Source organism: Sus scrofa, chromosome 4 (assembly GCF_000003025.6).
Source record: "Sus scrofa isolate TJ Tabasco breed Duroc chromosome 4, Sscrofa11.1, whole genome shotgun sequence".
Lineage (NCBI taxonomy): Eukaryota > Metazoa > Chordata > Mammalia > Artiodactyla > Suidae > Sus > Sus scrofa.
The window spans coordinates 97,991,554-98,105,021 of NC_010446.5; the positions used below are offsets into that span (position 1 = coordinate 97,991,554).

The window sequence follows — 113,468 nt, forward strand, 5'->3', positions numbered from 1 at the left end:
GCCTCACTCAGTGGGTTAAGGATCCGGTGTTGCCATGAGTTGTAGTATAGGTCGCAGACGCAGCTTGATCCCGAGTTGCTGTGGCTGTAGCGTAGGCAGGCGGCTACAGCTCGATTCAATCCCTAGCCTGGGAACTTCCATAAGCTGTGGGTATGGCCCTAAAACAACAAAAAAATAAATAAATAAAATTTTAAAAAAGGAAAAAGAAAACAGAGTGTCTTTCTCACCTTTGGAAGAGTTTGCTGTACATAAGACACACTAACCTAGGAGTTTCCTGGTGGCTTGGCAGTATAAGGCTCTGGCATTGTCACTGCTGTGGCTCTGGTTACTGGCCCCAGAACCTTTGTGTGCTGAGGATATGGAGAAAAAAAAAAAAAGAAAAAGAAACACTAACCTTGAAATAAAATATTGAGAGGAGTTCCTGTCATGGCTCAGCAGTAACAAACCCAACTAGTATCCATGAGGATGTGGGTTTGATCCCTGGCCCTGCTCAGAGGGACAGGGATCCAACAATGCCATGAGCTATAGTGTAAGTCGCAGATGAGGCTGGGATCCCATGTTGCTGTGGCTGTGGCTATGGCTGGCACCTGAAGCTCTGATTCGACCCCTAGTCTGGGGACTTCCTTATGCCACAGGTGTAGCTCTAAAAAATAGCAAAAAAAAAAAAAAAAAAAAAAGGGAAAATACAAGTCAGAGAGAACATATTTGAAACATATATAACCAATAATGACTTAGTACCAAGAATAAAGAATTCCTACAAAACATCTATAAAAAGACAAACCAACAGAAAAATGGACAAGACATGAAGAGACATTTCACAAAAATGGAAATACAAAGACCTATTTTTTAAAAATTGAAAAGATGGTACACTTCATTAGTAATCAGGTAAATGCAAATCAAAATTGCAAGGAGTTAACATTTTATCCTCACTAGATTGGCAGAAATTAAGAAGTTTTAATGATATCAAGGGCTGGAAAGATGTGGTCAATAGGAATTCTTATACCACAGGAAGGAGTAGAAATTCATAAATCACTTTGAAAAATAATTCAGCATTATCTGGTAAAATATCCTAAAGAAACTCTTGCACAGGTTCATCGGGAGAGATGTACAAAAAAATCTCCTGTGATCCCATAGGCAAGAGAAAAATAACTGGAAGCAATGCCAAATCCATGCACAGGAAAATGGAGATTATAGAATATTCAAGTATACAAACAACAATGAAAAATAAACAACAGCGACATGCAGAAACTTTGATGAACCTAAGAAACAAAACCATTTGTTAAAAAAGCAAGTTGCAGAAGTCTCACAGAATAACTTTTTTTTTTTACGTCCGTACCTGCGGCAAATGGAAGTTCCCAGGCTAGGGGTGGGACTGGAGCTGCAGCTGCTTGCCTACATCACAGCCACAGCAACTCAAGAGCCAGCAACACCGGATCCAAGCCACATCTTCGACCTACACCCACGGCTCGTGGCAAAGCTGGATCCCACTGAGTGAGGACAGGGAACTGAACCCACATCCTCAAGGATTCTAACATGTTGAACCACAAAGGGAGCTCCCATGAAACTATTTTTTATAAAGCTTGAAAACAAGCAAAACTAAACATATTCTCATCAGCAATCTTTATGTATATGAGAAAACAATGAAGAGGAAAAACAATAAATAAAAATAATGAATAATAAATTCAGGATAGTATCTCTGAGGATGTAAAGAAGGCATAGATGTATGGCAAGATACTAATTACATTCTAGCTCTTAAACTCAGTGGTTTTAGATATGCTCATTTTCTTATGCTTCACAATTTATATATAGTTTAAGTATTTTATATGTCAAATATTATTTACCTCTTTAAATATAATAAACAAAGGGGGAGGTTATGCGAATTGTGCATTCTATTCCACACGCCACCAAAAACCTTCCTCTAAATCTGGTGCTCCACGGAGACAGATCATGCTTCTCCTTCAGACCCCACCCAGTGAAAGGCCTCCAAGATCCTGCGTCTTTGTTACTCTGCTGCCTACTTTTCCACCTCTGTCGCCTGGGTGCAGCCAGCGTCCGAGAGCCAAAGCGCCTCCACCCCATCAGCACACGCTGTTCCTATCGACTGGAAACACTCCCCTCTCTCAGCTGATGAACCTTTGCCCCATTAGCTCAGAAGTTACCTCCAGGAGCCTTCCCAGAGGCTGCAAGACTTTGGCCCTCTCTCCTTATCGGTCCCATGGCACCTTGTTCAGGCCTCTCTTTAGACACATCTCAGCCGCGGGTAACCGCTCACTTACAGGCTGGCCCTTCCCTGGATGTTGCATACTTCCCTAAAGGCCAGTTCTGTTTCCTACTCACCTCTGCGGTCACAGTGTCTAACACAAGTGGCCCTTGGCAAGGCTTTTTCTAAAGAAGGACGGTCGTGGGTGGAGATGGGAAGGGGAATGGCAGCAGGCAGAACTCCACAGGGAGTGCTCTCCTGCACTCTGTGGGACCCTCCCCTCTCTCACACTCAAAGCTACCATGGTTTGAAGCAAAAAAGGAAAAAAAAAGTTGCCAAGCTTTATTTAGGTGCAGCGGTTACAGATAACACATCTAAACCCCATATCCCACCCCACCCTACAAGGCAGCCCCACAAACAGGCTCAGCTCCCCTTTCCCTCCAGTCTCACTTCTTGTCCTCCTCCTTCTTGTCCTTCTTGCCATCCTTGGTGGCCTGTGAGGCCAGGGAGCCCATGGCATTTCGAATGGCCTCATTGTTGGGATCCACGCCTGGAAGGTTCTCAAGGACACTCTGAAGGAACTCGGGGTCCTGCATCACGTCATAATCATCCTCCTCCTGAGAAAGGGCAGTGTCAGCTCGGGGCAGGGGGCAGGCCGACTGGGGGGCGAGCAAGAGATGTGAGCCCTCTCCCCACCCGACCAGGGCTGGAGGCACTTCTAGCCAAGGGAGGAAGGACGATTTGGGAAAGCTGCCAGTGCTATGAACTCAAACACTTACTACTGACCAATTAGAAGAGAAGCCTGAGAACTTTGCTTCCTGAGCTCAAAGGGTAAAAACAGATGCCTTTAGGTTCCCTGCTGTCAGACACCCACTCCTCCTTTTTCTCTTTTCAGACCCTCTTTCCACCCTCCTGGGAAGAGAGTATCACTGAGAATTGTCCAGACTGCTCCCACCAGCAAGGAAGGAAAACTACAGGACAGCAGGACACATCTCCAACTCTGGCCACCAGCATTCTTGCCTTAGCAAGATTTACAAACAAGAAATGGACATCTGTGTGTTTTTTTGCTTCTGCTTCTTGAAGAGCTCATCTATGAAACTCTGACAGAGTTATGGCCCCAGGCCTAGAGGGCTGAGGATCTGAACACAAGCAGATTGTAAGCCTGCCCCGGGCAGGGGGTCATGGCTGGCCCTCACCTTGGCAGGCTCAGATGTGTCCATGGCTGAATTGGCATCAATGTCAGCGGATTCTGCCTGGCCGAATTCTGAGGAAAAGAGGTCGGCCTGTTCAGTTCCACTTCCCCACCCAATCTCTCTGCCTCGGCACCACCACCCAGGCCCAGCTCACCTGCGCCCTGCAGGGACATCTGCATGGCATAAGCAATCTGTTCTTCCTCGGTCATACTGCTTAGGTCAGGGAGCCCGGTGCGGCCAAACTCCTGCTGGCTGATGGTCATCTTCAGCAGGGCATCGTCGGAGTCTGGGAAAAGGAAGAGAGCGGCAGGATGGAACTGTGCCATATTCCACCCAGACCCACCCCAAACCAGGTGTTCCCACGCTGCCAGACCCCACCCCCACCCCCACGTCCACGCAAGCTTCTGCTGAGCACCCCGCAGTCCCGGGACTTCAGATCCACCTCTTTCACCTTCAGTCCCAGTCGTAGCAATCCCGGCCTCCGCGGCAGAGGCGGCAGCTGCCCGCCGCGCCTCCTCCTCCTGCCGCTGCCGCTGCTCTTCCATAGAAACACGCAGGGCCTGGCCAAGGGCAGGGAAGGTCAGACATCCTCCGGCCCTCACTCCCACTGGGCACTAGGGAAGGCAGCTGAGGGGTGGGAGGGGAATGGAGCATAAAGGGGCAGCTTTTGGTTTATACACATGGGGATGAAGCTGGAAGATGACAGGTGACCCAGGAAAAAAAGACGGACTTGGGAGAAGCAAACAAGAGAGTCTGACACTGGTGTCCCTAGACATCAGATAGAATTATGTGGAAGAGGGACCAAGAGAGGGTCTAGGAAAACAAGCAAGGATGCTTAGGAGTGTCTAGCCCTAGAGAAGCTTCGTCAGCAGAGAAGGCGGAATGAGGACCCCTGGGCTCTACCTGAGGTCAACATTTGCTCACCAGGGCCAGCTCAGGATCAGCACTGGGATCCACTCCAAATTCAAAGTCACTGGCACCAAGACCCAGCATGGCACCACCTTCCCCAGCCAGAATCGGAGAACTGATGAGGGCATCAGCCAAGCTGGGCCCAGGAGGCACTGTCACCAGATGAGAACCGGTTCCATCTTTGCCATTCAATGTGTTTACGAAGGCAGTCAGCTTTTCTGTGTTCACCTCCTGGGGCGGGAAGGACACAAGAGGCTCTTCTTCCCACCCTGCTCCCCATTTCTGCCTGCTCAGCTCCTGTCTGCAGCTACTCCCTCACAGTGAGACACTCCTCTGGGTAAGGACTGTCCTGTTTACAAGCAAGGCAGTCAAAGCCCCCAACCGGTCCTTACTCACCTCTTCCCCAAAATTGATAATGTCAACATTTACTTTCTCCTTCTTGAGGCGTTTAGCCAATTTCACCAGCTGGGAAGAAGGGGAAAGAAATGAGGAAATCTGTTCCATACCATGAGGGAAGACAACCCACCTCACAAAGGCATACAGGACCTCTCCAAGGTCCCCCAACAGGAACACTGACTGCTGCATAACCACCTCTCCCCAGACGGACAACCTGATGCCTCTGCCAGGCACTCCTAAGGGCCAATAGCCCCCATTCCCAAATACCTGCTGCCCAAATTCCCCAACAGTCACTTGGACTCACATCTTTTTTTTTTTTTTGTCTTTTTGCCTTTTTGCTATTTCTTGGGCTGCTCCCGTGGCATATGGAGGTTCCCAGGCTAGGGGTCGAATCGGAGCTGCAGCTGCCAGCCTACGCCAGAGCCACAGCAACATGGGATCCGAGCCTCGTCTGCAACCTACACCACAGCTCACGGCAACGCCGCCGGATCGTTAACCCACTGAGCAAGGGCAGGGACCGAACCCGCAACCTCATGGTTCCTAGTCGGATTCATTAACCACTGCGCCATGACGGGAACTCCATGGACTCACATCTTTCTCATTGTCCTCCACAGGGCTTCCCACGAAGGCAATGATACGCATCTTGTGATTCTTGCCCTGCCGGTGCTTCAGGGCCAGCTTGAAAAGGAAAAGCAAGTTCTCAGTCAGCCAGGGGAATCACCCAGCTCTTTCCTGTGGCTCTGTTCTTCTTCTGATGGCTTCTATGCACCTCAAGCCACCGTCCTGCTCACACCAGGTCTAAAGCCCCTCTCCCACCCTTCCCCTCTTGTGGCTTCTCTGTGGATAAGACGGAGGGGTTAATTCTCAATTCTAGGGATTTTTCCTTTCAAGATCCTCACCGATCCTGGGATTCATCCCACCACGTCCTTTCTTCTCCTTTCTCTAGGTCTTCTCTCTTCCCTTGCCCTGGTTCCAGCTCAAGATTCCAGGGCAGAAATGAACAAGAGTAGAGCCAGAGCCCCAGAGCAGGGCAGAACCCCCAAAGGAATCCAGTAGGACTCACATGGGCCACGCGGATGCCAGTGCAGAACGTGATCTTGCCCTTGGGTTGGACAGTGTGGAGCTTAGACAGGATGCGGCCGGTGTCAGGGGTGAGTGTGGTCAGCACTTCACAGTCACTGGGATGTGGGGAAAGCAATTCTGTGACTTCAGGTCAGGACAAGTCCTCCAAACTGTGTTTGACTCATCTTTTCTTTAGAGACTTTGATAATAACTGTAATTTCTATTTTTCTTAATTAAGCATCTAGCATTTAGAGTAGACCTCACACAAGTTCTAACCACACACACACAAAAAAATTTGTAACTATGTGAGACATGGATATTAATTAAACTTACTGTGGTGGTCATTTTGCAATGTACACATTTATCAAATTACTATGTTGTACACCTTAAGCTTATACAGCATTGCACATCAATTATATTTCAACAAAACTGAGAAAGTTTAGGAGTTCCCACTGTGGTGCAGTGGGTTAAAAATCCAGTGTAGGTTGTATCTGTGGCTCAGATTCACTCCCTGGCCTGGGAACTTCCATGTACCCTGATTCGGGGCGGGGGGGACTGGAGAAAGTTTAGATATGAAACGCAGAAAATAAGAAGGGATTGATTTTGTGAGAAACTTGTCATCTTGTTCCAATATTTCCCCCAATCCCTCTCATGCTATTTTTTTTCTTTTTTACTTTTTTTGGCCACACCTAAGGTATGTGGAAGTTCTCAGGCCAGGGATCAAATCCAAGCCACGGCTGCAACCTAGACCACACCTGCAGCAACACCAGGTCCTTCACCTACTGAGCCACAGTGGGAGCTCCCTTCCTCATGTTATCTTGCTCTCAGGACCATGGAAATCCTCCTCAACAGCTGGATGCTACTTCTTATCTCTCCCACCCTCTCCATTTCTAGCTAATAACATGTATAATGGGATGGGGGGGGTCACTCATTTAAGGACTGTCAGTTCCCAAAACGAATCACTTTTGGGGTAACAGGATGTATGATAATGTGTCTTAGGGCACTGACCCCAAAATTACTTTTTTTTTTTTTTTTGTCTTTTTGCCTTTCCTAGGGCCGCTCCCACAGCATATGGAGGTTCCCAGGCTAGCAGTCCAATCGGAGCTGTAGCTGCCAGCCTATGCCACAGCCACAGCAATGCAGGATCCAAGCCACGTCTGTGACCTACACCACAGCTTACAGCAATGCCAGATCCTTAACCCACTGAGCAAGGCCAGGGATGGAACCCACAACTTCATCATTCCTAGTCAGATTTGTTAACCACTGTGCCACAACGGGAACACCCCAAAATTACTTTTTTATTGCCTTTACAATAAACTGTGACATTTTACCCCAGGAGATTTAGCTTCATGACTGTATTGAATTCAGGTTAACAGTAAAAACAAGATGCTATTTATATTGAATGGTGCAGAAGGTAGTCTAGGAAGGTGATGGGCAAAAGCAGCCTCACAGAATCTACAGCAGGGTAGGTCCCTGGCTACCACAGCAGGTCACATACAGGAAACACCCCCACCTCCCCTAAACCCCCGTCTGCTCCGCCCCACGTACTTGGCCAGGGTGATGAGGCCCACGTTGTTCTCAGGGTTGCTGCGGGTCTTCGAGTGACAGACTATGTTGACGGCATCCTGTTGAGCCTGCAGCCGGGTAGGCAAGAAGTCCCCATTCCGCATATACTCACTGTTGTCCACACTGTCAGGTCAGGAGTGAAGGAGAGAGAAGACACACTGCAGGAGCTCTCTGAGACATTCCCTCCCGTTCCAGGGACCCCCACCTCCTTTAACCCCTCTCCCCTAAGAGGCCCTGTGGCTTCAGTCTTTGTGGAACAGAGAATCACCTGCTACCTTTTTTTTGGGGGGGGGGGCATGCCTACAGCATGCAGAAGTTCCCTGACCAGGGATCGAACCTGAGCCACAGCAGTGACAACGCCGGATCTTTAACTGCTAGGTCATGAGGGAACTTTTTTTTTTTAGGCTTACTCTAGACTTACTGACTCAAAATAACCAACGGAGGAAAAACAACTGAAATGTCTGCAAGGGATTCTATAAGCACTGAGGCTTGCGATCTACTGATGTACCACATCCACCTTTTTATAAAGTGCTTTTACATGTTACTAAGCATGGTCATGGAGGAACACGCTGTCTGCCACTAAAACAGGAGTATTCCCGAGTTGCTGTTGTGACTCAGCAGATTAAGAAACCGACTAGTATCCATGAGGATGCAGGTTTGATCCCTGGCCTCGCTCAGTGGGTTAAGGATCCAGCGGTGCTGTGAGCTGTGGTGTAGGTTGCAGACGCACCTCGGATCCCAAGTTGCTGTGGCTCTAGCATAGGTGGGTGCATACAGCTCCGATTCGACCCCTAGCCTGGGAACCTCCATATGCTGTGAGTGCGGCCCTAAAAAAAGACAAAAAGAAAAAAAATTATAAAATAACACACACTTGGCAGAAATGAGTGCAGGAAAGCCCAGTGTAATTTTCCAGTTAAATGTTTAACAGCTTTGCCAGCTGGACTGAAGTGCAAAAATGAGGTCTCATAGTTTTGGGGGTCTCACCTATCCTATCCCTGCAACTTTACACAATCTATAAAAATCCAAATAACATGAAATACAAGTACAGCTTCCTGGAGCCCAAAAGAAGGCAAGTAAGTGAGGCAGTTACATATGCTCCTGAACAGAATCAATTCTCGCTGACCTGAGGTCCCTCAGAACTCTAAAAGGAACCAGTGGCCCCATTTCTACTGGTAAGCAAAATATGGGCTTGGGGAAAATATTTTTTCTTTAGTATCCTTTGCCTGACAGTGAATATAAAGGAAAAATGATGAAGAAAGGTTAATTAAGAAGCCACTGGAAGACAAGTAGAACAGGGAAGGAAGGGCAGCATTAAGGCACAGGTTCAAATCCCTAGTCTACTACTCTCTAGATCTATGATCTTGAGGAAGCTATTTCATTTCTCTAAGGTCCAGTTACCTAATTGGACAAATGGGTTTTATTAGACCTACCCTCATAGGGTTGCTATGAGAAGTAAATGCATGGCAAATACTCAGCACAGTGCCTAACCATAATCATGAAACACAGACTAGTTCTCACACGGGAAACTCAATCTGCATAAAGGAGGTCAAAGGCTGCCCCTCCTGACCATGCCGGTATATTTTTTTCTCTGATACACTGTTTCCAATATCTCTCCCAGCAGGGAAGAAACTGCTTCTCTAGCTTCAAATTCAGTGGTGGGTCTGAATATAAAAACAATGGAAGCTTTGAGGAGCATGTAGATGGAAGAGCTACTAAGTATAAAGACTGTGGGCAGGCCCAGCAGATGGATGAGGGCTGGAAGGAAGGTGTTGAGGAAGAGGGAGGGCTTGAGAGGGAGGGAGAGCTGATGGTGCAGAACAGGGTGGCAGCTCTCACAATGGGTCCTGTGTGCATCAGAACCACTGCCAGGGTGATGGTCACGCTGGCATTTACATTCAAAACCCAGCTGCCTTTACACCGATGTAGGCATCCCTAAGAAACGCAATATTTAGCTTTTCCAATGTTGAACTTTATATGAATGGAATAATATATGTACTTCTTTTGACTACTTTTGCTCAATTGTATGTAATTTTTCCTAACAAAAATTTTTATCAAAATAAGGGCTTACGGTATTATCCAGCTTGGAGTTCCCATGGTGGCACAGCAGCAACAAACCTAATAGTATCCATGAGGACACAGGTTCAATCCCTGGCCTTGCTCAGTGGGTTACGGAGCCAGCGTTGCCGTGAACTGTGGTGTAGGTTGCAGATGAGGCTCAGATCCCACGTTGCTGTGGCTGTGGTGTAGGCCGGCAGCTGCAGCTTCAGTTTGACCCCTAGCCTGGGAACTTCCATATGCCATAAGTGCAACCCTAAAAAGACAAAAAATAAAAAAGAACCCAGATGCCTAGACTTCCCTGGCTGGGAGTCTGACTCTCAGATCGACAGCAGTCAAATAAATATACACAATTTTTTATTTTATTTTATTTTGCATTTTAGGGCCAAATCTGCAGCATATGGAAGCTTCCAGGCTACAGGTCAAATCAGAACTGCAGCTGTTGCCCTATGCCACAGCCACTGCAATACCAGATCCAAGCCATGTATGCAACCTATACTGCAGCTTGCAGCAACCTATACTGCAGCTTGCAGCAACACCAGATCCTTTAACCCACTGATTGAGGCCAGGGATTGAACCCACGTCCTCATGGATACTAGTCAGGTTCTTAACTGCTGAGCCACAACGGTAACTCTGAATATACACAATTTTTATTTTTTAATTTTTTTTTTTTGTCTTTTTTTTTGCTTTTTCTAGAGCCGCTCCTGTGGCATACGGAGGTTCCCAGGCTAGGGGTTGAATCAGAGCTGTATCCACCCGCCTATGCCAGAGCTGCAGCAACGCGGGATCCAAGCTGCGTCTGCAACCTACACCACAGCTCGTGGCAATGCTGGATCCTTAACCCACTGAGCAAGGCCAGGGATTGAACCCACAACCTCATTGCTCCTAGTCGGATTTGTTAACCACTGAGCCACGACGGAACTCCTATACACAATTTTTAAAAAGCTCTTTCAGAAAATTCTGATGCAGAGCAAGGCATGAACCCCTGCAGATAAAAAGGAGTGGCTCTCATGGTTATTCCACCCAAGGCTGGGCTCTTACAATAAGCCACCAATGTGTCTCTCTAGGCCTAATCTTTCCTCCTTTACACCAAATCAAATTAATACTTCCCCCCTCCTTTTAAAGGGGGCACCTTCGGCATATGGAAGCTCCCGGGGTTAAGGGCTGAACTGGAGCTGCAGCTGCCAACCTACGCCACAGCCACAGAAACACCAGATCCAAGCTGCGTCTGTGACCTACACCACAGCTCTCGGCAACACCAGATCCTTAATCCACTGAGCAAAGCCAGGGATCAAATTTGCATCCTCATGAATGCTACTCAGGTTCGTAAGCCGCTGAGCCACAACTCGAACTCCTGGATCAATATTCTCTTTTTTTTTTTTTTTTGTCTTTTTTTGCTATTTCTTGGGCCGCTCCCGCGGCATATGGACGTTCCCAGGCTAGGGGTCGAATCGGAGCTGTAGCCGCAAGCCTACGCCAGAGCCACAGCAACATGGGATCCGAGCCTCGTCTGCAACCTACACCACAGCTCACGGCAACGCCAGATCCTTAACCCACTGAGCAAGGGCAGGGACCGAACCCGCAACCTCATGGTTCCTAGTCGGATTTGTTAACCACTGCGCCGCAACGGGAACTCCCTGGATCAATATTCTTAAATGCCATTTTGTACACAGTTCCACCTCCACCAGACTCAGAACTTTTTCAGCAGTCCTCTATTGAAGGTACAAGACAGAACTCAGTGTCCTTAGCCCGACAATTGTGGACTTCCATATACATTCTCCAAAAAAAAAAAAAGAACCATCTTAAACCAACAATTAAAACAACGTCACACCAATCTATTTCCTACTCCCTAAACATACCTTGAGAATTTACACTGCAGCAGCTTTATGCTCTTCTCTCCACGTGTAATAGCTTCCCTTCCTCAACATCTAAGACCTTTCTTAAATTCTTTCTCAAGGATTCCTCAAGTGCAATGGAAACCAATATACGTACAGTGCTATACAATTTACAGAGCTCCATATTATACATTTTACCTACCTAAGCCATAAGAAAAATAGATGTTATTATTCTCATTTTTTTAAAAAAGTGAGAGATTTAATACATTCTCAAGAACATGTAGCTAGTCATGACCTAAAACAGAGGTTTTTGATTCCAAATCCTGTCCTCTTTCTACGTTTTTTTTTGTCCTTTTTTTTTTTTTTTTTTTTTTTTAGGGCTGCCCCCATGGCATATGGAGGTTCCCAGACTAGGGGCTGAACTGGAGCTGGAGCTGCCGGTCTACACCACAGCCACAGCAACACTAGATCCTTAACCCACTGAGCAAGGAGAGGGATCAAATCTGCATCCTCATGGATGCTAGTCAGATTTGTTTCCACTGAGCCATGATCGACAGCAGAGTCCCAGTTAAATTTGAATTTCAGGAGTTTCCTCTGTGGCTCAGCAGTTAATGAACCCGACTAGCATCCATGAGGACTTGGGTAGCATCCTGGCCACCCACAGTGGGTTAAGGATCTGTCACTGCCATGAGCTGTGGCGTAGGTCGAAGACGCAGCTTGGATACTGCAGTGCTGCAGCTCTGGCAGAGGCCAGGGTTACAGCTCCTACTGGACCCCTAGCCTGGGAACCTCCATATGCCGAGGGGAGGCCCTAAGAAGACAAAAGACAATAAAATAAAAAAATAAAAATAAATTTGAATTTCAGATAAACAATAACTTTTTAGTATAAGTATGTTCCACATAATATTTGAGATATACTTATATCCATTTTTAACATCAAAACATATTGCTTATTTGAAATTCAAATTTAAATGGGCAGCTTATATGCAATCTAGCAATGCTAACCTCCTGGCAGAGATACTCTTGGGTGTCTGTCCATCCAACTGGCTATTTGTTTGTGTTTGCGTACTAGTCTGTGTTTATTCTATGCTCACACTTAGAAGAAACTCCTGAAACCCTGCAAAAGTTTGTGTTCTCAGCTTCTAATCCGACTCCTAATAGCTACTCAGCCAAGTATGAGACTGATGAAGAGAGCTAGCTCACTGGATAAGAGCCCTTGTGTCAGATAATTCTGGGTTTAAATTTTAGCTCCACTACTTAATTAGCTGTGTGACTTTGTGTAAGTCATTTTAAAATTGACGAGACTCCGTATCCTCATCTGTAAAAGGGAGGGACTTTAAGTATAGTGAGGTTTAAGTGAAATAAAGTAAGTTAAACGCCTGACATTTAGAAAGCAACCTGTAAGCTGTACCTTTGAAGATGATACAGAGAAAGGCAATAGAGTTAGACACGAGTAAATGGGGACGGGGAAGGGATTTATCATCTCTTCCTAACATCCATCATTTAGAAGAGGAGGGCAGAAGACCATCAGGATGAGTCTGAGAGTCGAACTCTAGCTAAAGACGCTGGAATAGAGAAAGGCAGCAAGAATCGGCCGGTCAATGGCTGTACGCGGGCTGAGGATTAAAGGGGGACACCCGGGGCCTGTTCTCCGGGAACTAACTCCGGGGCCCGGGGATGACTCAGGGAGTCGATGCACCGCCTTCCTTCCCGGCCCGGGGCCTCAACTCGCCCATAAGGCCCCGTCCCCACCCCAGGCCTGCCCGGCCTCCGAGCTACACGCGCCCCCGACCCAGTCCCGCTGCCCCACAGGGGCCCGAAGTAGTTCCTCACCAAACCATAGTGCTTTCTAACACCATCTTGCCAGCTTTCTCCCTCCCCGACCGGTTCTCCTGGACCACCTAACAACAACTCCTCCAATTGGCCCAGCGTTCATCACCAATCATAGGTCTCTGATCGACCAACTGGTTCCGCCTCCATCCTCCGCGATGCGTTCTGGGAATTGTAGGCGCCGCCAAAATAAAAGGGATTGCAGTTTCCTTGTGGCTGAAGGGGTTAAGGATTCTTCCTCGTCACTGCAGCGGCTTGGGTGGCTGCTGTGGCGCTGGTTACATCCCTGGCCCTGGAAATCCACATGCAGCCGGCGTGGCAAAAAAGAAAAAAGACAAGTGCTATGGTTATGTCTGTTCCAGCATCATCTTTTAAAAATAATGGTGGGATGACTAGTGACTTTTCAGCTCCCCCTGTTCCCCATGGCACTTTGTTCGTCTAACTGCTAAACCCTTTTACCCCTGAATTGCATTTGTTTGTGTATCTAACGCTCCCTTTTCATTAAGAGCAGGAAAGTTGTCTTTTTTTTTTTTTTTTTTCCATTATAGCTGGTTTACATTGTTCTGTCAATTTTCCGATGTAGAGCAAGGTGACCCGTTATAGCACAATTTTGAAGCCAGGTGATGGGTACATGGGGAACTCATTATACTTTTCATTCTTCTTTTGCATACATTTTTTTTTTTTTTTTTGTCTTTTTTTGCTATTTCTTTGGGCCGCTCCCGCGGCATATGGAGGTTCCCAGGCTAGGGGTCGAATCGGAGCTGTGGCCACCGGCCTACGCCAGAGCCACAGCAACGCGGGATCCGAGCCGCGTCTGCGACCTACACAACAGCTCACAGCAACGCCGGATCCTTAACCCACTGAGCAAGGGCAGGGACCGAACCCGCAACCTCATGGTTCCTAGTCGGATTCGTTAACCACTGCGCCACGGCGGGAACTCCAGGAAAGTTGTCTTAATCACTTCTATCCCTGAGCCCACTACATAGCCTAACACATGGTAGGAATGCAGAAAAGTTTTTACAAATCAATAATTTTAACTAATCTCCCAAAGAATGGGAGATAACTTAGTCAACCATATTGGATTTTAATCAAAAATTCCATTTAAGGAGTTCCCGCTCTGGCGCAATGGGTTACGAATCCCATGCAGAGTTGCAGGTGGCTATGGAGGTGAGGAATCCATCCCCATCCCCTGGCTGCAGTGGGTTAAAAGATGCTGCATTACCCCCTGTAGCTTAGGTTGCAACTGCAGCGCAATTCAAATCCCTGGTGCAGGAAGTTCGGTATGCCTTGAGTGGCATCACTTAAAAAAAAAAATTTTTTTTTTTTTTTAAATGCTAGGAGTTCTTTTGTGTCCCAGTGGGTTAAGGATGAATCCGTTATTGGAGTTCCTTTTGTGGACCAGCGGAAACGAATCTGACTAGGAACCATGAGGTTGTGGGTTCGATTCCTGGCCTCCCTCAGTGGGTTAAGGATCCCGCCTTGACATTAGCTGTGGTGTACTCAGACCTGATGTTACTGTGGCGTATGCCGGCAGCTGTAACCCTAACCTGGGAACCTCCATATGCCGCGAGCGAGGCCCTAAAAAGAAAAAAAGAATGCAGCGTTATCAGTGCAGCGGCTTGTGTTGCTGCTGTTGTGAGGGTTAGATCCCTGGCCCGGGAACTTCCACATGCCTCCAACGGGGCCAAAAATAATAACCATTATTATAGTAATAAATAAAAATAAAAATGCTTGGAATTCTTGTCGTGGCTCAGTGGTTAACGAATCCGACTAGGAACCATGAGGTTGCCAGTTCGATCACTGGCCTTGCTCAGTGAGTTGAGGAGCCGGCATTGCCATGAGCTGCAGTGTCGGTCGCAGACTTGGCTCAGATCCCACGTTGCTGTGGCTGTGGTGTAGGCCGGTGGCTGTAGCTCCGATTCAACCCCTAGCCTGGGAACCTCCATATGCCCTGGGAGCGGCCCAAGAAATGGCAAAAAGACCAAAAATAAATAAATAAATAAATAAATAAAAGAAAATGCTTTGGCTTACATTCCTGCACATACACCAACGTAAAGGAATTCCAGGTCTCTAACTTGGAGGGGGGCAAGGATGGGGACAGAGATGTTAGATGGAGATGGTAAATTCGTCGTTACTACCTAGACGTTTTGTTTGTTTTTGTTTTGTTTCTGCTTTTTTTTTTTTTTTTTAGGGCCGCACCAGAAGCACATGGAGGTTCCTAGGCTAGGGGTCAAATCAGAGCTACAGCTGCTGGCCTACACCACAGCCACAGCAATGCTGGATCCTTAACCCACTGAGCAAGGCCAGGGATTGAACCCACCACTTCATTGGTTCCTAGTGAGATTTGTTTCTACTGCGCCACTATGGGGACTCCTGTTTTTGTTTCTTTTGTTCTTAGGGCCAAACCTATGGCATATGGAATCAAAGCCAGCCGCTCCTGGGCCTACACCACAGCCGCACAAGAAGGGATCCAAGCCACATCTGCGACCTACACCATAGCTTATGGCAATGCCGGATCCTTCACCCACTGAGGGAAGCCAGGAATCAAACTCGAGTCCTCATGGATACTTGTCGAGTTTGTAAACTGCTGAGCCACAATGGGAACTCCCAGATGTTGGTGAAGTGGTTTTTTTTGGGGGGGGTATTGTTTTTTGCTTTTTTGGGGGGTGGGTGGCAGCCACAGCTTCAACATTTGGAAGTTCCCAGGCTAGGGGTCGAATCCAGAGCTACAGCTGCCAGCCTACACCACAGCCACGCAACGCCAGATCCGAGCCACGTCTTCGACCTACACCACAGCTCATGGCCACACTGGATCCTTAACCCACCGAACAGAGCCAAGGATCAAACCTGAATCCTCATGGATATTAATCAAATTCCTTACTGCTGAGCCACAATAGAAATTCCCAAACAAAGTATTTTAAAAACAAGACAAGAATTGCATTTTTTTTGGGGGGGGGTCCATCTCCACAGCATGTGGAAGTTCCCAGGCCAAGGATCTAGCCCTAACTGCAGCAGCTCAGGCCACCACAGCAGCTGAGTGCTGCAGTGACAATGCTGGATCCTTAACCCACTGTACCACATGGGAACTCCAAGAAATACATTTAAAAAAAAAACCGCACATATACAATGTAAATAGAGAAAACTAAGTGACAAAAGGCAAAAGTTAAGGGAGAGGAAAAATATACCAGGCAATGGTAATAAAAGAAAGTATTACTTATATATGTGTGTGTGTGTGTGTGTGTGTGTAATATTTATATGGCTACACTCTATAGTGTAGTATCCAGACTAGTATCCATGAGGATTTGGATTCATTCCCTGGCCTCACTTAGTGGGTTAAGGATCCAGTGTTTTCACGGACTGTGGTGTAGGTTGCATATTTGGCTCAGCTCCCTCCTTGCTGTGGCTGTGGTATAGGCAGACAGCTGCAGCTCCAATCACCCCCTAGCCTGGGAACCTCCATATGCAGCCCTAAAAGGAAGGAAGGAAGGGAGGGAGGGAAGAAGGAAGGAAGCGAGGGAGAAAGGGAGGGAGGAGGGAGCGAGGGATCAACAAAATATCTAAAATCAGAGCAAAAGAATAGTATTTCATGAAATACAATATTCATCAACAGAAAATGTTCTGAGTTAATCAGAAAAATGCAGCTCCAAAGACAATTTGAATATCAGAAATAACTATAAATTAGTATTCTTCTAAATATAGAGTAGGAGTTTCCAGTTTGGCAAAGGATTGGCAGCGTTTTCACAGCACTGAGCAGGTTCAATCCCTGGCCCAGCACAGTGTGTTAAAGATCCAGCGTAGTCACTGCTGTAGTGTGGGTTTGATTCCTGAGCTGGGAACTTCCACATGCATCGGGTGTGGCCAAAAAAGAACAGAACGTCAGTAGAGGCTGGAGTAGAGAGAGGAAAAAAAATGAGGCCAGAGAGGGAAAGGGAGTAAAAACATTGGGTCATGTACAGCTGCAAAGACTATCTTAAGGACTATTGAAATAGGAGATGTTTTTTTATTAATGATTTTTATTTTTTTCCATTACAACTGGTTTACAGTGTTCTGTCAGTTTTCTACCGTACAGTAAGGTGACCAAGTCACACATACATGTATACATTCTTTTTTCTCACATTATCATGTTCCATCATAAGTGTCTAGACATAGTTCCCAGTGGAGCTAGGAGGTGTTTTCACAGGATCACTCTGGCTGCTGCATTGAGAAAAGACTGTGGGGGAGAAGAGCAGGCAATAGATCAGTTAGGAGACTACTTCAATAATCAGATATGATGGGGCTTAATGTAGGGTGGCAGCAGGACCTGAAATAGTGACATATGGCTGAATTTCGAGTATGTCATAAGATACAACACTTACAAAATCTGCCAATGGATTTGATGGAAGATATAAGGAAAGGAAGTGTTAGACACTAGAGTTGGTTCTAAGCAACTAGAAGAATGATGGACTAGGAGGAACAGCACTGGACATGTCAGGTTTAAGATACCTATTAGAGGAGTTCCCATTGTGGCTCAGCAGAAACTGACTAGCATCCATGGGAACACAGATTCGATCCCTGGCCTCGCTCAGTGGGTTAAGGATCCGGCATTGCCGTGAGCTGTGGTGTAGGTCACAGATGCAGCTTGGATCTGGCGTTGCTGTGGCTGTGGCTCCCATTCGACCCCTAGCCTGGGAACTTCCACATGCCTCGGGTGTGACTCTAAAAAACAAAATAAAACAACAACAACAACAAAAACCTATTAGACACCTAAATGAAGATGTCAAGTTCAGGAAAAAGACCTGGGCTTGAGATAGAAATTTGGGAGTTTTTAGCTGATCATGAAGTGACAGGGGAGTTGGACAAATTATACAAGGTCTTGAGGACTTTTAAAAATTGCCTAGGGAGAGGATGTGGACTAAAAGAAGGGGCCCTATGATTAAACCCTGGACACTTCAAAATTTAAAGGTTAGAAAGTAAAGGAGGAACCAGAGAGGATGGAGATAGAGCAATGTAGCACCTTGGTAAGGACAATTAGGAAAAAGTACATAGCATCCAGAAGCTAAGTGAAGAAAATATTTCAAGGAGTGAGTAATAAAACTGTCAGATGCTGCTGACATGTCAAGTAAGATGAGTACTGATATATTTAGCTACATGGAGGTCATCAGTGACCTTAATAAAAGTGTTCTGGTTGGTTGGTGGGGGTAAAACTTGGAGTGAATTTGAGATTGGGGTAAAAAAAAAAAAAAGCTATTTGTAAAACTTGATTTGTAAGACAAATGGCTAGCTTTAACCACTGACTGGGTATTTATTATTAAGGAATCATTAACTGTTCAAGAAAGGCATGATAATGTTGCTACAGTTAGGTTTAAAAGAGCCCTTATGGGGCTCCACTACGGTGCAGTGGATGAATGATCTGGGGCAGCCGGTTCTAAAACTGGCCCAGCCCAGTGGATCCAGCATTGTCACAGCTATGGAATAGGTTGCAGCTGCAGCTTGGATTTGATTCCTGGCCCAAGAACTTCCTTATGCTGCAGGCATGGCTTAAAAATAAAAAAAACGGGGGAAAAAAACCCAACAACCAAACCAAAACAAAAAAACTGGGGCCAGGAATTGAACTCAAGCTGCAGCAGGGACAATGCTGGATCCTTAACACCCTGCACCTCAAGAAAATTCCCTCTGAGATTTATTTTGACTTAATGCTTTGGAGATGCAAAGAAAATGCAGGATTAGGGTAGGAAATAAAGATGAAACAGATTGGCCTTATTTACATCAAAAATAAATTTTTTTTTTTTTTGCTTTTTAGGGCTGCACCCGTGGCATATGCAGGTTCCCAGGCTAGGGGTCGAATCAGAGCCACAACTCACACAACGCTGGATCCTTAACCCACTGGGTGAGGCCAGGGATCAAAACCACAACCTCATGGATACTAGTCAGATTCGTTTCTGCTGTGCATGACAGGAAATCCCTACATCAACAATTGTTGAAGATGGGTGATGCGTATTTGTCAGTTTGCTATAGCACTTTTTTTTTTTTTTTTTTTTTTTTTTTTGCTACGTCCACGGCATGCATAAGTTCCCAGGCCAGAGACTGAACCAACACTACAACCTGACTCCAGTCCTATGAGTGACATTAAATCCTTAACCCACTGAGCCACCAGGGAACTCCTACAAATGGAGTTTTGTTTGGAAATTTCCATGGTAAAAAGCTTAGAGTTCCTAGGGAAGGGATCCCATCCCAGCCACAATTGCGACTAAGCTGCAGCTGCAGCAATATGTAGATACTTTAATCCACTGTGCCAGGCTGGGGCTCAAACCTGTATCCTGGCATTGCAGAGATGCCACTGATCCTGCCGCACCACAGCAGCAACTTCCAGATGTCACTTTCTAATGAACTTTCAAGAATTTTACACGAGATTATTTGACCTGTTTCTGTGTCTTCAAAAAACTATAATCTGATATCTATTTTAACTGGCAAATCTTTATTTAAAAAATAAATGAGGGAGTTCCCGTCGAGGTTTAGCAGAAATGAATGTGACTAGTATCCATGAGAACTCGGGTTAGATACCTGGCCTCGCTCAGTGGGTTAAGGATCTGGCGTTGCAGTGAGCTGTGATGTAGGTAGCAGACTCAGCTTGGGTCCCACGTTGCTGTGGCTGTGGTATAGGCCAGCAGCTACAGCTCCAATTGACTGCTGGCCTGGAAACCTCCATATGCCATGGGCATGCTCCCCTCCCCCAAAAAGACCGAAAAAAAAGAATGAAACTCCAATTGTGGTGAATAACTTTCAGACTAGCTGAGACTGATATGCTTAAGATTAAAACGCTAGACCAGGGTTTCCAGCTTTATTATCCTGTGGTTTTGATTTACACATTTTTGGAATAGGCTCTAATTGTCTGGATATAGATGGTGGAGTTTGCCTGTGGAGTAAGTAGTAGCAGCTGCTCACCGCTAGAGGGACCCTCTGAACAGAGGGTTATCTAGTGTACCCATTCGGCAGCTGCCTGAGCATGTTTAGGAGTGACAAGGTAAGGGGTGCAGAATGATCATATTTCCCCTAAAATATGTTCAGATTCAATTCCATTTGGGATAGTCTTCTCATGCAGCCTCAAAGAGAACAGAGGTTTGAACACAAATTCAATACTTTGAGAATCCTCAATTTCTCCTTCACTCCAATTTCTCATTCCATCATAGCTGTTTTCTTTTTTATGTCTCAATTTTCTTCCTTCCTTTTCAACTGATATCCTAGATGAACATCACCTCATACCTAAACTGGTAGTCTAACCAGTCTGCTTTTTCTATCCACTTTGGTAAACTTTGTCAAAAGATTAGTTTCAGCATTTTGATCATGTCCCACTTGGTGACAAAAAATTCTACATTTCCCCATTGCCTACAGTTTAAAATAAAATTTCCTCAGCGCAGCAGTCAGGGTTTCCAGTGTTGCCTCCACCTGTACTTATTCCATTGTTCTTACTCAGGTCTCCCTCCACCACTGCTTTCGGCACAGTCCTGTCCTTGTTTTCCAAAACAGATCATTTTCATGCCCCCAGGCCCTCATGCTCAAATGAAACTTTCCCCAGCACTTCCTACCCATAGTCACCTCTAATTTTCTTCCACCTTTACGTTCTCTACCACTCTTTCAGAGAACTGAATTCTTTTGAGTAACAGTGATTCTTCTGCATCACCATTAACTCTTGAAGGTCGATTACTTCTCTTGACCTTCAACTGCCCAGTGGATTCATTGCTCATCAGCTGCTGCATAAATATTTGTAGAATGACCTTTAAAAGATACGTAATAGTGGTGTGGAAAGGAACAATATTTTTAACATTGCTTATAATTATTTGCTTTTCTCAAAAGCTCCCCCACCCACGTGCCTTAGAATGATGCCTTTTTGTCTGGTTTCCCATTCCAGTAAAATAGCCTAAGCTCAGTCTCACAGAAAACACAGGAGCTGAGAAAAGCAGTCTCTGCTTTTCTATGATGACATCCGGGGCCAGATTGAGGGAAGGAAAGGGAGAGAATCCTAGGGCCAATCTCAAGCTTGCTTTTCCCACTGTCCTCTTCCTTTCCTCCTAAACCTGAGTAAAATTTTGAACTTTGGATCCCCAAATCCCTAGGCAACAGACCTACATTAATTTCCTTCCTATTCATTCATAGTTTTTCCTTCTCAAGTTTAAGTTAAGATGGAGGCGGTGGCTAGAAGGTAGTGAATGATGCCCCTTCTCTAAGCCTGAGTCAGACTGAAGTTGGAGAGAAACTGGAAAAGGATGCATTTGTTCAGGGCAACACGAACAAAACCGAGCTGAGGTGATGCAGTATGAGGGTAGAGCAGACGGTATGTAAAAAAGAACCAGAAAGAAACAAGAAGTCTAAATAACTGATGAAAGTTTAATACATTAAAACCAGATATTTATCACTTTTATACTGTATTTGCCATTTCTGAACAAAGTAGAGGCAAATTGTGACACTTCATAAAAATGTTGATTCCCATCCCTAAGACCAAGCCTCCCTCAAATATTCCCTCCCACCCCCTACAGAACTCTGTCCTGAATAAAACACTTAAATACATCATAAATAGTAAATTATGAAAAAAAATAGCAAGAATTGTTTCTTTCCTTCTCGTAAAAAAGAACATGGCAGCAAAGACAGGCAGCCAGAAACTGGCTGGGGTGTCTAATATAGACAGTTACTTGGGGTACAGGCTAACTTACTATCAAGGTTGGGTGGGGTGGAGAGGAGATAGTATAAGGATTTAACAATCTGCCTGAGATGCCAGGCCCGCTTCTTCCCCTGATAGGAGGATTGGATGGAGAACATGAGGAGGAGAGGGATTATACAGCCCCCATTTCCAAGTTCTCTGCATGCAGAGAGGCAGCAAGGCATGTAGCACAGCAATGACCTCACTAAGGCAAGAATCTGCTGGCTCCCCATGAGTTTAAGAGAATATTCTCTAGCCTCACAGTTATGGACGACCTGCTAACCAGACACAGGTGTCCCCTCTACATCTCAGCTCCATGAACAGCAGAACACTGTTGGAAAAGGTGGTAAAAGCAAGGAAGAAATCTCCTTTGGAGAAGAATCTAAAATTCATTTGATAAGTCTTCGTATTTAGAAAAACAAGCAGAATACATTTCAAATTGAAAAACAGTAAGAATCATTATGGCCTGGCAGTGAGTAGGTCCTGCCTAAGAAGGGTTCTGGATCGTTTAGCCCCACCACTGCCCCACTGTTTAACAAAGGGGTAAAGATTACCCCATGTCCCACTCTCTCCATTCCTTCAGCCTTAAGAAATTCATTAAGAGAGGAGGAGTTAAAGAGGAGCTGCTCCTCGCAGAGCAAACACCAGACTTTTGCTTCTCAAACACCAGGGCTCTTCTGCAGGAACCCGACGAATAGGCATCTCCCCAACGCTTCTGGAGTTTTGCTCTGACACTGTCTGGCTTGAAACTGTATGCTGTATGCCATTTTTCTTTTCCTTTTTTAAGGAAATAAAGGAAGCGGGTTGGGAGGTGGTTAAACACCCTCACCCAGCAAAAAAACCTTTACAAAGATTACGGGGGTCTTCTTCCAGAGAGAAAGAGCTAAGGTGGGGATGATGTACCAGCCAGTCTGTCCTGAGGAAATTAATAATGAGTCCAGCTCCTGGTGAAAGGTAAGTGAGGGGGAAGAAAACTATCAAGTCCAGCAACCCCATTCCCAACAGGAAGAATAGGGGTATGAAAATAATTCAGTTGTGGAAGCCAAGGTTGGCTAGTTGAAAACTTGTGCCACCCTAGCATAGGAGTGGAGAGGATGCTGCTGTCCTCAACTGTCCGAGGCACTAATGCCCACTCATGAGGAAGGGGAAGTAGAAGAGGTTCTTCTTCAGGGAGGAGATGGAGAACTCCCCTAGCCTCCATTAACACTCCTTTTTGGATGACCAATAAAAAGAAAATTCAGCACTGCTGGGTCCAAGGGCTGACATCTTGTGATCACAGAGATGGTAGAATCTTATTCCAGGTCTTCTGAGGATTTCTGCTCACTGAAAAGGTAAACAATGTAAAGTTAAGAATGTGAATTATGAGATGAGGTAGGAAAGGAATTTCACGTAATTTCAAACTAGATGGCAGAGTTAAGGTCTCCTTCTAGTTCAATCTCAGCTTCCAAGTACAAGGTACCAAAAACAAAAAATTTTTAAAGTAAGATTTAGAGGGGCACCCAGCTCCCCTGGCTCAACCAATTAATTACTTGCTCTACAGCATCAGTGATGCTCTTTACACCCTTCAAAGCATCTACCTACCCCGCATCCCAGACACTCACGTGGATAAACTCTGACTCTGTAAAATCTGTAACTTCAGGCTTTTCCAAGATGGTTGAGCTAAAAGGAGGGGGAAAAAAATGGAGGCAGAGAGAAGAAATAGATAAGAAAAAGGACTTTTAAGTCAAATTTCATATAGTTTCTCCATATTTCATTCAGAATCAATTTAGGATGCAGAAAGAAGAGGCTAAGGGAGTTCCCATTGTGGCTCAGCAATAACGAACCCAACTAGTATCCATAAGGACTCAGGTTCAATTCCTGGCCTTGATCAGTGTATTAAGTATCTGGTGCTGCCATGAGCTGTGGTGTAGGTTGCAGACACGGCTCGGATCCTAAGTTGCTGTTGGTGTAGGCCAGCAGCTGTAGCTCTAATTCTACCCCTAGCGTGGCTACAGGTGCAGCCCTAAAAAGACAAAAAAAAAAAAGAAAGAAGAAAAGAGAGTCTAAGAAGCTATTAGATTTGGAAGCATATTGTTTTAATTACCTACTTAATTTCTTTGTTTTTTGTCTTTTTGCCTTTTCTAGGGCCGGTTCCTGCGGCATATGGAGGTTCCCAGGCTAGGGGTCCAATCAGAGCTGTAGATGCCAGCCTAAGCCACAGCCTACGCCACAGCAACTTGAGATCCGAGCCTCATCTGTGACCTACACCACAGCTCACGGCAATGCGGGATCCTTAACCCACCACGAGCAAAGCCAGGGATCGAACCCGCTACCTCATGGTTCCTAGTCAGATTCATTAACCACTAAGCCACGACAGGAATTCCTACTTACTTTCTTGATTTCTATTTCCCAACAATATATACAATATACTTCCTAACACCCTCCTCTAGTGTCTTCAATCCCCAGGTGTGGTAGGTACCTGATAATCACTGTCATCTGATAGTTATGCCATTGTGTAATTTTCCCCTGAGAGTGGGCTGAATTTAATGATTTTCTTCTAGTGAACAGAAAGCACCACAGGTGACAGAAAGTCAATTCTGAGATTATGCTACAAAAAGACTATACTGTCCTCTTGGGAACGTGCTCTCTCATTGTTTACTATGAGAAAGCTAGCTGCCATGCTGAGCTGCCTTTTAGAGATGACCATGTGACAGGGAACTGAGGGAGTCTCAATGACCAAGAGCCAATAAGGAACTGAGCCCTTAGTCCAACAGCCTGCAAGAAACTGAATCTTAACAGCAATCACATTAGTAAGCTTGGAAGCTGATCCACCCTTGGGCAGCCTTCAGATGAGACCAGTGCTGGCTAATAGCTTGACTGTAACTTCCTCAGAGACTCTGATCAAAAGGTACCCAGCTAAGCCACACCCAGATTGGTTTTTTTTTTGGTCTTTTTAGGCTACACCTGTGGCATATGGAGGTTCCCAGGCTTGGGGTCTAATTGAAGCTGCAGCTGCCAGGCTACACCACACCCACAGCCACGCCAGATCCAAGCTGGGTCTGTGACCTACACCACAGCTCACGGCAACGCCAGACTTAACCCACTGAGTGAAGGCAGGGATTGAACCTGCGTCCTCATGGATACTAGTCAGATTCATTTCCACTGAGCCATGACGGAAACACCTTTTCTTTTAATTAATCAATTTCTTTTCACACCCAGATTTCAAGTCACATAAAATCTGAGGTAGGAGTTGTCTTGTGCTGCAGAAGGATCTGGCGCTATCACTGCAGTGGCTCTGGTCACTGCTGTGGCACAGGTTTGATTCCAGGCCTGGGAACTTTCACATGCCATGGGTGTAGCCAACCACCCCCCCACCAAAACCCAAAAAACAACTGAGATAGTGTTTGTGGTTTTTAGCTGCTCAATTTTGGTAATTTGTCACAAAACCATAGATAATACAGATTTCTATACCTGGAAATGAAGTCCTGCTGTAATATAAATCTAAAATTTGGAACTGAGCTTTAAGGAGAGTTAAGTTTAAAAGTGCCCTCAATATATTGTAGAATTCTGGACTTTAAGGGGGTTGCCAGTGAAGGCTTCAAGGACAGTGTGAAAACTCTTAGTGGAAACTGAAGAAGGGATCTTTGTAATGTAATGAAACAAAGTTTGGCAACAATGTCACCTACAGTTACATAGGAAGTAGAATATGTGCCTAATGACCCGGGTGATCTAGCTGGGGACATTTCTAAACCAGGTGCTGGAGATGCCACCTGGTAAAATATGAGAGAAGAAAACTAAATTAAGGGAAGGACTTCACAACATTATAAATCAATTACACTTCAGTAATACTTTTAAAAATGGGAATAAAAAATTAAACGAAGGGCCATAAAACAAAAAGAAACCATGGTTTTGAAAATGCTGAGCCTCTCCAGAGAGCAAATAGTGTTAAAATTAAGAAAAGGATAAAATCTAAGGCACTGCCAGGAAAATGTGGTCTACAGATGAAGTCAAGGGTATGACTGTAAAACATTTTTTAAGAATTCAAATCACTATTCAGTCATACAAAAGGCTATTCAAAAGATTAAGGGCAAGTCTCTCAGATTCTCTCAATTTAACAAAAGGATCTCTAAGAAACATAGAGCTTATCAAAAAGGTATTTGTGGGTGTGGCTTTTGTCTAATAGAGTGAATTCCAATGTGATTCATAGGAGGCCCACAAAATGTTTGAGGGTATTAAAGCAGCAGTAACATTTTCGGCTTGGACTGAAAGGGACAGAAACAACACACCATGAAGAGAAAGAGACCACCGGATCCCCAAAATTCTGGCAAGAAGCAGGCTAAGAATATTACTCAGCTGCAAATACATTCTACTTTTCATGAAAAAGGAAGACTCAGAAGGCAAAACTAAGAGTCCAAAAGGTAGAGCCAAGAGTCATGAATTATTCTTACCCTTTGAGAACTGATAAAAGAAATTCCAACATTTTAGACAACTATATAGATTAATGACTCTGCCTCCCAATCTCCTTTTTTGTACAGGAATGTGTAAAGAGGTTATCTATGGCTGGTCTGTATGCTGGGTGTGTGGGAAAATATCCTAGTCTCTTTATTTCACAGGTCCACAGTAATCCCTGCTTCCTGATACACTCCTGGGTAATCCTTTTCCCTTAGGTGTGGACTAGATTTAGTGACTAGAATGCATTATAGGTGACAGAATGTCAATTCTAAGATTTGGTTATGAAAAGATTATGGCTTCTGCCTGCAAGCACTCTCCCTTGCTCACTCTAAGGGAAGACAGCTGCCATGTTCTGAGTTGTCCCATGGAGAGGCCCATGTGGCAAAGAACTGAGGGCGGCCCCCAGATAAAAGCCAGCAAGGAAATAAAGCCCTCAGTCCAGCAAGCCACCAGGAACTGATTTCTGTCAATAATCACATAAATGAGTGAAGCCTCTCAGTTGAGCCTTCAGATGTGAGACCTCCTGGCAAATAGCTTAACTACCACTTCATGAAAGACCTTGAGCCAGAGGACCCAGTTAGGCTGTACCCAGACTTCTAACTCACAGAACTATGATATGTGTTATTTAAGTTGCTAAGTTTGGGGCTAATTTATTATGATGATTATCACACTGAAAACAAAAATAGATTCATAATATTTACACTGCATCCTTTTGAAAGGTTGCCTGTTCATTGTCTTCACTGGCTAACAATCTTTCCAGTCTTAAATTCTAATCTAAGAATTCTCGCTTAGGGAGTTCCCGTTGTGGTGCAGTGGAAACGAATCTGAGGACAATCCCTGGCCTCGCTCAGTGGGTTAAGGATCCAGTATTGCTATGAGCTGTGGTGTAGGTCAGAGACGTAGTTTGGATCTGGCATTGCTGTGGTTGTGGCTCTGATTCAACCCCTAGCCTGGTAACTTCCATATGCCACGGGTGCGGCCCTAAAAAGAAAAACAATAAAAAGAATTCTTTTAACTCACTAGGAGATGAAGGATAAGTTGGAGTATTTTGACTAAATATCAGAAAAGTCTCTATGTAAAGGCTTCCCACCACCCCCTAAAAATGCAGAGATGTTGATACACTTTTCCAAATCACTGAAGATGAGCTCTTAGGAAGGTGAACATACAGAAATCAAGTGAAGAGCAAAAGACAAACAATGATCTCTGGAAACAACAGATTATGGAGGTTCTCAAGGACCTGAAGAGAGAGATGAGAAGATTACATGGAGAAAGGGGCCAAAGAACCAACCTTGTAGTTAGCATTTGCAAAGTCTCTCCAATTACAGGTGAGAAATAAGGGTCAGGAATAGTTGAGACCTCACTGATTTTCTCCAAAGGTGGAGTCTGAGGTAAAACATCAGGACGACCTAAGTGGACGCCTGGAAAAAAGAAAGGGGAAGAAAAATCAATAAATAAAAAAGAAGAGAAAATGGGGTGTGGGAAATATAGGAAAATATGTAGCAACTTGGCTGTTCCTGAACAGGAACGGGGAGCAGAAGTCCTAGGCAAATAAGGGCTCAGAAGGAAGGGAGGGAGTGCCCCATCACACGGGGACCCCAACCCTGGTGCTGACCTGGCTCCACTTCCGCCTTTGTTGTCACTTGTGCCTTGGGTTCCCCAGAGATCGACGGCTGGTAAGTTATGCAGGAGTTGCCGCTGGGGCCTGCTCGCCGAGAGAAAGATGAGCCAGACCGAAACTTTTTGGAAGGAGAAGGCTTCACTTCAAAAGGGAAAGAGAGAGCCTACTTAGCACCCACCTCAGGAACCATCACCAAGACACAGACACAACTTGCTAGCATCCCCAACACAAACCCAAAGTTGTTCTTCTGCAAAGCAGGAAAAAGGGTTAATGTCAACAAAGAGGGACTCTATGAACCACTCTTCGGAGAAGGAGACATCTCAGTTTGCTTCACTTTGAAAAAGAAGCAGAAAACCTAGAGTAAAGGAGACATATACACATCTCTCCCCTCCTACATGCAAACTTGATAGCTTTGCTTCTACCTGGTGATATGTCCCCTACTACATTAATTCCTTTGTTCAATATCCTTCAGTTAAACCAGACAAAGATGATCCCTTTGCTCTATATCCTCAGCATTTATACACATGGCACTATGATGATACTTTACACTTGTTTATATTATCACTTTGAAAAGACTTTGAAAGGATTTTTCCACATTTTTTAAGACTGGCATGCCAAAATCCTCTCTGCCTCACGAGGGACAACTACTGCCTATAATGAGGAAATGGGAAGGAATTGGGAACTTCCCAGTGACGGCAGCATGCAAGGTTTGGAAAGAAGAACACTGGCACTTCCCAACCAAAAAAGTTGAAGGAAGAGACTAAGAGTACCTGCTAAGCAGAAATGAGCAAATGCTTCTCCAACTTTCTGATCCTAATCTGAGAATTCTTTGGCATTGGGGATGTGGTAATATATCCTTACCTATCTGTCTGTAAAAGTTTGGCTTTGTCCATCTCAGCCTGTGGCATGGGTCCTAGACATACCCACAACTACACATTTTTACAATCCCACCGATTTCTCAGAAATGCCCCTCACCTCAATGGAACATGTAGGGATTGCCGGGGAGGAAAGTACCAACTTGGAAACACAGGTGGACAGAGTGACTGATACAAGAATGGGCAGCAGCTCTCATGGGATGAGGGTAGAGCAGAAGCCTCTGGCTTTGGCAGTTCCCTGACAGAGGTGTCCTGCCCCCCCATCTCCTGAAGAAAGGGAGCCACTGGAGGGTCATCTGGCAGAAGTCACTTACAGGGGATCTTCTTGAACACTGTATTGCACATGAAGCGCTGGAACCGTTCAGCATAGAAGCCTGGGCGATGCACCGATACGGTGTCCTGCAGAGTAAAGATATGACTGCCGAGTTAGAAAGTAGGAGGCCCAGCAAGAAGACCTCTAGTCCAAGGGCCATGTTTCCCTAGGCTGAGACCTAGCAGAAGGTTAGAACCCCCAAATGAAATAAGAGAAAACTGAGGGGGGGCAAATCAGAAGTGAAAGAGGCAGAAAGAGGGGAGCCTCTGGCAGACTGCTACTCACCCCATCATGTACCAGAGCTTTCCAAGAGTGCTCCAATTTCTTAACAAACCTGCCAAGAAAAATGTGTGTCACACATGTTTGTTTTTTTTTTTTTTTTTTTTTGGTCTTTTTGCCTTTTCTAGGGCCGCTCCTGCGGCATATGGAGGTAACCAGGCTAGGGGTCCAATCTGAGCTGTAGCCGCCAGCCTACACCAGGGCCACAGCAATGCGGGATCCGAGCTGAGTCTGCGACCTACACCACAGCTCATGGCAATGCTGGATCCTTAACCCACTGAGCAAGGCCAGGGATCGAACCCACAACCTCATGGTTCCTAGTCAGATTCGTTAACCACTGCACCATGACGAGAACGCCTCGCATAGGTTTTAAATGAATGACCTTACAGTTTTCTATTTTAGGGAGTTAAAAAGAGCAATCATAGTAGAAAAACTTAAAAAGACAGAAGCTGGAAAGCACCCCCCCATTATACTGGCTTTCCAAAGATTAGATATGGTAGTGCTTATTCAGTATGGAGATCAAAGCTGTTTTTAGGTGAGTCAATTACTTATCTCCCCATGGTAAAAGATACCATGTGCCGGCAAGTCAGGGACAAGAATATTTTGTAAAAGGAGAGTTGGAGGGATAGATAGGCAAGCCTGGAAGAGGGAAGTAAAAATTGGATGATAATATGCTGAATCAGTAAGTCAAATATTATCTAGTCCTCATTAATGCCTGAAACCTAATAGGAGCAAAACTGGCGTCCAACATTTCCAGCTCCTCTTTCACTACCACTCCACTGCCTCTTAGTTCCACAGGCTAATACTTTGAACAGAACACAGTGATCCTCTTGTTTTTCTTCCACAGAAAAGAATAATGTGTTTCCAGCTGTATCCCAATGTGGGGTATGACTCATCTCATAGGTTTTCCACAAAGAGCCAGACAGATGGTGTATTCGACTCTGGTGCTTCCGAGGACTGACTCAGCTTTCCACAGAGGTATATGCTATGTTTGGGGAGGTGGTGGGGTAAGGAAGCCAAGAGACAGGCAAAATCAAGAAAATAAACCACAATTTGAAACCCAGTGAGGCAAGCAGCCAGACTGCAACTCATTGTTCTTGCTTCAGGAAGAATATGGTGACAAACCCATCTAAAAGAGCGAGTGAGTGAATCTACATTCACTGTGCCCCAAGACCCACGTGCTCCTCACCTGTAAGACTGTAGAATGTCTATGATTCCAATATAAAGCAGCAGCCTTTCCCCTTTACTATTCCGAGCTGGTATACCACCCATACTGGAGACAATAAAAAGGAAAGAGTAAGAAAAACTTTGGGCTAGCAGGCAGAGGCTTCTGCTAACCTCAAATCAAACAGGACATGGAACTGAGACCTAAACATAACTGTCCCATCTTCCATGGAAAAGAGAGCCTTCCCCTAACCCCGAGAAACACTTTAGAGTATGTATTATAACCTCTTTCTACCCAAATCTCACTTGCTTGCATCTCCCACCCCAACTTCACCAAAGAGAATCTTAAAAATCACCCCAACTCATCGATTTTAGGAACACTCCCTCAATTAATTCTAAACTTTCTTGGTACTTTCACATATGTTAATTTATGTCCACTAACCCTCTTCTTGAGAGTCATGAGAAAGAATACTTTAAAATGAAACTACCTAAAAGACATTTATGATACTTCAGTAATTACACTTCCTTGATCCATGACGGTAAGAAAGATGCCTTCCACAAAGAAATCTAGGATAAACTGTCTTTCATGAAGTTCTAATATAATTTGCAGGCACGTATCTAAGATTCTTAAAATACATTTTTGTAAAGTCCCTTAATTCTGAACAGCTCTCCTTCTGAAGTACAAATCTCAACTCTAAGACATCTTACTTTTCCTTTATACACACACACACATATTTTTTTTTGGCTTTTTAGGGCCACACCCATGGCCTATGGAGGTTCCCAGGCTAAGTGCCGAATTGAAGCTACAGCTGCCAGCCTACACCACAGCTCACAGCAACACCGGATCCTTAACTCACCGAGCGAGGCCAGGGTTCAAATCCACAACCTCATGGTTACTAGTTGGATTCGTTTCTGCTGTGCCACAATGGGAACTCCCCTTTTATATTCTTAAGAAAGCTCATTCTATAGTTCTTAAAGCATTAACGCTATAGATTTAAGTGCTGAACCAAGGCTACTCCTTCTCCCTCTAGCGAGAAAAAATGCTGAGCCTATGCTCTCTCCTTCTTGGTGCCCTTGAGTCCACTCACTGGTCATCTGTCTCCACAGTACCACCTCGTCGAGCCTCGCCCTGGATAGATTCCATGGCTGTGGAATAGAGAGCCTTTTGGGGGGCTGGTCTACGAGTGTCGGCTGGATACTGTGCTTCATTGCTTAAAGGCTCTCGCTGTGCGTGATCTATGTTATGGATTGATACCAGAAGGCTATAATCCATTATCTTGAAGCTCTGCAGCACCTAAGGGAAGGAAAAAACATGATCTGAGGCTTGGAAAGTTTAAAAATCTTTTTTGAGGAGTTCCTGTAGTGGCTCAGTGGTTAACGAATCCGACTAGGAACCATGAGGTGCGGGTTTGATCCTTGCCCTTGCTCAGTGGGTTAAGGACCTGGCTTTGCCAATGAGCTGTCGTGTAGGTTGCAGACGCGGCTGGGATCCCATGTTGCTGTGGCTCTGGCATAGGCTGGCAGCTACAGCTCAGATTTGACCCCTAGCCTGGGAACCTCCATATGCCACGGGAGCGGCCCAAGAAATGGCAAAAAGACCAAAATAAATAAATAAATAAATAAATATCTTTTTTTGAGGCTCTTACAGCTTTCCTAATCTACTTTTTTTTTTTTTTTTTTTTTTTTTGCTTTTTAGGGCTGCACCTGTGGCATTTGGAGATTCCCAGGTTAGGGGTCCAATCAGAGCTACAGCTGCCATCCTATGCCACAGCCAGGAGAGATTTGAGCCACGTCTGTGACCTGCACCACAGCTCACGGCAACACCAGATCCTTAGCCCAGTGAGAGAGGCCAGGGGTCGAACTGCTACCTCATGGTTCCTAGTTGGATTCTTTTCATTTAGCTGTGCCAAATGGGAACTCCCTTAATCTACTTATTCTTAACAGTGAACCTCACAGCTATCCACAGGATTATCCTTTGCTCCTCCTACTCCTTGGAGAAGAGTGTATTAACCTCCTCTGTCACCCCTCACTGATATCTCTTCAGCTTTCCTTTACTGGAGTATATATAAATTAGGCCACAGCCCAGCCTACAAGATCCTCTTTATTCTTTCCTTGTATCTCTTCATGAAAAGAGAATTATATTGGAGTTTCCTGATGGCTCAGTGATTAAGGATCTGGCACTGTCACTGCTGTGGTTTGGGTTCAATCCCTGGACTGGGAACTTCTGCATAATATAGGCACGGCCAGGAAAAAAAAAAAAAAAAAAAAAAAGAAAGGAGCACTATACTCTCAATGAAATAAGGAATACGTATCTGTGCTCTAAAGAATCCAAAAGGAGGGTCTGGTGAAAGTACACTTTGTGACAAAGCGAAGGAAAGAATAATGCCAGGCACAGAGGCAAGGAACAACAGGCTACATGCAGGGAGGTATAATGTGGTGTTGCTAGAACATAAAATACAAAGGATAGGTGTTTGGTGCATTAGAGAGGATGGTAGGGGAAAGACAATGACAGGCCTGATATGTCATATTAAGGATCGTGGATTGTCTCCTACAGTTCTCAAGCTGGTATACCTCCAACAGTTCCACTAGCTCACTTTGGTAATGCAGCTCAACCAAGGGTGTTTTGGTAGGTGGGTAGAGTAGGGGATAAAGATTACTGGTGTGATTCTCATTCATAGTTTGAAAAACCCTTCTGCTCCACTAAATCTCCAGTCTTCATAACTTAAAGAGCTAAACTAAAATAGGCATTATCCTGGAAGCAGATGCAGAGTAAGCAGAGAAAGGCAAGGATGGACGGAAGACAATATGGATTGAATATAAAATGATCCTACAAAAGCAGTTTTCAAAAACAAACAAAAAAAAGGAGTTCCTTTGTGGCACAGTGGGTTAGTGATCCAGCATTGTCACTGCAGAGGCTCAGATCTTCCACATGCCACAGGTGCAGCCAAAAAAAAAAAGAAAAAACAAAAGCAAACAACTCAAAACCAGATATTGAAAAATCAATAGGGAAAGATTTCACAAAAACCAAAAGATGTTAAGAAAGTGGAAACAATCAACTGTCGAACACAGCAGAAAATTCAAAGAACTAAAAAGTACTCTGTTTAGGATATAGGTGATCACCAGAGAGAGCAGTTCAACTGAAATGGTAAGAGCAAAAGCCAGGGGAGTTCCTGTCATGGCGCAGTGGTTAACGAATCCGACTAGGAACCATGAGGTTGTGGGTTCGATCCCTGGCCTTGCTCAGTGGTTAACGATCTGGCGTTGTCATGAGTTGTGGTATAGTTTGTCAAAGACTCAGCTCGGATCCCACGTTGCTGTGGCTCTGGTATAGGCTGGTGGCTACAAGTCCGATTAGATTCCTAGCCTAGGAACCTCCATATGCCGTGAGTGCGGCCCTGGAAAAGACAAAAAGACCAAAAAAAAAAAAAAAAAAAAAAAAAGAGCAAAAGCCAGGATACAGTGGGTTGAGGCAGGAAAAGAAGAGAAGGGAAAGAAGAAATGGAGGCATCATTAGAGGAAGACACTGAAAAAATTTCTCCTAACCTTTTTTTTTTGTCTTTTGTCTTTATGGGGCCATACCTGTGGCATAAGGAGGTTCCCAGGCTAGGGCTCTAATCGGAGCCACAGCAACACCAGATCCGAGCTGCATCTTCGACCTACACCACAGCTCGCAGCAATGCCGGATCCTTAACACACTAAGCAAGGCCAGGGATTGAACCTGCAACCTCATAGTTTCTAGTCGGATTAGTTTCCACTGCACCACGAGGGGAACTCCTCTCCTAACTTTAAAATTAAAAAGAGATAACTCTGTATGTAGACAGCAAATAGTCAGTAGAGGCTGAAGCCAGAAGACAGAAAGGAAATAAGTGATGAAGCAGGATCCTAAAGGAATAGGAAGAAATGGATCTAGATCACAAAAGGGACTGATCTGGAATAAGCCACCGAGTTGGAAAGAAAATATAGATTAAGGATGGTTAAGTGTAGATCCATTTATAAATTGGTGATGGGGGCAGAACAAAGGGATGGTATAGAATAGAAAGTTGGAGAAGTTTGTTGAAAAAGAAGGCTGGGGGGTTGTGAGTTAGAAAATTATTTGAAGAGGGTGCCAACCATTTGAAATCTGAGAGGAATAGGAAATGGACTGATAGGCAATAATGGGGGTCCAGGTGGCCACTGGATTATTGTAAATCTGTAGAGATGCCAGTATACACAGCGGTGTGATTTTTTTTTTTTTTTTTAAACAGCAGTGCTTGGCATCTGAGATATGAATTTGGATTTGACAGGCAGGACCAATCTGAGGAATGAGTGTGCTGATATGAAAATAAGGAGAATATGGAGTTCCTGTCTTGGCACAGTGGTTAACGAATCCGACTAGGAACCATGAAGTCTCGGGTTCAACCCCTGGCCTTGCTCAGTGGGTTATGGATCCCGTGTTGCCGTGAGCTGTGGTGTAGGTTGCAGATGTGGCTTGGATCCTGCGTTGCATGGCTCTGGCGTAGGCTGGCAGCTACAGCTCCGATTAGACCCCTAGCCTGGGAACCTCCATATGCCGCGGGTGCAGCTAAGAAAAGACAAAAAAAGAAAAAAAAAGAAAAAGAAAAAGAAAATAAGGAGAATATATGATTGTTGCCCCGGACAGGTAGAGAAAATAATGAAGATAGGAAGGGGAGTTAGATAAACATGGAGAAAGTAAAAATGTAAAGGCATAGCAATGATCTAATGTAAAATGATCTTATTTTATTTTGCCTTTTAGGGCCGCACCTGTGACACATGGAAGTTCCTAGGCTAGCGGATGAATGAGAGTTGCAGGTGGTGACCTATGCCACAGCCACAGAAACTCGGGATCCGAGCAGAGTCTGCAACCTACACCATAGCTCAAGGCAGCTTAACCCACTGAGTGAGGCCAGGAATTGAACCCGCATTCTCAGGGATACTAGTCAGATTCATTTCCGCTGAGCCAGATGGGAACTCCAATAAAATTACTATTATTATTTTCGTCTTTTGTCTTTTTAGGGCCACATCTACGGTACATGGAGGTTCCCAGGATAGGGGTGTCTAATCGGAGCTATAGCTGCTGGCCTACACCAGAGCCATAGCAACACCAGATCCTGTCAGCTCACAGCAATGCCAGATCCTTAACCCACTGAGCGGGGCACCAGGGATTGAACCCGCAACCTCATGGTTCCTAGTCAGATTAGTTTCCACTGCACCACGATGGGAACTCCCAATAAAATTATTTTAAATGAAATCCAGGGCATATGGAGCAAAGGAACAGAGTCCCATCTCCCATAGATTAGATGCCTAGAACAACCTATCTGTCCCAGTGACAGGTGACATTATTGGTGTGGTCTCGGTGAGGTTTCTGGTGCCCAAGAAAGAAGAAAATATGACAAACTCACCAAACAGTCACGCTGCAGGGTCTTGCATAGAGCACTGTACATATCAGCATCCAAAAAGAGACCATCAGGGATGTCTTGTAAGAAGTCCAGGTCTTTAAGGGTGGGGAGAGGCTTCTCTCGCTCTTTCTGAGAAGCCCGCCTTTTGTAGGTTGAGCCCTTGAGGTCATATTTGATATGCATCTTGACTGACCGTGGTAAGAGATTGTTCATCACAACAATTCGAATGTTCTTACCACCTGCCTGCACACAGTAGAGTCCATAGAACTTAGGCAGCAAAGTCCGAGGGTTCTGGTTGAGGTTCTGAGGGCAAAAAAGTAAAAAGAAGTAGGAGGGCAAGTTAGTAGATTTTTACTTTTGTCTTTTTAGGGCCGAAACCTCAGAGAGAGGCTGGAGTACAGTGGGGAGAACATTCCTTTCTTTCTTTTTTTTTGGTCAAGTTAGCAGATTTTCAGTGAAACTCAGGGCAAAAGCTGCCACCCACCTTCGCCTGCTACGTGGGAATCAGATACAATCTGCCTGCCTATAAGCCCACACCATATTTATTTAAAGCATCTATCTCAATAATGGGATCACCACCAAGCTGAGCCACAGACCTACAATATAACAAACAGTCAGGATACTAAAATTATGATGAATATATTCCTTCAGAGAGGTTTAAGAGAAGCACTGAAAAAGTCTTAACCCTTAGCCTTCTATATAATATATTTCACAAGTATGGAGGGAGGCAAAGCAGAGTTCTCTAACTTTTCTATCACCTCCAAGAGCTCTCAACAGCATAAAAATGAAGAAGGTACTATCAAGGGAAGTAACCAACTTCATTCCCTAATCTAGGAGCTGAACTAAGAGTGGAAAACAAAGCCATCACTGAATCTTGCCTTTGGGTAGAAGGGCCTAAATTAAGTAATCCCTAAAATAGGACAGATAAACAAAACACCCTTTAGCCACAGAGAGGCAAAAGAGATGGAACCAAAAGCATAAAAATGAACTACAGGAGTGGCGCAGTGGTTAACGAATCCCACTGGGAGCCATGAGGTTGCGGGTTCGGTCCCTGCCCTTGCTCAGTGGGTTATCGATCCGGCGTTGCCGTGAGCTGTGGTGTAGGTTGCAGACGCGGCTCGGATCCCGCGTTGCCGTGGCTCTGGCGTAGGCCGGTGGCTACAGCTCCGATTCAACCCCTAGCCTGGGAACCTCCATATGCCGTGGGAGCGGCCCAAACAATAGCAACAATAACACCACCACCACCACCACCACCAAAAAGACAAAAGACAAAAAAAAAAAAAAATGAACTACAGTCTTAAGACAGAGGTGCTAACACTGTTTTGCCCTGCTGATGATGGCCTCCCCAGCCTTGTTCAGAAGTGGAATGGGCAGCACTGGCAGCCAGTGCTCTTCTCCGCCTTACCATGTAGTATCCTGGAAGCAGCTTCTGCAGAAACTCCGCCTCTTTGTGCTGGACAGTTTTAATGATGAATTCGTCATCACTGGACACGTAGAAGAGGGAACCACTAGCCCCAGAATTGCAGAGTTCAATCAGCGGCTCACTGCAGAGGGAGTACTGGGGCCCAGAGAGAAGACAGCAAGAGGTTCAAAGATACCAGAGCATGCCCAACCAGAAATCAACTACAGATGAAATTCTATTCCAAAGAAACACTAGAGGGAGCTCCTTGGTGTCTCAGTGGGTTAAAGATCATGTTGCCGCTGCTGTGGCCCAGGAACTTCCACATGCTGCAGGTGTGGCAACAAACAAACAACAACGACATTAGAGCAGGAGTGTGGAGAGAGGGTCTGCCTTTGGAACTATCCCTCTGATCCTGGAGTCCCAGGGTCCTGAGATCCAGAAGCTTACCAAGTAATCATCAGGCCGGATACCAAATAACTCCCGAAAGTAGCGGAAGGCAACCGGTGCATAAGTCTTGAACCGAAAGTCATTGTAGTGATGAGCAGGGGTCAGGTTGCTCCCTTCACTGTGGGGTTTAAATAGAAGAAGGCATAACTTTCCAGTCCCTGCCATCTAGGGAACCCGCACCCTGGGAAGACAGTCACCGAGAGGCAGGTCCATATATCCCTCCTGAAATAACCCAAAGGAATGGATGAGTCAGTTACATAATGGGACAAAGGAACAAAGGGACAAAGGGGAATTAAGACATGGGCACAGGGAATCAGATTACCTCCTACCCAATGCACTGAATTGTTTTTTAGGCTCAGTCCATAGGCCAGAAGGCTCATGGAAGCATCCAAAGGACAGCATCTGCTCTCCAAATTCTCCAGTCCTACATCACCCTGATTAAAATCAGGTTAAGGATTTGGATGCATGCCTAAATTAGACATGAATCCCTAAAATGCCCTGATGTTGGTATGAAAAAAAAACATTTTCCAGGACATTCCCTTGAACATTAAGCTCTGTACCTCGGGAAGAAGATACTCTCCACCACATAGAAGTCTTGCATGAGGACATCACGTTCTGGTTTGGTACTCAGGCTCCCCACAGTGTGAGTAATGCCTAACTGGATGGCACCTTTTAAGGCTGATGAGGTTGTCTGAAAAACAAAAGAAAAAAGAGGAAAGTTTCTAGTATTAAATCTGATCATTGCAATAAAAACTCAGGAGAGAAGGATCAGAAGGGGCATTGAAAAGAAATGACTTTCTGACAGTTCAGGCTAAACTGGGGCAGTCCAGTTCTACATGGCAGTTAAGCCTGCAAAGATTGGAAGGACATGGAAACACAGAGTAGCAAAGCTGGGACTGTCTGAGCCAGCCTTGGCTAGACAAAGTATTCCCTCCTACCCATATCTACACTTGAAAGATACACTGTATTGAGCTAATAATGTCAGGTTTCACTGCAAAGGTTCCTGCCCCCAGAGTACAGAGGGCCCTCCAAACATATTATTCATCTGATATAGCATGTAACTAAAATAACTGATATTCTGACTATCTGGTTTCTGAAGCTTCAGTCCTCTAAGGCAAGGCCTGACTGGTGTTCCAAGGACAAGAGTGACAATAAAAAAAAAAAATCTGAAGAAGAAAGCCTGAAGGACTCAAATTATTATTATTTTTTTTTAATTTTTTTTTTTTAATTTCCCCACTGTATAGCAAGGGGGTCAGGTTATCCTTACATGTATACATTACAATTACAGTTTTTCCCCCACCCTTTCTTCTGTTGCAATATGAGTATCTAGACATAGTTCTCAATGCTATTCAGCAGGATCTCCTTGTAAATCTATTCTGTGTCTGATAAGCCCAAGCTCCTGATCCCTCCCACTCCCTCCCCCTCCCTCAAATTATTTTTAAGAGAAGTATTTAATTTAAAATTATCGGGAGTTCCCGTGGTGGCGAAGTGGTTAATGAATCCGACTAGGAACCATGAGGTTGCGGGTTCGGTCCCTGCCCTTGCTCAGTGGGTTAACGATCCGGCGTTGCCGTGAGCTGTGGTGTAAGTTGCAGATGCGGCTCAGATCCCACGTTGCTGTGGCTCTGGCGTAGGCTGGTGGCTACAGCTCCGTTTTGACCCCTAGCCCGGGAACCTCCATATGCCGTGGGAGCGGCCCAAGAAATAGCAAAAAGACCAAAAAAAAAAAAAAAAAAAAAAAAAAAAAAAAAAAAAAAATTATCAATACTATGGTCAAAACACAAATACGAGAGGCCCCTCATAATCCAGGATTCCAATATCACAGGAAAATGTCTTATTATCTAGATCTACGCTATGCAATGTAGTAGCTACCAGCTACACTTTAAAGTTAATTGAAATTTAATTTAATTTAGAAATCACTTCTTCAGTCTTACTACATTCAGGCATGATTATGGCTACCACATTAGATAACACAGATATAGCACATCTCAATCACTTAGAAAGTTCTATTGGACAATTTTGTTCTAAGTGATCTCCCTTAGAGAGCTATTACTTGTATTTCTATCTAGTCCTCATCAGGCATTAAAATCATAACTATTTTTTTAAGTGTCTGTCTCTCCAATTAGACAAGAAACTCATCTTTTTGTCCTTGTGTTCAGCACATAAAAAGAGCTCAATAGGGAGTTCTCCTGTGCCACAGTGCTTGAGGATCTAGCATTGTCACTGTAGCGGCTCAAGTAGCTACTGTGTATGGGTTTGAGCCCTGGCTTGGGAATTCTTAAAATGCTGTGGTTGCAGCAAAAAAAAAAAAAAAAAAAAAAAAAAAAGCTGGAATTCCCATTGTGACCACTGTGGCTCAGCATTAACAAATCTGACTAGTATCCATGAGGTTGTGGGGTTTGATCCATGGCCTCGCTCAGTGGGTTAAGGAGCCAGTGTTGCCATGAGCTATGGTGTAGGTTGTAGACACTGCCCAGATCTTCTGTTGCTGTAGCTGTGGCGTAGGCCGGCAGCTGCAACTCCAATTGGACCTCTAGCCTGGGAGCCTCCATATGCCGTGAGTGCAGCCGTTAAAGACAAAAAGACAAAGCAACAACAAAAAAGAGAAATTTAAACACATATACAGATGTGGGAGTTCCCGCTGTGGCTTAGCAGGTTAAGAAACCTGACTTAGTGTCTGTGAGGATGTGGGTTTGATCCCTGGTCTTGTTTGGTGGGTTGAGGATCCAGAGTTGTCACAAGCTGTGGCACAGGCCTGCAGCTGTAGCTCTGATTTGAACCCTAGCCCTGGAACTTTCATATGCCACAGGTATGGCTATAAAAAGGGAAAAAAAAGAAACACATATACAGATGTGGGAGATAGTTCACCCTTTGTGAAGTAAATTTTAAAGTTCAAATTATGTGATGGCTATTGTGCAAAGGTTTAGGGTACCAAGAAACAGGATAGAACTTGGAGAGTAATATCAAGGAGACAGAACTACCCTTCCTGGAGTAATTCCCAGGCCAGGGATTGAATCCAAACAGCATAGGGATGGCAATGTCAGATCCTAAACCCACTGCACCATGGTGGGAAGTCCTAGACACACCTTTTTATATGTTGTCTCTCCTGAGGAATCAACACCTCGGTGGCCTATTTTCTTCATGGGCATGCCAGAGGCATAAAGCACCTAGAAAAAAAAGTCGAGATTAGTATATGATTCCCATGTAATACACCAAACACTACCATAATGGTACAACAAAATAAAACACTCAACACACCCTTTTTAGGTTAAGAACATTCTGTAAAATCTTCAGAAGAGCCACACCATTCAAACACACAGCTATATTGTTGCTTGCCAAAAAATTAATTCCAAAGGACACACATTTCACCTTCGGTCCTCAGAAAATAAAAATGAGTATCATTAAAGAAAAGTAGAGGAGTTCCCTAGTGACTCAGCTGGTTAAGGATTCAGCATTGTCACTCTGGGTACAGCTGTGATGCGGGTTTGATTCCTGGCCTTGGAACTTTTTGCATACTGTGGGCACAGATGAGAGAAAAAAGAAAAGAAAGAAAGAAAGAAAGGGAGGGAGGAAGGAAGGAAGAAAGAGAAAAGTAGACACAGGGGAAGTAGGAAATAGCGGCTCCAGAAAAAAGAACAGACTCTCACATTTATAAAAGCAATAAAGTAGTAGAACTCCACTGACCTAGCTTCCTTTCAGAAATTACTACCCCTATAACCTTCAACCCAACATGAACACTATTTGCTCAAACTGAAGTCACCAGCAGAAATGAGTGATCTAGCCACTGGCAAATGGAAGTACTGCAAGCCCAGGAATTAAAAAGCTGAGGCGGGAGTTCCTGTTGTGGCTCAGCGGAAACAAATCTGACTAGTATCCATGAGAACAAAGGCTGTACCCTATGCTTTGCTCAGTGGGCTAAGGAATCTGGCATTTTGCTGTGAGCTGTGGTGTAGATTGCAGATGCGGCTTGAATCCCAAGCTTGAATCCCAGCTGCAGATCCGATTTACTTCTAGCCTGGGAACCTCCATATGCTGTGGGTATGGCCCTAAAAAGACGGAGAAAAAAAAAAAAAAAAAAAAAAAAGCTGAGGTATTAAGATGAATGAATTCTGTAAGGTAAGGGCCTCAGTGCCTGAACAGATTCCTGGCAACTTGATATGGCTTTGTTTTCTACTCACATGACAGCCTCTGAGAAAAGTAAGAGGTAAAAATCTGTGGCATAGGGCTTAGAAGGCTATTCTTCACAGCCAAGATGCCAGCACAACAGATGTGAAGGTATTCTTCATGATGTCAATACTCATTAAATTAATAAGCCAGAAGGCAAAGACTATTGGAAATAGGATCTTAGGGCCTGATATTAAAGTTCTACTCTTCTTGCTAAGGCCCTTAGTGTCAAAAGATTCTCAGTATATAACCTGATGGATCCTGGAAGATATTCTGAGAGAAACACCTAAAATCCTATGCCAAAAGAGTTTGCATTGTGAGGCCCTGTCCACAAAACCCAGGAGAAATGCAAGAAGTAAAAAGAGGGTTGGGGAGTTCCCGTCGTGGCGCAGTGGTTAATGAATCTGACTAGAAACCATGAGGTTGCGGGTTCAATCCCTGCCCTTGCTCAGTGGGTTAACGATCCAGCGTTGCCGTAAGCTGTGGTGTAGGTTGCAGACGCGGCTCGGATCCCGAGTTGCTGTGGCTCTGGCGTAGGCTGGCGGCTACAGCTCCGATTCGACCCCTAGCCTGGGAACCTCCATATGCCGCGGGAGCGGCCCAAGAAATAGCAAAAAGACAAAAAAAAAAAAAAAAAAAAAAAAAAAGAGGGTTGGGAAATACTCCATGGGGAGTATTAAGCAAATATAAGATATTTCACACAAAAAAGAAAACTTAGGAGTCAATAGTTTCAGTATAGTTAAAAGAAGTTCGCCATATTCACTGAAGCTGTGCAATCAGGAGGTATTAACAGCAAAAACAGAGAGTAAGCTTTAGTGTCAGCCTAGTTTTGAATTTCAACCACTTCTTCTTTTCTTTTTTCTGGCCACCTCACAGATTAAACCTGCGTACCAGTGCTTCAGAGACACTGCCAATCCCATTGTGCCCCAGCAGGAATTCCAAATCCCAAGCTTGTTAATGTCACCCATTAATTGTGAGACACTGGGCAAGCGACAGAACCTCTAATCCTCACTTTCTTCATCTGTAAAACATGGATAACAGCAGTATGTAACCTCATAGGGGCTCTTTGCAGGATTAAATAAGAATATTTATATAAGGCACTGGGTACACTGCATTTGATACATTAAAAAATGCTCAATGGGAGTTCCCTGGTGACCTAGCAATTAAGAATCCAGTGTTGTTAACGTTGTGGCACAGGTCCAATCACTGGCCCAGAAACTTCCACATGCCATGGGTGTAGCAAAAAAAAAAATTCAGTAAGTCTGAGCTATTATTAACATTCATAATAAACTGTGCAAAAGTGAGTTGTATAAATTACTAGCCTAACAAAGAGATATAAGATTCTTATCTAGATTCCAAGATCCAAGTAGGGTGACAATAAGGATGTCATAAACAGGTATCCTTCTATCCCAGAATTAAAGTTTTAGAACTACTGTATCAATATAAAACTCACCTCAGATGCCATGGGTCTCTTGATTCCAGACGCTGTTAAAAGTAAATAAAAACAATCATAAGTGTGTACACACACTCACACAATCTCTATCAAGCACACTGATGAAACAATTAGGAACTAGGTCACACTCAACCTGAAAATGAATTCCTGCCTCTTGTTCAGTGGTGCCAGATCCTTCTGAACAGGGATTTAAATGTTCCTTCCTTTCCCTCCTCCACACTCACAGAGCCCTTATACATATTCCATTCTTCTTCTAGTCCTTGTTCTTACACAAGAGTTTACATTTTCCCTAGGAAAATAGTTAATATTTTCCCTGTTTTTGATACATTTAACCTCAGAGCCAGAGGTTCTTGTTTGATACCATGGCTGAAAGAGAAAGGGCATAAGACATACATAAAAAATAATGAAATTCTGTCATTTCCAATAATGTGGATGGACCTAGAGGGTATTATGCTTAGTGAAATAAGTCAAGACAAAGACAAATACTGTTATCACTTATGTGTAGAATCTTAAAATAAAACAAACAAATGTATATAACAAAGCAGAAACAGACCACAGATACAGAGAACTAGTGGTTACCACTGGGGAGAGAAAAGGGGAGAAAGGGTAGGATAGGAGTAGGGGATTAATAGACACAAACGACTATATATAAAATAAACAGGCAACAAAGATATATTGCACAGCACAGGGAAATATAGCCATTATTGTGTAATAACTTAAAAGAGAGTAAAATCTATAATAATATTGAATAATTATGTTGTGTACCTGAAACTAATATAAATCAATTATATTTCATTTAACAAAAAGGTTGGCCTATGGAGATGAAGAAGCTCAGGATGGGAAAATGCAAAGCCAAAATAATGACAGAGCATTCAGTGCAGGTAGAAACTGATTCTACATTCCTATATCCTTTTTCTTTTTTGCTTGTTAGGGCTGTATTCGTGGCATATGGAGGTTCCCAGGATAGGGGTCAAATCGGAGCTGTAGCCACCAGCCTACATCAGAGCCACAGCAATGCAGGATCCGAGCCACATTTTTGACCTACACCACAGCTCATGGCAACGCCAGATCCTTAACCCAGTGAGCAAGGCCAGGGATCGAACCCGCAACCCCAAAACCCATGGTTCCTAGTCAGATTCTTGTTTCCGCTGTGCCACAATGGGAACTTCTCCATAACCTTGTCTTGATTTCTGCTGTAAACCCAACAGGAATTTGTTGGTATTTACTTACTTACTAAAGTAAGTTTTACTTGCTAAATATTTAACCTGCATAGATGTGTAAGATAACTGTGTAATTTTCTTTTTTAGGGCACACTTGCATATAGAAGTTCCCAGGCTAGGGGTCCAATCAGGGCTGCAGCTGCTGGCCTACGCCACAGCCACACCAGATGCCAGCTGCATTGTGACCTACATCACAGCTCATGACAGCACCAAATCCTTAACCAATTTAAAGAAAAAAGAGGATCTGGCATTGTCACTGCTGAGGCATGGGTTCAATCCCTGGCCTAAGAACTTCCTCACATTGTGGACGCAACCAAAATAAAAGTGACTAAAAGACTATTATCTACAGGAAAAACAGAAAAACAAAAAAAAAAACCCTCAAAGGTTATATCATTTTTTTTTTCTTTTTAGGGCTGCAGATATGGAACATGTAAGTTCCTAGGCTAGGGGTCAAATCAGAGCTGCAGCCACAGCAAGGTCAGATATGAGTCACATCTGTGACATACACCACAGCTCATGGCAACTTCGGATCTGTAACCCACTGAGCGGGGCCAGAGATTGAACCAGCGACCTCATGGATACTAGTTGAGTTCATTACCGCTAAGCCACAATGGGAACTCCAGTTAGATCAATTCTTAAGGGTCTGTCATGCTTATAACTTTCATCCATGATCACACTGGAGACATGATCACTCAAGGAAACAGACCTTTCTCCCACTTCATATTGGAGAATGTTGGCCTTTTTTCTTCAAGTACTACTGATACATTACTTTGATCTAGTTCTAAGGAATTCAGAAAGAACAAAGATTAGCCAATTTATCAACTATAATAAAAAGATTAGCCAATTTAAGGAAAATTAAAAAGAAGAATCTAAATGGGATGAATCCCCAATAATATAAAGATTAATGGTGGAGGAGTTCCTGTTGTGGTTCAGTGGTTAACAAATTCGACTACTAGGAACCATGAGGTTGCAGGTTCAATCCCTGGCCTTGCTCAGTGGGTTAAGGATCCAGCTTTGCTGTGAGCTGTGGTGTAGGTTGCAGACATAGATCCTGGCATTGCTGTGGCTCTGGCACAGGCCGGTGCCTACAGCTGCAATTAGACCCCTAGCCCAGGAACCTCCATGTGCCCCAGGTGCAGCCCTAGAAAGACAAAAAGACCCAAAAAAAGGTAGCTTGTAAAAAAAGAAGAAAAAAAAAAAAAGATTAATGGTGGAATTCCTGCTGTGGCACAATGGCATTGGCAGCATCTCTGGAATGCTGGGACACAGGTTCGATCTCAGGCCAGGCACAGTGGGTTAAGAATCCAGTGTTGCCACAGCTGTAGGTCGTATCTGCAGCTTGGATCTGATTCCTGGCCCAGGAACTCCATATACTGTGGGGCAGCCAAAAAAAAAAAAAAAAAAAAATTAATGGTAAAACAGCAAGAGACAAGATAGCATTAAGGGCCACCAGGTAAAGCTCTGATTATGAGTAAGACCAATGATCAAGGGCCCTGAGAATTTCAGAATATAGCTAGGCTCAAAGAAGAGACTGTGGTAGCCTTAGGAGTACAAAGGCCACAGACAAAGCATTACTGGTACTAAGAGGCAAAGCAGCAAAATTTCCTTCCCCTAGTGAGTCAGAGTAGCAAAATTAAGGGGAACAGATGGTTTTCAATCCTCTTCCCCAAAAAGGAGGCAAGGGAAATGTCATCTAGCTGTTAGAAGGATGTGCTTCATAAAATGATTCAGAAACTTAAAAACCAGCAGTCCAACAAACTATGCTTTTTGTAGGATCCTTCATCTTCAATCAGGTGGACTTCAGGTAAAAAGACCATTTTAGGACTGGAACACTAAGTTAAAGCTTCCATGAACAACAAGCCAGGACGCACTTTGATTAAAACTGCTACTGGGAGTTCCCTGGTGGTCTAGTGGTTAGGACTCAGTGCTTTTACTACCATGGCCCAGTTCAATCCCTGATGTGGGACCTGAGATCCCACATTAAGACACTGTACACTGTGGCCAAAAAACCAAAAACAAAAAAAGCTGCTACTGATTTACGGCAAAATTTAAGGCATCCAGAAAACGTAAACTTTTTATATCTTAAAACCATTTAGGGAGTTCCCGTTGTGGCGCAGTGGTTAACGAATCTGACTAGGAACCATGAGATTGCGGGTTCCGTCCCTGCCCTTGCTCAGTGGGTTAACGATCCGGCATGCCGTAAGCTGTGGTGTAGGTTGCAGACGCAGCTCGGATCCTGCATTGCTGTGGCTCTGGCGTAGGCCGGTGGCTACAGCTCCGATTAGACCCCTAGCCTGGGAACCTCCATATGCCGTGTGAGCGGCCCAAGAAATAGCAAAAAAAAAAGACAAAAATTAAAAAAAAAAAAAAAAAAAAAATTTAGATGAGCGAGCCAATACGCTATTTAAAAATCAGAAGACTTGGGAGTTCCCACTGTGGTACAGTGGGTTAAGGATCCAGTCTTGCTACAGCTGTGGCAGAGGTCGCAGCTCCAGCTCATATTCAATCCCATAGGGGTGGCCAAAAAAGAAAAATAAGGAGGAGTTCCTGTTGTGGCTCAGCGGTTAACAAACCCGACTAGCATCCATGAGGACGAGGGTTTGATCCCTGGCCTTGCTCAGTGGGTTAAGGATCTGGAGTAGCCGCAAGCTGTGGTGTAGGCTGCAGATGCGGCTTGGATCCAGCACTGCTGTGGCCCTAGCGTAAACCAGCTCCACTGGACCCCTTGTCTGGGAACCTCCAAATGAAGTGGGTGTGGCCCTAAAACGACAAGAAGACCAAAAAAAAAAAAGAAAAAGAAATGAAAAGAAAAAAAAGAGAAAAAAAAAAAAAAAAAAATCAGAAGACTTGGGTTCAGGGAGTTCCCATCGTGGTGCAGTGGAAACAGATCCGACCAGGAACCATGAGGTTGTGGGTTCAATCACTGGCCTCGCTCAGTGGGTTGAGGATCCGGCATTGCCATGAGCTATGGTGTAGGTTGCAGAGGAAGCTCAGATCTGATGTTGCTGTGGCTGTGGCATAAGCCAGCAGCTACAGCTCTGATTCAACCCCTAGCCTGGGAACCTCCATATGCTGCAGGTGTGGCCCTAAAATAAAGATAAAAAAAATAAATAAATACTTGGCTTCAAATCCCTGTTACTCAGGCAAATTGCTAACTAAAAAAAAAAAGGGAACCTATATTAGAAGGTTTATGTAAAGATGAAGGATAAACTAAATCAAAGTATTTCACGGACTGTGACATGCTATACAAATGTTATCATATGCGATTTCTAATGTAAGAGGCAAGTTAGGCCCACAGGAAGGGTTAATGTTCAATTACCTAGACCTTCATGAATTCTAATTAGCATGTTAAAGTTCTTAGCTCCTCCAAAAACCCTCAGCCTTCTCCTCCCCCAACACACCCTTTGGCAAGTGTACAAGCAACTACAGAATCAGTGATTCTCAATGAGGAAATCAGTAATGCTTTCAATTGAGAAGAAAACACTGATTCTGGCCTCCTTGGTCAGTGCTAGGCTTATCCCTTCCTCTTACCCCAGATGAAGGGGTTTGGAGGGATCTGCAGAATCAAGAGCCAACAGCCTCTTCTAGAACATAACCTTCTGCATGAAGGAGTTCACTGGACCAAGGTAAACAACAGTGAGGAGAAAAAAGAAGCAAGGTAAGTGATTAAGTGACTTCACAGCAGAGAGTATGTTTGGGGCTTTCTTAGAAACTCCCTAAAAGTTCTACTTTGCTACCTTTCCTAGTTTTATCACACAGACACATAGCCCTAGGATTGCTACTCTTTTGCTTATAAAGTACCCAGAATGAGGGTGGGAGAACTTCACTCAGTAGAATATGGTGCCGATTACTTAGCTATCTGCAACTGCGAAGCTTGGATTAATACCGAGAACACCACTGCTGAAGCAGTTAGAAGGATATCAGGGTCCAAATAATGATAATTAGAACAAGTAACACAGGAAGGAGGATCAGGACCTAAGACTTGCTCTCTTCCTTGCCTGAAGTCTTGCCCCTAGGGAACAGATCAGAGCTCCAACCAAGAAGAATAGACAAGAAGAGAAAAATATCTAGAGAATTGTATCAGTGTTGCTGTAACTCCTGGCTTGGTCCACGAGAAACCCAGTAAGAGCAGAGTGACATTTCAAGGAACTAGATACCATCTGCTAAGGCTTGACCATTTGGCTCAAGGTTCTCCCAATGAGAAACTGCCTACTGAGGTTGAAGAGTCATCAGCACTGTACCTGCTGATCTCATCATCAAGCTTTCTCTTCAGAAGGGAGAGGAGGAAAAAGTGGAAAAAAAGAGAGAAGGCCAACTCAGCATGCCAACATCCAGCTTAGTAACGCCATCCAGCTAATATTTACAGAGAATGAGATTCATCCCTGTGGATAAGACTAGAGTATCACTCAAAAGAAAGTTTTCTAGTGTGTTGTGGAAAAATACCCTCTGAAAAGTATATGCTATCATTTTATAATCCACATCCACAATCCATATACATCATCCTCATTTTAGGGGGGAAAACTGAGTGTAAGGCAGAGTAATAATGTTTTGTTTTGCTTTTAGGGCCGTACCCTTGGCATCTGGAAGTTTCCAGGCTAGGGGTCGAACTGGAGCCACTGGTGCTGGCCCATACCATAGCCACAGCAATGCCAGATCTGAGCCACATCTGCGACCTACAACACAGCTCAGAGCAACGCTGAACCCCAACCCACTGAGCAAGGCCAGGGATTGAACCTGCACTCAACCTGCACCAGTGGAAACTTTCAGAGTCCTAATGTTATAGTTACCCTTCCTCAGGGAAAAAACCTTTCTCTGTGAGGAATTTGGGACCTGCCTGTCCCCATCGAAGCCAAAACTCTGTGAAGGATTATTATTTAAATGCCTACATTATCATCAGTCCACACTAGGCAATGTGGCATATGCTACAAGAGAGAACACATTACCCAAGCATAGGTATAAAAGCTAAGGGCTTGGAGTTCCTGTTGTGGCTCAGTGGTTAATGAATCTGACTAGGAACCATGAGGTTGCGGGTTCGATCCCTGGCCTCGCTCAGTGGGTTAAGGATCCGGCAGTTGCCGTGAGCTGTGGTGTAGGTCGCAGACGTGGCTCGGATCCTGCGTTGCTGTGGCTCTGGCATAGGCCGGTGGCTACAGCTCTGATTCGACCCCTAGCCTGGGAACCTCCATATGCCGTGGGAGTGACTCAAGAAATGGCAAAAAGACAAAAAACAAAAACAAAAACAAAACAAAAAAAAAGCTGAGGGCTTGCTATAAATGCTATAGACAAAGTCCTAAGCCAGTTTCTCCTCGCTGGCTCAATTTTAATACATCTCAGCACCAGTTCAATGCTGGATTATTTCTGTTCTACAACCCCCTCCATCATTTTTCAGTAACTATTTATTGATCATTGGTTATATGTCAGGAATTATGCTAGGCACTATAGACAAAGAGTTATGTATTCCTGACCTGGAAAAGTTTATGATATCTCTACCTTTTTTTCCACTGCATGGGTATCTTCATTATCCTATTTCTCCTTAATGCTGACTATAAGACTAAACTGAAATGCTAACAAAGTTTTAGAAAGGTTATAGGGGGTGGGGGTGGAGGTGGGGCAATCTGCTGATCCACGACAGAAAGTCCAAACGACACTATTTTTATTGACAGAGGATTAACAGTAGAATCCTCCTTCAGTTCCTCTCAGTAAAATAAACAATAACAAGGAGTTCCCGTGGTGGTGCAGAGGAAACGATCTGAATAGGAACCATGAGGTTGTGGGTTCAATCCCTGACCTCGCTCAGTGGGTCAAGGATCTGGCACTGCCATGAGCTTGTGGTGCAGGTCACAGACAAGGCTTGGATCTCAAGTTGCTGTGGCTGTAGTATAGGCTGGCAGCTGCAGCTCAGATTAGACTCTTAGCCTGGGAACCTCCATATGCTATGGGTATGGCCCTAAAAAGCAAAACAAAACAAAAAAACAAACCACACACAAAAAAACAATAATAGGAATTCCCATCATGGCTCAGTGGTTAACGAATCCGACTACGAAGTTTCAGGTTCGATCCCTGGCCTTGCTCAGTGGGTTAGGGATCTAACGTTGCGGTGAGCTGTGGTGTAGGTTGCAGATGCAGCTCGGATCTGGCATTGCTGAGGCTCTGGTGTAGGCTGGCAGCTGGAGCTCCGATTCGACCCCTAGCCTGGAAACTTCCATATGATGCGGGTGTGGCCCTAAAAAGCAAACAGTAGTAATAACAATAATAAATATAAAAGGTCCCTGAAGTTCCCACTGTGGTGCAATGGGATCAGTGGCACCTCTGCAGCACCAAGACACAGGTTTAATTCCTGGCCTGGCACAGTGGGTTAGAGGATCCAGTCTTGGTGCAGCTGTGGCACAGGCTGCAACTTCAGCTCAGATCTGATCCCTAGCCTGTGAACTCCACAGGCCATGAGGAGGCCAGAAAAGAAAAAAAAAAGAAAAAGAGGGGGGAAAAAAAAAAGAGCTCCATTCGTCTCAGATGACTTTTCTTTTTTTGGTGTAAACTGTGACTTGCTCTGATTAAAAGCATGAAGGTTATGATTACTGAATTTGCAATGATTAAAAAGGCACTCTTTTGTTTTGTATTGGTGATCTCGGAATTGACTGCAGAATCAGTTACCAATCCTTAGCATAAATCCACATTAACTTCTAAAATATTTTCTGAAAGAATGATCAATAACACCACATACTGTGCATGGAGGAGCTCAGAATTCTGCTGCGTTTTTTAGAAGAGCTCTAAGTCAGAATGGGAAGTTCCTTTCTACACTTTTCTTCACCAAGGACTCCTGGTTCAGTCAGTAGCCATTCGACAATGAATATTTAATCTGGTTTAAAGCCAAGTTAGTTCACACACAGACTTGCAGATTAGTGAGAGAGCATTAAGGTATACTGGGTAGGAATGTGAACTCTGAAATCAGAACACCCAGGTTGGCTAGGTTTGAATACTAGATCTACCATTTACTAACTAGGTAATCATGGACAAGTTGGTTAAAACTCTCTAGGCCTTGGTTACCTCATCTATTAGAATGGAGATTTTGGAGTGTTTCTGTTGTGGCTCAGTGGTAACAAACCCTATGAGTCTCCATGAGGATGTGGGTCCGATCCCTGGCCTCACTCAGTGGTTAAGGATCTAGCATTGCTGTGAGTTGCAGTGTAGGTCACAGACATGGCTCATATCTGGTGTTGCTGTGGTATGGGCTGGCAGCTATAGCTCCAATTTGACCCCTAGCCTGGGAACTTCCATGTGTCACAGGTACAGCCCTATAAAGTAAAAAAAAAAAAAAAAAAAAAAAGTAATTAAATTAAAATGGAGATTTTTTTGGGGGGGGGCCACACCTGAGGCATAGGGAAATTTCCAGGCAAGTGATCAAATCCAAGCCCCAAAAGCTGCAGCAACACTGGATCCTTAACCCACTGCACCAGAGCAGGAACTCCTAAAATGGAGATATTATACTGTGAATTAAAACTCCATCTACAGGATAGGAAGGGTCAAGGGAAATGAGAGGTGCAACAGAAAGGAAAAAGAAGGTGTTTCCATTGTGGCTCAGCAGTAATGAACCCAGGTAGTATTCATGAGGATGCAGGTTCGATCCCTGGCCTCGCTCAGTGGGTTAAGGATCTGGTGTTGCAGATGAGCTGTAGTGTAGGTCACAGATGTGGCTCAGATCTGGCACTGCTGTGGCTGTGGAGTAGAATGGCAGTTGCAGCTCCAATTGAATCCCTAGCCTGGGAACCTCTATGTACTGCAGGTGCAGCCCTTAAAAAAAAAAAAGGAAAGAAAAAGAGATCCATTTACTGAAAGAAAGGAGATGGAGTTATGGGAAACTTTGAGGGAGATAAAAGATACTCAACTGATTCATTTTATACCATGGAAATGTGAGAAATAAGTTTCAATGTTAAGATAGCATCTTTTTTTTGGAGAGGGTAGAGGGAAATGGGAGCTAAAGTCAAATAATGCTTGCAAGACATCCACAGCCTTCTCAGAAGAAGACCATGTACTACTACTAAAAAAAAGTCTGCAGTTGTTACGGGGAAGAAGAGTTGGCTGCTAGTAACTACAAGGAGCTCATGCTTCTTCAGCACAGATACGCATCAGATCTACCTCTCTTACGGTTGACCCCACAGCACAGAAAGTTGAAACCTAAATGAGGAAAAACAGAAAGTTATCACTTACTTCTGGAGTTCTACTTGCTTACGGCAGAATATACATATTTAAAAAAACAACAGCAGGAGTTCTCTGGTGGCAGTTTGGGTTAAGGATTGGAGATGTCACTGCTATGGCTTGGGTCACTGCTGTGGCATGGCTTTGATACTGGGCTCAGGAACTTCTGAATGCCGCAACTCCCTCCTAAATTACCAAAAAAATCACAACTCTAAAGTTTAAAATTATTATTATTTTGCTTTTTAGGGCCGCACTCCTGGCACATGGAAGTTCCCAGGCTAGGGGTCAAGTTGGAGCTACAGCTGCTGGCCTACGCCACAGCCATAGCAACACAGTATCTGACATATCTTCAACCTACACCACAGCTCATAGCAACGCTGGATCCTTAACCCACTGAGCAAGGGCAGGGATCAAACCAGCATCCTCAGGATTCTAGTCAGATTCCTTTCTGCTGTACCACAAGGGGAACTCCCTAAAGTTTAAGATTATGAACAAGACCTGGCCTGATCCCCAGCACCATACTGTGAAATGTGAGATGATTTTCCGCAGTTCTAGGTAAATTTAAAAAAATATATATATATATAGACACACACACACACACAGAGGGAGAAGGAGAATCTCTGGCAGAAAAATTCCAGGAGTTATCACAAAACTTGTAACCCAAACAATTTCAATATGAAGTGATTTCAGATTGGCAAAAAAATTTCAGGTATAGGGAGTTCCCTGGTGGCACAGTGGGTTAAGGATCCAGCGTTGTCATTGCTGTGGCTCAGGTTTGATCCCTGGCCTGGGAACTTCTACATACCATAGGTGCAGCCAAAAAACAATTCCAAAAGATTATATACCAAAATGTTAAAATATGACCATATTAGTAGGATTAAGTTGATTTGATAACGTTATTTTTATTTACTTATTTATTTATCTTTTTAGGGCAGCACTCATGGCATATGGAGGTTCCCAGGCTAGGGGCTGAATCTGAGCTGTAGCCACCAGCCTTCACCACAGCCCACAGCAACTTAGGATCCAAGCTGTGTCTGTGATCTACACCACAGCTCATGGCAATGCTGGATCCTTAACCCACTGATTGAGGCCAGGGATTGAACCCACGTCCTCATAGTGGCTAGTTGGGTTCATTAACTACTGAGCCAACACGGAAATTCCTATATACTTATTATTTTTGGAGACTTCGTGTTTATTTATCTATTTTTGGTCTGCATTCAGAAGTTCCCAGGCCAGGGATGAAACCCATGCCACAGCAGCAGTGACAATGGCTGATCCTTAACTGCTAGGCCACCATGGAACTCCTGATTTTGTAACTTTAAATTTCTATTTTTCCTTGTCTATATAAACTTTCCATAAGAAATAATTAGGTAATTTAACAATTAAAGAAAAGATAAACAGGAATAGTTTTATTGTTGTTTTATAACCCATTTTTCCCAGTAAACTGCTATCAACACTTCCACACATACAGAACACCATCACCTCCCTCCCCACATATTAACTCAAGCTCATTACAATCATATTATGCTGCTGTAGAAATAGACTACATGGAAAAATGTGAAAAGATGATGCTTCGAAAGCTGCTGACAATTCCAAGCTACAAATAAGCATGAGTTCTATACACTCTCTCCCTTTCTCTATTATTACTTTGAGATGCCTGTACAACCTGAAACAAACCTACATTTGATATCAGGTCCTCTCTAAAGAGGTTACCTTTCATATCCTTCAGAACTATAGAAATTCTCCTATAAAACAGGGATACCTAATTTCAGCATATTTCCTGGATACTTGAAAAATATAAAAGATCTAACCTCTAAATTATAAAAACTATCTGATAAATCTTTAACGTTACTAAAATAATTTCAAAACAGCTGAACCAGCCAAATGAAGTGCCAAAGTTGAAACAACCCAATAATTATTACTAAAATACAAAGCAGAATCATCACACCATGTCACAGAAAATTTTCTGGGTAACTCTGTACTAGTCTTAAGGGAGCACTCCATTTTGGTCCTTGGCCCCAAACTAAATTGTGTTTGTGATAAAAAAAGGTACCCAAAGGGGCTGGTTTTCTAGTCACTTGGCAAAACACCACCATGACTTCATAAATCTGCTTGCTACCACTAAAACACTGGAGACTAAGATTCACTATTGAGAGGAAGGAGAAAATGGTAGCAAAAAAAAAATCAATATAAATTCTTAGAAGTGTGAAAAAGGCAAACTTCAGAGGGGGAGCCATAAAAAGAGGAGATAACTGAAACAAAGTTATTTTCAAATAGTAACAGCTCCAAGAGAAGACCTATAGCCTATACCCACACCCTCACCAGTGCCAAGAACAAAACAGAGCTGGCCCTAATACCAGAGCCTCTCCCAGTGCTTTCAGAGCACAAGCATTTCCGTCAGCGATGAGATGACATCATGTACTAGATGAAAAACTAAGAGGCAGTGTGTGGCTGACTTCAGTGTTTTAAGTACACATATAATTTGGGGACACTAGAGGCTGGCCGGATGTGCATTCCTCAGACAACTGGAGGTTTGCCTCAACAGGTCATAAAGAAGCAATCCCGGAGACCTAGCTCAATGAGCTACCAATAATACTACCCCACAAATGTGTCCATAATTCCTATACGTAAGGCCCAAAAGAAAGCTGGCTCTTTGGAAGCAAATTGCTAATTCCTAGGGGGGATTTTGGTTGATAATATTGACAGCCAGAGATTTGATCTGATTTGATTTGATTTATTGTCTTTTTAGGGCCACACCTGCAGCATATGGAAATTCCTAGGCTAGGGAATTGAACTGGAGCTGCAGCTGCTGGCCTACGCTGCAGCCACAGCAATGCTAGATCCGAGCCACCTCTGCACCTACACCACAGCTCACCTACACCACAGCTCACGGCAATGCCAGCTCCTTAACCCACTGAGTGGGGTCAGGGATCAAACCTGCATCCTCATAGATACTAGGAGGGTTTGTTATGGCTGAGCCACGACGGGAACTCCTGAGAGCCAGAGATTTAAAAAGAAATAAAAGCAAAAACAAAAACAGAACAACGTCATCAGCTTAGCTGTCTGCTGGACTATCTCAAACAATCTCTCTGGCCCTCTTTAACTTGAAATACTGAAAGCCATTTTAATTATATCATTGCATGTAGGAGGCATGTTATCCAAATGAAAATACTCAGAAATATGTCTAAAATGTCAGCCTGTCTAATGAGAAGTATTGCAAAGCACACAGTTCTAAGAGACGGTGTTCAAAAAACAAACAAACAGCATTACTATACCCTCAATAAGAACTAAACCAAGCCAATTAGAAAATCAAGCCACATCTCAGAGAAAAGATAAATTTTCCTAGCAGGTATCAATTTTTCCTAAGGATCTTCTACAAAAAAGTCAGAAAGGCAAAGACGTTCTTAAAAACAAAAGCTCAGGAGTTCCCGTCGTGGTGCAGTGGTTAATGAATCCGACTAGGAACCATGAGGTTGCGGGTTCGGTCCCTGCCCTTGCTCAGTGGGTTAACGATCCGGCGTTGCCGTGAGCTGTGGTGTAGGTTGCAGACGAGGCTCAGATCCTGCGTTGCTGTGGCTCTGGCGTAGGCCGGTGGCTACAGCTCCGATTCAACCCCTAGCCTGGGAACCTCCATATGCCACGGGAGCGGCCCAAGAAATAGCAACAACAACAAAAAGACAAAAAAAAAAAAAAAAAAAAAAAAGCTCAAAAGCAGTTTAATCTCCCAGTCCTGGGGTAACCTCAGCTAAGAGCCAACTAAGTAAACAGCAAGGAATGAGCCAAAAGTTTACTAAGAGCTGTCTTATTTATTAGACTTTATGCCAAGTCTCTGGACTATTAACAATGTTTCTGGGAGTTCCCATGGTGGAGCAGTGGTTAAGGAATCCAACTAGGAACCATGAGGTTGTGGGTTCGGTCCCTGCCCTTGCTCAGTGGGTTAACGATCTGGCGTTGTCATGAGCTGTGGTGTAGGCTGCAGACACGGCACGGATCCTACGCTGCTGTGGCTCTGGCGTAGGCCAGTGGCTACAGCTCTGATTAGACCCCTAGCCTGGGAACCTCCATATGCTGCAGGAGTGGCTCAAGAAATGGCAAAAAGACAACAAACAAACAAACAAACCAAAAAACAATGTCTCTGAACCTCAGCTTCCTAATTTGGAAAATGAGAAGGTTAAAAATGAAAACATCTCGGAGTTCATTGTGGCGCAGTGGAAAAGAATTCGACAAGGAACCAGGAGGTTGCAGGTTCAAGATCTCTGGCCTCCCTCAGTGGGTTGAGGATCCAGTGTTGCCATGGCTGTGGTGTAGGCCAGCAGCTGTAGCTCTGATTTGACCCCTAGCCTGGGAATCTCCATATGCCATGGGTGCAGCCCTTAAAAAAAAGAAAAAAAAAAAAAAAAAAAAAACTCTATATTTTCCTCTAGTGATAAATTTTCAAGTTCTATAAGGCAAATTTCATGGTTCTCAGGTCTCAACTATGTATCTCTTGGCACTAAAATTTTTGTTGAAATTTATGGGGGGAAAAAAAAACTGAGTCCTTTTTAAAAGACTTAAGACTTACAGGTAAGGCAACCCATGGCCAAGAAGAATTTGAGATTTCTGGAAGGTCACCACCTCCCATTTCTATTACCAAACCTGGCTTTAACTATCTTGAAAAAAGCAGTGAATATTCCTGACTTGGAATGTGTGTATTTGAGCTGAGAAAATCAAACGTTAATGATATAATGAGCATTAACTTTCCCAACAATGCACTTCAACTACCCCCGGACTCAAATGCAAGAAAATCAGAGACACAGACAAGTTACTTCTCTGCCATCCCCCCCTTTTTAGGGCTGCACCCTAAAAAGCTTAAAAAAAAAAAAAAGGAACATGGAAGTTCCCAGGCTAGGGATCTAAGTCTAATTGGAGCTACAGCTGCCAGCCTACAGCACAGCAACTCAGGATCCAAGCCACATTTGCGACCTACAGCACAGCTCACAGCAATGCCAGATCCTTAACACACTGAGCAAGGCCAGGGATTGAACCCGCAACCTTGTAGTTCCTAGTCAGATTCCTTTCCACTGCACCAAGACAGGAATTCCTCTGCCATCCCTTTTACACACGTTCTTGTCAACGAGAACTTGAAGTTTACCAGGTATGTTTACTTACACTGCACAAGAAAGCTAACATTCTAAGCTACTTATATATCCTAAAAAAAAACCTCTTCTCATTCTCTCCCGAAACTTCCCTTTGCCCACTGCCCATCAACATTACTGATCCTTTGGGACAGTGCTTATCCTGGGTTAATTCCATATTGCTCAGTTTAGTAAACAAGGCAAATAATTATACTGAGCTCCCTACAAAGAATCTGCCCTTCTCTCTGTTTTTTTTTTTTTGTCTTTTTGCCATTTCTGGGCCACTCCTGCAGCATATGGAGATTCCCAGGCTAGGGGTCGAATCGGAGCTGTAGCCACCAGCCTACGCCAGGGCCACAGCAACTTGAGATCCGAGCCTCATCTGCAACCTACACCACAGCTCACGGCAATGCTGGATCGTTAACCCACTGAGCAAGGGCAGGGACCGAACCCGCAACCTCATGGTTCCTGGTCGGATTCGTTAACCACTGCGCCACGATGGGAACTCCCTGCCCTTCTCTCTCTTTTTTTGTCAGTCTCCCTCAGATTCCAACAGTAAGGGGACTATTTGGGAATCAGATGTTTAAAAATTAATACATACTGTATCCAGCCATTAAAAATAAACAGACTGGAGTTCCCATCGTGGCGCAGTGGTTAACGAATCCGACCAGGAACCATGAGGTTGCGGGTTCAGTCCCTGCCCTTGCTCAGTGGGTTAACGATCCGGCGTTGCCGTGAGCTGTGGTGTAGGTTGCAGACGCGGCTCGGATCCCACGTTGCTGTGGCTCTGGCGTAGGCCGGTGGCTACAGCTCCGATTCAACCCCTAGCCTGGGAACCTCCATATGCCACGGGAGCGGCCCAAGAAATAGCAACAACAACAAAAGACAAAAAAAGACCAAAAAAAAAAAAAAAGTTTGGAGGGGTTGAGGGGAAAAGTTCAAACAGAAAACAATAAAGAAATAACAGTAGCACATTAGGAGAGATGAACAAAACAAGATCAACCCATTATGTACAAACTAAACAATGCTCTCTTTTGATAGGAAAGGGTGGAGAAGTAAAGTCAGCAGGGGAAGTGAGCTAGAAAGGGGTATCCTCTAGGAAACACCATCAATCCAAATACTCTGAGTCTGAATGGTGGGTTGAACCTTTGTAACACAGAGATTCCCTCCACCAGATTATCAGAAAATCAGCATACTTCCTGAAGTATACTTGTATCCTCGATTAAGAGGATATACCCAGTAAAAAAAAGAAAGAGAAGAAGAAACTGACAACTCTGGTCTTTTTGCTTTCTTCATGTCAAGTAAGAATATCCCAAAATTTTAGGAAGAAAACATCCAGCTTAAAGGATAAAATAACCTCCCCATCTTCCTGCTCCCCAGTTTGGCCTGGTGTTATCCTGTTGTACATTTCACAAGCTATAGTTGCTATTACATTATCAAAGAATAGGCTGATAAAATAAGTAACAGCTAGCAGCTAGCACATATGTGAGGAAAGTTATTAATCAGAAGAATTTTTATCAACCCACAATACCATACAGAAATTAACAAACATAATACACACTTTGATATTCAAAGCTAACTTGTAAGTACACATTACCAATTAGTATCACATACTGGATGCCTAGTAAGTTCATATAATTACACTTGACACTGATCGGCCATGGTGGAAATAAATGGGTAATTTAAAAAAATGACATTCTGGGCAGTTTCCATAGTGGTGCAGTGGTTAACGAATCTGACTAGGAACCATGAGGTTGTGGGTTCGATCCCTGGCCTTGCTCAGTGGGTTAAGGATCCAGCATGGCTGTGGTATAGGCCAGCACCTGTAGATCCAATTCGACCCCTAGCCTGGGAACCTCCATATGCCACGGGAGCAGCCCTAGAAAAGGCAAAAAGACCAAAAAAAAAAAAAAAAAAAAAAAAGACATTCTGGGAGTTCCCGTTGTGGTATGAGTTAAGGATCTGGTGTTGATGAGATGAAGCTGTGGCTCCTATTTGATCCCTGGCCCAGGAACTTCCATATGCTATAGTGTGGCAAAAAAAGAAAAAAAAAAACACATTCTGATGTCAGTTTTCTGATAGAATCTACCAAGGGGATAAAAGGAAAAAAAGGGGCGTTCCCGTCGTGGCACAGTGGTTAACGAATCCGACTAGGAACCATGAGGTTGCAGCTTCGATCCCTGCCCTTGGTCAGTGGGTCAAGGTTCCGGCGTTGCCGTGAGCTGTGGTGTAGGTCACAGACGCGGCTCGGATCCTGCGTTGCTGTGGCTCTGGCGTAGGCTGGCAGCTACAGCTCCGATTCGACCCCTAGCCCAGGAACCTCCATATGCCGCAGGAGCGGCCCAAGAAATGGCAAAAAGACCAAAAAAAAAAAAAAAAAAAAAAAAGGAAAAAAAGGAAGAGGTGTGTAGGTGTCAAAACCCTTTGCGGAGAAAACAAAAAGAAAATTCTCTCCCTACTTATAAAATACCTAGCAAAATGGTACCTGGGTAATAGTCTGACTACATGGCATTGTGTTCTATCTTTACATTTCCAAATTTCTTTTTTTTAATATATATTTAACACTTCCAAATTTCAATTTCTCACTCCAGTAAAGTGGCTTAGGTTGTTTTAATTTCACTAGTATGGAAGACTTTAAAGGAAAGAGATCAGTACAAATAGCTTTCACTATAGACAAAGAACACGGACCAAAAAAAACTTCAACAAAATCCCTACCATTTGGAGTTGTCAGATTACAGTATACATTTACTGGTGGAGCTCTTCAGGAAAGAACAAAGCCACCAGAATCAAGGACTGATGAGAACGGCCCTACCATAAAGATTTCCAGCAAAAAACCCTTGAATCCCGTGTCTTCTGTGGTTTCCCTCAGTATTTAAGGGGGAAAAAGGTCAGAAAAGGAGCTGTAAAAGTTACCTCCAAGTCATTTGTGCTCACGATAAAATTTTGGTGAAGTGTGACAATTTCAGAAATCTTCTGGTCTGAAGCAAAAGAAGCTACAGGTTCAAGTACAACTTCTAAAGTTTCAAGTGCTTTTCTCAGGGAAGTCACACATGATATTATCACACAGCTCTTATTTCAGTGGATCAATGGACACTTTAGCTCTCTAACTTTACTTTTTAACTCCTCCACTAACTTCAAATCAAGTCTCCAAAACAGAAACTCTCTACTCCCTTTCCGGTAGTAAAAAGGGAACTCAGTGGCTCAATTTCAAACTCTTTTGATGGACTAGACAAACTGCAGACAGGGAAACAGGTTCCCTGTACACTGGTGTGACATATGGTTGTACTGTCAACAGTACCTCATCGGGGCTGATTTTTTAAGTGGTGCCGCAGTCCAAATAATGATGATGTGGGAGAAAGGAAGAGAAGAAATAAATTTCCTTCACACAAGGAACAGCTGACAAGAAACTGCAACACCTTTTATAAACAACCAAAGTTTAAGAACAAGCACATGATGATGGCTGCTGTAAGCTGACATTCATTATAATTGCCTCCTTCAAATCCAAACATGGTAATTACTTCAATGAGAAAGGATGTCAAACATCTCTTAAGAGTATATGCTTTGCTCTACCCTCTGTATTTCACTTGTCAGCAGAATAAAAGACCACAACAGTTCTTTTTTTTTTTTTTTTTTTTGTCTTTTTGCTATTTCTTTGGGCCGCTCCCGCGGCATATGGAGGTTCCCAGGCTAGGTGTCGAATCGGAGCTGTAGCCACCAGCCTACGCCAGAGCCACAGCAACATGGGATCCGAGCCGCGTCTGCAACCTACACCACAGCTCACAGCAACGCCAGATCATTAACCCACTGAGCAAGGGCAGGGACCGAACCCACAACCTCATGGTTCCTAGTTGGATTTGTTAACCACTGCGCCACGACGGGAACTCCTACAACAGTTCTAAATTACCTGTCCTTCCTAATTTGAAGGCCAAAGATTCTTAATTTCTCTGGTACAATCCAGACAGAGAACCACTCCTCTCCAATCACAAATAAAACATATTCTCAATAGCTTTTCTGCATCAGAACCAAACATCATATACTCTTCAAAAACATATCCTTAAGGAGTGCCTGTCGTGGTGCGGCGGAAACGAATCTGACTCGGAACCATGAGGCTGTGGGTTCGATCCCTGGCCTTGCTCAATGGGTTAAGGATCCAGCGTGGCTGTGGTATAGGCCAGCACCTGTAGATCCAATTCGACCCCCAGCCTGGGAACCTCCATATGCCACTAGTGTGGCCCTAAGAAACAAACAAAAAAAAAATCCTTGAAATAAAATATTCTATTACATTCAATAAGCCAAAACCTAAGTGAACGTGCAGATACACAGAAAAAAATCAACACTGCATACCTGTGTTTTATGATATCCATGATAATCCTGTAATGTTTTTAGGAATATTTATGAGAATTTTTCTTAATTTCTTAACCCAAATGTTTCAATATTTGCCAAAGAAGTAGGGAAGGAGGGTGTAAAAGAAACAAAAATAAAAAAGGAATCTAAAGCTATTTATTTTTAGTCATTTTTACATCTTGACTTCACATGTGAACACAGTAGAGTCAAGGAGCTATGAGGTCCACTGAAGCCTAATACCTGACTTTCTGGTGAAAACACAATAGGAAAAAACATGTATACAATCTGAATTACATTCTGCTAGTCCTAGGATCTGGCAGGAAATATAAAAACATACAAAAATATCAAACAGTGTGACATCTACTATGGCTGTGCTGTAGGCCAGCAGCTACAGCTTTGATTTGACCCCTAGCCTGGGAACTTCCATATGCTGTGGGTACAGCCCTAAAAAGACAAAATAAATAAATAAATAAATAAAGATAATGGGACTCTCTTCATAGGAGTTGAGACCTAAAGAGGAGGATGATATATCAATATGTGACAGAAATATTTCCTTCTACTCCTAAATCTGTCCACCTGGCCAATACTTGCAGGAGATAGAAGGTGAATCAAGTTTTGGGCTATAAACACATGGTTTTTAAGATTAAACTGGTTTCTAATAGCTGATTTGTGAGTTAGAAAGAAAAGATTTTTTTTTTTTTTTTTTTTGTCTTTTTGCTATTTCTTGGGCCGCTCCTGCGGCATATGGAGGTTCCCAGGCTAGGGGTCGAATCAGAGCTGTAGCCACTAGCCTACACCAGAGCCACAGCAACGCGGGATCTGAGCCGCGTCTGCAACCTACACCACAGCTCACGGCAACGCCGGATCGTTAACCCACTGAGCAAGGGCAGGGACCGAACCCGCAACCTCATGGTTCCTGGTCGGATTCGTTAACCACTGCGCCATGATGGGAACTCTCGAAAGAAAAGATTTTAAGTTAAGGCGCTACTGTGTTAAAAAAAAAAAAACCATTTTAGGACTTTCTGCTGTGGTGCAGGAGGTTAAGGATCCAGAGTTGCTACAGCTGTGGCTCAGATTCAATACCTAGCCTGGGAATTTACATATGTCCCGGGAGCAGCCAAAAAACCAAAAACTGTCATTTTTAACTTTATCCTTCTCCACAGAATGCAACATGAGTTGTTCCCGCCCTCTAATCCTTTACAGGAAAGGCAAAAATTACCTCCCAAGAAACTAAAAATAGATGTACATAAATAAAACTGCAGTTTATGAAAAAGATATTTGTGACCAAGTATTCGCTCATCTGAGCTGGACTATGAAAGATGGAACCCTCTATTTAATCAATTTGAAATGGGAAGGATACAATTCCAGGCCTAAGGAACTGTCAATGTCTAAAGAAAAACATCCATCAACTGGCAGCCTCTCCTGTTCAGTGTGGAGGCAACAGTCACTATGGAAGGCCAGACATTTCTGATGGAAGCTCTAGAACAGTTTCTGATTCAAACTACCCCCACAACACACACACACATCCCAACACCACACATTTTCCCTCCTACACACAATCTGTTGCTTTTCTAGTGGGTTCTTCTGCCCTCCTTCAATCTTCAACAGTTTCTAACTACTTTGAGCTATATGCCCTTAGCTCCCTTCTCCAATTGCCAATTTCCTGCCTAAGCATTCTTCCAATCCATTTCCTATTATGCAATATTCTCCAACAACACTTAAGAGCCACCCCCAACCCCATCCTTCTCAGGCCTAATTGCCAACATCACCTCCCTCAACATCTACCATAACTCAAGACTTCGGCATTCTGCCTTCTCCATCTGTTTTCAAGGTCTTTTAGCCCTAATTTTCCACATTCCTCAGGCTCTTTTCAAAACTTCCCATTCCTTCCCAAGTTGGGCAGTCTAGAGATGTAAGTCTTCAAAGGAGGATGTTTGATAAAATGTGTACGTGTGTCTGCGAGATGGCGCGTGTTTGTATGTGTGGCGGGGGGCCGGGCAGGGCACGCAGTGAGAAGTAATGACGCATTAGGGGGGGTCTGTGAAAAAGACGGCTTCAATACTCCCACCCGCAACAAAACCCACAGTATTCCGTAACTCCCCAGCAATCGGAAAGCGTCCCACAACTCACCATACCTTTTAAGTCCCATGGTTTCTCTGCCACATTTTAATCCAATTAACACCACAATCAATTTGGATTCTACCAACCTCTCACACTACGTAATTCCTCGTTACTTGTGAAGCCTCCATTTACTTTTTTCTACTCCCTTCGGTTCCTTCCTACTCCCACCGTCAATCTCCATCCCTTCCTGACCCTACTCCTTACAAGTCTTCAACTCGGTCTCCTCGAAGACAACCAACATCTTTGACAGCTTCTTTTTTCTCAATTAAATCCACCCTTTCCTTAGATTCCCCCAGTCCGCTCAGAAAACCCTGCTGTATGAAAGCCTAGCCCTCTGTCCTCCTTACCGGCAACGCCTCGGACACCCCCAGCTAAAGGTGCCGTTCCAGGGTCTCGCTCTTCCTCCTACTGCACAGCCATCATCAACCCTCAGCCCACGCCCCACCGTGATTACCTGAGGACGAGGTGCAGGGAGGGACCCCGGAATCCACGGGTGAAGACCCGACCGCCGACGACCCAGACGAGGCAGACGCCATCTTGGCAGCCCCCGCCCCCTCAGCGGCCTCCCTCCCTTTCAATCGGGATCTTCCTTTTCTCGGAGTCGAATCTTCCCCACGTCTCTTCACAGAACCCGCGTTCCGCGGGCCACCTCCCCGCCCCCTCTGGGGCCTCTCTCAGACACGTCGGGCCGGCTCCCGGACCAACTCAGGGCCACACCATTCGGTTGGCATGGGGGAGAACTCCCGTCTCGAAGCCTCTCCGCAGATTTAACCGCTTTCCGCCGGAGCTACTTTCCCCTTTCACAATAGATTAATCTCAAACCCGCTACCGGAACCCCACATCTGGACCAAACCACACCTAAAATAACAAGGAGGGGGTGTCTGTGAGAAGTCCCGGCAGAGCGAACGCCCCCTCCCCCCTCCTCCTTGGCCACGGCCTGTTTATCGCCCAACCCCAAGGCTCGACTCCGGGTGGCCCGTGAAATCCGGGCACTGCGCACGCGCCCAACCTTTGGTGCCCAGCCCAGCCTGGGAAGCCAAACCAATCAGGAGGCTGCTACAGATCACATGAGGCGGGTGGGGCGCGCCCTAACGAATCCAAGGGTCGAAGACAGCGCGTCCCTTTCAGCAGACCTTCCCTACGGTGCCTCGGTGAGGCCACCTAGGCGCGCCTCTTTGAAGGGACTGGGTGGCGAGGTCTGAGCTCTGCAAGAGTCCGCGGGGCAGGCCCTCTCCGTTTCACAGACCAGGAAAAACTCCCGATAGAAGCGCTGCTGTCCAGAGACATTCAACATTCTAATGATAATATCATAAAACATCACATGCCACCAAGTATTCTTCCGGCTTTACTGCTTTATTATTTAAAGTGCATGTCTGTCTTGCCTTCCTCTCAATGATGTTCACAACGTACACTTTGCCTCAAGCCTAATACTGAGCACGATGATGGAATTCAGTAAATATTTGAAAAGTGAACAACTGAAGACCTGTCAAAAAGGGTCACAAAAGGCGATCGGAAACATCACGGTCTTCCTGCGATCCAAGCCTTAACCTCTCTTAGTTACCGATGTTCGAAAGAGCATAGAGGCGCACAGAGAAATTCCCCACTCTATTCTAATCTTTGTACTAACCTGAAAAGTTTAATAAAAAAAAAAATATATATATATATATACCCTGGAAATTATGAACTCTTGTGGCGATCTGAAGACCTGACTCTGAATAAATAGGCTGTAAGCTGGTAGAGAGCAACAACTATTTCACTCTATCTCCAGCTCCTCCCATGATGTAATTCTGTACATAGTAAGAACTCAATAGTTATTTGTGGAATGAATAAATGAAGAGGATTAGGGAGGGGGGAATCCTATGTATTGTAACACCCAAGATGACCTAGTTGTCTTCTATCCACATGTCTTCTGGGTCATTGAAAGGGAAACTAAGGAGTTCCCATTGTGGCCCAACGGAAACGAATCTGACTAGTAGCCATGAGGACACAGGTTCAATTCCTGGCCTCGCTCAGTGGGTTAAGGATCTGGCGTTGCCATGAGCTATGGTGTAGGTCGCAGACATGGCTGGGATCTGGCTTGGCTATGGCTGTGGTGTAGGCTAGCAACTACAGCTCCGATTCGACCCCTAGCCTGGGAACCTCCATATGCCCCAGGCGTGGCCCTAAAAAGACAAAAAAAAAAAGGAAACTAGGACCAAAAGCCCAGAAAATAACCCATGCATTTACCTCTGCCTTCTCCCTCCCTCGATCAAGATCTTGGAGTTCCCATTGTAGCAGAGCGGAAACAAATTCGACCAGTGTCCATGAGGATATAGGTTCCATCCCTGGCCTCAAGGTGAAGTGAGCTGCAGTATAGGATCTGGAGTTGCTGTGGCTGTGGTATAGGCTGGCAGCCTTAGCTCAGATTTGACCCCTAGCCTGGGAAGTCCCATACGCCGCAAGTACGGCACTAAAAAGCAAAAGAAAAAGGATTGTTTTTTAAATAATTTTTAAATAAATATATTTTTAAACAATTCTAAAATAATTGTTTCCCTACTGCCACCTGCTGGGTTATCTGTCTTCATTTGGGTGCTGAAGGTAGACAAACTTCAAATGGTTGAATTGCCATTTGTAACTCCATGATAATGGAATGTATAGCATTGAAGTATTTTGTTTCTGAATTTAAAGCTGGAAATAGACCAGTAAAACCCTTATTCGCCAAAGCAATAGGAGTTCCCATCATGGCTCAGCAGTTATTGAACCCGACTAGCATCCATGAGGACTCGGTTTGATCCCTGGCCTCGATGAGTGGGTTAAGGATACGGCATTGCTGTGAGCTGTGGTGTAGCTCGAAGATGCGGCTCGGATCCCATGTTGCTGTGGCTTTGGCATAGGCTGGTGGCTACAGCTTCAATTAGACCCCTAGCCTGGGAACCTCCATATGCCACGGGAGAGACCCTAGAAAAGGCAAAAAGACAAAAAAAAAAAAAAAAAAAAAATTGGGCCCCTAGCCTGGGAACTTCCATATGCCCCAGGTGTGGCCCTAAAAAGATGGGGGAAAAAAAAAAAAGCAATAGGTCAACAGAGGGATCTTCTCCCAAGAATCTGATCTATGAATTTGATTTCAGCGCGCTTGGAAGAAGAGCCCCCTGTTCTGTAGCTTCTTAGAGGGTCTTTGTTTCTCCTTTATGTACCAAAATATATCTACTATTACTCCTACCACCTTGTATTATGTCAGTTGGTTTACTTGTTTGTCTCTCTCATAGACTATGAATGTTTTATGACAAAGATTATATCTTATCCTTTTTTTTTTTTCTTTTTGGCCACTCCTGGGGCATGAGGAAGTTCCCGGGCTAGGGATCAAACCGTGCCATAGCAGCAACCCAAGCCGCTGCAGTGACAATGCCTCCCGCAGAGGCAAAATAAGAGGATGAGTACCTTAACCCTCTATGCCACAAGAGAGCCCTACATCTTTTCTATTTTTATATCTCAGGCAACTAGAATGGTGCCTGACACAAAGCAGGTGCCCAATACCTAAATTCTCCTGAATTTATGAATGGATGAAGGCAAAATTTTAAAAATGGGGCTAGGTGTGTTTCCCATATTTTCACCCTAAACCTTGTCTCTGCCCCCACTTCCACTCAATCCCTGGGGAGGCCTCTGAGTCATAAAGCCACTCTTCCCCAGTAACATTCCTGGCATAGCAGAACTGGGGTGACGTGGCAGGGTGTGGAAGCCTGGACAGAGGAGGACACATTGGCTTGGTGCCCGCAAGGAAATGGAAAAGGGAGTTCACCAATATATAATTTGGAAAAAGGAGGGGACAACCTGGTGATCTCCAAATGGAGCCACTCATACATAGTTGAAGGAAACAGTGTACATACAGCCACACACAGCCTTATTAAAATGAACTTCATGTCTTAGGACAGTTCTTAAGGTCAAAGTGGAGTGGAGAGGCTAGGTCAACATCGGCAAAATAAGAGGATAAGTTCCTTATTAACTCAATTAGTCATTCATTCATTCATTCATTCATTGAGTTAGTATTATTTAGCCTCAATTACATCCTAAGCAGTGTGGGAATTCTGGCGCACACAGAAGAAGATGTAGTCCCTACACTCAAAAAGATCACAGACAAATAAGGAAGTCAGATACATAAATCATTAGAGCAAACATAATATTTGCCATCATAAAGTATGCACAAGTGCTATGGTTTTTGTGGGTTTTTTTGGTGTTTTTAGGCCACACCCATGGCATATGGAGGTTCTCAGGCTAGGGGTCAAATCAGAGCTGTAGCTGCCGGCCACAGCCACAGCCACAGCCACAGCAACTCAGGATCCCAGCCATGCCTTCGACCTACACACAGCTCAGAGCAACGCCAGATCCTTAACCCACTGAGTAAGGCCAGGGATGGACCCCTCATTCTCAGGGGTACTAGTTGGGTTCATTAACCACTGAGCCATGATAGGAACTGCCACAAGTGCTATTTTTTGACAACCATACTTTCAGAATTAAAAATGGGAAGAAGAGTTCCCTCTGTGGCACAGTGGGTTAAGAATGTCTGCAGCAGCTCAGGTCACTGTGGGGGTTTGGGTTCGATTCCTGGCCTAGTGAAGTGGGTTAAAGGATTGGGCGTTGCCACAGTTGTGTCCTGGGATTCAGTCCCTGGCCTGGGAACTTCCATATACCCGGAGTGTGACCATAAGCAAACAAACAAACTAACTGGAAGAGAAGTTGAAACATTCTTGACAGACTATTTGAGACTGGAACTATTACAAGAATCTAGGAGGCATGATCTCCATGGTTATAGAAACTGCACCGGGAAGACAGAAACAGATGTGAGATGACTTCACTGTCCTACAGAACTGGAATTTTGCCAGGTAGGTAAGAAAAAGAAGAAATTTTAAGAAGGAAAAATACGGAGACATGATAAAGAATTGGTGTCAGGGAAACGATGCTAGAATAGGATGATGTGGAATAATGTGAGGCTGTTAAAGGCAGGGAGAAGCTAAATGACTGATGAAGGATCTTGAAAGCTATGTTAATAGTAGTTATCCCCTACCAAACAAACATCTATGTGCTTATTACTGTGCTAAGTGGTTTACAAGGATTAGATATTTAAATCTTCTCAACCACCTAAAAGTGTAGGTATTCTTATTAGTGTCACTTTACAGATGAGAAGATTAAAATTCAGGGAGGCAAAACAACTTGTCCAAAGTCACACAGCTAGAAGACCTTAAACTCAAACTCAAACTCAGGTCTGGCTGGCTCTACAACTCAGCTCTCAGCCATGCTACTATTCCGCCACAAGAATTTTGGACTTTCAGGCAGAGAAGGACAAACATCAGGAGTTCCCGTCTTGGCTCAGCGGTTAACGAACCCGGCTAGAATCCATGAGGACTCGGGTTCAATCGCTGGCCTCACTCAGTGGGTTAAGCTGTGGTGTAGGTCACAGATGCAGCTCAGATCCTGCATTGCTGTGGCTGTGGTGTAGGGCAGCAGCTGTAGCTGATTCAACCCCCAGCCTGGGAACCTCGATATGCAGCGGGTGCAGCCCTAAAAAGAAAGAAAGAAAGAAAAGAAAATAATAAAATAAAATAGATAATCAGAAGTTGCTTTGTGTAGGTCGAAGCTCTGGCTTGGATTTGATCCCTAGTCCTGGAACTTCTGCATGTCATGCGGGTTGCCGAAAAAGGGGGAATTTTTTTTTTTTTTTTTTAATTTTACTTAAGGAGTTCCCATTGTGGCTCAGTGGTTAACGAGTCTGACTGGGAACCATGAAGTTGCGAGTTTGATCCCTGGCCTTGTTCAGTGGGTTAAGGATCCGGCGTTACCCTGAGCTGTGGTGTAGGTTGCAGAAGCGGCTGGGATCCGCGTTGCTGCGGCTCTGGCGTAGGCCTGCAGCTACGGCTCCGATTCGACCCCTAGCCTGGGAACCTCCATATGCCACGGGAGTGGCCCAAGAAACCGCAAAAAGACAAAAAAAAAAAAAAAAACAACTTACTTAAAAAGACGAATGGGTATATGTATAACTGAATCACTTTTCTGTACACCTGAAATTAACACAACATTGAAAATCAACTATAATCCAATATAAACTAAAAACTAAATTTAAAAAACATTTGGACTTTACCCTGTAAGTCGACAAGGAAGGAGCCATTAAAGATTTTTGAGCAAAAGTGTGACAAAATCTGGGTTTTTAGAAAGGTTCCTACTGGCAGCAGAGTGGAAAACGAACTGGAGCAGAGGGAGACTGACCTCTTCTAAATGAAAATTTCTTGGCTCCCGATTTCTGCACTCAGTGTAGCGGGGTTTCTGGGGGTCACCAAATCGAAGTATTTCACAGCCCAGATGGGCGCCGGAACTGGGGCGGGGAGCTTGGGGTAGTCTCTGCGCAGGCGTGGGCGGGGCTGAAGCCGTGAGAAGATTTCGGGGGCGGGACTAGGAATCTCTCGACGCTCTGCTACTTCTGCCTGTAGATGACCGGCTTCCGCCGTCGCATGCCGCCCGCAGGTAGTGGTGTCGAGAGCCGATCCTTGAGGACCGCGCTGTGTGAGGGGTTGCTGGTGGTGGCGCAGTCTGAGTAGGCACTATGAGTTTGGCTGGGGGCCGGGCCCCCCGGAAGACCGCAGGGAACCGGCTTTCTGGTCTCCTGGAGGCAGAGGAGGAAGATGAGTTCTACCAGACGACTTATGGGGGTTTCACTGAGGCAAGAGCCGGGCCCAGGAAGAGGGAGGGAAGGAAGCTGAAAGGAGTCCTGAAGGGAGAAACCTCGGACAAAGAAGGGGGTGGGGGAAGAGAGGATCCTTGGTAGCTGATACTCGAGATGGGGTGGGCGAGACTGGAGGATAAACTGGAGTCCTGGAAGGGAGAGTCCTGGATGGCTGAAACCTGCTGTGTACTTCCCCAGCTGCATCTCTCATTGCACTTCTGACGTCTAGCATACAGCACATCGTAGTCACGCGGTGTATGCTCGTTGGCCCACTGCCTGGTTATTCATCTCAAGTATAGAAAAGAAATCTCTCTCAAGAAAAAATAGAGGCACTTAGCATACTCCTTTTTCAGCTTTCAGATCTCGGTGTAAATGTCTCTTGGGTAAATAGCCTTTCCTTGATTGTGCTAAGAAGTTTCTCCCTATATATCTTTCGTAGAACCTATTTCGATTTGTAATAGCTTTTGCTGGCTTGTTTATACTTTTCTATCAGATTGTAAGCGCTTTAAGGTTAGAGATAATCTGTTTTGTTTAACAGTACACATGTCCAATGCCTGGTCCAGTGTCCTCATTGGGTTGGCACTTGTTAAATTTTATATTGATTGAATCTAACCGTTCATCAAATATATTAAACGCATAGAGCAAGCCAAGAACTGTGATAGGCTTTAGGGAAACAGAGTATTAAAAACACCACTTTGGGGAGTTCCTCTGTGGCTCAGCCAGTTAAGGGCATGGTGTCACTGCTGCCGCTTGGGTCACCTCCTTTGGCACCAGTTCAGTCCCTGGTGGGGAAGTTGCACATGGCTCCAGCGCAGCCAAAAAGAAAACAAACCAAAAAACAGACCCCACCATTTTGTTCTGACATATTCCAGATTCCAGTGGGGGAACTAGCTGAATTAAGTCAGTTTAAATTCCACATGGAGCCAAAGTTGTTTGGGATAGGCATCAGGATAAGCTGAGGACCATATGAAAAGTGGCCTTGGCTGGCTGAATAGTGGTAGGAGTAGGAGCAGGGGAAGGAGGAGGGTTGGTCCAGCGAGGGGGTGGGGCAGAGATGTATAAAAACGCTGAGATCCTTGTCAGGGACCTGCATATCTACTGTCATTATCCAGACCATGAAGGAGAATAAAGGTTGGTCAGGCTGGAGGGAGTAGGCGTGGGCCAGATCATGGAGGGCTTGTGAGCCATGTTAAGGAGTTTTGCTCTTCATCCAGAGGACTGAGAATATTTGTCATAGTTTTATGATCAGATTTGTACTTTATAAAGATCACTCTGTATTGTGGATTTGAAGAAGGCAGCGGGAGTAGAGAAACATGATCAGGAGGGTTCAGGAGAAATTAAGGAGAAATAGAATCCACAGGACTTGGTGACTGATTAGGAATCATCACAACAACCCCCTAAGCAAGTAGTTTAAAATAGAACTTTCCCATCCCTCCTCCAAAGGCCATTTTCCTATTCCTGTCATTTTACGAGTTGTTATTTAATATGTACCCTTCCTTCTTCCAAAAAGGATTTAAGGAGGCTTACGATATAAACAAAAAGTAGGAACAGTAAAAATAGAGACAGATCAGAAGTAATTGTACCAAGAGCCTCAGCTAAAATGGTAGTAGCAATTGATTTTAAATTTAGCTGTGAGCTTCCTGGCAGCCAAACCCTGAATTTCTTTTTTCAGTAGGAAAGAAGCATACAAGTTCTTTAAGAGAGACAAACTTATTCAACATTAAATCCTAGGGAGAATTGCGTCCTTATATATAAAGTAACAGGGGTTTGGTAGATGATGTAAAAACAGTCTCTTGATTAGTCATGTCTATTAATGACCCTTGATAAAAGCCAAAGGAATGGTAGTAAGTCCATAACTTAGTGAAAGCATTTCAATTGGGCATTAAGCTAATGTGTAGTTGAACTGCTACCTCTGGTGATATGACTTAGTAGGGTCAGAGCTAAGGGGATTAACATGTTCCCAGGCTGTCTTTCACAAACATCAGTTGGGAGGAAATGATGGTCATCAGTGCAAGACTGAAGCTGACAGGCTTGGAGTGTCAACTGTCTGTTATTTGCTTGTTTTGGCAGTGTGTATACCAAGATTAGCCCGTTAGTCTCATCATTGATTGAAGAGAAAGCCACATGTTTGAAGTTCTGCCCCACCCAATTAACTCCTTCGCCTCCAAGTGATTTTTTTTCTTCTTTTTTTTGCCTTTTTAAGGCTGCACCTGCAGCATATGCACGTTCCCAGGCTAGCTGTTGAATCCGAGCTGTAGCTGCCAGCCTGCTCCACAGCCATAGCAACGCCAGATCTGAGCCTGGTCTGCAGCCTACATCACAACTCACAGCAAAGCTAACGTGACCCATTGGGCCCCGAGGCAACTTCCTTCTTTTCTAATCTTGTAGCCCTACAGGGCAGTCAGTTAATGTTGGAAGGAGGCTGTCTGTGCTAGCGCCAAAGACAATCAGCTAGGACAACTTCTTGCCAGAGATAACCTGCTTTACTTAGGTCCAAATCCTTATTCCCTAATCATGCTATACGCATTCCTGCTTCTACACCTTTGTTCCTGCTGTTTGATCTGCCCATGTTTCTCTCCTTGACCTTGGCTATCTAAATACTATCAGTATTTTAAACCGTGGTCAAAGGCAATTTTTTTTTTTTTTTTTTTTTTTTTTTTTTGTCTTTTTAGGGCTGCACCCACAGCATACAGAGGTTCCTGGGCTAAGGGTCGAATTGGAGCTGCATCTGCCAGCCTACACCACAGCCACAGCAATACCAGATTTGAGCCAGGTCTGCAACCTACACCACAGCTCTCAGCAATGCCAAGATCCTTAAGTGGGATCCTTAACCCACTGAGCAAAGCCAGGGATCAAACCTGTGTCTTCATGGATATTAGATTCGTTTCTCCTGAGCCACAATGGGAGGTCCTCCTCTGCATTTTTTAGAGTCTAACGCAGGGTTTAGTAAACTACAACCTGTTGGCTGAAACTGGCCCTTTACTGAAAAAGTTTGCCAACTCCTAGTCGAAAGGAAGGAAATCTAAAGTTAAACCTTCCCGAGCCATCTGTAACATTTTATTGGTACTTTATATGTTGCCTTGTATTAAAACTTTGTTTTATAATTATGTCCTGTCCTCTACTAGTCTGCAAGATCCCATGAAGATAGAGACTAAACCATATCCTTTTGTACCCCAGCACTTAACACTGTGCTACAGGTACAAGGCAGTCAATTAATGTTGGAAGGGGTGGTCCTGGAGCTGAAGGCCATCAGCTCGGAAAGCTTTTTGCCTGAGGAAGGTGAAAGGCTGAGTTGGGAAGGAGAGTGGGGCAGCCCTTCTAAAGAAACTGATTCTGGCCTTCCTCAGCAGTAATGAATCTGACTAGCATCCATGATTGATTAAGGCCATCAGTCCCTAGCCTCCCTCAGTGGGTTAAGGATCCAGCTTTGCCATGAACTGTGGAGTAGGTCACAGATGTGGCTCAAATCTGGCATTGCTATGGCTATGGTATAGGCCAGCAGCTGTAGCTCCAATTCAACCCCTAGCCTGGGAACTTCCATATGCCGCAGGTACAGCCCTAAAAAGACCAAAAAAGAAAGGGAGGGAGGGAGGAAAGGGAAGGAAAGAAAGAAATAGTTCTGTTCCTCCTGGAGGGGTATTAATGACTCCGATGCCGATGAGAACCTTTTTTCCCTATGCCTTCAGGAATCAGGAGATGATGAGTATCAAGGGGACCAGTCAGACACAGAGGATGAGGTGGACTCTGATTTTGACATCGACGAAGGAGATGAACCATCCAGTGATGGAGAAACAGAAGAGCCAAGAAGGAAGCGCCGAGTAGTCACCAAAGCGTATAAGGTGAAGGGGGGGGTCCTAGTTTTCTTGGGCTTCCTTAATTCCTGTTCTCTCTTTCATCAGGTCTCAAGATCCTCACACCAGTCCCATTTTCTTCAGTGCTGGTTTTCTCTTCCTTTTACCTGTTTCTTCTCTTCCCTGGTGTCTGATTCCATTCTGTCCCCAGGAGCCTCTTAAGAGCTTGAGGCCTCGAAAGGTCAGCACCCCAGCTGGTAGCTCTCAGAAGACCCGAGAAGAGAAAGCATTGCTTCCACTAGAACTACAGGATGATGGCTCTGACAGTGAGTGCGGATGTTTGGGTCAATTGACAAAATTGAAATATGATAAAGTATTGTATTACTGTTAAATTTCCTGAAGTTGATAACTGAATTATGTTTATGTAAGGAAATTTTTTGTTCTTAGAAAATATACACTGAGTATTTAGGGGAATAGAGCCATGATATGTACACTTAACTCTCAGATTATTCAGAAAACACACACACACAAAATGCAAATAGGGCAAAATGTTAACAGGTGATCTGGTAAAGAACACATGGATTTACTTTGTACTGTTCTTGCAACTTTTTTCTAAGTTTAAGATGATTTCCAAATAAAAATTTTAAATTTAAAAAAAAATACAAAGGAGGTGGACATGAGTTCAAAGGTTTCTTCCTCTCTTGACTTCCTTCCCAGGTCGGAAGTCCATGCGTCAGTCTACAGCTGAGCATACAAGACAGACATTCCTTCGAGTACAAGAGCGGCAGGGTCAGTCACGGCGGCGAAAGGGGCCCCACTGTGAGCGGCCACTGACCCAGGAGGAGCTGCTCAGGGAGGCTAAGATCACAGAAGAGCTCAACTTACGTTCACTGGGTCAGTCTATGGTTTTGAGAACAGTGGGTAGAAGGGCTGAGAAGCATGAGATAAACTGAGACCTGGAAGATCCAATGAACCAGAAAGATGGCAATTTGGGACAAGGTAATCGGAGGAAAGAAATGGGGAGAGGAAGTTATGAGGAGCAAGGACAAGGAACTAGGCAGTTACGAGGGCACTAAAGGACAAGTTATACTGAAGTACTTTGGTGTAATATAAGACTTATATAAGGAGTTCCCTGGTTAAGGGTCTGGTATCACTGCTGTGGCTTGAGTTTGATCCCTGGCCCAGGAACTTCCATATGCCACAGGCATGGCAAAAAAAAAAAAAAAAAAATTGTGTAGAACTCAATTCAAATTGTAATTCTGCTGTTCCCTACCTGTAAGACCATAGGCAAATTACTTACAGCCTACTTTTATCTTTCTTTCCTTGTTCACAAAATGGGGTGGTAATGCCTACTTTAATGATCATAAGAATTAGAAATTCAGAGGTAGTTCATGAGATATATTACTTTAAAGTAAAAATTCTTTAAAATTTCTTTAGCTTATATGCTATCGGGTACATAGTCGTATATGGTAATATATTGTACAAAACCATACATTTCTCTAAAGTATGGTGAGAATTCTAGGGTCAGGAAAGGTACGTGAGAAATTGAGGGCACAGCAGACTTCACATCTCCCATCACGTGCTCACTCTGAAGGATACTTTAACTGAGTTAAGTAACAGGTGGAATCTCCTACAGTATTTAGTTTGTTATTTCTCTATTGCTCTCTCTTTTTTTGACCAAGCATAAATAATTGAACATGTATAACCCAAATGCAGTTTCACTGTGGAGTGGAAGATTGTTTACCCAGAATATCTAGGACCCATTCTATTTCAGTTTAATGATAGTTATGAGATTTAGATATCTTAACTCCAAAAGACCTCAGTTATTGAGAAAAGATTTAGTACACTTCCAACATTTTCAGGACATATTTTTTTTCTGTCTTTTTTTAGGGCCGCACCTGCAGCATATGGAGGTTCCCAGGCCTACGCCACAGCCACAGCCACAACAATGCAGGATCCGAGCCACGTCTGCGACCTATATCACAGTTCGTGGCAATGCTGGATCCTTAACCCGCTGAGCAAAGCCAGGCATCAAACCTGCATCCTCATGGATCCTAGTCAAATTCATTTCTGCTGAGCCACGACGAGAACTTCAGGATGTATTCTCACAACATTTTTTCTTTCATTATGTTGGCTTTAAAATGGGAAATATCTCTCTGTATAATTGCATTTCAGTGCTTTAAAACAGTAGTTATCTCTCAAAACATAAATGATGGAGAACCATCACAAATACTGAGGTCACCTGATATCATTGTAATTACAGTCTGCATCCTTCGACCACATTGATTGTTTCAGGGCACTGTAAAGAGAGCGATTCCCAAGCTTCTGACATTATAACTTGACATAGGAGATCCTGGAGAGGCATGTTTGATAGGGAAAAAAAATAATAAATTACTTTTTTATTTTTTTATTTTATTTTACTTTTTGCTTTTTAGGGCTGTACCTGAGGCATATGGAAGTTCCCAGGCTAGGGGTCATTTCGGAGCTACAGCTGCCGGCCTACACCGCAGCCACAGCAATACGGGATCTGAGCTGTGTCTGCGACCTACACCACAGCTCACGGCAACGCCAGATCCTTGACCTAGTGAGTGAGGCCAGGGATCGAACCTGTGCCCTCATGGATACTCGTTGGATCTGTTTCCACTGCGCCACAACAGGATCTCCTCAATAAGTTCATTTTTTAACATGTTGGAATTGAGGTGTCTGTGAGCAATTCATGCAGTGCTGAGAACTGAGTTAAATGTGCAGATCTGGTACTTGGACAAGATTCCTGGGTTAGAAATAAAGATTTGGGGAGTTCCCGTCATGGCGCAGTGGTTAGCGAATCTGACTAGGAACCATGAGGTTGCAGGTTCGATCCCTGGCCTCACTCAGTGGGTTAGGGATCTGGCGTTGCCCATGAGCTGTGGTGTAGGTTGCAGACACGGCTTGGATCCTGCGTTGCTGTGGCTCTGGTGTAGGCCAGTGGCTCCAGCTCCGATTAGACCCCTAGCCTGGGAACCTCCATAAGCTGTGGGTGCGGCCCTAGAAAAAGCAAAACAAAACAACAACAACAACAACAAAAAAGAAATACCGATTTGGAAGTTTTAAAATATGGATGGTAGTTGACACTGGAGGGATCAGATCACCTAGGGAGAAATCATAAAGGGAGGAGAGTAGACAGAGGCACAAAAAGGTCCTGCAGACACTGAAAAGTAATAGTCTTATACAAGAAGAGGTGCTTAGAAAAGAATCGGAAGAGTAGCCAGAGAGCTGGAAACTCCAGGAGAGTTTGTCTTAATCCTAAAGGAAAGAATATTTCAAGAGAGAGTAGCTACTGAGTGCTGCTGAGATGCCAGTGAAGAGAACTAGGAAGTGTCCATTGGCTTTAGTGACATGGAGATCAGAGATGACCTTAGGGAGCACTTTTTGGGGACTGAGCCATTTGGAAGTTGGTTGGGAAGCCAAACTTAAAATTCAGCCATGAAGGGTAGGAGAGGGAATAAGGGGGGTGTGGGGTCAAGGTAGAGTTTGTCCTTGTTTTTTTTTTTTTATTTGTTTGTCTTTTTTGCCACACCCACAGCATGTGGAAGTTCCCAGGCCAGGGATCGAACCTGTACCACATAGCAGTGACCAGAGCCACAGTGGTGAAAATGCAGGGGCCGTAACCCACTAGGCCATTGGAGAACTCCCTGTCCTTGCTTTGTTTTATTCAGAGATTAGAAAGAATATAAGTATATTTTTGGTGAAGTGAAAATGAAAGAATTTAAAGATGGAAAAGAAAGGAAGGATGGTAAATAGTGTAGGGTTTTGGAGAATTGGGGGCGGGGGGTGGAAGCTAGGGCACATGTGGAGGAATTGAGCTAAGTTACAAGAAAGGAGGGAAGGAAGGGTGGCTCACAGTTGTAGGACTGTAAATCCAGAGCAGGGCAGTGCAGTTGTTCTCATCTGTTATCTTTTATGTACTGTCAGGTGTTAGGGATAGAGTTGGAAGCTTGAGGAGAATGAAGACTGCTTGAAATACTTGTTGAGATAGGACCATCTGAACTTTGGGACCATGAATTTATTGTGGTTCCAGTCTACCTATTTTGTAACTTTTCAACGGTAGCACTTGGCAGTCCAGGTCTGGGTGAGGGAGTCTAGATTGACAGGAGAATGACTGATAGACCATGGAACCTAAGCTTGATTTTAAAAGGCAAATGAAGCCTGGAAGGGATGATAGAATGAGGAGATATTCATGGACTAGAATACTGAAGAACTAGAAGAACAGAGGTATCTAGAGTAATGGAGCAAGGAGTTCCTCTTGTGGCTCAGCAGTTAATGATATGGACTAGTATCCATGAGGATGCAGGTTCCATCCCTGGCCTCGTTCAGTGGGTTAAGGATCTGGTGTTGCCGTGAGCTGTGGTGTAGGTCGAAGATGTGGCTCCGATCCCGCGTTGCTGTGGCTGTGGTGTAGGCTGGTGGATGCAGCTCCGGCTTGACCCCTAGCCTGGGAACTTCCACATGCTGCGGGTTCGGCCCTAAAAAGACGAAAGAAAAAAATACAAAGTAATGGAGCAAAGAGACCTGAAGTGTGAGACTTAGTAAGACTCAGGCACAGCTTGCACAGGATGTGGGAGAGTAAGGGGCCTCCATCAGAGGACTGCAGGGAGAGTGGTGGCCTCTGTGGATGACAGGTTTCCAGTAAGGCAAGTTTTGGAAGGATTGCTGAGTGAGGAACTTGAGGAAATAGATGAGTTGGCTGATTACAGAGCAGGCGTTCCAGAGGGTACAGGAAGTGTTCGAGAGAAGGGTTGGAAGGTTGGCTCAGGGAAAGAGAACAACATTACCAACCAAAATTTAAGTGCAAAAGAGGTTAAAATACTGGGCAGGGGTTTGGGGTGGGGAGTGTCCAGAGGACTCTTCTGGTCAGACTTTATCTAGCGGAGTGTGTTGACAGTACCCACTTTTGGACACAGCACAGAACTTAAAAGTTCATTCAGAGGAGAAGGACCAGGCTTTTTTTTTTTTTTTTTTTTTTTTTTGTGCCTTTTCTAGGGCCACTCCCGAGGCATATGGAGGTTCCCAGGCTAGGGGTCGAATCGGAGCCATAGCTATCGGCCTACACCACACCACAGCAACGCAGGATCCGAGCCACATCTTCGACCTAATACCACAGCTCACGGCAACGCCGGATCCTTAACCTGCTGAGCGAGGCCAGGGATCGAACCCACAACCTCATGGTTCCTAGTCGGATTCGTTAGCCACTGAGCCACAACGGGAGCTCCAGACCAGGGATATTTTTGTTTGTTTATATATTAACACATCTTTATTGAATGCCTGTAATGTATGGAATGCTGCTTGACCCTGATAATATGTAGGTCATACGAGTCACAGTCACTGTCCTTAGGGAAAAGACACATATACTGACAAGAACTGCTATAGAGCAGTGTCACAGGGTCCAGTGGGGGCTGTGGTGAACTCGAGGAGTGCCTGAAAGGAGGAGCAGTTACTCAGCTCAGCTAATTGTTGCCATGTGAGAATGCAGGCACAGGGTTGCCAGATTTTCTTCCTTTCTTTCTTTCTTTTTTCTGCTTTTTAGGGCCGCACCTGCAGCATACAGAGGTTCCCAGGCTAGGGGTTGAATCAGAGCTGTAGTTGTCGGCCTACGCCACATTCACAGCAATGTGGGATCTGAGTCACATCTGTGACACTACAGCTCATGGCAGCACTGGATCCCCAGTCCACTGAGCGAAGCCAGGGATTGAATCTGCATCCTCATGGATATTAGTTGGATTCATTTCTGTTGCACCTCAATGGGAACTCATTATTTTTTTTTAAGAGGGACCAGAAATCTCTGTATTTAAATGTAATTCCTAACTGTTAATTGTCAGCAGCTAATTCAGATTTTTCATTAAAACGCTATACAGATCAAGCAGAACACCCAAGGGGTGGGGGGTGAAGGGGCTGCCATCTTGTAGACTCTGCCATAGACTGTGATGAATACAGGAATAGAAGAGTGAGGCACAGCGGTGGCAGAGGGAGAGAGTGACTCAACCTTGCTGTATGAGTAATAGCTCAGTGGAAGGGGTGTTGTGATCAGCCTGGATAGAGATGGAAACTAATTTCAACTATATAAAGGATTGTCGTGTGGAAGGAAGATTACACTTATGTCCCTTATGGCCTTAAAAGTTAAAACAATGTCATCAGAAAGTATATTTCGGTTCAAAATTGGAAAGAACGCTGATGACCAGAGATGCCTAAAGATGCAGTGTTCTGCCTTGGCTGGGAGCAAGTTGACAGGGCAGTACTGGAGGGGTCTCTGGGGAAATGAGCCAAGCATCTCATCAGAGGGTCACTTTCAGTTCTGAAGTCCTACAGTCTGAGTGGGGAAGACACTAAGGGGACTGAAGCAGTGATGAGCAGAAAAGATGTCAAGAGGGGCAAGCAGGATTTTCCTTGTGGTGCAGTGAGTTAAGGATCCGGTGTTGTCACTGCAGTGGCTTGGGTCACTGCTGTGGCATGGGTTTGACCCCTAACCCAGGAACTACCACAAGCCACAGGTGTGGCCAAAAAAAAAAAAGAGGGGCAAGCAGAAAACGTATGAAATGGTAGATGCTAGAGGGCCTTAGAGGACTTTCATACTTGGCTTGGGTAGGCAGTGACTAGACAGCCAGGAAGATGATGGAGAGACTGTAGGACAGACCCGGGTTTGGGAAGAGGGGAACTGACCATCCCTTCCTTCCTTTGACCCTCAAGAGACCTATGAGCGGCTCGAGGCTGACAAAAAGAAGCAGGTCCATAAGAAGCGCAAGTGCCCTGGGCCCATAATCACCTACCATTCGGTGACAGTGCCACTTGTTGGGGAACCAGGCCCTAAAGAAGAGAATGTCGATGTGGAGGGGTGAGTGAATCTCAAGGAGAGAAGAGAGCAGTTGCTCCTTTCTGTACCCAGCTCTGTTCCCTCAGCCCCATGTCACCTGCTTTCTGCACACAGCTCTCCAGCCCTCAGTGTCTTTCAGATTCCTCTTCCTGTCAGCTCCTTACTGCTTTCTCTCTTTTTTAGCCTCTCTTTTCTCCTTTCCTTTTTCCATCCAGCCCAGCTTTGTGTTGTTACCACTGAAGAGACTCTCCAATGTTGCCGTCCCCTCTGCTTCCTCTTTTCTCACCTGTCTGATCTCTTTGTCTGTTATTTTCTCGTCTCAGCTCTTTGTGTTTTTCTGTGTCTTTTCCCTCAGACTTGATCCCACTCCCACGGCTTCTGCATTGACTCCCCGTCCTGGGACTGGACCCGTCGTCCCTCCTGCTCGCTGCTCTCGTACCTTCATCACTTTCAGTGATGATGCGACGTTCGAGGAATGGTTCCCCCAAGGGCGGCCCCCAAAGGTCCCTGTTCGGGAGGTCTGCCCGGTGACCCATCGCCCAGCCCTATACCGGGACCCTGTTACAGACATACCCTACGCCACTGCTCGAGCCTTCAAGATCATCCGTGAGGCCTACAAGAAGTACATCACTGCCCACGGACTGCCGCCCACTGCCTCAGCCCTGGGTCCTGGCCCACCACCCCCCGAGCCCCTCCCTGGCTCTGGGCCTCGAGCCTTGCGCCAGAAAATCGTCATCAAATGAAGGGAGGTCGAGTCCTTAGAAAGCCCTTTCCTGCCCTAACTTGGGGCTCTTGATGCCTGTTCCCCCCCCACTTCTTCCCCTTGTCATCACTGATCCTTGCCCAGCCCTTTAGTTTTTTTCCCCTAGTTCCTATTGGTTTCATGGGTTGTTTTTTTTTTTTTTTAATCTAATAAAATAGAAAGATCCCTTTTGTCTGGTGTCTATAATCTTGGGTTGGAAGCAAAAATTATTTGCGAATGTCTGTGTATATACATGGGTCTTAAATATTTGTTTAATAGCATTTATATTGAGTTCCCCTTAATAATAGTAAAATACTCATCCAACAGTTTATAAACCTTAAAATTAGACACCAAAACCAAAATCCTTATATTCACCTTTATGTCTCCTTAAAGTCACTACTGTAAGTATAGCAGACATCAGATAGGTAGGAATGGTGTGAGTCTCCTAGAACTCCAGTCTCCAGGACTTGGGCTTGCAGGAAGGGGAGGAGGTGCCATGGCTCTTAGTGGCCACTAGAGGCTCTCAGGGCTGGGCAGGGTATGGGGGCTGTGTATATGTGATCTCCCACTCCCCCCCACCTGGCCAGAGCTAAAATAATAAAATGCTGAGCTCACTGTTCCCCCACCCTCTGTCCCGGCACCCGGCTCCTCCTGTTGCCGGTACAGTGCTCCAGTAGAACAGACAGACCGACTGACAGAAGGGGAGGTGAGAAGGGAGGTGACCGCCAGGACTGGTAGGTGGGGAAGGCAGGGGGGCCTTATGGATCAGAGCCTGGTGGGGAATGGGAGGAGAAGAGTGGCTCCTTCTGGGAGTGATATGGAGTGTGTCTGTCTTTGTCCCTCTGTGTTTCTGTCACTGCCCTCTCTGAATCTTTCATATTCAGCATAACATGTATGTGTAGCTTGTGCGTATTTTTCATATTGTAAAAGATCATGCAAGTCTAATCCTCTCACCATTTTTAGAGAAACTTTATCCCATTTAGAAGACACTTCCCACCCATTGGACTGGTGTCACCTTCCTGTCCAAAGCCCAGGACAAATTATGGGAATTCAGTACCTTCTCCTAAGGCCATACCTCCCTTCCCCCAACCTGGAAGTACCCCAGCTCCTCTGAGCCCTTGCCTTCCCTTAGGATTTAGAATTTAAGCGAACAGAAAGTGAAATCTTGACCCCCCCACAGTAAGAGGAAATGAGAGTGGGGTAAGAGCACTGTCTTTCCCCCCTCAATCCTCCTTGCTTTCTTAAACCAGTTTAGGAAAAAGACTGGATTATGGGGAAGAAAGGAAGGATTTCCCTGAAGCTCTCTGCCTGCCCCCCTTCCTTTCAATAGGAACTGGGCTTGGGGCCAGCTGTGTTGGCGGGGCTCCCGGCAGCTGTGCTAGGGCAAGAGGCACTGACAGGCGAGGTTATAGGGGAGGGGTACTGCCAGGATTTCCCCATCAAACAATGGGAAGACAGATTCGGTCTGGATGCCTGGGATCCCCATCCAGAGTGGCTGGAAGCTATGGAAGCAGGAAGGAGGCTTGGGTTCTAACTAAACAACCTAACCTACCCCCATCTTCCCACACCCAGCTAGATTTCTATCCTCCAAGGCAACCAGTTAATTGTTCTGCCCCCCCGTGGCTTGTCTCTCTGTGTCCCTACTGTGTCCATGTCCATCTTTCCATTTCCAACCACTTTTCCCATGTACCCCAGGCTCCGTGAGTGCCACACAGTGGGGAGGGGGTGGGGGCCATCATGTCATCGTATCTGAAGGAACTGGAGAAATACAGAGACATAGATGAAGATGAGATCCTAAGGACCTTGAGCCCTGAGGAGCTAGAGCAGCTGGACTGCGAGCTACAGGAGATGGACCCCGAGGTAGGGGCTCCAGCACAGGGAACCAGGGGAAGTCCCCAGGTATTTGGGAAGGGTGTGGGGCCCGGGTGTCTGAGACCAGGGCTGTCTACTGGGACTGGAGTCCCAAGAGAGTCAGGGGAAAGGTGTCTGGAGCTGTTTTAGGGAGCCCTGGAGATGCCCCAGTCAGAGGGGAGGTCTGACTTGCTCCTCAAAACTCATCCCTAAGAACATGCTCCTGCCAGCTGGACTAAGACAACGTGACCAGACGAAGAAGAGCCCAACGGGGCCGCTGGACCGAGAGGCCCTTTTGCAGTACCTGGAACAGCAGGCACTAGAGGTCAAAGAGCGTGATGACTTGGTACCCTTCACAGGCGAGAAGAAGGGTATGGAGACACTAACATCCACGCCTCCCAGAACCCAAATAGTTGCCTCTCACATGTCCCCCCTCCAGCTTCCCTCTCACCTTCCAGCTCCTAGCTGCCCAGGGACTTGGCTGCCTACATCTGCATGCCAGCTCGCACTCTTCAGCTCTTGTAAGAGACCGAGGGGACCCAGGAGTCCCGAGCTTGTAGAGGATGCAGGCTTTACAGTGGCTCCTAGTGACCTAGCACTCCACCTCCTGGAGAAGGAAAGGAACCTGGAGGCCAGGATCCTAGGAGAAATGACCTGTACCTGAACCATCCTCATCTCCCCATCAGGGAAACCCTATATTCAGCCCAAGAGGGAAATTCCAAAAGAGGAGCAGATCACTCTGGAGCCTGAGCTCGAGGAGGCGCTGGCCCATGCCACGGATGCGGAAATGTGTGATATTGCAGGTGGGCAGCTGTGCAGAAGGGAGGACTTGGGAAGATGAGGGGCAGGGGAGTCCTAGCCATGCCAAAGGACTAGTAGGGAAGGCTCTGAACCAGGACATGGATGTTTGAGAAAGCCTGTGGTTTTGAATTTTTCTTGTTTACATAGGTATTCACTTATTTTTTAAAAATCTAGTAAGTTAACATTTCAAGGGAATTTTTACAGAGATAATGAAGCAAAACCATTCTGGCTAAAAACAGGAGGAAGTCCGACAGACCCCTTCATCCTGTAGCAGCCCCTTAGGGACCTTCCCTTAGCCCTGTCTCAGTGTTTTAAAAACCAGTGCCTTATGCAGTTTGATGGAAGGGACCCCTGGGACCAAGGAAGAGTGGGAACCTCTTTGGAAGAGAAAAAGAGGTCAGGCTTTAAAAATATAAGATTCAGGAGTTCCCGTCGTGGCGCAGCGGTTAACGAATCCGACTAGGAATCATGAGGTTGCGGGTTCGGTCCCTGCCCTTGCTCAGTGGGTTAACGATCTGGCGTTGCTGTGAGCTGTGGTGTAGGTCGCAGACGCGGCTCGGATCCTGCGTTGCTGTGGCTCTGGTATAGGCTGGCAGCTACAGCTCCGATTAGACCCCTAGCCTGGGAACCTCCATATGCCGGGGGAGCGGCCCAAGAAATGACAAAAAAAAAAAAGACAAAAAAAAATAAAAATATAAGATTCAAAATGGGAGGGAGCGGTTGGAGCAAGTCCCTTTTTCTCATTCCCTGTCCCCTCTCTGCTTTCTCACCAGCAATTCTGGGCATGTACACACTAATGAGCAACAAGCAGTACTACGATGCTCTCTGCAGTGGAGAAATCTGCAACACCGAAGGCATCAGCAGTGAGTCTGTTTAGGAGGATGGCCCCCAGGGCGCTTTGCAGGTGGTCCCAGAGTCTCAGCATAGGTAGCAAAGGGTGAAACAAGTGAAGAGGGAGAGGACATGATGCCTATGTGATAGGAGAACCAATGGGGAAGAGTTTGTGGGGGACATATTGGGGTTTTCTTCCTGCCCTCACCCACCAGGTGTGGTGCAGCCTGATAAGTATAAGCCGGTGCCAGATGAGCCCCCAAATCCCACAAACATCGAGGAGATACTGAAGAGTGTTCGAAGCAATGACAAGGAGTTGGAGGAGGTGAACCTCAATAATATCCAGGTATCTGACCCCCACCCTCTAAGGAATAACACTGTCCCAGTTATCCTAACTGCTGACGTAGGTGGGTCCCCAAGCCCATCATCTCCAATCCCCCCTTGACAGGACATCCCGATACCCATGCTAACTGAACTGTGTGAGGCAATGAAGACGAATACCCATGTCCGGAGCTTCAGTCTGGTGGCCACAAGGAGCGGTGACCCCATTGCCCATGTAAGGCTAGCTGACACCCCTAGCCCTCTCCCTGTACCTTGACATGTACCCCTGGCTGGGGTTATGCTGTGGGTGCTATTCCCATCATGCTCTCTTAGGGGAGCCCTGCTGGAGACGCCCAACTTCAGTCCTATGACTCACAGCTCCGAAATCATCAGATCATCTTCTGAAAGAGCCACAACCCCCTCTACCACCAACTCCACTGCACACGTCATCTCCCTGTTTTCCTCTCCTACCCTCCTCATTTCCGCCTTCCTTGAGCCCCACCTACACCTTAAGGACTCATTTCAAAGAGCTGTGTTTCCCTCTTGCTCCTGTTTTTTTCCCCTCCCTTCAATCATCTGTGAAACTGTCTCCTAATCCTAACCTAAATCCCCACTCCCCAGGCGGTGGCTGACATGTTGCGAGAGAATCGTAGCCTCCAGAGTCTGAACATTGAATCCAACTTCATCAGCAGCACAGGGCTCATGGCTGTGCTGAAGGCAGTTCGGGAGAATGCCACACTCACTGAGCTCCGCGTAGACAACCAGGTCAGCATGCCCTTGCCCTGGTCTTTGCAGTCAGCCACTACTCACTGAGCCTCCTCCCTAAGGAGCCACCGGGGTAGGACCTCATCTAATCTTGTTTGAATTCTCCTCTTCTTTGTCCCTATGTGGGGAGCCAAGGCAGTTCCTCTCATCCCCCACTCTTGAGAAACAAGCTTCTTAGACCTCCCAAAGGGTCAGGAGGCTGGGACTATGAACAGCCCAGAGAGGGTGGCTGACAGCTTCCACCTCTCCCTCCCCCAGCGCCAGTGGCCTGGAGATGCAGTGGAGATGGAAATGGCCACTGTGCTCGAACAGTGTCCCTCCATTGTCCGCTTTGGCTACCACTTTACACAGCAGGGGCCACGAGCTCGGGCGGCCCAGGCCATGACACGGAACAATGAATTACGTGAGTAACTGCAGACATGGTGTCGGGCTGCGGGGAGGCCAGGTAGGTGCGGAAGCTGGTAGATCCTCCTGAAAGCTGGCTTAGTGACTAAGAACCTGAACTTCTTCACACCGAGAAGTGATTAGAAAGTATACAGAAAAGCCCCTCTGCCCTAATATACACCAGCAGAGAGGTGGAAGGGAAACGAGACATACCTGTTAGGAGGCGTGGTATTTTGTGTGCCCTGTCGTTTCTTATTTTGTTAATGCAAGGTGGGCATGCTTGTTGGCCTAAGACATGACCTCTTTATGAGTCTGGCCAAGGAACTGGAAAGGAGAAGAGCACCTCTGCAGGAAGCAAGAGATGGAATAATGACTTGCATTGACTCTTCTTCCTTTATAGGTCGCCAGCAAAAGAAGAGATAACAGTACCCTCCCTTTATCAACTGGAGCCCGGAGCCCTGAATGCTTAAATTAAATCCTCATCTATCCCCCTTTCCTGTAAATAAAGGCCCTCTGTCCACTCTGCCTGCCTCCTTCCTTGGGCTTTGGGGTGGAAATCTTGGCGCTAACCCCTCAGGGTTACTGCCAGTTCATCAGGGGATTATTTATACTCTAGGGATCAGCAGGCAGGGAGGGTCAAGTTACCAGGAGGAGGTGGGGGGAGCTCTCTCCCTTGGTGTCCCCCATAACCTGGCCAATGCCTTCAGTCCCTTCTGCTCTCACAGGGTGGCTAAGCCCTGGCCCTGTTTCCAGACCTGTCCAGCTCCCACCCCCACCCCACCCAGTGCCTACCCAAAAACTTCATGTCATTTGAAGGAGGAAAAGACTCTGAGTGGAGGTGGGGAAGAAGTCAGACAACATGAAGGGCAAAGACCTCCTTCTGACAGACTTATTTTAGGGCACCGGGCTGCATGCAGCTGACGCTTGGCATGACTTTGGTAGAAGTGGGGGGAGGGGCTAGAAGTATGGGGAGCTGTGTACATTGCAGGGAAATATTGGCCAGGCTGAGAACGAACAGACCTGAAATCCTGAAATGAGACAAGGAACCAGACTCAAGGAAAGTCAGGCTCCCAGCGCCCACTATAGTTTATTTGTGAACTGAATGGGGAAAGAGTGTCAGTCCAAGGGGAGATCAGGGGGTTCCTCTTCATCAGAATCAAACTCAACATTCTCATCTTTTATCCATCGACCTTGTCCATCTGGGATCCATCCAGAACTGGAAATATCAGAACAAACAGAATCGATCAGGAAAGGAAATGTGTTAAGAATTTAGTAGCGGAGTTCCCTGGTAGCTCGGTAGTTTATAGATCTGCATTGTCACTGCTGTGGCACACTTCTGCATGCTGTGGGCATGGCCTCCCGCCCCCCCCAAAAGCTAGTAGGGATAAGTAATATTTGAGGTTTGAAAAAAGGAGAGCCAGAGAGAAAAGGGACAATCTGAGGAAAGTGATTCCGTACACTCACCTTCGAAGGGTGAGATAATGATCCAGAGCCCGTCTTCTTGTGGGGCTCATAGGTGCAGGGGATGAGACAGTGGCTGATTCCTTGGTTTGTGATGCAGCCGCAGGCTCAAGTTCCCTACTGATCCTCTCACTTTGGGATTCAACCTCTGGGGGTGAAAAAGCGGAACGAGAGACAGAGGGACGAGGGGCTTCTGGTCTGGGTAGAGAAGAATCAAAGTCTGTAAAAGCAGTAAAGGAAAGGACCAAATCTCCTGTAACTCCCAACCCCTTAAAGCAGTGCTTCCTAAACTGTATTCCTCAAGATATTAACAGGTGTTCTGCATAAAAAGGATTTTGGAATCAAATGAACTTAAGGAAAGCCTAAGTTAGTTTTTTCAGCTTTTTTTTTTTTAAGACTGTGTAGAACCCTGAAAATATACTGTTACTATTCTTTTTTTTGGTCTTTTTAGCGCTGCACTGTGGCATATGGAGGCTCCCAGGCTAGGGGTGAATGCAAGCTACAGCTGCCAGCCCTTACCACAGCCACAGTAACATGGGATCCGAGCTGTGTCTGCAACCTACACCACAGCTCACAGCAACACTGGATCCTTAACCCACCAAGCAAGGCCAGGGATCAAACCCTCATCTTCATGGATGCTGGTCGGGTTTGTTCACCGCTGAGCCATGATGGGAACTCGTAATATTACTATGCGTCAAACAGGATTACAAAATCCTATTTCCCAAACAAAATTCTTTTTTCCTGAAATTCAAGTTAGCATTTCCAGAACACTAGTATTCCTCAGAATCCAATTTGGAAAACAGTACTTTAGAGCGATCGATCTCCTGTTCCTCCCTACTTCTGGATTACCCACCCCACAGACCTGTTCTTTCGGCGGCAGCAACTGTTATAGTGAGGAGCTCTGTGCAGAGCACTCTGGGTAATAAGTCGAGTCTGGGTTAACAGAGGAGCCTGGCATGGAGATGGGAGACAAAGTCAGAACCTTCAGAGCTAGAAAGAATCCAGAGCCTTCAAGCCTAAGGTGTGCAGCCTGGAACACACCCTCCCCTCTCTGATTACCTCTGCTTTGGTCTCTTCTCTCCTCAATTCATTCTGTTGTCTTGGATTTGGCTCCAGGCCCTTTCCTGGGTGCTTCTTGCCATAGAAAAGCTGCAGGCCTCAGGAGAAAGGGAAAGAGAATTAAAAGGAGGGCACCCAGAGTGAATAAACCCTTTAAGGGTTTATTCTCTATGCTCTGTCTTCCCACAAACTTACTGGACAGATGTTTCTTGCCTGCACGGTGGGCAGTCAACATGGCCAGGGTGTCCAGTACCGGTCGGTGAGGACAGATGGCACAAGCAAAGCTAGAGAGGAGGAGAGAAGATAATTGGTTCCTGGGGAGTGGAGTCTCTGCCATAGGTTCCACCACAGCCTAGAACTCCTTTCCAAAGCCCAAATCCCAAGTCTCCCAGTCTCCACCACCAACATCCCTGTTACTCACTCCCCGCCAAAGATTCCTTGTTCTTTCCAATCTGCTTAATAACAAAAGTTTGTTGAGCCTCTAACCGCAGAACCCCCAGGCTTGATCCACTCCTAGTCCTCACCGTCCATCCCGTAGCATCAACGCCTCATCCTCTGGGATGTAACTCGCCAGCAGGTCCCCGACTCTCCGTTTCTGCAGGGAACAAGGGAAGAAATGAGGACGGGGTCAGCTGGATATGAGGGAGGAACAAAAAGGAAATGACAAGGACGAGGACTCAAAGGGAATAAAGGCCACAAGAAGGGTAGAGATCTGGGCTGAAGAAGGGGTGTCGGCCCAGTTCCAATCGTCTGGCTTCCTCCGCCCCCCTCCCCCGAGTTGTTGCCACAGCAACAAAACAGCTCCCTCACAGCCTTCAGACGGCAACTGAAGCTGCTCCAGATGCTCTCCTCTCGCGCTTACTTTGAGCACATTGAGTTGACTCCAATCGTCCCCTTCCCTCTTGAAAGACATCACGACTGTGAGAGCCCCAGAAATATAAGTTTTATCGCGCCGCGTTCGCCACTCCTTTCAGGCCACCGTAGCAAGAGTGGGACGTCTCCTTTCTTTCCTGTCTCTTTCCGGTTGGCCCCCTTACTTCCGGGATGCGCTTCCACGCATGCGCCGCGCGATCCCGAAAACCCGCCTCTAGCCCATAGAGGGGACTGCATTTCCTATGGTGCTCTGCGACCCCGCCGGCGCGGAGCCTTTTGGGAAATGAAGTCTTTTTTCAAAGAGCTTGCCGCCCTGCCCGATTCAGGCCCTTGCATCTTGGCAGATTAGAGGCGTTTGGAGAAAGAGGAACCTAGCTGTGGATCCCGAGTTTGAGAGTGTGACTGATTTGATGCGGAGCGTACCTTTGAGGATCTCTCAGGGGAAAGTGTGCTACAGATTCTCGCGGTCATCACGCCCTTCGCCTGAGGCCACAGCCCACCTGGAGTGGGCCTGATTAGTTCCCGACCCTAGCGACCAAGCCCGGGACGCGCGGAATCGGGGTTGGGGGCTGGGAGGTCTGGCGGACCGACCTGGGGGCAAACTCTGTAGTGTAGAGGAGGGTGTCTAGTGGTCAAAGGTCAGAGGTCAATGTCGCGAGTTGTGGGGGATCGAAAGTCGGAGGGGTACTAAGGAGAAACTCAGGTAGGGACTGAACAGTCAGGTTACAGGTTTGTGGGAAAAGGCCTTGGAAGGCGGGGAAGCCAGGAGTCAGAGGTCGCCTAGTGGGGGGAAGGCGGAGAGACTTAGGAGAGAACACAGAAAGGGAAAGGAATCCTCCAGATTTTCATTCCCAGACCCCGGGCCTGTCACTATCGGTCACTTGGCCGGGCCTCCCGCAGTTGCAACTCCAGTTGTCCGCAGGGTGAGGAGATGGCCTCTCCCTCTAGACAGGCCCCCCTCGGGGGGTCAGGACTGCTTCAAGGGAGCCGGGCTCGTTCTTATGGAAGCCTTGTGCAGTCTGCCTGCTCCCCGGTGAGGGAAAGACGCCTGGAGCATCAGTTGGCGCCCGGAGACACCCTGGCTGGACTAGCACTCAAATACGGGGTGACGGTGAGTCTTCCAGGATTGGGACGCAGACACTCAGAAAAGATTTATTCCTCATGAGGATATAGTGGCCCTCTGGGCAACTTCACCTGAAATTTTCCTAATTGTGTCTAAATTAGTTAATTGTGATAAATTAATTGACAAGGGTCCCATCTCGTGTTGCACTGTCTGGTTGAGACAAATCCTGTCTCAATATCCCGGTGGAGGTGAGCAGCTCTTATTTATTATACCAGTCACTATACTAAAGACTTTACATCCATTAGCGCATCTGATCGTCACATCCCTATCAAGCATACAATTATTATACCCTTTTTATAGGTGAAGAAACTGAGACTTAGATTGGTTAACCAATTTGACCAAGGTCAAATAACTAGTAAGTGCTGGAGTGAATATTCAAACAAATCTATCTTACTCCAAAGCCCATACCCTTTTGTTTTATTTTGTTTTGGCCAGGGATTGGCCAGGAAGTTCCTGGGCTAGGTATTGAACCCTCACCACAACAGAGACACAGCAGTGATGCCACCAGACCCTCAACCCACTGAGCCACCAGGGAACTCCAAAGCCCCTACAATTAACCACATAGAAATGTTTTAAATGAGAATGTTGAAACATTTATGGGAAATAATGAAGAGCTGGTTTTTAGTTCTAAGTTCCTTAAGTGCCTGTCTCTTGTTCTTTTTTCCTCTTCAGTGCTCTGCCTCCTTTTCAGAAAGGTAGCCTTGTTGGTACAAAATAGGTACTCCCAGAGTTCCTGTCGTGGCTCAGTGGTTAACGAATCCAACTAGGAACTATGAGTTTGCGGGTTCCATCCCTGGCCTTGCTCAGTGGGTTAAGGATCTGGCTTGTCGTGAGCTGTGGTGTAGGTCGCAGATGCGGCTCAGATCCTGCATTGCTGTGGCTCTGGCGTAGGCCGGTGGCTACAGCTCCGATTAGACCCCTAGCCTGGGAACCTCCGTATGCCGCAGGTGCGGCCCTAGAAACACAAAAGACCAAAAAAAAAAACAAACAAACAAACAAAAAAACCCCCACAAAATAGGTACTCCCTATGCCAAGTATTTCAGGTCATGGACAGGGTATATTTAGTAGGTGTAAAAATACATTGCTTTAAAGTTGATAAGGTAGGAGTTCCCTGTTGATCTAATGGTTAGGACTTGGTGCTTTCACCACCAAAGATGATGAAATTTATGGCTAAGTTCAATCCTTGGTCTGGGAACTGAGATGGTACATCAAGTTGCTGCACACCTTGGCCAAAAAAAAAAGTTGATGAGGGTTTTTCTTCCATATTTCTGTAGCCACACAGTTTTTGTGCTTGGTATGTTCAAACCACTGTGGTAACCATCTTGGGAGATGGAACCATAAATAAAATGTAGAGTTGCTGCCCTCATGTAGTTTACAGTCTAGTGAGAAATGGACAGGGACACAAATAATGATTGTAGGTGACAGAATATGGTGAGTTTGTAGAGGGGTTAACAAAGAGTGGGAAATCAGGAAAGATTAATTTTTTTTTTTTTTTTTTTTTGTCTTTTTAGGGCCATACCCCACGGCATGTGGAGGTTCCCAGGCTAGGGGTCTAATCAGAGCTGTGGCTCCCGGCCTTCACCATAGCCACAGCAATGCCAGATCTGAGCCTCATGGTTCCTAGTCGGATTTGTTTCCACTGCACCTCGATGGGAACTCCCAGGAAAGATTAATTTTTATCTCAAAGGGGACAGTGCAGATTTTAAGGGAGTCATCACAATGGGCCTTGAAAGACAGGCATTCCCTTCTCTTGCTCCTCTCTATAAACCTATGTAATCCAGTGGTTTACACCTTTTACGTTTTTGTCTTTCCAATAGCTTGTATACTTTTTTTAAGGGCCAGAATGATTTCTTTTCAATTTTATTTCTTTTTTTTTTTTTTTAATCTTTTTTTGCTATTTCTTTGGGCTGCTCCCGCGGCATATGGAGGTTCCCAGGCTAGGGGTCTAATCAGAGCTGTAGCCACCGGCCTACGCCAGAGCCACAGCAACGCAGGATCCGAGCCGCGTCTGCAACCTACACCACAGCTCACGGCAACGCCAGATCGTTAACCCACTGAGCAAGGGCAGGGACCGAACCCGCAACCTCATGGTTCCTAGTCGGATTCGTTAACCATTGCGCCACGACGGGAACTCCCTCAATTTTATTTCAATAGAGATTGGCATAGTCCCATAGTCCCCAGCTTAATAGCTTTTTTTTTTTTTTTTTTTTTTTTTTTGCTTTTTAGGGCCGCACCCACGGCATATGGAAGTTCCTGTGCTAGGGGTCAAATTGGAGCTACAGGAGTTCCCGTCGTGGCGCAGTGGTTAACGAATCCGACTAGGAACCATGAGGTTGCGGGTTCGGTCCCTGCCCTTGCTCAGTGGGTTGACGATCCAGCGTTGCCGTGAGCTGTGGTGTAGGTTGCAGACGTGGCTCGGATCCCGAGTTGCTGTGGCTCTGGCATAGGCCGGTGGCTACAGCTCCGATTCAACCCCTAGCCTGGGAACCTCCATATGCCGCGGGAGCGGCCCAAGAAATAGCAACAACAACGACAAAAGACAAAAAAAAAAAAAAAAAAAAAAAAAAATGGAGCTACAGCTGCTGGCCACAGCCATAGTCACAGCAACGCAGGATCCGAGCTGCATCTGCGACCTACACCACAGTTCACGGCAGCAACGCCAGGTCCCTGACACACTGAACGAGGCCAGAGATTAAACCCGCAACCTCATGGTTCCTAGTTGGATCCATTTCTTCTGTGCCACGACCGGAACTCCCCAGTTTTTTTTTTTTTTTTAAGGGCCACACTTGCGGCATATGGAAGTTCCCAGACTAGGGGTCAAATCCCAGCTAAGGCTGCCAGCTTACGCCACAGCCACAGCAATGCCAGATCCAAGCCGTGTCTGCAGCCTACACCACAGCTCACAGCAACACCGGATTCTTTAACCCATTGAGCAAGGCCAGGAATCAAACCCTCATCCTCATGGATGCTGGTCGGGTTCATTACCGCTGAGCCACAAAGGGAACTCCTTAATAGATGTTTTTTGAGTAAATGAAAGTGTGGCTCAGATTTCCATACATGGAGACTGGGAGTACAGTAGAGTGAACATTTCAAGTAGAGGGATGGCCTAACCAAAGGAAGCAGATATGAAAGTACTGGGCAGTTCTTTCATCCCAGCAAAGGCCGAGGGAGCCATGCTGCGAGTGAATCAACAATTATTTTTGAGGTTTTCTTACAGCCCTGTCCCTTTCTGAGTACAGAAAAGCTCTGTAGTTCTAAGTTCTGTTCTCATTGTGCTACTTACTAGCTGAGTGACTGAATAGTCAATCACTTCCCCTGTCTGGGGCTTCAGTTTCCTCACCATTTGTAAAATGAGGAAGATGCATTAAATAAAAAACTTAGGTAACTAAATCACCCTAAGTTATTATCTATCTGTCATTTAAGGAACCCTTAGTATGTGCCAAGCTCTTATATTATCTCCATAAAACTTTATGAGGTATATATAACTATTTCCATTTAAAAATAAGGAATATCACTATGTTGTACATCTGAAATTAGTATAATATTGTAAGTTAATTATACTTCAATAAATTTTTTTTAAAGATAAGGAGATTGAATTTTAGATAACTTGCCATAGACTATACAACTAATCTAATTAGTAAAGCCAGGATTCAGACGAGGTCGTCACATTCTAAAATTCTCACTTTGACCTGCTCTATTAAAATGACTAGATTCTAATGGCCTTTATAGCTCTTGGCTCAATGGATGTGGAAAATTGTGCCCTTATATGGTACTTCTAGGGAATAATAAAAGAGACAGAAAGTTCACAGATAAATTCATGTCATCTTGGAACTAGAAGGGACCCTAGGATATTATCTAAGCAAAATACACTGACTAGCATCAAAACACTTGGCAGAGTAAAATTACAAAACTGCAAGCCACTTTCAATTTTTTTTATTGTTCAGATCAATCGGTTTTATTTTTAAACTCATTATAGCATAAGATTTTATTAGTCAAGTTTATTATAGTAGTCTTGCCCTAGGATGGAAACAGCTTTCTTATTTGACAGATATAAGGATTATGATTTCCTAAACTGGTGCCATTATGGGATGAAGTTTTGGTAAAACTGGCTGCGTGGCCTCTGGTAATAAAATACTGATATAATATATCTGTGGTTTCTACATTTTATGATCTAGTTTATTTACTCATAAAGCATTAGAGAGCCTCTGCTGTGTGCCAAGTTTGCATGATGCTGAGGAGCACCTTAGGGACAGAGATAGCAAGTCACCAATCCTGTCCAGTTTGGGCAGGACAAATATGCAAAGAGGCAAATAATAATGTAATAGGGTAGGTATTATTACAGGTGTATTTACAGTATGCATTGGGAGAAGATAACACAAAGGGAAAGATAGTTGATGAGAAATTTTCCAGGCAGAGAAGTGAATAGTGGAGAAGTGTTCCCGGCAAATAAAGACACAAAAGTGTGAGAGATCATAAAATGTTGGAGTAAAAATGTAAAGTTCAGGATGGTGAAATGTATAGGTGGCAAAAGAAGAGAGATGTGGCTGGACTTCCTATGAGGGCTAGATTAAGAATGCCCTTGAATGCTAATGTGGATTTTATCTCTGAGCCAGTGGGGAGCCATGGAAGGTTTAGAAGCAGAGTAGTGGGTTGATCAGATTAACTTTTAAATTATTGGTTTTTTTTTTTTAACTTTATTTTTGGCCGCTCCCATGCATGCCAAAGTTCTTGGGTGATGGATCAAATGGGCACCGTGGCAGCGACCTGAGCCACAGCAGTGACAGCAACCTGCTGAGCCACCAAGGAACTATCAGAGCTTTTTTTTTTTTTTTTTTTTTTGGTCTTTTTGTCTTTTCCAGGGCCGCACTCATGACATATGGAGGTTCCTAGGCTAGGAGTCTAATCGGACCTGTAGCCTGCAGCCTATACCAGAGCCACAGCAACGTGGGATCCGAGCTGAATCTTTGACAAACGATACCACAGCTCACGGCAACGCTGGGTCCTTAACCCCCTGAGCAAGGCCAGGGATTGAACCCACAACCTCATGGTTCCCAGTCGGATTCGTTAACCACTGAGCCACGAAGGGAACTCCCAGATTAATTTTTTTAGAAAGATATCAGTGGAATGGAGGATGAGTTCAAATGGAGAGAGGAAGACCAGTTACATCTTATAATACCCAGATGAGAAATACTAAGAATATATTCTAATTTAGTAGCACTAAGTGTGAAGATGAGACCAGATGTGAGAGAGGTTTTTGCAGCATTTTTGATGACCTGTTTGGTATGAGTAGTGAAAGGAAAGAGTTAAGGATGACAAGGTAACAGTGATATTTCTACCTTGAGAGGCAGGTAGATACCTAGATGGTGATGCCTGTCACTGTTTTCAGTGTTGAATAAATAGGTACTAAATACATGCTTGATCAGTGAAGTTATTAATTCACCGGAAGGAGTAAAAAGGCCCAGAATTCTAGTTCTAGCTCTATCAAAAACTTGCTAGGTAAGTAACTTCACCTCTTTGAGCCTCGGTTCCTTCTTTAACAGAAGTTCTCAAAGTGAGTTCCAGGGAGCCCTAGGAGTCCCTAAGACTCTTTAAGGATCCACTAGATCAAAACTATTTTCATTGTAATAGTAATTACTTATCTCCTCCATTCTTGGGTGTTTTCATTGTGGCTCAGTGGGTTAAGAATCCGACTAGTGTCCATAAGGATATGGGTTCAATCCCTGGCCTTGCTCAGTGGGTTAAGTGTCTGGTGTTGTCACAAGCTGATACATAGGTTAAGGATACGGCTCAGATCTGACGTTGCTGTGAATGTGGTATAGCTGTGGCTCTGATTAGGTCCCAATCCAGGAACATCCATGTGCTGCAGCTGCGGCTACAAAAAGAAAAAATTTGAAAAATACCTTTTCCAGAGTTCCCATTGTGGCGCAGCGGAAATGAATCTGACTAGGAACCATGAGGTTGCGGGTTCGATCCCTGCCCTTGCTCAGTGGGTTGGGGATCCGGCGTTGCCATGAGCTGTGGTGTGGGTTGCAGATGCAGCTCAGATCTGGCATTGCTGTGGCTGTGATGTAGGCCAGCGGCTACAGCTCCGATTAGACCCTTAGCCTGGAAACCTCCATGTGCCTCGGATGCAGCCCTAAAAGGACAAAAAGACAAAGTAAAATAAAATAAAAAATATCTTTTCCATTTTCATGAGAGTACTGTATTTTCCAGAGGCTGTGAGACATGTGATCCTGCAGCAGATTGAATGTAGAGGCAGATAGGAGAATCCTGTTGTCTTCTATTAAGTCCAACATAAAAGTGGTTTATAAAAATGTAAAATAGTACCTTTCTTCTGGCGACATTTCTTTGTTTTTGTTTGGAAAATTAGTGATTTTTTATTAAAATATTTGTTAATAGGTAATAGGTTTGTTACTGTTATTTATTTATTTATTATTATTTTTTTTAGGGCCGCACCCACGGCATATGGAGGTTCCTAGGCTAGGGGTCAAATTAGAGCTGTAGCTGCCGACCTTTGCCACAACTACACCAGATCTGAGCTGCATCTGCGACCTACACCACAGCTCACAGCAACGCCAGATCATTAACCCACTGAGGGAGGCCAGGAATCAAACCCGTAACCTCATGGTTCCTAGTCAGATTCGTTTCTGCTGCGCCACGATGGGAACTCCCAGGTTTGTTATTTTTAAAGCAAATGTTTTTAAATTTTTTAGCTTTAATTTATAGTACATTAAATATAGATAGCTGTGATCATCAAAAATAAATAAAAGCATTTCTTCTCCATACTTTTTTTTTTTTTAAGGACCACATCAGAGGCATATGGAAGTTCCCAGACTAGGGGTCAAATCAGAGATGCAGCTGCCGGCCTACACCACAGCTCACAGCAATGCCAGATCCTTAACCTCCTGAGCGACACCAGGGATCAAACCTGCATCCTCATGGATACTAGTTGTATTTGTTTCCACTGCACCACGGGAACACCCCTCCATACTTTCTAAAATCTGAAGGGGGCCCCCAAGACCAAAAAGTACGAAAACTGCTAATTAATCAAATAGGATAGCATCAGCCCACTGTATTTACGGTACTTAGAGGGTCAGATGAGACTTTGTACAATCACTTTAAAAGGAATGAGGGAGTTCCCACTGTGGCGCAGTAAGTTAAGTATCCAACTGCAGTGGCTTGGGTTACTTCAGAAGTGCAGGTTGGATCCCTGGCCCATCACAGCAGGTTAGAGTATCTGGTATTGCCACAGCTGTGGCTCAGATTCAATCCCTGGCCCAGGAACTTTCATATGCCACAGGTGCGGCCATAAAAAATTTTTTTTAATTTTTAAATAAAAATAATAATCAAAGACATGAGATGGAGTTCCCTTGTGGCACAGTGGGTTAAGGATCTGCTGTTTTCACTGCAGTGGTTCAGGTCATTCTGTGGCACTGGTGCAATCCCTGGCCCAGGAACTTCCACATGTTATGGGCACAGCCAAAAAAATAAAAGGCATGAGATGCTGTAGAGATGCTAGATTGATTGCTGGAGTTCCTGCTGTGGTGCACTGGGATTGGCGGCATCAGGGCCAGGATGCAGGTTTGATCCCCAGCCCAACACAGTGGGTTGAAGACTCCGGTGTTGCAGCTGCAGTGTAGGTCACAGCTGTGGCTCGGATCTGATCCCTGGCCCGGGAACTCCATATGCCTCAGGGTGGCCAAAAGAGAAAAAAAAGAGAGAGATTGTTTATACTGTCATTAATTGTGATTTTATTTTTTTAAAGATGGAACAGATTAAACGTGCAAACCGACTTTATACTAATGACTCCATCTTCCTGAAGAAAACCCTCTACATCCCCATTCTGACAGAGCCCAGAGACTTGTTCAATGGTTTGGAATCTGAGGAAGAGAAGGATGGAGAGGAAGAGGTACAGCCAAGTAAGGATGAAGTATGGTCACACTCAGCTGAGAGGAAGAAACAAGAAACAGGTCCGGGACGAGCCAATGGTGAAGTCCTTCCCACTCCTGGCCAGGAGCCCCCGACTCCCATCCATGACCTCTCTGCCTCTGACTTCCTTAAGAAGCTTGATTCACAGATCAGCTTGTCAAAGAAGGCTGCTGCCCAGAAGCTGAAAAGGGGGGAAAGTGGGTGAGTCTTGAATGGTCCCATCTAAGTCCCTCCATAGACTTCTCTGTTCCTCTAACTTTACCTGACCAGACACAAAGTAAGTAAGCACAGTGTCAGCAGGAGCCAGGTGAAGCCTTTTCCTCAAGTAGCCCCAAGACAATGAACAGAGTCTGTGGCTGCTGGAATGAGTAGAGGCACTGGGAAATGGTTCTATGTTTTCTTTGGAGTGGGATAGTTGACTGTTTTGTTTTTGGGGTTTTTGTTTTTTTTTTTTTTTTTTGCTTTTCAGGGCCACACCAGCGGCAAAAGGATGTTCCCAGGCTAGGAACATCAGAGTCTATGCCACAGCCACAGCCACACCAGATCTGAAATCAGAGTCTATGCCACAGCCACAGCCACACCAGATCTGAGCCATGTCTGTGACCTATACCACATCTCATGGTAACACTGGATCCTTAACCCACTGAGCAAGGCCAGGGATCGAACCCATATCCTTATGGTTACTAGTCTGATTTGTTATTGTTGAGCCACAATGGGAACTCCTAGTTGACTGTTCTTACTGCTCCAATGATCTGAGAAGGACCAGGACGGTTAGGATTTACCCAGAAGGTATGGAGACTCCATCTGAGAGCAACCAGCTGAAGTATATTAGGAGAGGAGGACGGCTTTCCATGTACCTCTTCACTTGGCCCCAACTCAGGCTCTTGATCTGTCACTTGTTCGCCCTTTTCCTACCTGCAGGGTACCTGGGGAGGATTCAGGTCTTCACCTGAGCTCTCCTCGGATGCAGCAACGAGCAGTCCTAGGTCCTGTGCCACTGACCCGGACCTCTCGGACCCGGACCCTTCGAGACCAGGAGGATGAAATCTTCAAACTCTGACGTCCCCAGAACTGACTGAGAGAAGCAAGATGTTGAAGAGGGAGAGAGGAGCCTGAGGTGAGGCTCAAGAACACAGCTTCCCAGCCCACCTCCCTTCCTCCTGCCATCTTCCCAGCCTCCTTGTCCATTAGGAGTTCCTTAGCCTGGAGCAGTTCTACTGGCAAGGGTAGGGGGTGGGAAAGAGACCCCTTCTCATTTCTTGGGCTGAATCTAGAGTTGTCCTTTAAATTCAAAAGGCTCTTAACATCCTTGCTGCCTTTCCCATCCCTCTCACCATTCCTTGGCCTTAGAGCAGGGAGGCAGGGACTCCTCCAGCCCCCAACTTCCTCCCCCCTCCAATGATATTACCTAATTTATTTGGTGCTATACTGAAGTAATATTTATTTGCTGTATCTTACTCTTTCCCACTCTTAGCCAAAAAATAAGATTTCTATAGCCCTGGGGTGAGGAGAACCCAGGAACAGGGAGTTAGCTGATGACTGTTGGCTCCCCTGCCCAGCCTTCTTAGCCAACGGTATTATTGAGAAAGGGCAGTCAGTGATCCAGCCCCACTGCAGGGAATGGCACACTGTGCCGGCCTTTCCCCCAATTGCAAAGGAAAGAATTTTGGCTCGGTCTTGACTAACCAGGTTCATGTAACTTTTTCACGACTCTTGCTCAGAGAACAAGCCAGTGATGTAGGGTCTGGGACTCTCCATGCCACCAGTTCACCCTTCTAATCTGCTCCTCTGTTCAACCTGTGTGAGGCTAAGGGCTGGAAGAAGAATTGCCCTGGAGTTTGAAGAGGAGGACAGCTGTGGGAGTCTTTTTGTTGTGGGAGTCTCTTTGTTATGCCCCCTCCTTACCAGAGCCTGTTGATCTATGCCTTGCTCCTCACTGCATATTTATTTGAAATTTGTAGCACTGATCTGCAGTACAGTTTTTTTGAGTTTCTTGAACAGAAGAAGTAGGCAAGGGAACCCCAGTGGTACTGGAAATATGCCTCAGTCTCCTGTATGGAAATGGTGAGAGGTGAGATGAGTGATGTTTATATACCTCTTTCCTCTGTGATGATCAAAAGATATAAGAAGCTGGAGAGATTAAACATTGAGCCCTGTGCATGTTTGAATAGTTTTATTTCCTCTGTGAGACTCTCCCCTGCCCTAGCCCTTCTTCCTGCCCTCTAGAGCAGAGCCCCTGGTATCTGTCCAGGCTCTGCCTAGAGCTGAAGGTCTAGGATGTCTCTAAGGGCCCCCTTCCCCCACTCCCTGCCCCCTGTCTTTAGTGTCCCCAGAGGAGTTCGATGGGCTATGGCTTCTTCCCCTGGTTCTGAGGGGAGGGGGCTTCCCTGTTTGAAACGTCTCTTATGGGAAAAATAGAGATCCAAGTTTCACTTCGTCTTTTTCAGGCAGCTCTGTTTCCTGTCTTGGGGCTGGAGTGGGAGAGAGGCTTCAACCCTCGGCATTGCTTCTTCTCCACCAGCAGTTTGGGGGTGGGGTGGTCTCAGAGTCAAAAGCACTCTTGGGAAAGACTGAAGCCTGAGGACTGAAAGGCATTAGTGCGGATGAGTAGGGTTAGAAAGCCCGTTATCTGTTGTTTTCTCAGTCAGCCATTTCGCCAAGAAGGAATGTGCTGGGTTCAGGGCCCTCAGAGTTTCCCCTCATCCAGCAGCTTCCTGAGCCCATCACAGATCTTGCCAAGGCGCGAGGTGAAGTCAGGCCCATAGAGCGCCGTGAGCAGGCCCAGGTCGGAGAAGTGATCAAACACATGGCGGATGCGGCCGTGTGACTTGGGTGTGAGGTGCTGTGCCACCAGCTCCAGCAGCATATCCCGGCACTCGGTCAGCAGGCTGGCCAGCACAGCAGCCTCGAAGGTGAAGTCCACCTCGCTAAAGCTGAGCACCGTCATGGCGCCCTGCCGCAGCTTTTGGCGAAAGCGGGTAGCCAAGGCCAGCTCGCTGGGGCTAAAGCAGCCACTTCGGTGCAGCACAGCCACCTTGATGGCCACCTTGATCAGGTCCTTGATTACCCTCTGGGCCTGGGGCCTGCTGTGTGTGTACTCTTTGGACACACGGTAGAGCTCATCTAGCACTTCGCTGCTCGTCTCATCGATGAAGAGGTGAACCACAGACCGACCTGCCATCTTACTCAGTAGCTTCTTCTCCGCTTGCAGCGCCAGACTCTTTGAGCTGAAGGACTCCATGGTTCCTGGGGGTGGGGGTGGGGGTGCGGGCATGTGGTCAGTCATTAGAAGAAAGGCCGCAGGTTTCCTTAGAAAGAGAGAAATGGCTTTTCCCCTTTCTGTCTCTTTGGTTTCTAGCTCATCATCATCTTTGTTTGTCATCTTTCCCCCTGGGCCCCTTCAGCCCTCTGTGCTTTCTTCCCATTTTTTTCCTTTAGTTCTGTAGGAAATCTTGATCTTTAAAATAGCCTGAGGAGCAGTAACAGCTTTGGCTGGAGGAATGAGGGCACGCAGGAGGCTAGCCCACCACCAGTTAAGACCCCAAGGGAAGTAGGCTGTTGCTACTACAGTGGAGAAGGTGAAGCTTACCTGGCAGGTAGTTCTCATAGCTGCCATTTTTGGACACACACTGGGTACTGTACTTCTGTGAGGTGCAGGTATTACTCTCCTTGTTTTACAGCTGAGCAAACTGAGGCTTACATTAAGTAATTTACCCAAGGTCAAACACAACTGATTTTCAGACTCCAAAAGCCCATGTCAGGGAGTGTGCTGTCCTACCTTTAAAGAAGTGAGAAATATAGGGGTCCTGGGAGTCCTGATAAAAATAATAACTAGGAGCTCCCGCTGTGGCGTAGCGGAAACAAGTCTAACTAGGAACCTTGAGGTTGCAGTTCCGATCCCTGGCCTTGCTCAGTGAGTTAGGATCCATTGTTGCCGGGAGCTATGGTGTAGGTCACAGATGTGGCTCAGTTCCTGCGTTGCTGTGGCTCTGGCATGGGGCGGTGGCTGCAGCTCTGATTAGACCTCTAGCCTGGGAACCTCCATATGCTGCGGGTATAGCCCTAAAAAGACAAAAAGACAAAAAAAAAAAAAAAAAAAAAAAACTTAATATTTATTGAGAACCTACTATGTGCCAAGCGCTTTATGTGAATTATTTCTGTCTTCCCAGCCTGTTGTAAGGGAGGTGTCCCTAGTTTGCAATGAGAAAAATGAAACTAAGAGAAATTAAGCAACTTGGCTAAAGTCACTAGCAAATGATAAAAGTGGGCTTTTACCAAGTGGGCCAAATAATCCAAAGACAGCCTCCTTCCTTGGAATGCTCTCAGTAAGGTTGAAGCACACTGAGGAAGCCTGAGAAATGCAGAGTCCTAGAGGTGTTGGGCCTCTGCTGGGCCTGAGCTGAGGACACCCTGGTGGCACGTCAGCTGTATGTATCCAGGGCATGCTCCCCATGGTCTTTGCCTGTGGTGGTTCTGCTTGTTTTGCTTCTTACTTCCCCCTCCCCTGCTCTGCAGGATGTGGCTGTGACCGCAGTGAGGAGCAGCCTCACCCTCTCCCCCAACTGAAATGGGAGTATGAAGAAGCAGGGGAGGTGGGTAACTGGGGGGATTCTCCTCCAGCTGAATCAGTCTGGTGGGAACCTGGTGCCCCACTTCGCTCCCGGTTTTGCTGGGGCTTTCTGGAGCGCGCTTTACAGCCGGAAGAGGAGATTGCTCCATGTGAGCCTTCCTTCCTCCTTGGCCTTCCTGTTACCCAGCTCTCCTCTGCCCCCAGTGCCATCTCATATTTGTTCCACTGTCCTCTCCCTCTCTCCCTGTTTCAGTCTCCCCTTTTCTCTTGTCTGGATCCTGCCATGTGATCCTCTGGCCATGCTCTCCCTCTGGCCCTGGCATCTACCTCCATGTCTCCTAAGATTGCCTTGCATCTCTCAGCAGTGTGTCCCATACCCATCTCCATTGCCATCCCTCCACCCTGCCCCCACCCATCCCAAAGCGTGTCTTTCTCTCTGAGGCTTCCTTGCCCCAGGGAAAACTGAGCTGGACCTCCCCACTGGGGACTCAAGAATTCTATCAAATGAGAGTCTCACAATTTGGGAAGCTCAGGTCAGCAGAGCTGGGATTCTCCTGCCACCATCACCCCTAAAGCCTACCCTTCTGTCATTGCTGATCCCTCACCTGCCGCGCCCTGGGTGCCAGTCTTGCCTTGGATGTTCCGGGAGAGCTGACAGAATGGAGAAGCTCCTAAGTGAGAGGCTCTTTGGCCTGGCCCCACCCCCAAACCCCGCCTACCTACTCTGTGCTCAACCTCCGGTTCATCACACTGTCACCAAAAAGGTCTGTGAATGAGAGCCTCCTGGAATTAAGACAAAAGTCAAAAGGAATGGTTCTCTGTAGGAAACAGTCTCAATTCTTTGAGGTGAAAAGAAAGGACTGTACATCCCCTGCTCCCAAACTGTCTGTCTGCCTCTTTCTATCCTTCTGCCCAGTTCCTTGTGATCTTTTCTTACATTTCTATGGTTCAAGGGAAACGTGAAGTACAAATTGCTGGGGTGGGGGAGTCAGAGGGGAAAGCTCTGAAGATTGGACTGAGAGCAGTGACTCTAAAGGCAAATTAGACATCAGCAGGTCTGAGTGTGTCCCTGGAATCTGTAGGAATGGATGCTGCTGTGGGGCAACATTACCAGGAGCATATGCTTCTAGGGCCTGGCTGGGTAAGGGTGTCTCCACCCTTAATACTATAGAGAGGAAGATGCTGGGGTAAGGACTGCTGAACCAGATATGACCAGCAGGTGTCAGCACATCATTATACCACTACTTTGTAGCTGCTAATGGGATACAAAAATGAAGGTAAGTCACAGTTTGTGAATAAGGCAAAATTATTTACCGTCAAGAATCTTACAGCCTGGTCAGGGAGATAAATGTAAGCACACATAGCTGTAATACAGGTCAGATTATGTCAGATTAGCTTTAATAGAAGTTTAAAGAATTATGACAATAAAGAGAATTTGTGGGGGGCGCACCTGAGGTGTATGGAAGTTCCCAGGCTAGGGGTCAAATCAGAGCTGCACCTGCCGGCCTACCCTACAGCCAACAGCAACATGGGATCTGAACTCTGTCTGCGACCTACACCACAGCTCACTGCCAGATCCTTGACCCACTGAGCAAGGCCAGGGATTGAACTCTCAACTTCATGGATCCTAGTCAGATTCGTTAACTTCTTTTTTTTTTTTTTTGTCTTTTTGCTATTTCTTTGGGCCACTCCCACGGCATATGGAGGTTCCCAGGCTAGGGGTCGAATTGGAGCTGTGGCCACCGGCCTACGCCAGAGCCACAGCAATGCTGGATCTGAGCCGCGTCTGCAACCTACACCACAGCTCACGGCAACGCCGGATCGTTAACCCACTGAGCAAGGGCAGGGATCGAACCCACAACCTCTTGGTTCCTAGTCGGATTCGTTAACCACTGCGCCACAATAGGAATTCCAGATTCGTTAACTTCTGAGCCATGGAGGGAACTCCCAGTAAAGAGAAGTTTTGATTATTTCTTTTTTTTTTTTCCTTTTTTAGTGGGGGTTATCTTTGGGTGGTAGATTTTGGATAGTTTTTGTTTATCTGTATTTTCTTTTTTCTTTTGTATTGGAATACAGTTGATTTAAGATTATTTCTGATAGAAGGGCTGAAGAGGAAGACTTAGAGGATAGATTTAACTACTTACTAGGCAGAGTATGGAAGGATTGCTCCCCAGATAATGAAGATAAGCACAAGCCATACAGCAAATAAAGATAAAAAAGGGCATATTCAGGAAGTGGTGATTTATTCTGTATATCTAGAGCAGAGGTTGTTTGAAAAAGAAGTGAAGAAAGAAAAAGACCAGATTATGGAAGGCCTTAAAGGAGTTGCTCAAGACTTCAGACTTTTGCTGTAGACAGTACGGAGACATTAAGGGTTTTTCTTTTTCTTTTTATAGCCACATCTGCAGCATATGGAAGTTCCCCGGCTAGGGGTCGAATTGGAGCTGCAGCTGCCAGCCTACGATACAGCCACAGCAACGCCAAATCCAAGCTCCATCTGTGACCTACACCTCAGCTTGCAGCAATGCCAGATCCTTAACCCACCAAGCAAAGCCAGGGATCAAACCCATATCGTCAAGGGCACTATGTCAGGATCTTAACCCACTGAGCCGAAATGGGAACTCCTTAGCTCCTTTCTTACTTCTCCGCCTTGGCCCTGGGTCCAGAACTGAGGGTCTTTGATACAACTTGGATTGGGAAATATTAACAACTCCTTATTTTTATTATTTATTTATTTATTGTCTTTTTGTCTTTTTAAGGCCGTACCCACGGCATATGGAAGTTCCCAGGCTAGGGGTCAAATCGGAGCTGAAGCTGCTGAACCTACACCACAGCCACAGAAACTCGGGATCTGTGCTGCGTCTGTGACCTACACCACAGCTCACAGCAACGCCAGTTCCTTAACCCACTGAGCAAGGCCGGAGATTGAACCCGCATCCTCATGGTGCTAGCTGGGTTCACTAACTGCTGAGCCACGACAGGAACTCCAGGAAATATTAATAGCTCTTTTAAGTAGTGTAGTGGTAAAGGGATGAAGAAAAATGGGAAGGTAGCTTAAGGGGATGGGTAACTGGATTGAAAAAGGGACTATTTTTAGCTTGGAGTTTGAGGACATTGTAGGCTGAGGGGAAGGAGCCAGTGGAGAGAGGCTGAGAAAATGCAAAGGAGAGATAATGTTTATGGAGCAGGGTGTAGGGGCCAATGGAACAGAATGGACTGCAAGTTCAGAGAAGAGGAGAGCACAAGGAGCTGGCCTTTGTTGGGTGCATTCTGCTAGATGTTATGTAAATATCTGATTTCATCCTCTGAGGCCTTTATGAACTAAATGTCACTATATCCTTTTTGCTGATGAAAAAGACTGAAGCTTAAAGAAGTTAGATAACCTGTCCCCAAAATAGAAAGCTAATTAATAGCAGACTGAGGCCCTTGTGTGGTTCCCAAGCCTGTGCCTTTTTTTTTTTTTTTTTTTTGACAATTACCACACAAGCTTATGAGGTAATACTTCAACCTCATAATGAATTGCTACATTCTACTCATGTATGCTCTATCAATTTACTTATTTCACAATTGGGGGACAATAGTAGGTGGCACTACCAAAATCACAGGAAAAGTAAAAGTTCTTTTTAAAAGAAATGTAGGATTCCTGCCACAGCTCAGTGGTTAACAAATCCAGCTAGGAACCCTGAGGTTTTGGGTTCCATCCGTGGCCTTGCTCAGTGGGTTAAGGAGCCAGTGTTGCCGTGAGCTGTGACATAGATTGCAGGTGAGGCTGGGATCCCGAGTTGCTGTGGCTGTGATGTAGGCTGGCGGCTACAGCTTCAATTTGACCCCTAGCCTGGAAAAGAACCTCCATATGCCATGGGTGTGGCCCTAAAAAGACAAAAGACAAAAATAAATAAATAAAAATAAGATAAATGAAAATACATGAAGATGCAAATACAGTAATACCTTCTGAATCCCGAATTCTGCTACCAACTCCTTACCTGTTTACCTCTCCAGCTTACCTTGAATTCTGATCTACCTGTGTTGTGATTCTCTCAGTTCCTGCAATACACATCACTGCTGGCTTCTCTCTCTCCCTCTCCTACCTCTTCCTGTGCTCTAGACTTTCCCACTTCTTGTCTCTCTACCTGGAGCTCTCTTCCCATGCATACCTTTCCCCTGCCTGATGAATTCCTATTCATCCTTCAGGTTTCAGCTGGAAAATCACCTGAAGCCATCATGACTCCCTAAACTACGTCAGACCCCTCTGTCCCTTAGCCCTATAGAACCGCATACCTCCCTGATCATGATAATTACTCTTCATTGTAATTTGTGATTGTATTAACTGCTGTCCTACTAAACTGTTAACTCCATGAGGGCAGGAATTATGCTTTAGTATCTGGTACTACTTTGTTCAATAAATATTGTCTGAAAGAAGAAATTCAAAACACATCCAAGAACCAAGAGATAAGGGGGAAATGGTAGCAATAAACAGTCACATGCAATAATGTTCATTTGCTTTACTTATGTGGAAATCTTTCGTTTTCTCTTAATCTATAATTTTGACTAATCTTCCTTGAACCTATAGCATATGATTAGTAGCAAATTAAAACAGGAAAAAAGTTTCCGTTGTGGTGCAGTGGAAACAAATTTGACTAGTATCCATGAGAATGCAGGTTTGATCCCTGGCCTCACTAAGTGGGTCAGGGATCTGGCATTGCTGTGAGCTGTGGTGTAGGTTGCAGACAGGGCTCTGATATGGTGTGGCTGTGGCTCTGGCATAGGCCAGCAGCTGTGGTTCTGATTTGACCTGTAGCCTGGGAACCTCCACATGCTGCAGGTATGGCCCTGGAAAGACAAAAAAGACAAAAAAAAAAAAAAAAACAGGAAAGTTTTTTTCCACTTCTGGTTCAGTGGGTTAAGTATCTGGCATTGTCACTGCACTGGCTTGGGTTGTCGCTGTGGCAAGGGTTTGATCCCTGGCTGGGGAATGTCTGCATGTTCCAGAGGGGGCCAAAAAAATTTGAAAAGAAGAGAGGAGCTTTTATAAGCAAGAACACTGATAACAATGAGAATTAACACAGATAGCGAGTGAAGACTAGGAAAACAAAAAGCAGACAGCTGAAAATTATAGCATTTTTGGCCATTTAGAGGAGGAGCAAACAGTATTAACTACATATGTTCTAGACTTTGCAGTCCTCACTGTTTTCCTGGGAAATTAAGTTCACATTCCTCTGAGTAAGCAAAAATCTGGCTAAATGGTGGTATCTCTCTCTCTCTCTCTCTTTTTTTTTTTTTTTTTTTTTTTTTGCGGAGGGGAGGGGGCGGCTGCACTCACAGCTGGCTGACATTCCCAGGCCAGGAATCGAACCTGTGCCACAGCAGTGACAACACTGCTTAACCTGTTGAGCCACCAGGGAACTCCAATAATATCTTAAATGTGTCAAACACTTTAAGATTTAGAAAACAAAACAAAACAAAAAAAGGATTCCCGTCGTGACACAGCCTAGAACCATGAGGTTGCAGGTTCTATCTCTGGCCTTGCTCAGTGGGTTAAGGATCTAGCGTTGCCATGAGCTGCAGTGTAGATCGCAGACTCGGATCTGGAGTGGCTGTGGCTGTGGCATAGGCCAGTGGCTACAGCTCTGATTGGACCCCTAGCCTGGGAACCTCCATATGCCACGGGTGCAGCCCTAGAAAGACAAAAAGACAAAAAACAAAACAAAGAAAACATTTCACTTACATTATCTTATTTTACCCTGTGTGGTAGGAAGGGAGGTATAGCGTTCACTCTCAGGTGACAGACTCAACCTCACAAAGTGATCTATCTTATAAGGGCAGTCTGGGTCTTTTTTTTCAGGCAAGAAATAGATTTATTAAGATACAACACTTGTGAGAGATAGAACGCTTGTGAGAGGTGCAAGCGAGCAGGCACGGAAGCTCTGCCTAGTCTGGGTCTTAGTGACTCCTAGTTGTGATCTTTCCACTATATAATCCACAGGAAATTAAAAACATATTTTTTAACAATCCTTATTTAAAACAGTTAAAATGAAAACACTTTGGGGAGTTCCATCGTGGCTCAGCAGAAACAAATCTGGCTAGTATCCATGAGGATGCAGGTTCTATCCCTGGTCTCACTAAGTGGGTTAGAGAATCTGGTGTTGCCGTGCGCTGTGGTGTAGGTCACAGACGTGGCTCAGATCTGGCATTGCTGTGACTGTGGTGTAGGCTGGCAGCTGCAGCTCCGATTAGACCCCTAGCCTGGGAACTCCATATGCTGCAGGTGGGGCCCTAAAAAGACAAAAAGGAAGAAAGGAAGGAAGAGAGGGAGGGAGGAAGAGAAAGAAAACACTTCGCACTTAATTGGGTAAATTCAAACTATTTGGAAAAATACTCAGAATGGAACATTCCCTATGTTTCTGCTCAGCTGAAGTTTTACCAGGGTTAGGATCAGTACCTTCATATCAGGAAGAGAAAATTCAGTGTGATTTGAAGCAGTCAAGCAAGACTTCAGCCTGACATAGCTGGCGGTAGTCCACATATTTGACACATCTTTTTCTTCCACAACTTACCATATGCCAGGCATTATGGCTAAGTGCTGGGGATATAAAGATTAAAAAAAAGCTTCTTGTCTTTAGACTAAGTGGTAAATACCTATGAAAAGTCCAAATGGACGTGTCCAGTGAGAAATTATAAAAGTGAGTTTAGAGCTCAGGAGAAAAACCAAGATTGAATATCTGTAGAGTTTATGGTGAGTAGCACATAAATAGTTATTGTAACTGTTGGTGTGGATTATCTTGACCAATGAGGGTGTGGAGAATAAGAAGTAGCTAAGGATATGACCCTAGGGAATACCAACATTTAAGGAGAGGTCAGAAAAGGCTGAGAAAGAGAAGCCACATCGATAGAAATGAAGCCATTCATTCACTTAAAAAAATATATCCATTAAGTCTTAGTCTTTGTCAAAAGAAAGAAGGACTCAGGAGCCAAAAGAGGAGAGAATTTCAATAAAGAAAGGGTCAACAGGGCCAAATGCCATAAAGAGGGCAAAAGGATGAAGACTGAAGAGATGTTCATTGAATGTGACAAGAAGATCATTAGTGGCCTTGATGAGAATAATCCCAGTGGAATTACAGAGACCAAAACTAAAGTGATTGAGAAGTGGGGGGGGTGGAGAGAATGTGTACAGCAAGAATAGATGACCCTAGAAATTTAGCTGTGAAGGAAAGAGAAATTGAGTGATGGCTAAATACAGGCAAGGATCAAAAAAAAGTTTTTTGATTTTTTTTTTTTTTCTTTTTTGGCTGTACCCATGGCATATGGAAGTTCCTGGGCCAGAGATCAAATCTGAGCAGCAGCTGCAACCTATGCTACAGCTGTGGCAACACCAGGTCCTTAACATGCTGTGCCACAGCAGAAACTCCATATTTTTTTTTCTTTTAATCAGGGTAGATACTTGAGCATGTGTATATGTATAGAGGGGAAGGTGTCTATCAGTAGAAAAGAAGTTAGAAATGAAGGAGAAAGTATTTGAAGACATGTGACATAAATAAAGCCACTAAGTAGGAGATACAGAGTCATATTTGTTGAACCAATGTGTTATAGTTAATAGCTGCAATGTGCCAGGCACTGTACTAAATGCAAAGCATACAGTGGATACAGTGCAAGATAGAGCTAGGTCCTGTGTGCTTGGACTTTACAGTAAAGTGGAAAGGTGAACCTTAGGCAGGCAATATGGATGTCTCATCTCCTGAGATGAGGGGGGTATGAGGATGCAGCTAAGTGCATCTCTAGAGGGGAAAAGGTTGGTGGAATTCTCACTTTACTATCTCTATTTTTCTCTGAATATGGATACAAGTTCTGCTAAGATGAGCAAGGAAGCTGTGAGAAAATGAGCATAGGAAAAGAGGCAGGCATTTGACACAGCTACTTGTAGGGACTAGGAGAGAGTATTTTCCAAACTTGGAGATCTTGAATTTATTAAAGGTTCCAATCTGTGGGACTGTGATTTTCTTCAGAAGACCCTGGGGAGGAGTTCCTGTCGTGGCGCAGTGGAGATGAATCCGACTAGGATCCACGAGGATGCGGGTTCCATCCCTGGCCTGGCTTAGTGGGTTAAGGATCCAGCATTGCTGTGAGCTGTGGTATAGATCGCAGTTGCGACTCGGATCCTGTGTGGCTGTGGCTGTGGCTGGCAGCATATGGAAGTCCCCACCCCTAACCTGGGGACTTCCATATGCTGCAGGTGTGGCCCTAAAAAGCAAAAAAAAAAAAAAAAAAAAAAGACCCTGGTGAGTAGGAATGGAGTCATTTGGATTTTTCCCTTTGAAATAGCTCTCAGATTCACGCATTTCTTTCCATACCCAACACCACCATCCTTGTCTGACTGCCTTTCTCCCTTCATCCTTGAACTTTCCTGTTTTCTTGCTAAAAGGTCTTGTCTTAGTAAAATAAAGCATTTTGACAGTAACACCTTCATTCAAGAACTTAAAATAATTTGATAGGAAAAGGACATCATTTTAACCTACTCACTTTAGTATTCCAGGCCTTCCATAGTTTGTCTCTCTCCCCCTTTCCCCCCATCCCCCTTCTCTTCCTCCTCTGCTTCTAACTAGTATCTTTTTTACCTATCAGTCACACAGGCCCTGTTGCCATCCAGGCTTCAGGCCCCAGGGTCACTAAGTTAAAGCTTTTGCTGAAGATATGTCCTCTTTGGAACATTTTCTCCTTTCTTTTGAAACAAGTCAACTCCTACCAGACTTGTCCTGGCTTCCATGATAAAATGTATCCAAATGTTTCCCTGCAGTCATCATGAAAAACATTTATTGTCTTTTCTTTTTTTTTTGTCTTCTTGCCTTTTCTAGGGCTGCTCCCGCGGCATATGGAGGTTCCCAGGCTAGGGGTCTAATCAGAGCTGTAGCCGCCAGCCTACACCACAGCCACAGCAACGCGGGATCCAAGCTGCGTCTGTGACCTACACCACAGCTCACAGCAACTCCAGATCCTTAACCCACTGAGCAAGGGCAGGGATCAAACCCGCAACCTCATGGTTCCTAGTGGGATTTGTTAACCACTGAGCCACGACAGGAACTCCTGTCTCTTCTTTCATTTAGGAATTATGTTCAATGAAGCTTTGTGGGGCTTTCTCCCACCCCACATCCATTCGTGTGAAATGTGGAAGTTCCTGGGCCAGGGATTGAAC

At 45.2% G+C, this 113,468-nt stretch overlaps 7 protein-coding genes across 20 annotated transcripts; 3 read left to right on the forward strand and 4 right to left on the reverse strand.

Moving 5' to 3' along the window:
* On the reverse strand, positions 2,507-13,174 carry PSMD4 (proteasome 26S subunit, non-ATPase 4). Of its 2 annotated transcripts, none has more exons than XM_005663470.3 (10): positions 13,050-13,174; positions 7,309-7,449; positions 5,762-5,876; positions 5,290-5,376; positions 4,699-4,767; positions 4,318-4,533; positions 3,836-3,953; positions 3,548-3,679; positions 3,397-3,464; positions 2,507-2,817 (listed from the first exon to the last, which is right to left on the reverse strand). In XM_005663470.3, the coding sequence occupies exons 1-10, from the start codon at positions 13,073-13,075 to the stop codon at positions 2,647-2,649; spliced, it is 1,143 nt and encodes a 380-aa protein (XP_005663527.1). In that variant the 5' UTR covers positions 13,076-13,174; the 3' UTR covers positions 2,507-2,646. The 2 variants fall into 2 exon arrangements, with proteins under 2 accessions (XP_005663527.1, NP_001038000.1); NM_001044535.1 differs by having other exon boundaries at positions 2,645-2,817; positions 3,845-3,953; positions 13,050-13,091.
* Positions 21,388-70,613, reverse strand: PIP5K1A (phosphatidylinositol-4-phosphate 5-kinase type 1 alpha). 7 transcript variants are annotated; one of them, XM_005663464.3, is made up of 16 exons: positions 64,706-65,262; positions 52,613-52,651; positions 43,260-43,291; positions 40,729-40,809; positions 38,203-38,333; positions 37,643-37,760; positions 37,199-37,351; positions 35,797-36,096; positions 31,486-31,691; positions 30,423-30,506; positions 29,240-29,288; positions 28,956-29,040; positions 27,761-27,907; positions 27,437-27,566; positions 23,319-23,376; positions 21,388-23,040 (listed from the first exon to the last, which is right to left on the reverse strand). In XM_005663464.3, the coding sequence occupies exons 1-16, from the start codon at positions 64,785-64,787 to the stop codon at positions 23,038-23,040; spliced, it is 1,698 nt and encodes a 565-aa protein (XP_005663521.1). In that variant the 5' UTR covers positions 64,788-65,262; the 3' UTR covers positions 21,388-23,037.
* Positions 70,708-82,521, forward strand: VPS72 (vacuolar protein sorting 72 homolog). 2 transcript variants are annotated; one of them, XM_001929654.5, is made up of 6 exons: positions 70,708-70,936; positions 74,626-74,778; positions 74,942-75,056; positions 75,448-75,624; positions 81,451-81,595; positions 81,930-82,518. In XM_001929654.5, the coding sequence occupies exons 1-6, from the start codon at positions 70,820-70,822 to the stop codon at positions 82,315-82,317; spliced, it is 1,095 nt and encodes a 364-aa protein (XP_001929689.1). In that variant the 5' UTR covers positions 70,708-70,819; the 3' UTR covers positions 82,318-82,518. The 2 variants fall into 2 exon arrangements, 1 of the variants encoding a protein (XP_001929689.1); XR_002343443.1 differs by having other exon boundaries at positions 70,720-70,936; positions 75,448-75,729; positions 81,930-82,521.
* TMOD4 (tropomodulin 4) lies at positions 82,827-87,793 on the forward strand. 4 transcript variants are annotated; one of them, XM_005663458.3, is made up of 10 exons: positions 82,827-83,022; positions 84,012-84,176; positions 84,382-84,538; positions 84,854-84,970; positions 85,742-85,831; positions 86,015-86,145; positions 86,248-86,355; positions 86,742-86,885; positions 87,144-87,288; positions 87,670-87,792. In XM_005663458.3, the coding sequence occupies exons 2-10, from the start codon at positions 84,054-84,056 to the stop codon at positions 87,690-87,692; spliced, it is 1,038 nt and encodes a 345-aa protein (XP_005663515.1). In that variant the 5' UTR covers positions 82,827-83,022; positions 84,012-84,053; the 3' UTR covers positions 87,693-87,792. The 4 variants fall into 4 exon arrangements, with proteins under 4 accessions (XP_005663515.1, XP_020944150.1, XP_013852613.1 ...); NM_001243294.1 differs by having other exon boundaries at positions 82,953-83,050; positions 87,670-87,793; XM_021088491.1 differs by lacking the exon at positions 84,012-84,176 and having other exon boundaries at positions 82,893-83,022.
* Positions 88,291-90,821, reverse strand: SCNM1 (sodium channel modifier 1). Its single transcript, XM_001929657.4, has 7 exons — positions 90,652-90,821; positions 90,314-90,384; positions 89,985-90,073; positions 89,790-89,887; positions 89,593-89,681; positions 88,734-88,928; positions 88,291-88,485 (listed from the first exon to the last, which is right to left on the reverse strand). Exons 1-7 carry the CDS (start codon positions 90,700-90,702, stop codon positions 88,386-88,388), a joined length of 693 nt encoding a protein of 230 aa, XP_001929692.1. The 5' UTR covers positions 90,703-90,821; the 3' UTR covers positions 88,291-88,385.
* LYSMD1 (LysM domain containing 1) lies at positions 90,998-101,874 on the forward strand. Its single transcript, NM_001243501.1, is given in 3 exon segments — positions 90,998-91,773; positions 99,551-99,915; positions 100,636-101,874. Coding segments are annotated over 3 exon segments (684 nt in total). The 5' UTR covers positions 90,998-91,593; the 3' UTR covers positions 100,775-101,874.
* Positions 101,873-105,266, reverse strand: TNFAIP8L2 (TNF alpha induced protein 8 like 2). 3 transcript variants are annotated; one of them, XM_013997163.2, is made up of 2 exons: positions 104,890-105,266; positions 101,873-103,022 (listed from the first exon to the last, which is right to left on the reverse strand). In XM_013997163.2, the coding sequence occupies exon 2, from the start codon at positions 102,998-103,000 to the stop codon at positions 102,401-102,403; it is 600 nt and encodes a 199-aa protein (XP_013852617.1). In that variant the 5' UTR covers positions 103,001-103,022; positions 104,890-105,266; the 3' UTR covers positions 101,873-102,400. The 3 variants fall into 3 exon arrangements, with proteins under 3 accessions (XP_013852617.1, NP_001191299.1, XP_005663517.1); NM_001204370.1 differs by having other exon boundaries at positions 101,873-102,960; positions 104,890-104,973; XM_005663460.3 differs by lacking the exon at positions 104,890-105,266 and adding an exon at positions 103,304-104,881 and having other exon boundaries at positions 101,873-102,960.

Coding starts and splice junctions, on each gene's coding strand:
- VPS72 (XM_001929654.5), top strand. CDS start 70,820: ATGAGTTTGGCTGGGGGCCGGGCCCCCCGGAAGACCGCAGGGAACCGG. Junction 70,937..74,625: donor CTTATGGGGGTTTCACTGAG/GCAAGAGCCGGG, acceptor CTATGCCTTCAG/GAATCAGGAGATGATGAGTA. Junction 81,596..81,929: donor GAGAATGTCGATGTGGAGGG/GTGAGTGAATCT, acceptor CTTTTCCCTCAG/ACTTGATCCCACTCCCACGG.
- TMOD4 (XM_005663458.3), top strand. CDS start 84,054: ATGTCATCGTATCTGAAGGAACTGGAGAAATACAGAGACATAGATGAA. Junction 85,832..86,014: donor CAACACCGAAGGCATCAGCA/GTGAGTCTGTTT, acceptor CTCACCCACCAG/GTGTGGTGCAGCCTGATAAG. Junction 87,289..87,669: donor GACACGGAACAATGAATTAC/GTGAGTAACTGC, acceptor CTTCCTTTATAG/GTCGCCAGCAAAAGAAGAGA.
- PIP5K1A (XM_005663464.3), bottom strand. CDS start 64,787: ATGGCGTCTGCCTCGTCTGGGTCGTCGGCGGTCGGGTCTTCACCCGTG. Junction 52,652..64,705: donor TCCCTGCACCTCGTCCTCAG/GTAATCACGGTG, acceptor TTCCTCATTTAG/GTTTCAACTTTCTGTGCTGT. Junction 38,334..40,728: donor GAGAGACAACATATAAAAAG/GTGTGTCTAGGA, acceptor TTTGTTTTTCAG/ACAACCTCATCAGCCTTAAA.
- TNFAIP8L2 (XM_013997163.2), bottom strand. CDS start 103,000: ATGACTGACCACATGCCCGCACCCCCACCCCCACCCCCAGGAACCATG.
- SCNM1 (XM_001929657.4), bottom strand. CDS start 90,702: ATGTCTTTCAAGAGGGAAGGGGACGATTGGAGTCAACTCAATGTGCTC. Junction 89,888..89,984: donor AGGCAAGAAACATCTGTCCA/GTAAGTTTGTGG, acceptor CTTTCTCCTGAG/GCCTGCAGCTTTTCTATGGC. Junction 89,682..89,789: donor GAGAAGAGACCAAAGCAGAG/GTAATCAGAGAG, acceptor TCTCCATGCCAG/GCTCCTCTGTTAACCCAGAC.
- PSMD4 (XM_005663470.3), bottom strand. CDS start 13,075: ATGGTGTTAGAAAGCACTATGGTTTG. Junction 5,877..7,308: donor GGCCTCATCACCCTGGCCAA/GTACGTGGGGCG, acceptor CCCACATCCCAG/TGACTGTGAAGTGCTGACCA. Junction 2,818..3,396: donor ACACATCTGAGCCTGCCAAG/GTGAGGGCCAGC, acceptor GCCCTTTCTCAG/GAGGAGGATGATTATGACGT.